This window comes from Oryzias latipes, chromosome 22, assembly GCF_002234675.1.
Source record: "Oryzias latipes chromosome 22, ASM223467v1".
NCBI classification, from domain to species: Eukaryota; Metazoa; Chordata; class Actinopteri; order Beloniformes; family Adrianichthyidae; genus Oryzias; species Oryzias latipes.
In genome coordinates this window covers 17,693,031-17,837,209 of record NC_019880.2, presented here as the reverse complement: position 1 = coordinate 17,837,209, position 144,179 = coordinate 17,693,031, and the positions used below count along the sequence as shown (strand labels likewise).

The following is a 144,179-nucleotide window of genomic DNA, read 5'->3' as shown; positions in this document are numbered from 1 at the left end:
ATAAATTAACTCTAATTGTATTTAAATATGTGTAATGTAGGAAAAAAATCTGACACTTTGAGATTTCTTCCAAAGTATATTGGTGTCACTTTATCTGCAAAAGTTACAATCATTTAGCACGTGCCAAGTATTTCGCAAGCACTGTCGAAACCGTTGACATGCATGCTGAATGATGAAATGATTTGGTTTTTGTAAACCCCAATTACTGTTTGACAGGTTTGAAACTTTTAGACTTTAAAGGCTATTTTAATACGCAAAAACTTTTTAACGCACAATCAAAAAAGAAAAAACGTGATTAAGTATCTGTTGTATAAATTAAGTGACTAAATATCTAATGTTTCATGGTATAAAGATCTCCTGCGAGGCAAGTGTAAGGGGAAAATATACACGACAGTAAAGAGGCTGTTCTGGTAGATTTTGTCCAATCACAGAGGAGGCGTCATTCCGTTCATGAACGTCATTGGTTTAAAGTTTGTCCCTCCGTATATTGTAGAAATAAAACATACCGCTAGCATGACGGCAGGATACTTTTCAGATAAAGCGCTTCGTTAAAGTGCTTTTTTTATTTAACTACTTCATACTTGTGGTGCTGTTCGAGCGAAGAGAAGCTAAAGGCAGCAGCATGTCGGTAGACAGTGTGTTTCGGACTCGGTCTCTCGGTGTAGCCGCCGAGGGGCTTCCTGACCAGTACGCCGATGGGAAAGCAGCGAAGGTGTGGGAGCTGTACATCGGAGACACTCAGAGCAGGACGCAGGAGTACAAAAGCTGGGTGGTGTCGCTTCTGAAGCAACATGGGGTGCGAACCGTGCTGGATGTAGCCTGCGGGACAGGGTATGAGGCCCACTCGAGCTGTCACCATTAAACTAGTTTTTTCTCACGCATGCGCACAAAGGCCCCACAACTTATGAAGTGTAGATCTCATATGAGTACGAATAGAAGAATGCCTTTAAGTTTTATATTTTTAAACAAATAAGTATTAATTTATAAGTTAGGTTTTTTAAATATATATATATATTAAATGTCATTTATTATTTGTTATTGCACAATCAGTCTCTGGAACCATGAATGTTGGTGTGGCTTTTCCACAGTTTACCTTTGCTGACCTTTTTAACTGTGGACAAAATCCGGATCAGGCCAAAAAAGAATGAATGAAAGTGCAGAGTTGCAGTTACAGTCTCCACCGCTAACTGTGTTTGTCAAACTGCATTCTAGAAGGACTTTTTGGAAAGCTGGGATTGGATCACTGGCAAAACCCGCAATTGTCCTCATTGATGTTTTGTTTTCTCAGGTGTTTGTGGTTGCAGGGAGTTTTGACTGGTTCCTGCTAGTCTGTGCTGATAGCCTATCAGTGCAGTGTGTCAGCATCAAGGCCACAGTGAGCAGAATAATCCTAACCTCACTGCTCAAAGCTCTAGTCACCAAAATAAAACGAAAAAAGATTCTAAAATGAGATGTGAGGCGTAAAAAAAGGATGTTCATTTCACTCAACTTAAAGTCCTTCTGAAAGTGTAACAAACTCACTTGTGGATTTTTAAGCGTGGATCTGAGCAGCATGACAATCCTGGTCGACGTAAACACGGTCAACGTGGAATGAGGTTTCTTGTAACGCTATTTCTGGTGGTCTTGAATGATTTGTGGGGCTGTACTGTCCTCAGGGCTGACATTTCACTTAAACTTGCAGGTTGCACTTTTCAATTTTTCAGTTTTATCGCGGTATTTCACCAGGCAATACTTGTATCGATTTAAAATGCAGCCAAGACGATATAAATGTATTTATTTATGGGCGTCCTTCAACGTCTGACTCTTGTTTTCCACTTAAATCACTGACCACTAGTTGGGGAAGAAGCTGTTTCTCAGTCTGTTTGTGTGGGGTCTGATGCTCCTGCATCTCTTTCCAGAGGGAAGAGGTAGAAACAGTTGATGTCCCGGGTGGACGGGGTCTGCAGCTATACGAACATGAACATGACATATACATGAACAGAGTTTAGCACAAACTATAATACAGTGAGAAACCTAAAACTACTGGAACAACAAAAAGCGCTAGCAACTTTGGAGCTATCCAGCCGTTTAGTTTTGAGCCAGATGCTTGAACTAGGAAAACAAAGACGTCCATGGATCTATTTGGCTGCAAGGGGAGGCATCAGAATAGAGCAGAGCCCAGCCCAACGTATTTGCGACGTCACAAATACAATCTGTTTCATTCAGCTTTTTATTCACCTGCTCCTATTTCAGAACAATACAAATTTTTAAAAAAATGTTATGAATGCTATTCTAAGCCTAATTTTCTTCATATATGTCCTCTATCGTGAGAAAAAGGATCTATATAAACAGCTTGGTGTGTTTAAAATGTTTTTGCAGTTTGAACTTGAATCAAAGCTGCAGAGACGCTCTACACAGCTACGATTCTGCACCTGTCCATTTAGAGGCCACAAATGTTATTTATTCATGTTTTACTTGTCCTGTCCAACAGCTCAGCAGACAGATAAGAGCTGAAGGCCTCTTGTGTCGGACATTTTTCACTGTTGTGGATCTTCTGACACACAAAAGAAAATGCATGTCTGCATCAGTGAAAAACAGTTTAATCTCAGTTGGAATGTTTTTGTTTTTTCAGAGTTGACTCCATCATGTTGGTGGAGGAGGGCTTCAACATGGTAAGTGTGGATGCCAGTGACAAAATGCTCAAATATGCACTGAAGGCCAGATGGGACAGAAGAAAGGAGTCTGCTTTCGATCAGTGGGGTAGGAAAGTTTGGATCAACTCATGGCTGTTGAGTTCAGCCATGTTTGCTTCAGTTTCTGTGCCTTCAAAACGCCATCTTTATCGTCCCTTCTGCTCTTTATCGTCCTCAGTCATTGAAGAGGCCAACTGGCTGACATTGCAAGCAGACATCCATAAACCAGCAGACGGCTATGACGCCGTCATCTGCCTTGGCAACTCATTTGCTCATTTACCAGACTTCAAAGGTAAGTCATCCTCCTGTGTCTTGTGCTGAAAAGACAAGTTTCTGGAAATGTGGGAAACCTCTAAACAAATGTTCACTGACTGATCTTGGTATGGCTGTGACTTCCAGGGGACCAAAGTGAACAGAAGTTGGCACTTCATAACATTGCCAGCATGGTGAGGCCAGGAGGCATCCTCATCATCGACCATCGTAACTATGACTACATACTGGAGACAGGGCGGGCACCGCAAGGCAAAAATATTTACTATAAGGTGTGACGGATCAAAATAAAATAGATTTTCTTTTCTTTTTTTTTTAGAAAATTAGCTTGAAAAAACACCAATTTATTTTGTGTTTGCTCTTCTTATTTAGTCACTCAGGGTTAGCTTTTGCTGTCATTCTCTGATTGCTTGTAGCAGGAAAGTTCTAGACCTAAACTCCCAAATCCTTCTTGTGTAGGCTTCAGATTTTTATTTTATTTTCATTTCTGGTTGTTTGAAATATTATTCTATTTGCTATAAATTGATCTCCTAATTTCATCACTGATTTCCGCCTAAAGCTGCAGAAGCATCCATGTTTTGGCACACAAATCTGGGGAAAAGAAAACTAATGAGCACACATGTGACAGACATCTTTCTTTCTTATCTCTGTAAGCGTGTTGCATCTGAAGGTGTAAAGAATTGACCTCCCGCTGCCTCTCAATCTCTGTTGAAAGATTTTCCATGAAAGCAGTGTAGCAGAGCCAAAAGCAAGCGAACAGTGCAAGGTCAGACTATTGTGGCAGAAGAATTAGTCCCAAGTACATAATAAAACAGTTTAGGACATGTTGGTGAACGTTCTCATTCATCCAGGGGAATTGTCTTGATGTTTCGTCATGGCAACTGGAATTAAAATCTTGTTTCTTAAAGTGTTTTCCCACTCATCATCAGTCTGATGAAAGCATGACTCACCTTCAACGGCAGTTTAGGAAACATCTGAAACCAGGAGTGGCATCTTTGCAGAAATCTATTGAGCTTTGTTCTTTTCTTCCTTTTAATTCATTTTTTTTTTGTTTTGATTTAAGAAACACAACTTGGAAAAGTGTGGCTCTGCTTTTCACAGATCAGTTCATTCGCATTACCTCCAGGATTATATATACTTAAGATCGAATTTCAGCGACTGAGGCGACAAAAACAACCGTTCTGAGTGAGCAGCAGTGTTAACATGGCACTACAGAGGTGTTCACACCAGTGACAGACCTCTCTGGTCTGTCAGAGTGGGGAAGCTCATTTTCGGCCTACATCATAAAATTGTCTATTTATTTAAAAGTAAATTCTGCCCTTCATTTATTGCTTGCTCAACCCTGATCCTGCCCATGCAACTTAATCTTGCACATGCACTCACATGTTCATTGCTCTTTTCATGTCTTTTATATGCCCTGTCAAAGTTAGACAGATCTCCAAACCCCACCTTTGACCAAACAACACATCCGTGAGATGGTTTCATCAAGAGGCATGGCCAGCAGTACATTTTATTTGTCACAGCACTTCCAGTCAGCCAGCTAACTTTGTCATACCAGGAGAGCTGAAAAGACCTGTTATTTTTCCCTATCTTTTGCACTAAATCAATCTTAGGTGTTGATCTGCCCTGCTGTTTAACTCGAAGTTTTTCCTCGTAAGGAACAATTTCAAATGGCTTTGCCAAAATCAGGTCGACAATATTAGCACCGGCTGCCATCGTGCGCAGTTTCCCCCACGACGCTAGCCTAGCCTACTAACGTTATATGAATAAATGGATTAATGAATGAATGAACGGTCTAAAAAAAAATTTAACTGTAAAACTGAAACAAGGAATGTGGTGCATAATTGTGTGAAATGTATGATGAAAATCAAGCAATTTCACCGAGAAAATATCAACAGCAGTTGCAGCAGTTTTTATTTTGACTGAACTTGAGAAATCCGCGATGGGGCTGAGTGCGAATAGCTTCTGTGATTCCTTATAGTACAGAATCGCTGTCAGTCAAAAGGAGATGCAGTCTTTCGACACAGACCCTCCAATCATCACGCAGAAGCTCGGAGTCCGGGCCAGCCCACTCCCCATTCACCCCCGGAGACGCTGAGCCTCTGTGGGCGCGACATAATCGCAGCGTTTATCCAATGACCGTCTAGTTTTGAAGCGCTGGAAAAAAAACGTTCAAAGCAACCCCATTGAAGTCAGTGGGAAATGCACTGTGACGCTGCGGGAATGTATGAGAAGGAAATCGAGTCAGCCGACCTGCTATATGTAACTGATTCTGTACGAACTCCTCTTTGAGATGAACGTTTTTTTTCAGTCAATAAACGCATTTTTAATCAATAAAATGTTAATACAATAGTAAATATTTGACCATTAATTTTGTGACAGTCTTAAAGAAATCGCCACTGGTTCACACTGAATCGGAATGAATTGTTATACTTTTAATCCATATTTAATGTTTATTTTGTCATTTTATAATTTTCAACTTTTTGTTGTTGGTTTTAATTACAAACAGTATTGTGGGGCCTAACAACAACAACAACAACAAAAAACCTAAATAATTTCAATCACAATTTTTCTTGATATCTAAAGTCATTCATATATTTTTATTCATATTTATATTCAGATTTTAAGTAAATGTTGTGCTTATTAAACATTTTAACAGCAAGAAAATAGCAAAACTAAGAGTGACTAGCATGCAGCAATGATTAATTTCAAAAGGAAAACTTGAAATATCCATGGCATAACATCATGAGTTGGGGTTGTTTGTGGTTCTAAAGAACTAACTTTTATCTGCCGTTTCAGTTTAAAATGGAAACTTAAACATTTTTAGAAATTAGCTAAAAATCATACTTTCAATGTTGCTTCCATTTGTGTCAGAATAATAAGGCGAAATTCCATATTTCCACTTTTATTCATCATCATAATGACAATATTTTCTAAGCTGTCATTTTTTTTGGTATAAACTGAGACGGCATCAGTTCCCATGAGTGTGTTGTTGCAGAGCGACCTGACGCAGGACATCACCACCTCAGTGCTGTGGGTCAACAGTAAACCCCACATGATCACCCTGGACTACACCATCCACGTGCCCCAGGCTGAGCACAACAACCTTCCTGAAGTCAGGTGCACTGAGGAATTTTTGTGTTATATATAAAAACGTTATAGAATATTAAAAATATACTTTAATATCCACTTGAGAAGAAAAAAAAAAAGAAAAATCGGGGTGATACTTTTATTTATGATTTTTTTTTTTTGTTCTGCAGCAAGTTTCGTCTGTCCTATTACCCCCATCGCCTGGACAACTTCAGGGAGCTTTTGAAGGAGGCCTTTAGCGGTAAGATGGAGCACAGCGTCTACGGAGATTTCCAGACGTACGTTCCGGGACGTTCCCAGCCGCCCTGCTACTTCATCCACGTCTGCAAGAAGGCTGCCTAGAGGAGCCGCTCCGAGTTCAGTCCTGCCGTTCGGGGTTTTAAGGCTTCAATATTTGTTTTTAGTCGTTTTACTGTCAGTCGTGCATGGTCGCTAAAACCACATTGTACTGCAGAAAGCTGATTAAAGAAGCTCATATACAGTGAAGGGCACAATCTGCTGTGATGGATCAAAAAAAAAAAAAAAATTCGACTTTGGTGCATTTAAAAAATCTACTGGACCATAGTTTCCCTCAGTGTGCTGCATGCTGCTGTTGCATTCTCTGTTTCTTCTGGCTGTATATATTTTTAATGTTTGTCAGAATGGTGCTGTACATAGTACAGGATGAATGGCACATATGTACAGTGATATGCCTTGGTATATGTGCATATTTAATTTACCACATTGGTCTTAAAATGAAAGCATTAATAGGATGAATCTGACAGTCCTCTAAACAATGTCCTGCCTGTTATCTTTAGGTCTGCTGCTGCTTTTCTTTAGGGCACTAAATTATTATTAATAGAATATTTAAATGTATCCTTTTCAAATGTTCTCTCTTGCGTCTTTGCTTTAACGATTTCCTGAACGCGTAAGTTCACATTAGTATTGGTGAATGCTGTGACCGACTGATTAAGCTTTCACCTGTTTGGAGCCAAAGAACGTCTAGAACCCAACTTGAAGTGTAGTTTATCATTTCAGCTAAAGGTGCTACTGCTGAAATGTTTCTATAGCTGGATAATCAAAGTTGCCAAAATTTCATGTGTTTCACTTTTATTTTTACCTTTTAATAATGTTCTTTTAGGATGAGCAAAGATTTACATTTCTCAATATTTTCTATTACGAGGTTTTCTCTGGAAAGATAATGGAATTAGGGTCACGATGATAACTGAGGCTATAGTAATTAACAAAGATGTCCAACAGTTGAACTGTTTGTAATTGAAGCAGAGAAACATTTTGGTAAGATCCAAAGAAATTTAGAGAACCACAAAGCCAATTTTTGAAGGTCGTTACACAGAACATAGCGTGTGTTCCACAGATCAACAGTTTATAGCAGAAATTGCTGGGATTCTTGTACATGATGCTTTCATAAATAAAGTGAAAAACACTGGATTGTTTTGTGCTTGCAATTCTTGTGTTTGATAAAGGCTTTTAAAATGCATAGCTTAGTTGGAAAATGGCCTAAATCAACATCAGTGTATTAATTCACTTGATGGTTAAATGATTCATTATAACATCCCAAGGCTGGAGACATGACACTCACCCATTTGCAATGAAATTAGACTGGTCAACACCAAAGATTTTTGAGAACACAAAAAGGATTTGTGTTTACTACACACTATGATGTTTGCAACCAAAACTGTGATTTGTAGCGAGAGCATGGAACAGGTGGAGGATAGCTGCAGCGAGTCGAAGTACATGTGTGTGAATGAGGGGGACCCAAGTGGAAGAGTGAGGTTAAGAAGCTGCTGGATTTGTAGTATCTCAACAGCCCAGAGTAATGGAGTGTGGACAAGAAGGGCAGAAGAGAGTGCAGGGTGGAGAAAAGTGTCAGGTGTGATAGAAGCTCAAATGAAAGGAGACCATCCATGTTGTTCTCCCAGACAGTGGCACTTAGGAAAAGACAGGAAGCAGAGCTGAAGGTAGCAAAATGAGGAAAAGAAGATTTCTGCAAAAAAAATTGCTTCCATAAAAAAAAAAAACTTGTTTCCAGTTCTAAAGAGTTATTTAACCCCTGTGCTATCCTATGGGGTCCAGATGACCCCGACCTTACATTGACGAGTTCTCCCTACCATGACAAAGGTGGATAAAGGTGGAAAGATTTCATGTAATCCATGGACACCAGTGAAGGGTTATTAGAACAAAAATATTCTTTCTTGTTTTAAGCTACTTGAAACATTCGCTTTTCTGAACAATTGCAACCTTTTTATTTTATATTGTTCTGTAAAGAAACATAAAAAACTTGATTAACCCTTGTGCTATCCTAGGCACTCTAACACTGGGAGTGGGGTCGTCTGGACCCCACAAGACAGTGTGCTAAACTTTTTTTCTTCAATGATTTGTGATCTTCACCGGTGTCCATGGATTACATGAAATCTTTCCACCTTTATCCACCTTTGTCATGGTAGGGATAACACCTCAATGTAAGGGTGGGGTCATCCAAGATAGCACAAGGGTTAAGCACTGATATGCCTTGAAACTATGGATGCTATTTAGCATTTGGCTAAATAAGTCCAAGACAAAATTTAAAATAACACTGAAAGAAGCTACAAACCATCAAGCTCTAAGATGTCTTTCATAAGATCAACAGATGTAAGGATACTCTTTCCAGTATTGTGCAAATCATGGATTTGACACTAGAGGGCAGCCTTTTACTTTGCTCAACTCTTCCTTTTAATGTTTAAGTCTTCATCTCCATTCTAAATCCCACAGACTAACTTCATCTGAACGTTTCTGTGAAGCTTCAAGTTTAGAAAACTGAAGTTAGAGAGGTCTGTTGGTCTGATCCCAGCAGATTTGACTGTTAAACCTTCCAGATGAACGGCCATCAGATGGTTGATCTTTGTGGTACAACAAGAAATCATACTCAAAGAAATGTAAAAAAAAATCTATCTTTAACAACTTGTTTAGAGATCAAATGACTTGCAATAGGGAAATTCTTTCAACACCCTGAAGAGTCTTTTTTGTGTTCCTGGAGTTTCTGGATCTCATCTGATTTCATGTCTCAGAGAACGTGCCTTGATGACCGTGCAAGGAGCTGATCCTTAAACCAGATGTGAGAACTGCTTGGCAGATGTGGCCGCTCCACTTCACTCTGCTCTCGTTAAAGGAATCAACATGGTCATCCATGAATGGACCTAGTGGGGAGGATCATTTTCCCAGCACAGGCATTGGCCAAATCAAACAAAAGCAGAGGGAGCTGAGAGACACTGTCTGGAAATAAGGGAGATAAAAAAATTTCAACCAGTAATGTTTTTCTCTCAAAGACCCTCCTAAGGAAATAAAAAAGTGAAGTTGTTAAATGACCACAGCATGCATTTGTCCCACTTTTGAGTGAAGAAACATTTTGGGAAGAAATTCAAATGCTCTCATAAGTTAAAGGTTAAACAGGGGGACTTGTTTCTGGTAAAACTTGTGTGGTCTTTTGGTAGCCGCCATGGCTTATAACCTTGTAACAGTTAAATATTCTAGCAAGACTTAAGTAAATCAATTTTTAAAAAACTACATCTATTATTGTTGCATCAAGATCTTTTTTTTTTTTTTTTTTTTTCGGACTGTAGTGCTAATTTCCCATCAAGAAAATAAACATAATATGATAAGAGGGCGGAATCTTGATTATTTTTATCTTGATTTCTAATTAGACACACCCTTAGAACCATTTTGGGCACATTGATTTTGAATATTCCTTCAACTGGATTTATAAACCCAACATAGTCATGTTGGATTACCTTTTTGGTACCCCCCTTTCAGTAGAGTGTGGGCTTTCAATATTATTATTTCAAAAATATATTTAAAACTAACTTATAAAAATAGTTGTACAGACAAAACAGACCGCCTATATATAGAAATGCGAAGAAGTAAAGTTGAGGATGTGTCATGATTTCACAAGGATGAGGAACCCAGATGCTGCAACCCAGAAGGAAGACAGGTAAGTGGAGGATGAGAATGGATTTATTGTTTGCTCCAGATGTGAAGATGGCTGGTTTGAGGAGTGTCCAGGTTAGACGTGGCTGTGGCGTGGCTGGAGGGTCTTGAAGCGGTTAGCGGCTGCCGAGAGTTTCCGTGCTCCTGAGGCGTAGAATGGAAGGTCCGTGCTGCCGTCACTCGTGAGCGGTAGGATCCTGAGACAGGGAGCAAAGAATTAGTTAGAGCCAGAGACTTGGAACAAAGCTGTAACGAGGCTAGAACCAGAGCAGTCACCATAAGGGGTAACAAACTGGCGTCGAGTAGTGGCGTTGATCTCCTTTTGAATCCACAGAAGATGATCAGGAGAGTGATGGCAGCTGGTGGCAATCAGGAACATTAGGGCAGAGCTGGAGGGGGGAGGAGACCGCCAGGCACCGTGACAGTACCCCCCCCTCAACGACCGCCTCCAGGCGGTCCGGGACGCCGATCCGGGTGGGCACGGAAAAAGTCAGCAAGGAGGGCACGGTCCAGGATCAGGGAACGGGAGACCCAAGAGCGTTCCTCCGGACCGTAACCCTCCCAATCCACGAGGAACTGGTGGCCGCGACCCCGGCGGCGGACATCCAAAATCCGACTGACCGTATAAGCCGGGGCACCATCGATGAGCCGTGCGGGTGGAGGGGAGGCGGATGGCGGGCAAAGCGCGCTGTCAACGACAGGCTTGACCTGAGAGACATGAAAGGTGGGATGGACTTTGAGAGCCGCTGGGAGGCGGAGGCGGACACAGGTGGGATTGATGACCTTTTCCACAGTATAGGGACCGATGAAGCGGGGGGCGAGCTTGCGGGAGGTGGCCTGAAGAGGAATATTACGGGATGACAACCAGACTTTCTGACCAGGGTGATATGTAGGACCCACCACACGATGACGGTTGGCCGTACGCCGATTGGTCTCCTTAGTCTGGAGCAGAGCAGCCTTGGTCTGATGCCAGATGCTCTGGCATCGGCGGAGATGGTCCTGAACAGAGGGGACAGCGAGGTCTAACTCGTGGGAAGGAAACAGCGGAGGCGGGAACCCCAGAGCAGCCTCGAACGGGGACAGGCCTGTGGCAGAAGAGGGGTGAGTGTTGTGTGCATATTCGGCCCAAACCAGATACCTGGACCAGTCAGAGGAGTTCCGGTCGGCGAGACAACGCAGTGATGTTTCGAGCTCCTGGTTAGCTCTTTCAGCTTGGCCGTTAGATTGGGGATGATAGCCTGAGGACAGGCTGACTGTGGCCCCCAAGGCCCCACAGAAAGCCTTCCAAACCTGGGAGACAAACTGGGGGCCCCGATCCGAGACAATGTCCACAGGAATACCATGGTGACGGAATACATGCTGGACCAGGATCTCCGTGGTTTCGGTGGCCGTGGGCAACTGTGGGAGCGGGATGAAAAGGACAAATTTAGAGAAGCGGTCTATGACGGTGAGGACGACCGTGTTTCCCTGAGAAGGAGGGAGACCGGTTACAAAGTCCAGGGCAATGTGGGACCAAGGACGCGCGGGAGTGGACAGCGGATGGAGGAGACCAGACGGTGGTGAGTTGGAGGTCTTGGAGCGGGCGCAGGTGGTACAGGCAGCCACATACTCCTTAACGTCCTTAGTCATGGAGGGCCAGAAAAAACGCCGACGGAGGAGGCAGAGAGTCCTGGTGACCCCGCCGTGACAGGCAAGACGTGAGGCGTGGGCCCACGTGATGACGTCGGATCTGAGAGATCGGGGTACATAAAGTGTTCCGTCAGGAGGTTCTGGGTGATTGGGTTCCTCACCTTGAGCTTGCATCACTATATTCTCAATGTCCCAGGTAACGTTTCCAACGATGCAGGTGGAGGGAATGATGGGGTTCGTGGTGCCGTCCTGGTCATCAGAGGAGCAGTACTTCCGTGAGAGGGCGTCGGGCTTAATATTGCGGCTTCCTGGTCTGTAGGTTATGGTGAAATTGAAACGGTCAAAGAACAGGCACCAGCGGGCTTGACGGGAATTCAGTCTCTTGGCGGAGCGAAGATATGAAAGGTTCCTGTGATCAGTCCAGACAATAAATGGATGAACCGCACCCTCCAGCCAGTGTCGCCATTCTTCCAATGCTAATTTAATAGCGAGAAGTTCACGGTTGCCCACATCATAGTTGCGCTCAGCAGGGGTCAGTTTCTTAGAAAAGAAAGCGCAGGGCTTCAATTTGTTGGAGGACTCTTCCCGCTGAGATAATACTGCCCCGACGCCTGAGTCGGAGGCGTCAACCTCGACCACGAATTGTCTAGCTGGGTCGGGTTGTATTAGTATGGGGGCTGTAACGAAGAGGTTGTTGAGAGTGTCAAAAGCTTCTTGGGCATCCGAGTTCCATTGGTAGGCCCGAACAGTGGAAGTGAGTTGCGTGAGGGGAGCCGCGATGGAGCTGTAATTTCTAATAAACCGCCTATAGAAATTAGCGAACCCTAAAAATTGCTGAAGTTTCTTACGCGTGGTAGGGGGTTCCCACTTGGAGACAGCCTCGATTTTAGCGGGGTCGGGTCGAATGCTACCTGCCTCGAAGATGTACCCTAAGAAGGGGACGACGGTGGAATGAAACAGACATTTTTCGGCTTTGACAAAAAGCTGATTTTCAGACAATCGTTGGAGTACCTGACGAACGTGGTTTCTGTGCTGATCAGGATGTTTAGAGTAGATCAGTATGTCGTCAAGGTAGACAAAAACGAAGCGGTCGATAAAGTCCCGTAGAACGTCGTTTATGAGGCGCTGGAACACGGCAGGAGCGTTTGTTAACCCGAATGGCATGACGAGATACTCATAAGGACCGAGAGGAGTTTTGAAAGCGGTTTTCCATTCATCACCCTCCTTGACCCGTACGAGATGATAAGCATTTCGTAGGTCAAGCTTGGAAAAGATACGGGCCTCCTGAATCGAGTCAAAGACAGAGCTGATGAGCGGAAGGGAATACTTGTCTTTTACCGTGATCTGATTTAGTTCTCGATAATCTACGCACGGTCGGAGGGTTTTGTCCTTCTTCTCGACAAAAAAAAACCCTGCACCGACAGGGGAGGAAGAAGGACGAATGTGCCCCGAGGAAAGTGCCTCTTGAATGTAAACCTCCATAGCGGCTTTCTCGGGGCCAGAGAGATTGAACAGCCTACTTTTAGGGAGAGGAGCGCCGTCCAATAAAGTGATTGAACAGTCGTAAGGCCGGTGGGGAGGTAAGGCACCAGCCTTAACTTTGCTGAAAACGGTGTGAAGATCGTGGTAGCAACTAGGCACGTTAGACAGATCGATCTCCTCAGGAGATTTAACGGAGGCAGAATTAGCGGGTGGAACAGCGGATTGCAAACAGTTAGCGAGGCAGAACTCGCTCCAACCAATAATACGACGATGGACCCAATCAAATTGCGGGTTGTGGTGACGAAGCCAAGAGTACCCCAGAATAATGGGGTTCTGGGGGGTTTGAGTTACGAAGAACCGGGCGAGTTCTCTATGATTACCAGAAGTAATTAATAACACCGGTTCCGTACGGTGAGTAATCACCGAAAGGTGTTGACCCCCCAACCCAGCGGCTCTAATAGGGGAAGGAAGGGACTCTGTAGGCAGGGACAGGCGAGTAACTAGGCTGTGATCTATAAGATTCTGTTCAGCGCCGGAGTCAATCAAAGCGTGGAGATCCAGAGTTTCAGAAACATGACTTAACTTGACAGGAATGCGGAGAAAATCTTTAGAAGATGACAAGACTTGACCCGCCCGCGGCCTGTCCTCTAGCGGGGGGTTTTGGAGTTTAAACGCAGGCTACATTGGTGTACCTGGTGTCCTGGTTTCCCGCAGTAAAAGCATGCCCCTTCGATCCGGCGTCGCTGCCTCTCCTCTGCGGAAAGCTTGGAGTGTCCAATCTGCATGGGCTCGTCGGTCTGACTGCGAGAGGTTTCAGACTGGGTTATAGGAGAAATGTGTGCCGCCGTACCTTGTGGTGGATTAGCAGGACTTCTGCGTGGAGGCTGAGGTCTTTCATGCTGTCGTTCACGTAAGCGGGTGTCCGAACGGAGAGCCGCCGTGACGAGCTCCTCAAAAGAGTGGGTTTCTGGTTGCGAACACAGGTGGTCCTTAATGACTTCATTTAAAGACTGATAGAAGACCCCTCTCAATGCTGGATCCGTCCAGCCGGCTTCCACCGCCAGGATTCTGAAGTCTATGACGTGGTCGCTCACTGAGCGACTTCGCTGCTTAAGAGCCAGAAGCTTTCGTGAGGCTTCCTCCCGCTTACGGGGTTGGTCAAAAACCAGCCTGAATTCACTAATGAAGTGCTCGTACGATAGGTGGGTGACAGGATTGGCGGCCAGGAAAGCCTGAGCCCACTGCAGCGCTTTATTGCGGAGTGAGTTTATGATCAGGGTAATCTTGCTGAGGTCGGAGTCATAATACCTCGGGGCTTGCTGGAACAGGAGACTACATTGCAGCAGGAACCCTCCACAAGCTTTGACGTCGCCGAAGAATGGTTCCGGCTGCAGTCGGTAGTTTTCAGGTGACGGACCGGAAGCGGAAACTGCGGCGATGCTGGAAGCGGGAGGTGATGGTGCGGGGGTAGCCCCCTGGACAGTTAAATTCATCAAAGTTTGCGTTAGACCATCCAGGCGCCGAAAAAGTTCCTGTTGGGCAGAGGATACTTGCGACAGAGCGTCGGCTTGGCGGCCCAGGGCGATGCCTTGCTGGCTGACGGCAAAACGAAGTCCCTCTGGATCAGCTGGGTCCGGAAGTTGGCCAGTTTGTTCTGTCATGATTTCACAAGGATGAGGAACCCAGATGCTGCAACCCAGAAGGAAGACAGGTAAGTGGAGGATGAGAATGGATTTATTGTTTGCTCCAGATGTGAAGATGGCTGGTTTGAGGAGTGTCCAGGTTAGACGTGGCTGTGGCGTGGCTGGAGGGTCTTGAAGCGGTTAGCGGCTGCCGAGAGTTTCCGTGCTCCTGAGGCGTAGAATGGAAGGTCCGTGCTGCCGTCACTCGTGAGCGGTAGGATCCTGAGACAGGGAGCAAAGAATTAGTTAGAGCCAGAGACTTGGAACAAAGCTGTAACGAGGCTAGAACCAGAGCAGTCACCATAAGGGGTAACAAACTGGCGTCGAGTAGTGGCGTTGATCTCCTTTTGAATCCACAGAAGATGATCAGGAGAGTGATGGCAGCTGGTGGCAATCAGGAACATTAGGGCAGAGCTGGAGGGGGGAGGAGACCGCCAGGCACCGTGACAGGATGTCTATTAAAGTAATACGAGAATAAATGTACAACTTTAAAATTGTGATATTTAATCATTTCTAATTAATACATTATTAACATTTATATATTATATTTTTTCATCTAGTAATTTCACTGCATACACTTTATACACTATATTTAAACATATTCAAGTCTAGATCTCCTTTGGATCTTCCACAGCTAAACAGAACACAATGGACTTTGGGACCTTAGGTCCTGCTTACCTTAATGCTTGAGTGTGATTCTCTAAATAAACTCTCTCATTCTGAGTTCTTAGACAAGACCTTTTGTTGTAGCTGGAGCTAACGCAATATAATTCAAAGGCTAATGCATCCATTGCATTTGTTTTTGTTTCTAACATATTAACACCATATGAGCCTCATTACTTCCTCCATTACTGTGACAAGAATGCAGTGTTCCAAATGTGTTAAACTTCACTATTTAGACTATCCTGTTAGCATATAGGATATGTTGTAATGTACAATGTGTTTTTTAGTGTTCAAGTCTGTTTCAGTAACAAATCTGTAAAGGAAAATCTAAGGGGCCAAATTATTGTTGCTCAAACTGGAAACTCTGAGACGCTGTTGAAGTGCTTGCATTGACATAGGTGACTTTAGTAGGCTAACGCTAGCTCTTAATCGAGAGTACAGACAACTGAAGCCAAGACCTGGAAGGGGATCACAGCAGTATCTGATCATTCAGGACTGCAAAGGCAGATTTCCAAAGGACAGATTAATGACTGTCAATTATTTTGTAATACCTTGTTGGAATAAGGTCAAATAAAAGTAAAAGCTACATATTAGGCAAAGGCAACGATGGAAACGGGACTGAGAGAGTGAAAATCATAAGTGACAAATCACAAAAAACTGACTTTCCCAACTTTGCCAAGAAACACATTCAAGAAAAAGTTTAACAGCAAAGTGTGGTTGAGGATAAAAGTCTGTGAAGTAGGTGAAGTGAGAGTGAATCCAGGCATTCAGAGGTGCTGAAAGACAAAGAGCCCTCAGGGAGGGAGGAAGGAGAAGTCAGACAGTATCTAACTGGTTTCAGTTGCCACCACTGTAAACTGCCAAGTTTTGATTTTCCAGATGTAAGAGGTAGGGGAGAGAAAAGAGGTGGGAGGGGGGGTAAATTCCTGACTTTTCAGCTTCTTTTTATTTTCCTTCCTCTGAGCCTCTGAGGCTGGTGAAGTGCCCTAAAAAACCGAGGCGAGCGTCGAAGCAGCAGAGTGCTCTCATGTCCTCTGTGCTGCACATCCAAAAAGACAAAAACCATCTGTGTAGCACAATCAGGTTTTTACGAAACTAATTGAACTACTTCATCACATTTGTACATGTTGTTCATGACTGATGGCATACAGTATGGATGTGTGGGTGTGAGAGCATGGTTTTGGCTCAGTTTTTTGTATCCCAGCCGGGTTTGACTCCCAAAGACAGAAGTACAGGCTGAGAAACTTGACATTTTTTGTTTGTTTTGTTATATATTGTTACATTTGTGTGCTCACCAGGAGTGATTGAAATCCCTCCTCAGGACGGGCCAGTTGGTCTGTAAGCATTTACGGAGTTGTTATAATAAAATAGCGGGTCACACCAAAAACTCTACAGCAGCTCTGGGATTTTCCAGGCCTGCACTCTGTCTGTGCCAAGTCACTGTTTGGACGGAGAAGACTGGAGATATTGAATGTCTTGTCTAGTGTTACACTGGGGAATCCAGACTGGACTCATTCTTTCCCACATAAAGGTTGTGTGTGTGTGTGTGTGTGTGTGTGTGTGTGTGTGTGTGTGTGTGTGTGTGTGTGTGTGTGTGTGTGTGTGTGTGTGTGTGTGTGTGTGTGTGTGTGTGTGTGTGTGTGTGTGTGTGTGCGGGTGTGTGTGTGTCTGTGTGTCTGTGTGTGTGTGTGGAAGCAGACGGCATCCTCCTGTTGCACAGGAAGAGCCTCAGGAACAATAAAGCCCAGCAAAGAAATGAAGCATGACATCAGGAGGCCCGGTGCTGGAGAACAGTCAGCTGAAAAAAACCCACTACACATACTCACATAAATCAGTTTGATTCATTTTGGACAAATACCAGGGCAGGATGGATGGATGGATGGATAGATAGATAGATAGATAGATAGATAGATAGATAGATAGATAGATAGATAGATAGATAGATAGATAGATAGATAGATAGATAGATAGATAGATAGATAGATAGATAGATAGATAGATAGATAGATAGATAGATAGATAGATAGATAGATAGATAGATAGATAGATAGATAGATAGATAGATAGATAGATAGATAGATAGATAGATAGATAGATAGATAGATAGATAGATAGATAATTTGTTTAACCGAAACCTTTAAGATACAAACTTTCAATTCACCCAAACAGTTTTTATTCCTTTAACCCTTGTGCTATCTTAGATGACCCCACCCTTACATTAATGTGTTATTCCTACCATGACAAAGGTGGATAAAGGTGGAAAGATTTCATGTAATCCATGGACACCAGTGAAGATCACAAATCCTTGAAGAAAAAAGGTTCAGCGCACTGTCTAGTGGGTCTAGATGACCCAAGTCCCAAAGTCAAAGTGCCTAGGACAGCACAATGGTTATGGGGAAATCGCTCCCCTTTAAAACCAGCTTCCGGTGGTCGTGTAAAGTACGGCAACATCTAGAATAGATTAGAAGAAAAATTTAGTATCCCCGTTTAGCACTTCACAGTGGTGCAGTGGTTAGTACTCTCACCTCCAGTGGGAAGGTTCAAATCCCAGCTGGAACCTTTCTACGTGGAATTTGCATTTTCTTTCATGCATGTGTTTTCTCCTGGTGTTCCAGCTTCCTCTCATTGTCCAAAAACATGCTACATGAGGTCAGTAATTGCTCTAAATTGTCCCTAGCACAAAACACAACACAAAAACTACACTTAAAAAAATTAACAACAATGATTTTCCAGAGTCTGAGGTGTTGTAGAGTCTAATAGCTGCTGGGAGGAAAGATGTGAGAAAGCGCTACCTCCTGCAGTAAGGTGTTAAAGTCACAGACTCCCAAAACGGAGCTGGATCGCCGCATCAGTTTGTGCGGGTCCAGGTCTTCTCTGGTTGGTTTCAACATCAGTGAACAGAATGTGGCAGCTTGCAGAAAACTGCCTTCAAATTTCATGTTAACCCTTGTGCTAGCCTAGGCACTTTGACATTGGGAGTTGGGTCACCTAGACCCCACAAGAACTTGTGCTGAACTTTAAGATAGCACAAGGGTTAAGCCAACATTCAGAAGCTGTCTCAATTATCTCTAGTGCTATCCTATGGGGTCAAGATGACCATTGACGTGTTATCCCTACCATGACAAAGGTGGATAAAGGTGGAAAGATTTCATGTACTTTTCATCTACCTTCTTTTTATTATTTATCCTTCTGTTTGCCTTACCCCTCACACTTTCTATACCTTGCTAGTTTGCACGAGAGCACAGGTCACTGAAGTCAAATTCCCTGTACATGCACTGTACTTGGCAAATAAAGTGATTCTTATTCTGATGTAATCCATGGACACCAGTGAAGATCACAAATCATTGAAGAAAAAAGGTTCAGTGCACTGTCATGTGGGGTCTAGATGACCTCACTCCCAATGTCAAAGTGCCTAGGATAGCACAAGTAAAGGAACTCAATAGATTTTAGACCAAATTGCAACTGGTGACCTCTGGGGAACCTCTGGGGGACTGGAACCCCATTTGTGTTCACCAGCACTTGTTCATTCTCAAAATACAACAAGACAATTTCTAAATATCTCCTGTTGTTCCTCTCGTATTCTTACCATGCATGTCTGTCTGTTTCAATCATCTGGAATCTGAAGAAAGTAACTTTCGAGTCCAGAATCCCAGTTTCCCTCAGTGTGTCCTTGTCTGTAATTTTGTCTCTTGTTTTTTCTTTGCTGTGACGTCCCTTTTTATTAAAGGAATAAAAACCGTTTTCTTTTGGCTTCTACCCTTATCCTTATGCAGTTTGGGGTATCATTTGGGCTCAACTAGCAGCTCCCACATGCACCTTTCTGTTGCCATGGCAAAAATATAATTGGAAAAAGTTCTATTATTGCTATCCAAAACCCCCAAAGCAACTTAGCAGATAAATCAAATAAGTAAAAAAATCTTCAAATGAAGAGAAAAAAAATAGTTTCATTTATCAAGCCTCTGCTGTGCTTTGAATAGCCAGAGGTAAGTTACAGCTCCAATAACGGGCTTGTGGCTTTAATACACACTGAGCCTGCAGCACTTTTAATAACACTTACAGACATGTGGCTCTGTTGTTCACGTATATTTGTTAGCTCATAACATGCCTGACTCTTCTGGGTTTGTTCACTTCGTCGCTTTTCTCCTCTTCCTCACTGCCCTGCTTCCATTCATGCCTCGCAGCTCTGAGGTTTCCTCCCAGCTCGCCCCAGGTTAGACAGAAATAACAACGGAGCTCTCCAAGTCAAACAGTAAAACCATCATGCCATGTCAAAGCCTCCGTGCTTCCTCTGAGCCGTCCACCGCTCACAGAATGCGTCTTTAGTTCTCGAAGAAACAGCTGAAGCCACACAAACCAGGATAAACAAAAGCTAACTTCATGTGGAGATGCTATTTTTACACCTATATGAAGCAAACCTCCAATAAAATATGGGGATGAATCACATCTTTAGGCCACTTGCTTCCAATAAAACCAATAAAAATATTAAACTGGATGCAAAGGTGGTTTGATTTCTCCATTCCCCATGGAATACACAGTCTATCACTGCAGTCTGTCACTGCCTCAATGCAACAAGCTATCTGCAAGACTGAAGTTAGAACCTTAAAAACAAAACAGAGCTATTATAGGAGAGATGATGAGACTAAATAATCATGCTCCTTTCTGATTTGATGCTTTTATTTTACAAAGGTTTTTTTTCTAAAAGTAATGGTAACCTAAAAGAGCATATAGCTTTTTGATCCAAACATCATAAAAACCTTTTCCTATAGGGTAAGAGGATTCATTTTTCTGTAAGGTTTAAGTGATGGATGGATGGATGGATGGATGGATGGAATATTAAGCTTGAACCTTGGAGCTGTAAAAATGGAACAGACTTAAAAAAAACAGTGAGCAGTTATCAAATACAGAAATAAAACACTAAAAGGGATGAAAGTGCGTTTTGAAACCAAATCAAGTTTGATATTCTGCTGTTGTCTCACCCCCCCACCCCCCACCCATCCACCCTTCACATTTGATCATTTCAGAGTGTGAAAAGATTGTTAAATAAAAGTTAAATTATTTGCAAAAACAAAAACTGTAGCCATTAGTAAAGCAAGTGTGGATGATATTTGACTTAATAAAAGTGGCAATTTTGTACAGAAAGAAAAAAATTGAATGTTTTTTAAGAGAATTTCTACATGAGTTTAAGTTCAGGCTTTCATTTTTACAGTATTTAGAGTGAAATTTTTCCTTTTTGAGCTTTAACAGGCAATAATTCTGAATATTATCAAAAACATCAAAATACTGAAATGTAGAGATCTGCATGAACTGCATGCTTTCATTACAGGATCAATAATTCGGGCGTCTTCTTCTTTTCCTTTTGGCTTTTCCCTTTAGGGGTCGCCACAGCGAATCAGCTTTCTCCATCTAACCCTGTCCTCTTTATCCAGATACCTTCACGTCTTAATTCACTGCATTCATAAACCTCCAAGCAAACTGGATAAAATATTTACTGAAAATGTGTTGAAATGAAGACTGAAACCATAAAACAAATATGCTTTTTTTTATTTTGTTTGAATTCTTTCTCCATCTTTACTGAAACTAAGCTGATTGACACAAACCACTGGGAGAGAAAGGGAAGTTCCTCTTTTTTTACTTTTTAAAACACATTTTTGCAGAAACCTTTATGACTGGCTGCAAGTTTAAAAGCATGTCACATCTTCTCAAAGTCTGCCAAGTGGTTTATTTTTAATTGGATGAAGCTCTCTCCTATGATGCCTTTACACCTCCTCACTCCGAGATGCCAGATTTTTACCTTTCAACCAGCCAAGTTTCTGTGCCGCAGTGCTGCAACATGACACACTTTTCAGGGAGGTTGTGTATTTTCTGCAACATTAACCTTAAAACATCTTTTTTTTTTCTTCTTCTTTTTTAAGTGATTAAACTGTACATGGATACTGACAACTTTATGTATTTTACTTTCCCACAAATATTCAACGTATTTCTCTTATTTCCTCAAACAGCAAAGAGAATCCCAGTGGTAACATTTTTACTCTCCTTCGTCTTTTTATAGGTAATTTTTTAATGCTTTTCTCAGCCATAAATTGTTATGTAGATGGTGTTGTTTTCCACCTTAGATTAAACTCAGAACAGGAGTGGGAGTAATACCATTGATAATACATTTGTTTCCTGCTCATCGATTTAGCTTGATGGAAAAAAATTGGATAAAAAGGAAAAAGTGGCTACGAAAGTGTAATATTTTCCTGTGTTCAAAGTTGCACTTTATGTGAGCTGAAGTCTGATTCTGCTTTTCTATAAGGATACGGCAAAATGTTAGTGTTTGTCTGGACTTGGTGACAAGTTAATCCAGAATTTTTAACGAAACTACAAAGTAAACGGATTAGACGAGGCCTTTAGACAGGAATTACATTTGTGTTCAAATCAGAGTCTGCAGGTTTGAGGCTAAACTGTAGAAATGACTCAAAGGACGATCTGAGTCATGTCTTATTAATGAAAAGCAAAAAAAAAAAAAAAAAGCACATCTGGGTTCATTCATAAGCTAAACAGTCCTGGCAAAAACACAGTTAGGGATATTTACCTAAAAAAAATACACTAAATTCCTGAAATGAAAAAAACGAAAACAAATGATCTTGTGGTCATTTTGATTATTTTTGACATGTAAGTTGTTCTAATTTATTTTTACATTAGAATATTAATAGTTCTATTACGAAGTAGACAGTTAGTGATGTCTTGTAGACACTTTGAAACACCAACATTTATTTGTCTGAACACAAAAAACAATCACAAACATTAACTAAAAACAAATAACATCTATTTAATAAAAGCTTTTACCATTCGAATCGTTGAATTTTGACCACATTGTGATTCCAGATATAAGCTCTTTCCAGAATGTGGCTACGTGAGCAAGGTACAGTTCACCCAAAAAACCACTAGGGGCTTTATGTAAAAGCAAGTAACTCCAGATTTAGAATGTCTAACTTGATATTAAAAAAGAAACTGTGGGGTTGGTTAAAAAACCCTTTATATTTAGGACAGTAGTCTTTTTTTCACATTCATTTAATTAGATTCGCTCATCGGACGCCTCTCTTCTGATGCGCATCAAATTTGCTGCTAGATGAGTTGACACCCCAGACTCGTGTCCGAGGAGCGACCACCTAATGTGGCGGTGTCTCCTTACAATGCATGGAAGATGCTCAGGATGTTCGGTGATTGGATTCATTTATTTTAAAAAGCTCAACACAAGCATCGGTAATCCCAGGACGGTGCATCTGATTGACTGTGTTTTTGTGACCCAGTTTGACAACTTTCTGACCCGCACTAACCCGAGACAGGACAAATAAAAATAAAACTGACTGATCTTTTTATTATTGTCTTGATGAATTTAGGAAAAGCATCATGAGCCCATGGAGCTGGAGCTATCACGCCTGCTACGCCGGGACCCGAAGTGGCTCTCTGTCTGCCAGCCAGCCTGTGGGCCGGCGTGGCCCGCACCATAGCTCCGTGGAACGCTCTGTGAGCTCTGCAACAGACTGGCGACCTGTCCAGGGTGTACCCTGTCTATCCCAACCAACCATGCGGGCCCTGCAAGTTAGATAAATGGATGGAAGTTTAGGACAAGAACCCTTGCATGGACCTTGTTTGATTTGTATTCTACTTCCTGATCGAGACACTGAAAACATCACGTGCCTAAAGCCAAAGCTGAAAGTTCCGATTTGTGAACTCTAAACCTCAGATTGCGTCTGCACATTGACGTAACCCTTGTGCTATCTTGGATGACCCCACCCTTACATTGACGTGTTCTCCCTACCATGACAAAGGTGGATAAAGGTGGAAAGATTTCATGTAATCCATGGACACCAGTGAATATCACAAATCATTCAAGAAAAAAGGTTCAGCGGGTCTAGCTGGTCTAGATGACCCAACTCCCAATGTCAAAGTGCCTAGGATAGCACAAGGGTTAACATTGAAACTCAGTGCCTCTGAACTCGTATCACGTCCGGTGTGCAGCATCGGACCGGTTTAGCTCGTGCTGGTTTGCGGCGCCTTCCATCCGTGAGACCAGGGTTCAATTCCGGGCTGCTCCCTATTCCCTTTTCTGCTGCTGTGCCGGTCCCAGCCCTGGTTGGATTGAGAGAGTTGCATCAGGAAGGGCATCCAGCGTAAAACATTGCCATGTTAACCATGCAACTCATCCTCGTGGGAGGGTTGTTATGCTGTGGCAATCTCTGATGGGAGAAAGTGAAAGATTCACAATAATCTTCCTACTGTCAGGTTTGTACCAACAGGTTTACCATGTTTGGTGACATCATGGCAACTAAGTAAAATGAAATATTGAAAAAGGAATAGCATTTATTTTGTTATATCATTTTGCTTCCTCCCACTTCATTACAAGAAACAAATTAAGCTCGACTTTAATTGATAATTATTATATTTAATTGAACTGATGTGACATGTGAGTATGTTCTTGCATTACTGAAAAGAGTCTATTTATGATAAAGAGTAGTTACACTAGCTAGGAAATAGCATAATCTTTCTAACATTTTTGTCATTATTTCTTTATTTTCTAAACAAAGTATTTTATATTTGAAATTGGTTTGATGGACATTGTCTTTTGTAAATTTTAAAATTTTGTAAATTTTAAAATTGTATTATTCTATTGTTTTTCATACTTGAAATAAACAATCAAATTAAATAAACTAAATGATGACAAAATCAATGTAAAAACTGTCCTCAAACCAGCTCTACAACATGAAACAGCCCATTTGTTATTTGTTATTTACGGTCTGTGGTTTTGACATGGAGAATTTGATTAATACTTGATTACTTTGAAGTTTGAATCCTAAAAACAGAAAATTACGATGTGGTTTAAAGATCTTTAAGAGAAGGAATTTGTTTTTCGTGTTCAGTTCATTCTGAAGCTGTCTGACTTTTAACACTACAGACTTTGATTTCGTCAAACATTTCTCGTTCACGTACGTCAATGACTACTGTTCATGGAAGACAACCTGCTGACATTCTTCTGTCAACAACAGCTGAGATGTCCCATCCGCACAATCACCATGCTCTGTGTCTTCAGGCGTGCTCCGGGTTGAAGAAAAACAAGCCGCAGGAGCAGAAATGGACTCATTAGGTACAGTTGACCCAGCTTCCCTCGTGTGATAAAAGAGGCTTGGATGGAAAAGAGCAGAAAAAGGTTGACATTTAGACTTCTGAAGTGAAAATGGAAAGAAGCGGGAGGGAAAAGGTCACATCAAAGCTGACGTCCTTGCCGTTATCCTATCCCTGTTCCTTCATGGTGTCCTTCTCGATCACTAATGCACATGTGTCAGTGTGCAGCAGCTGGAAAAGACGTGACCTGAGGAAATGGAGCAGCGCTGCAGAGAAGATGTGCGGCTTATCAGCTGATCCCAGGGGTTGGACAGTTGGTTAGGTGGAAAAATGGAAAATGCAGCAGAGAGATGCAGAACAAGGTTAAAGGAGGACGTGTGACTGATGCTCCCGGACTGCCCCCCCCCCCCATACCAGCCCGGTTGTTTAACCTCCTCATTACTCTCTGGTCTGTCAGGGCTTATTGCTGCTACGCGTAGAAACAAAGCAAGGGATTCAGGGAACTTGAATTGACGCCAAAGACGCCACTCTTCAGACAGGGTGTGGGCTGTCGTCACGCCGGCTTCCCTTCCTCTGTTCCTCCAGCTCTGACCTCCCACCTGAACGTGGCGCTGCTCCCTCTGCTTCAGCCACACGCATTCAGAATGTCTGATATCCAGAGGTAAAAACACAAACATGCTCTTAGACAGGGCGCTAAGGAGAAGCACCAGTCATGACTAAAAGAATTGTTTACAGAAAATTAACCTTTGTGCTATCCTATGACCCCACCCTTACATTGACGTGTTATTCCTACTATGACAAAGATGGAGAAAGGTGGAGAGATTTCATGTAATCCATGGACACCAGTGAAGATCACAAATCATTGAAGAAAAAGGTTCAGAGCACTCTCTAGTGGGTCTAGATGACCCAACTCCCAATATTAAAGTGCCTAGGATAGCACAAGGGTTTCAAGAAAATAGGAGTACTTGATATTCCATAATATCATATAGAATATAATAAAGAATCCTGCAGTTTAATTAGTGTTAATCACTGATTTGATCTTGATTTTTCTGGTTTCTGAACATCCGGACCAAAACTCAAATAAAGAATATTTGTAACAAATATGATCGCTGATAGTTTCCACTAAGTCTCTTTAAGACCAGCTGTAGAAGTCAAAAAGCCAATTTTTGGCAACATTTTAAACAATTATGAGTAACCATCCATCTTAACCCGCTGAATCATCATGACATTGAGGGTCATGAGGTCGCCGGCAACTGTCCCAACTACTGTTAGGTGAAGGCGGTAAAAAACACCCTGGACAGGTCACCAGTCTGGCGCAGGGCCTCCATGAACAATTGATTTTTATATAATAGAATTCTTCGCAAGAATTATTTGCTAACTTTTCAGAATCTATTAGTTACATTCTATTAGTTAAATTTCTATATTTTAGTGACACATTTATTATTTTAAGTATGTGTTGATTTCTAAAGCTCACTATTCTTATTTGTGTCTTTAGGTAAAAATACATTTTATACCTTAATTTTTCATAAAACACTAATATGTCTATTGTTAACTAATGATTTGTTTTTCCTTTTGACCTAAGAGTTACAAACATCTAAGCATTAAGCTGAATGTGAATACCTTCAGAATATTCTTATCAAACATTTGGTCAGTTCAGGATGGCTGGAAAACCAGCTATCTCCGGATCTGGATGCTGCAGCCGCTACAGCACATTCATTTCCTCTCTTGCTTTGCCAGCTTTGTCTTGGCACTGAGAAAATTCCACTGGGGCGAGAAGAGGAGCGTGCTTCACAGCCTGGGACTGTTCTCACCAACATTGCAAGTGTTTATCAAACAACAGCGGCTCCTCTCTGCTCTGAAAACACACACATTGTGCTGGAGGCAAACACCCAGGAATGACGACAACAGCCAGAGCTGCTGTCATTATGTAAGCTGGATCGAATTGATCCGGTCAGGACCGACTTGTTGGTCTTAAGCCGCAGAGACACGGGTGAAAATCCAGGCGCTGTAATCTGGAAGCACTTCCTGCGAGTCAGTCCCAGCTGCATTCTTTCACGGGTAGAACCGGGTCGTGTCTGTTTATCTGTTGATGGATGGCTGGTTGTCTGGTCAAACAGGAGCTGCAGAGCTGCCTGCTAATTAGGCAACTTGAGGTGCGAAAAAAGCAGGGATTCAGTGTGAGCACCAGGAGGTGGTGGAACGGAGAAACGGGGCTGGGGGGGGGGAGTGACAAGAAAAGAAAAAGCTGACAATATGTTTGAAGCTACGTGAGACGGAGGTGAGCCGGGTGGAGGAGGGGAGGACCTCTGAGGCTTTGGAGCCAATTTGAGGACCTTGTGATGCAAAACCGGTCCTCGGCAACAGACAGTTCCCATGGCAACTGAGAGCTGCCAAAGTTCCTTGTTGACAAATGCCGACTCCCTTCTCCTTAGCACTCTTCTGCCCGAACGTGCGTGTGTGGCTTTAACCTCAATATGTATAATCTAGGATTGGATGGAAACATTTCATTTGAATGAGTTGAAACACTTTTCTTTCATGAAAAAAGCACAAATTAAATAAAATACTTTCTGTTAAATGAATTCAATTTTTCAATTCAATTCAATTTTATTTGTATAGCCCAAAATCACAACAACAGTCGTCTCGATGGGCTTCGAAGTAAAACATGAACTGAATAAAAAGAGCCTGTTAAATGTGCTAGCCATGTTACTGTGATTATGTAAAGAAATATCTTATTATTTGTTTTGTTCCTTAGTTATTTTATTTGATTTTGTTTTCCTAAATGTTCCAAAATGACAAATTAGGACTCGGCTTTCGTACTTCAGACGCTGTTTTGAACTGAGAAACAGCCACAGTGAAGGATCTGAAGGGGAAGGATTTGGCGTGGAGGCGCGCCGCCTGATCCACACACCCCTGTGGCAGGCGCGTGTCAAGAAGAGAGGATCTTCCATCCGCACCCCGCAACAGAGCTGTCAAGGGGTGCAGACCTGTGATTCTGACCCCCCCTTAACACTTTTCACCTACAACATGCAATAAGGACCCACAATCATAACAGTGCTCTGCAGTGCTGTGCTGCTTTCAAGATCTCCAGGGGAATGTCAGATAAAAGCTCCAAAGAATTAGAAATAATCCACAGATTTAGCCCCATAGTGGCTCAAAAAGAACATTTAAATAATGCTTCAATAAAGAAAGGTGTGACAGCTCCTTTTCAACACGCTGTCTTGAAAATGCCTGCAGATGATTTTTGTAATGGAAGCAGGTGAACATGGAGGGAATATTGAGGTTCTGATGAAAGTCCCTAAAAATACAGCATTCATGCAGTTAAGATGTAAGGATGTGAAAGATCCAGATATGTATATAAACAAATCTATCCTTTTCAACCAGTATCAGTTGAAAAACACGTTTTTTGTAAAAAAAAACAACAAAAAAAAAGTGAAATTGATGGGGAAGTAAATAATTGTTTTTTGTCCAATCACAAGCTTGCTTCTTCCAAGTTAGGTCACTTCCAATTGGCTGAAGGTGAACCACAGTAAAGAATGAGTGTTTTTGTTCACTAAACAAGACCCCCCCCCCCCTTTTTTTACAGCACTTCAAATGTAACCTGAATACAACAAAATGACATTTTTTTAGCTACAAAGAAAAAAAATGCCAAGTTTTAATATTTAAGCTTTTATGTTAACGACATTTATTTTGTTTTTGTTGCTCAAAATAAAATTAAAAATCAGCTTCTGTTTTTAGACGTTTTCATTTAGCTTTAATTAAATAATAAATATGTAGAATGGATTGTATTGGACTGTATGGTGTCACCACAATGTTAGTTGAATCTTTTATATATCCGTTTGTATTGACATGCATACTGAATCATGTTCAAGATACACAGCCGTATGACAATGGAAGGAAAGGCAAAAAGATTGAGGTTTTCTTTTTTTTTTTTTACAACCATCCTTTTAATGATACATTTGTCACAGAACATCACATAAAGTTATTGAAGCACACTTGTACGTGAAAAGTTTTTTCAAATTCTTTTTTTTTTTTTTTACAGAAAATGAACAGGTCGTTTCAGCCCCAAAACAAATATTGCTTTGTCATATTTTTCCATTAACCAACATTGATCTTTTTTTTTTTCTTACTTGTTGCGATGAGCTTACGTAAACAGACCCGATGTCCACTTTTGTACCTGCTGTTGTCATCATCACGGACATAAAAACACGAGGGACGTCAAACTCAAATAACTTGTGCTTTAAACTGCAGTATGCCATAGAGGAGCTATAGAAAAGAAAAACACCTTGTGAAATATTTTTTTAGGATTTTTTACTTTGGTTCAGGTTTGTGATTGAATCTTCCACCCAAAAATACTGTTTTGGATGTGTTGTTGTCTGAGTCATGTGTTCCAGCAGACCAGTTTTCTCCATTTCTGACCGCTGAAATCATCTCATTCCAAGACTTTTAAGCAAACAAACCAAAGTAGGACACATTTCTATACCCTGTACCTCTTTCTGTGTGGACTTTCCAGTTTATTTCTTTTCAGTGGCAACCAAAATTTATCTGAGTTGACGTTTGCTTTTAAAAATTCTGTTCCGAGGACATTAGAAGGAATGGAGGGAAATGTGTATTTTTGAGGGACCAAAATATAACAAATGAAATCATGAGCACAATTTCTGAAAGAACTACGTACAAACTCAAGAATTCAAACGAATTTTGAAGAGGGTAAATATCCCACTGGCATCACATACCTTGAATTATTTTATAGATGAGACCAAATGCTACGCTGTCAGTGACTCAGAGTAGCTACCATCAGTGTGCTTTAGTGTTTGTGCAAAGCTGGAGGCCATGGAGGCCATGCAGAGGATCACAATGGAACTCCATCTACACCAAACTTTACCAACAAACTAAAATGCTTGATTATCTCTGATGGAACCAGGAGGATGTGTGTTTGTGTGTCCTGATCCGAGGACACACAAACAGGTTGTTTCTAAAATGTCTCAAAACATTTGCAGAAGTTATTGATCTGCTGGTGTGATTTACAGCGCTCCCTTCATGTGTTTTTGGAATTGTAAACACTATTTTTGGGGGGAAATAGTCGGAATGTTTTGCAGATGCTTTGAACTTGTCTGGAGTTGTTTGCATTGATTTACATGAGAAACTTTTGTCAATTCACTGGGAGTTCAATCGATTTAAGCAAGATTTAAATCGATGAGAAAACTGCAATAATTACATTTCAGTTAGTTTGACTTGTGAGATACTATGGAAGTTTGGTTTTGAGGGTCAACTTCAAGCTCAGCATTTGTCCTGTACATAAAGCTACAGGGTTTAACTGTTTGATGAATTCAGCTTTGCACACCAGAACGTTTCCAGAAACGAAATAATCCAGACTTTGGAACAGACTGATAGACGTCTGTTTTTCTTTGCAGGAAAATCAAATCAAAAATCAAATTTCTTATTGTTTTCAAGCACTGAAGGTCATATCACCTTGTTCTACCTGCAAATAATGACAATTCGTTCCAACCAACGTTGTGTTTTTCATCTCAGGGTAATCTATAAACAACTGTGATTCAAAAGGAAAGATGTGACAAAGTCTTCTGTTTATGTCTTAAGATTTGCGATTTATTCGACTCATTTTAAAGGAGCTTTCTACAAAGCGTCTTTCAAACAGTACATGCGTGTGTTCCTCCTAAATTCATCTTCATTCTGCAGATTAAACCACACAGCTGTCACAAAAAAATGGATATAAAAGAGTTTTGACCGTTTTAACACCTAATTTGTTGCCTCTAGGTTAACCAATTTGTTTCCCCAAAGTGTTTATTACTGTTTTCTTGATACTTTTGCACTTTTCAAGAAATTCTGAGAGAAAAAAACCAAACAAGGTTTTTCTTGGATGATGAATATTAAGACAGGAATGATCAAGTGATAAACTTCTGTCGTTCAAAGCTGAAGGTGTTTGTGCTTTTTTTTCTTCTTCTTCTTTTTTAGCAAAGGATTTTGCTTGAAATCATGCATTTTGATGTAGAAACAAACACTTGAGGTGAGGATATTTGCTTCTGACTCCTAAACAAAAACATTTACAAGCTCCTCTGCATCTAACGACATGCTCCTATCCCGTTATATGCCGAAGCAGTCATTGATTATGCAAAGTAGCCACTTAGTAACTCAAACAATCACATAAACACACAATATACATGTATTCGGGAAAAACACTAAGGCACTTTTCTTTGCAAGTTAACAATTCATATGATTGTGTTGTCATAAAGTAATCTGAATTTTACACGCTGCAGCACATGCTGATGCCTGAGACTGCCACAAAAAGAAACAGGCACGCAGAGATATGAGTGGATTAATCAACAGAACTGGCTAAAATCCTTTTTTTTTAATGCTACATCATATTCTGCAAACACACACCTCCAAGCAGACAACCCGTTCATTCTGGGATTTGTTTAGGGTCCTGAAAGACCGTTGCACCAATAAGAGGCCCCACATGGGAGGCTGTTGTGCTTGAATAGCCTTGATTCAGTGCAATAGCAAGCTTCACTTCACATTTGCGCTTTAAGATCCCCTGATATGTGATCTCGTATTTTAGAAATGTTTTAAAACGGCGCTGTCGGGGAAAAAACCAGAGCTTTCAGGTTTTCCTTCATCAAACAGAGAAGGGCCTCTGTCTGCGTGCCACATGTCAGACCTTTAACGTCCACATGACTTGGCATTATTAAAGTAAACAGATCGCTTGGTTTGCAAAACGAGAGAAATGGTTTCCAACTGATTGCAGATGCGGCCGTCGGTGCATTTTCCTCCGGTGTTGATCGTTTGGGGTTACTGTCTATGGGCTCTGCGGCGCCACAAGCGAAATCTCTGGCTTTCTTCGTCTGAACCCCAAAGACACGGACTCGTACCTTTCTCCTCTTCCTCGTCCTCTTCCTCCTCTCCGTTTTCCTCTGGTTCGTCTCCTTCCTCCTCCACATGGCAGTTGTCCTTCTTCTTGTGTTTGTGACCCAGAGCCTGTCTGACTTTGTCTTTAACATCAACACAGGGGCCCGACTGCTCTTGTTCGTCGTCTTCTTCATCCACCTCTGCCCGATGTTCTTCCTCTTCATTCTCCTCCTCCTCCTCAGCATCCTCATCCTCGTCGTCATCAACAACCATGGTTAGGCCTAGCTTGCTGTGGCCGGCTAGCTGGAAGAATGAAGAGGAGTGTGGTGTGGGGGGGCAGCTGGAGAGAGCTGCGTCGTACATGGAGAAGGGGAAGTGGATGTAGTGGCCTGCAGCGGCGGCCGCAGCGTAGATGCAGCAGCAGGTCTGGGCGCAGTCGGGCCGCAGTTCCCCCTGTACTCCGCCGACTGTCCGCAAGCGCTTGCGCAGTGGCGGCCTGGCCTGGGGGGCTAAGCAGATCCGGGAGGGCATGGCTCTGTGAAGCAGCTGGTGGGCGGGCCCGGCGCCGGCCGGGAGGATGCAGGGGCCAGCAGTGAAGGGGGGGCCCGGGGGAAAGCACAAGTCACTGCTCTGGAGCAGGATCTCAGCTCGCAGACGCCGGAGGAGGTTATTCACGAGGACGGAGCGGCGCAGGAATAACTCGGGGTCGTCGATGAATCGCATCTTCTCCAGGGAGAGGCGGAGCACGTGAGCACGCTCCTCCAGAACCGGTGCAACCTGAGAGAAGACACAGAGAAACTTTATACACATCGTCATATCTGTGTTAGATAATCAGACAGTGACAGATTAGTGAACTCAAGTCACTGCTAGACTGTAACACACATGAATAAATGACAAAACCGTTCAGTGCATCTGATCCACAAGCGTCTTCACATTAACCCTTGTGCTATCTTAGATGACCCCACCCTTACATTGACGTGTTCTTCCTACCATGATAAAGGAGGATAAAGGTAGAAAGATTTCATGTAATCCATGGACACCAGTGAAGATCACACATCATTGAAGAAAAAAGGTTCAGCGCACTGTCTGGTGGGTCTAGATGACCCAACTCCCAATGTTAGGATAGCACAAGGGTTAAAGCAGCTACACTGATTCCAATAACTCAGGTGAAAATATCAAAGATGGTGAAATGTTGTAAAATGAATTATCTAGATTGCATTTCTGGAAGACTTTCTCAAGCGGGTCTAGATGACCCAACTCCCAATGTTAAAGTGCCTAGGATAGCACAAGGGTTACACGCATTAAAGAGCAGAGACGTGTCAAGCATTCACATTGGAGAAACTCAAACGTATGTGATGAGGGACACCAATCCCACAGCTTGTCATATATAAAAAAAAGAGACTTAAAAAGAGATCTTAAAAAAGAAAACAAAGAAAGAGATCAGTAACTAATATTCAGAAAAATGTAAATATTTACAAAATAAATGTCTCATTATAAAAAGTATGTATAAGAGGTGTAGCACTATAGTAAAATTGTATACTATATTGTATGCGGAAAAAAAACATGTGTTGTTATATAATAAGTAGTTTGAAAGTAGGGCTGCACGATATGAGGAAAACTTGCGATATGCGATATTAGTGATCAATATTGCGATAACGATAAATTTGCGGTAAATAAACAAATAGAAAAATAAACAAAAACATCATTCCCATTTCATTGCAACAGTTCAAAAATTATACTCCAAATGACCCTCATCGACATGGGGGACAAACGTCAGGGTGGCTAACCCTGGTCCTCAAGAGCCTCAACCCTGTCTGTTTTCCAATTCTCCCTAGACTGCTCGATAATGATAACCAAAATCAGGTGTGTTCAGTCAATCAGGATGTGAAATCACTTGAGTCAGCCAATCAACAGCAAGCTGGTTAAGGAGAGCTGGAAAACAGGCAGGGTTGAGGCTCTTCAGGACCAGGGTTAACATAATAGGCCTCCATCTGATTGGTCAACAATGGGAAGGCGTCCATCTGATTGGTCAAAGCATAAAGGGATTTATTTGATTCCTTAAATGCTTCAAGCTGCTAGAAGATCGTTTTAACACATTTTGGGTTTGCGATTTATTTCGATATTCGCCGTCTTTTGCGATATGCATATTGCAGAGCTGGATATTGCGATAACGATAAATTTGCGGTATATTGTGCAGGCCTATTTGAAAGGGTACATTTTTAAAGTTATACAAAGTTAAATGAGGAACTATTAGAGCAAACAGAACCTAAGTTCAGTATATAGACTAGAAATAGTTTGTTTGCTTTAGTTTTTCAACATTTTATATTTCATGTAAATTTGACGTCACTGTTAAACCTCGATAATTTTCTATTCTATTCTATTCCATTCTATTCTATTCTATTCTATTCTATTCTATTCTATTCTATTCTATTCTATTCTATTCTATTCTATTCTATTCTATTCAAAGAGAGATAGAAAGAGAACAAGAGACTTGATATCTCCAAAAATGTTGTAAAATTTTGGGATGAAATAGCCTGTCAGTTTAAAAAAAATTGTTTTCTTTTCATTTCCACAAATCAACAAAAATAAAAGGTGTTCTGACATGAAAGGGAACCGAAAAAGTAAACGTGTTTCTTTACATTTTTTGGATAAACAATTTTAGAGTACTTATATCTTATAAGTACTATTATTTTTTTTAGTATTTATCTTATTCATTTCATTTTCTCCTTTCGGGGTCACAGGGCTGCTGGAGCCTATCCCGGCCACTTGTGGGCAAAGGTAGTGGACACCCTGGACAGGTCGGCAGTCTGTCGCAGGGTAGAATGTCCCCAATCACGCACCCATTCACTCTCACATTCACACCTACAGACAAATTAGAGTTACCAATTAACCTATAAAGCATGTTTTTGGACGGTGGGAGGAAGCCAGAGACCCCAGAGAGAACCCACGCATGCACGGGGAGAACATGCAAACTCCACACAGAAAGGTCCCCCATTGATGCTGTTTCAGGTCCCCCAGCCAGGACTTGAACCAGGGGACTTCTTGCTGTGGGGCGAGAGTGCTAACCACGGCCCCACCGTGCATATATAGAAAAATACTTAAACAGATTTCTCATGTTCCATCAGCTGCACAAATGAAGCAGATACCTTCTGTGGATGGGAAAGCAATGAGAACGTTTGAATGTCGAAATGGCGGCCACACCAAGCCATCAAGATGGCTGCTGCTGCTGCCTGCTGCTGCTAAATGGCCTTCTACAATCATACTAAAATCTACATGATCCAATGGAATTACACTGATCTACAGCCTTCAAGTGCCTAATTTACAAACTCTTAAAATATCTGAAGAATATTCCGAGTTAAAGCTGGATATTCGGTGGAATATTGGGGAATCAATCCACAGGCCTGTTCAGCCTGAAGAACACCTGAACCATCAAGACAAAGCAGCCTCACCAAACCTATCTACTAACTTGGACACGTGTGAGTAGTTTGGACTGTAAAAACAATGGCAACCAAAAAATTGTCAGAAGAGATGGAGGAAATTAAAAAATCACTATCCTTTATGAGTTCTGAGATAAGTAAAGTTGTGACTCAGCAAAAAAGTCTCATGGATCTCCCTGAGGATATCAGGCAACTGAAAGAAATAATTATTCAAAAAGACCACAAGATTGAACTCCTGGAGCAAAGGATTGATGATCTGGAACAACTAGCAAAAAACAAAGATGTTATCATCACTGGATTTGAAACTAAACATCGCAGTTATGCCAAAGTAGCATCTGGAGTGGATGAAGGTGAGGACGCTCCTACAGAGGAATTAAAGTCACTGGAACAACAACTCCTGCAATTTCTGAACACAAAGAATATCACTCTGGAAAAGCAAAACATCTCCAGCTGCTACACGATTCCAAACAAAAATCCTAAAATGAAACCATCTGTTGTTGTGCAGGTAATCTCTGTAAAGCAAAAAATTGAGCTACTGAGACAATCAAAAAAATTAAAAGGCTCTGGAGTTTACATAAACGAAAGTCTTACAAAAAAAAATGCAGAAATAGCAAGATGTGCTCGACTGCTAAAGAAGCAAAACAAAATTCAAGCAACTTGGACCAGGAATGGGAAAATTTACATCAGACCCAACGGGGTGGAATCTACACGCTCAATGATGATAAGGAACATGAAAGAACTGGACCGTTTCAAATGACTGACATAAGAAGGTATGCTGGGATCGGGTTTGGGACTGTTCAAACTGGACTGGATGCCTGATAATTATGACAGACAATACAATGAAAAATAAAACAAGTTGCAAAGTTAACTCAGCTACAAAGGATCACTTATTGCTGTGTACAGAAAATCAGTCTGATTCATACATCCAAGATCAATCTGAAAACACAAAGCATGACTTTGAAAATGACATTGACCCGGACTCAAACTATTATAATGATCTTGAAATTAGTTGTAATTATTATACAGTGGAACAGTTTAACAGCAATGTGGACATTCAAGAAGGCTTATCAGTTATTCACTTCAACAGCAGAAGTTTATATAAGAATTTTTCTTCTATAGAATTGTTTCTTAAATCTTTAAAAAGATTTAATGTGATTGCTGTATCAGAAACTTGGCTTGATGATAACAAGATGGTGGAAGTCAACCTTGAGGGGTACGAGCTTTATACTACCAATAGAAATAAAAGAAAAGGTGGAGGAGTGGCTTTATACATTGAACAAACAATAAATAGCAAAATTGTCGATGAATTATCTTACACTATTGATAATGTTCTGGAATGTATCACAGTAGAAATAGAAGATGGTCTTTCAAAAAAGATATGGATTAGTTGTGTGTATAGACCACCGGGAACAAATATGGCCAACTTCAATGAAAAAATGTCTGAAGTTTTAAATACTATGGGCACAAATAAAATAAAAATAGTATGTGGTGACTTTAACATAGATTTAATCAATCCAACTGGTTTAAATCAAACAAGAGAGTTCATCAACTCAATGTATGGCAACTGTTTATGCCCAATAATTAATAAGCCTACACGTATAACCACAGAATCAGCAACGTTGCTAGATAACATATTCACAAATAGAACTGATAAAGAAATTTTGGGAGGCCTTTTGTTTTGTGATATTACTGATCACTTGCCTGTGTTTGCAGTGTTGAAAAATGTGTCTTCAAAGAAAATGTATACACATTTGGATAAGGTGTTGCAGTTCTGATAACATTGATTCATTTAGGAGGGCTCTATGTAATCAAACATGGAATGAAATCTATGCTTCTACCAATGTGAATGAAGCTTATGATGCTTTTCTGCATCGATACATAGAGCTTTATAATTTAAACTGTCCAAAAATTAAAATTAGTCATAAAAAAAATAACGAAAAGCCTTGGATAACCAAAGGTATTGAAAAGGCTTGTAAAAAGAAAAATGCACTATACAGACAGTTTGTAAGAGAAAAAAGTAAAGAAGCAGAAAATACATATAAAAATTATAAAAATAAATTGGTGAATATAATAAGAAATTCTAAAAAACAGTATTATCATAAGTTAATTGAGCAACACAAATTACACATGCAAGAGACTTGGAAAATAATAAACAAATTAACCAAAAAAAACAATAAGAAACAAGAGTATCCAAGTTATTTTAAAAAAAATGATATTCAGATCAGAAACCCAATGCTTATTGCAAATGAATTAAATGAATACTTTGCTAATGTTGGAAATAAACTTGCAATGGAAATAAAAGAGCCAATAAAGAAGTTGAAAGAACTTAGTATCCAATCAAACAAGTTCTCAATGTTTCTGTCTGAGGTTAGTTCAAATGAAATACTAGAAATTGTAAGAACATTTCAAAATAAAAGATCCAAAGATTGGAATGACATTGATATGTCATTAATTAAAAACACAATTGAGTTCATTGTTGAACCACTAACTCATATATTTAACATGTCTTTTAGGGAGGGCATTTTTCCAAATAACATGAAAATAGCAAAAATTATTCCCATTTTTAAAAATGGAGATCGCCATATATTTACAAATTACAGACCAATTTCATTATTATCCCAATTCTCCAAGATATTAGAAAAACTTTTTGTTAAAAGAATGAACAATTTTATTGGAAAGTTTAATTTATTGCATGAGGATCAATATGGTTTTAGGGCTGGTAGATCTACTTCAATGGCGATAATGCATCTAGTTGATCATATTTCTTCCTCGATAGAGAAGAAGAAATTTACTGTAGGCGTTTTTGTTGATCTTCAAAAAGCATTTGATACATTAAATCACACTATGTTACTTAGTAGGTTACAGAAATATGGTTTTAGAGGAATAGCATATTCCTGGTTAGAAAGTTATCTTATTAACAGATGTCAGTATGTTTATTTCAATAACGAAAAATCTGATATGTGTCCTGTTACATGTGGAGTACCCCAGGGGTCCCTATTGGGTCCTATATTATTTATTTTATACATAAACAACCTTTGTAAAGTTTCTGATTTGTTAAATTGTGTTTTATATGCTGACGACACTACTTTGTATTTATCTGGAGATAACCTGGAAAAGCTTCTTTCAGACATAACAAAAGAATTATCCATAATCAAACAATGGTTTGATTCAAACAAACTGTCTTTAAATCAAAATAAAACCAAGTACATTATATTTGGCTATAGAAAACGGGAAAACATCTCTGAGTTAAAAATTGAGGATGTTGTTCTTGAAAGAGTAAATGAAATAAAATTTCTGGGAGTAATCTTGAATCATACATTATCATGGAAACCACACATAACTTATATTCTCTCTAAATTGTCCAAATCATTAGCCATCCTACATAAAGTCAAATATTTTTTAAACACAGCTACATTGTATATTCTATATTGTTCCTTCATGATTCCTTATTTGACCTATTGTTTAGAAATCTGGGGGCATAGTTACAAGTCAAATACAAAACCTATTTTTATTCTGCAAAAAAAAGCAATTAGAATTGTAAACCACTCTTCATACAATCAATCCACAAAACAAATATTTCCTAAATTAAGGGCAATAAAATTTTATGATTTAGTTTATCTTAGTACTGGAATTTTTATGTTTAAAGTTAAAAAACAATGTGTACCTGCCAAAATACTGAGTTTGTTCGAAATAAAAGTTGATAATTATGATTTTCGAGGTAAAGATATGTTTAAAAAGAAAGTGGTCAGAACTAACGCATTAAGAAATAGTGTTTTTGTTCAGGGGGTCAACATGTGGAATTTATTATCAGACGAACTGAAAAATGCAAAATCCATACTGCACTTTAAGAAAATGTATAAAGTTAAAATGTTTCAAAAATACCTTCTGGACTGAGAGACTTTGGTGGTTGTGAGGTCATTTTGAGAAGTGTTTGTTTTGTTTTTGGTTTTTTCATCTTTTTTCTTTTCTGATTTAAGGTTCTAACAGTTTGTAGGTAGATGTAATGTTTGTATTCAGGGTTGGGGAAATAAGCCTTGGCTTCACCCAACACCTTTTTCGGTTAATTTTGTTCAATGTTTATGTTATGTTTATTTATTTATTATTATTATTATTATTATTTTCAATGTTTATGTTGACATTGATCAGTGTCAATGTTTATGTTGATGTTTTTAAGTTTGTTTGTTTAACTTAACCGAAATAAAGTTTCTCTCACAATGTCCATCAGATAACTCACAGTGTGGCAGTAGGACCTGAAGCTGAAAGGTGACTCCTCTTCATCCACAAACTTCCTCTTGAAGTAAGCGATCCTCGATACGGAGACATGGTCAGGAGCTCGTCTACAGTGAGCTTCTGCAGAGAGAAAGTGAAGGCTTTAGTCAAACTGGGTGCTGGTTTAATTTCCTATTGTTCTTCTTCATTGATGTAAAATGATGTGAACATTTGGGAACAAATATCAAGGCACAGAATCATCAGATGATCACATAAAAGGTGAGAGGAGATTTGTCTACATTGTTGAGAAGAACACATCAACATTACTGCTTCGTGTAAAAGCTGCTCAGTAAATGCTGATGAGGTACAATTACAGTTTCTGAGTGGTAAAAACCTACAAGCAGCATTAACAACCCCTTCATTTCTGACGTTATTTCCAATTAAATACAAATATTCTTCAATGTTTTCCTCCATTCAAGGTGATGCTGAATCTAGTGGAGTCATGGATTTAATGGTAGGTTGTGAATTAGGGATATCCGGCATGAAGGGGTTAAGTCTGTCAATCAGAAACATTTCAGATTTGGTTTTGGAAAAGGAGGAATACAAGATGGAAGAATGACAGCGAGTCAGCCTGCGACATAAACGCCTGCGTGCTCAACACCAAACTTGCATTCTGGTTTATGGAAACAGTTATGGTGCTCATCAAAAATATCTTCAGAAAAATGGTCTCTGTCCAGCAAGTGGGAGCCATCTGTCAGGGCTCTTGAGAGCTACCAATCAGATCGCACATGCGGCCGGATTTCTCTATAACGTCTTCAAAAAGGCAAAAGGAGTTTATGTTGGGATAAAGGCTCTATTCTAATGCAATGGGAGTTTTAGTGTAGGGAGCAATAAATCCTTGTGAGGATGATGATTAAACCAAAATCAGACTTTTTGCTGATAATTTGGTAAACTGTGTGAAAGCTTTGGTGTGTGTATGAGCATTAGAGAGCAGCGTGACCAGCTTCCCTGAACAGATACAGTAAATCCCATAATATAATGCAGTGTTTGTTGTGAAAACTGTGGTAAAGATGGCACACAATATTGCATTTGGGATTGTTACATTTTGGGGTTCAAACACTGAAAAGGCTTAAAAAGTGGGTGTTTATGCTGTGGCCTCTAAGAGAAAATGAAAAGGAGAATTGGTGCAATCCAAGCAAAAAGTCAGTCCTGAGCTTTGTCTGTGCGCACACCTTGTGTGAACTGCTCCTCGGTGCTGCGTGGTACAGCGCGACTCGACAGGCAGGCCTTAGCGAAGCGCTCCGACTCCCAAATGGGGGGGAACGTGGAGGGCGGAGGGTTTCCCTCTGCATCCAAGAAAGGATTCATGGACAAGACGAGGGTCATCTCTCTCTCCGATCGTGGTCTGAGAAGAAGCAGAGTGAAGCTCAGATCAGTCAGTGGAATAAACCTCTTTGGTTTACGCTCTTGTTGTGGTTAAATATTCATGCACATTATTACCCATCGCTGTATTTCTATAAACCTCAAAAGCGTACACTTCCCTCCTAAAGGAGTCCATTTTAACAAGCTTTCTATCTGCTTCTGGCAAACACACAGCTGTTGAGAAAGGAGGAGTTGCATGACGAACGTGTGTGTGCACCAACAAACACACACACACACACACACAGCAAACTGTCAGATGGCTGCTCTGTTGTGAGGCTCACAGATGGAGACATGACACCCACTCTCACCACCAATTCCCTATTAACTCCCTGTTAGTAGAGGCAGCGAGATGTTTGACACCAGTTTGTTCAACGAAATGAATCTGACTCATCCTATTGAACCCGGACGCTTCAGTCAATCATCTCAGAAACCCGTAGGTCCAACTCTCGGGGCAAACATCTTTCCTGATGGTGTAATGCTGTTTGCCGTTAATTAACACCGAGTTTGATCACTTCTTTATGCAAAACAACCAAAAATGTGATCCGAAAGAATTTAATGTTTGAAAAGAAAACGATGCAGACAGGGAGACGCACTAGTGCAACACATTGCTTGGCAGAGAGCAGCACTAATCTGCCAACTGAGCCTTTTCAATCTGAAAACAGAGGCCTACTGTGCAGCCAGCGAGAGGCCCGAGAGCCTCAGCCTGTCTGAGGTTCTGTGGATCCACAGAGGAGAAAAAGGAAAAGCTCTGTGTCCTTTTGATCACAGTGAATGGCTGTCATCTGGTCCTCTGCTAATTTCTCCCCTTCATGCAGAATGCAAAGCCAGCTGTGAGAGAATCGGCAAGCCAGACCTTCTTGTCAACACCTTTCCTTCTCAAAGCCTTTGCTTCCCCTCCTCCACCTGACAGCACAAACACGCATCATCATCCGCCAGCCATTTTAGCAGCCCCAACCGAGGCGACGTCTCAGCCTCACCCCTGTTGGGGACCTGATTAAAATGTCCATTTCAATAAGCTCCCAGCTTTGCTTGGCTGAACAGTTTTATTTGTCTGTAATGCTTTTCCAGTGTTTGCCTCCAACTGACTAATCAGCCACAGGAACCTCACATCAGACCCTCCTTGCAGTGTTTCATCCACCCAGCTGCAGAAACCACCGGATTACACAGAGCAGCACTGCATCTTTCATCACTATGACATGTTTTAAGATCAAAAGATGACAGCAACTTAAACTGCATTTTTAACACAAAACAAATCAATTCACAGACATACATTTCTTCAAACTTAAAACAGATCAACGTTTGCAACTTGAGGTCACTTGCATAGTTTACACTTTTTTTTTTTAAATAAAAGTTTTGCTACACATACAACTGTTACTAAGTCGTTTGTTTGGCTTTAGCTTCCCTTATCTGTTGAAGTATTGATATTAACATCAGTTTAATCTAAAATAAAATGGAAATATATTCATTTATGCTGTCAAATGTTGCAAATTTCAAAAAAAGCCAAAAAACAAACAAACTATAGAACAGGGTAGCTCATGTTGAAAGACATGTGGGCAAAGATAAATAAAACAAAAAAATACAATTAAAATTTTTTAAAATCCGTCAGCGAATAATCACCCATACAATATGATTGACACTTTCATGTTCGTGCACTGTACATGCAAGTTTACCACACTGAGGGCACATTCTGCCATGATCGGAAAGCCGCTGCCAGCCCCACTGAAGATATGTTGTATAATATACACACACACATATATATGTATAAACTTTTTAACGCCCCTCCCACCCTCCATGGGTGGTTTCTCCTCCAAGCTCGGGTCCTCTACCAGAGGCCTGGGAGCTTGTGGTCCTGCTCAGTATCTTAGCAGTTCCTAGCACTGCACTTTTCTGGACTGAGAGGTCTGAGGTCTTTCCAGGTATCTGTTGTAGCCACTCCTCCAGCTTGGGGGTTACTGCCCCGAGTGCTCCAATTACCACAGGCACCACTGTCACCTTCACTTTCCATGCTTTCTCCAGTTCTTCTCTGAGTCCCTGGTATTTCTCCAGTTTCTCATGTTCCGAACATCTAACATGAAGGAGTCCCTCCAATTGGTCAAATGCATAAATGAATTTATTTAATTTCTTAAATACTTTAAGCTGCCAAAAGGTTGTTTTAGCACATTTCAGTCAGACAACTCTTGCAGTAAGAAATATTTATTTGACATACTTAATTTTCCACATTCTTTAAGTTGGCATTCACATCTTTTTCGTTTGGCATAAGGCTCCGTTCAATTCCATGAGAAATTTCCATAAAACTTTCGGGTAACAAAACCCCCCTTTTAAGGAGCCCACAGGTGGAAGCCGGGGAGGAGGGAGGGGCGAAGAATGAGCGCTGAAGGTAAGAAAGAGAATGAACAGCTGCGCACCTGGGCTTAAATAGGACGCTGAGCAGGTGAGTTAATTGACTAAACCGCCCTAGGGTAGTTACCTGTAAAACACTGCTCGAGTATCTGCCTGAAATACGACAAGTCGTCATTTAAGGTTGCCATTTAGGACCATTCTCACCATCTTTTGCGTTACTGCACAGCTTGATCACGCGATAAAAATAAATTTGCGATTTAGTGTGCAGACCTAATTTATGTGTATATTCTATTACGAGTTTTTCGTTGTAAAAGTAGCTCATAAGCCAAACAAGTGTGAGTACTCCCGCTCTAAATAGTCAGTCAAAATAACCCAAAATTTGTAGCTTTAAACTCTAACAGGTATGACTAGGTATGAATTTGGAGTCAAACTTTGTTCTTAAGAATAAGAATCTTTTATTATCATTATGCAGTGCATAATGAATTTATTTTCAAGCAGCTCTTTTCAATAAATACAAGTACGAGTGAAAAAGACTGTACAGTAAAATAAAATAAAGTTGCACAAAGAATTTTAAATGCAACAAGACAAGAGCCCTGAGCTGAGTCCACGCGCCGCCATCTTCAGTCACTTGACACTTTATGGACACAGGATTTAGAGCACATGATAATAAACTGTCACGACTACAGTTTATTTAGGGGTCCCCTTTAAAAATGATTCGATTCATATCATGATTTGTGGGTAACCCTTGTGCTAACCCATGGGGTCAAGATGACCATTGACGTGTTAGTCCTAACATGGTGGATAAAGGTGGAGAGGATTTCATGTAATCCATGGACACCAGTGAGGTTCACAAATCATTGAAGAAAAAAGGTTCAGAGCACCGTCTAGTGGGTCTAGATGACCCAACTCCCAATGTTAAAATGCCTAGGACAGCATAAGAGTTAATGATACCATTCATAGTCGATTTTGGTTCATTTTGAACAATCCGATTCACTGACCTAAGGTCAATCGAAGACATCTTTAACCAAAACTTCAACCAAATACCTGATACTGAACAGTACAGGTGAAGTTCAGCCCACTGTTGTTTTTCTCCCTCAAAATAATACAAGCAGAACATTAATAGAACGTTCTAGCTCACTGTATGATCACATGTCTTTGCTAAATTCAAAGTGTTTCCACACATTAGACTGTGACGACGGCTTGATCATTTTTTGCTGCCATCACATGTGTTTTGTCTGCTGTGATGCACTTGGTTGTTTTTATGTTATAGTTATTGTCATCAGATCAAAAACAACTCAGACCAGTAATGATTTTGTAACACTGCAGGCGGTAGCTGTGATGGTTCAGGAATCTCTCAAACTGTTCAAGTCACCAACACTGGATCCAGTAAAACAGCCTAAAACAAAGACACTTCCTCCTCTATGTTTGAAAGTTTGTGTCACACACTGTGTAGCCATTTTTTCACCATTTTGGCAGTGTACACAGATTCTGTAGGACAAACCAAAGATCAGAGATTTATCAGTCCAAAACATTTTCTTCCAGTCTTCAGATGTCCAGTGATGGTGTTTTTTCTTTGCTATATTCTGATGTCCTAACTCTGACTGTAAACCTGCATCTCGTAGTCTTCTCTTCCAAGTAAAACTGAAATTGGCAAACAACAACAACAATGAAGCTCTGCTTGAAGCTGTTATCCTGTGAGCTGCCACTGTCGCAAACATCAGCTCCCAAGTTTGTCCTCTGATTCAGTTGTGACTTTGGGTCTTCCTGTCAGTATTTCCAGAGCTTTTTAGAAAGTGACACAAACTGAACTCACAGACACTTTGACTTTCTGTGCAATTTTTCCCTGCAAAAAAAGCCACGTTTTTCAGTTTTTTTGACAGTCTGTCTCTCCTCCATTGTTTCATTTTTATTTTTGCCATTTTTGAGACAACACACTAGATTCAGCAGAACAACATTGTGAACTGAAGTTCCTGAGGGTTTGGTACCACAGTCTGTTCTAGAACTGCTTTTATTTTGAGGTCATAAGGTCATTTGTGACATTTTAAAAATGTTTAATTTTGTCTGTGTATATATATAGCTAGAATGAAAACACCAGCATTTCCACTAAGTGCAATTGTGTGCATCACAAATACATAAATCAAAAACAGATTTCAAATTAAAAAGAAAAAAAAAAGCTAAAATTGTTTTTCTCTGTAAGGCAACTTTTTTATGCATTAATTTAATGACACAACGAATTTGGGTTCATTCGCCACAACGTGGAAAACCTTTTTGTTGAGCAGCCCTAGACGTTGATGAAACGGCACGTCTGTGAGCACGGTTCCAGCTCTGGAGGCTCCTCACAGAGGTGCACATACTAAGTTGGACCGTGCCTCCGCTCTTCAGCGCTGCTGCCAGTGTTAATTAGCAGCTCCAGCCTTCTCATCTCCCATCTTCATGTTGCTCTTTCACCCCCAGCTGTTTCCCTCTTCACCCCCCCCCCCCCCCCCCATCACCCCCGCTGTTGTTGCGTTTGCAGGGGCTCATGGAAACAAACATGCTGTCACTCTACCCCATCTCTGTAAGGATCTCCATGTTGACATTTCTCTCTTCCCCCAAGTTTCTGTACTCCTCTCCCTCCCTCTCTTTCTTGCTGACATCCTTTCAACAGCGGTCACAGTTGACAGCTCTCTGAACCGGTGTGTGTGTGTGTGGGGGGGAGAAAAAACAAAACAACAATGAGAGCACTGACAGAGCATGTTCAACAACACTTCTTGGTCTTCAAAGATGGGAAGGGGGGCAACGTGCACAAAGCATGTGCATGTGTGTGAAAGGAGAGAAATTAGAGGGCTGAGAAAGGAAAGCAAGGGACTAGACGAGGCTGTGTGGGGCTGATCCTCCTCCTCCTCCTTTCTTGTGTTTTTCTGTCTGTCTTCTAAGACTGAGAGCTGCTGAGAGCTTGTGCAGTGATGTGTGTGATTCTGTTTAACATTTATTTAGGTGATGGGGGGGGGGGGGGGGGGGTGAAGGTAGGGGTGTGCGTGCTTCACCTCTGCTCACCAGCAGGCTTCATTCTTCTCTTGCAGCTTCCCTTACCGCCTGAATCTCTATCCCACCTTCTTTTACATGACACCCTTTGACGAGGAGAAATTAATTGTCACATAGGAGCACAGAGCAAACTGCGAGAGGGACGAAGGGAGTGATGAAGAAGAAGGGAACGTGGGGAACGATGTAGGGGGGGAAGCAGGGAGAGATAGATAGATGGAGTGAGTCAGTGAGTGAAAGATAAGTGCCTTAGGAGCCTTGTCATGAGTGGAGACAGATCGCCTGCAGGGCTGATTTCTGCTGCTGTGATTGACTCACTCCCTGTAGCGTTGGTATAGACAGACAAACACAATTTCAGATATGCAAAACTTGTTTTGTGATCAAATATTTTGCATGGAAAGTCAGCTGAGACCTCCATGGCGAACGGGTGTGCAAAACAATCACGTAAATATTCATGAAGGCTCCACAAACAGCGCTAATTTTGCCAGGTGGTGCAAATATTTGTCCAAAAGGTTTTATGGGGCTCAGATGATCAGCACTTCCCTTCATCGCACTGTTTTTGTGTGAGCGATGATCATCGTCCACTCAGTCGAGTCAGCCATCTGAATAAAAGCAGCGGAGAAGCTTTTATTGCACTTCACCTGATGGCCTGTGCTGAGCTGTCAGTGTGAAGGTCACAGCACAGCCAACACGCACAGAGGTAAGAAGGGAAACATTCTTGATAAGATCTTGATTTTAACTTGGAAGTGAATCTTAAGGTTCAAACAGACACAACACGGTTACTACACATAGAAAATGCAAAGATCTTTTGCTTCTCCTTAAGGGCGGTTTAAGCCTGAGTCACAACTGCTGGTAAGGGTGAAGACGGGCAAATGGGCAGGTGTCCCGCCCAAAAGGTCATAGTTGTAGTCCGCTCAGTGAGCCCATAGAGAAAAAAAAATAATTATGCAGATCTCTTCCACAGGCATGCTGCGAGCAACAGCATGTCTAACTGTTCATGTGATAAGGTTGTACTCTTTGTGCACAGCCTGACTGTTAGAAATTAGACAATCAGAAAGTAGTTTGTGTGGGCATTCTATGGCATCCCCGTGTGTGCAGCAATTGTACGTGGTCAGTAAGGAGCCAGTAGTGGCACCTTACCTTCCACAATGAGGGTGGTGTAAGGGCTCCATCTGACAGCACCCCTGATAAGTGCGTGAAATTTACATTCTCCTTACAGATACTTCATGGTACAACAATTGTGCATGCTGTAATCTGCCTAATAGTCTTTCTTTCTTTCAGCTTTCAGCATATCCCATCAGGAGACGCCACAGGAAATCATCTGTCACTGAGTCGTACAGGTGGTTTGGTACGTGAAACAAGCCTGTATTTTATCCAGGCTGGGGACCGCCACAGGGGAACCAGACTTGACCCCATGTGGCAATATTGTCAGTCGGTAGTGTGAAGGGTCTTCACATTGGTTGAAGATCACGCCCCCTGGGAAACGAACCCTGATTTCCCCTGTGCCAGCCCTACACGTAGCCGCTACGAGCCGCCGAATATGGTCCCCGTCACGTGCGACCACACTTCTCTATTACCCTCAATGGATGCAACCAAAAAACAGACACCATTAGTACAGGTCAACCCCTTGCATGTGACTGAGGCTTAAGTCGTTTTGCAGTTTCAGTCAACAGAACAACATTTCCCTGAAGCTAACATGCTAAGTCCGAATGTGCGATCTTTAAAAAAGCTTTTCTGATTTGGTCCCCCCCCCCCCCCCCCTCTCTCTCTCTCACATAAAGAGCTCTCGCTGCCTACTGTTTATATAAGGAGACACTTATGGGAGCACTTTGGTGCATCAGTGCAGTATTACTTTTGGGCCACCTCACTACCATGCCAGCAATTACTGAATAAAGAAGATTTTTTTCAAGTCTGCTTGTGCTACATCCTCCAGTTGTGGCCTGTGTGTCTAAAACCGCACAGACTGTAGGCATCAGCTTTTTTATATACCTGTTCAGTCCTTGTCTGAGTGGTTGGTTTATCCACACAAATATTACTCCAGTTAAGGTTTAAAGTACTAAAGATCAACTACAATAAACTGGACATCAACAATATCCAACAATGAACACAGTTTTGCTTCAGTCAAGCTATAGAGCTAAATTAAAAGTTCTAACTGATCATGATGTTGTAAAGCAGCAGCTGAGCCAGAATTTTCTTTATTTGAATGAGACAAAAACAGATAGGATTGATTTTGGTGACACCTCTGCAGCTGAATCTGTCAGAAAGCTACAGTTAAACTTTCCCTGTGCTGCACTGATCTTGAAAGAGTGATCCATGCCTTGATTCCCTCTGGGATTGATTATTGTAATGGTTTGTACTTTGGTGTCACTCGGCGTTTACTAAACCACTTGCAGTTAATCCAGGATGCAACAGGACGTCTGTTAACCAGCACATCCAGTCAAGCGCATATCACTCCAGTCAACAACTCACTTGACTGGCAAGTACTACTGTTACAAGTACTGTTAATTGAGTTCAGTTTAAACTTTTACTGTTTCTTTAAAAGCTCTTAATGGTCTTGCTTCAGTTAACATAACTGGTTGGTGGATTAAGGTCTGCCAACAAGGATCTGTATATTCAACAAGTATATTCCTCCAAAGCTGCATGATATCAGACCTAAACGGTTTTAACATCGGCCAGACTCCCCTTTATAGATTGGCTTTTAATACTCAGTAGTTGGTGGCATCTAAATTTTAAACTAATCTTATTTAAATCTGCCATTAAATGTATTTTACTGCCCTTTGTAACAGTATTCTATTATTTTTACATTTTTGTTTTGAATTTTCTCAATCTTTAATTTTCTTTGTTTTAACTTTTTTTCTTTATGTAAAGGAAATTTGTGCCCTGATGGTGTTGCTATATAAATACAGATATATTCATTCATTCATACAAAGTTAATAACAGTTTAAAGAATAAACTTCAGCTTGTAAAACTACCCCCCCCCCTCCTGTGGGAGGTCTTAATGAAGAAAACACCAGTAAACATTAAAGCCATGAAAACATTTTAAAGAACTCATGCAATACCCGGCTGTGAGGAATCAGACTATGTCATCAACAGTTAATGCTCCATGAGTCTGATAACTTACTTAGGGGCAAAATGGCCAATAGAAGACGGAGATTCATCTCTGATGTCTTGAACTTTTAATCTTCACAGTTCCACTGCAGTAATCCGTTTTACAGCAGACAATTACACAGCTGATGTCAGCTGATACTCAGGCTGACTGATTAATCCTGTTTCATTACTTGTGCTTTTCTTGTGCAAAAGCACTAAAGGTTACAACGTTCACCGCAGCCCTTTCCTATTCTGAGAATAAGAGAGAAGGCAATGCTGTTATAGGTAGCGCCTGGTGGTTAGAGCTAGCACATACTCATCTTTCTACTTAACCAAAACAGCGTTGATTACGTTAAACTGAAATATAAAAAATTAAAAAAAAAGGCAAAAAGCAGCTACAAATTAATACAGCTCAAATTAACTATGCAGTTTAGCAGAAAGTTTTGCAAATAAATAAAAGAATCTGACTGTAATGTATCGCAGTTCAAGTTACGCAGTCTCAGATTTTTTTCTGTGTAACTTTGCTTTGTTTTGTTTTTTACAGCGCACTGTGTTCTGATTGGCTGTTTACCTTGTCAATCAATCTCCTCCGTACTGTGCGCTCAGTTGACTAAATCTAACACAAATTTCCAATCGCGAGTAGATCTTTATTCATTTTATACTACTGAACTTTTTTTTTTCTGTAAAGGTTTGACCTTTGAGAGTTAAAAGGCCTATGCCATGAAAAATCCACCTGTTGATTATTGTACTGTTTTTCCTCACGAAAAACAGTAATTTTGATCCGTTCACGAATTTCTGAGTTTTCCTCTAAACCTTCACTCTGAGCACCAGCCCCTCCCAATCCAGAAAAGCGAGTGGGTTCTCACGAGTTGACGTAAACCAGTGAGAACAGCCCCTTCCCGGAAGAGTCTGCACTGCCAGCACCGCACCAAGGCTAACACACAAACCCACCCAGAGCTATAACTGTCACAAGAACGGCTGGAAGCAAGTGCAGCAGGTTTATTAGCTCAGTTAAGTGTCCACAAAGCTCAATCAGGGCAGGCAGGAGTTGATAACAGGCATAAGTTCATCAGAGGAGAGACAGGATGGTCAAAATTCAGGCAAGGGTCAGGGCAGGCAAACATGGTCAGACGACAGAAAATTGGGTCCAGATATACCGCCCAGTAAAGAAAGCAGAGTGACCCAAACAATACTTCACATTGAGCTCAGCTCAGTGCAGTGCTTAAGTATGCTGTGGTTGATTGAGTGAATGAGAGTCAGGTGTGTAGCAAGTAGGAAGTGCACCTTGGGTGTGCTGGGAGATGAAGTGCTTAGGTACTCTGGAGATTGCTCCCGCCGGTCACCAGAAGGGGAGACAGAGTTCTGACTTCTGACAATAGCAGTGATCTGCAAAATGCTTTCATTTTTTTGCCCTCTTTTGTCTCCCCCCCTTTTTTTTCTCAGTTTCTTAATCCTTTTTTCTTGTTCTGTCCCTTGAGGAAAACCTGCCCCCGGGCCACAAAACCAAAAGCCACCCCCCACAATCCACGCCAAGACAACCAAACGTCCAGCAACCAACGTCCCTCCACTACCAAGCCTGGCCAGTGGCCACCGCCCACCCCGTACCTAGAAGACACCAATCAGGGGACCCCAGCGTCAATGCTAGCCAAGTGTGCAGCTCCCCACATCTCAGGCAACCAGAGCTCCAGAACCGGGAGACCGCCTGAGTCTGCAGACCCCCAGCCACCCAACCCATCCCAGCCCAACCCCCTGGACCAGCCAGGACCCGACCCAACCATTGTCCCACCTCTACTAGGTGATGTGACCAATCAGGTGGGACCAGGGAGAGTCTTAAGCAGACATACTGTATGTTTGGAGGTAACTGCCATAATTTCTGAAATGATGTGATCTGACAGGAGATTTCTGTACAGGTTAATGCTAAACTTGTTTTTGGATTCCACGTCAGGAGGATAGTTTTCCAGATTACAAAGCAGTGAGAACCATGTGTGCCTTGTTGGTTTCCATGTTAATGTTATTTAGGCCGCCTAATAGATAGAGTTGGGGACATGCAGGGACCTTATATTCAAACCATATTGATTAATCCTCACAGACCTTACACCAGAATGTTTGGACAGGTGAACAGAACCACAGAGCCAGTATATAGTCATCTATGCTGTTACTTGTGCACTGTGTGCGTACCATAGATTGATCAAGGCCCATTTTAAACAACCTTTCTCCCGGATAGTGAGTTCTGTGAAGAATCTTTTACTGAATAATTTGCAGATTTGGAGTTTTGGTCATATTAAAGGCATTCAGACAGATCTGTAGGCAGAATTGGTCACAAGAATTCAATGATAGCTCAGACTCCCATTTTGCCATGTGTAAGTAAATTATGTTGTCTGTATTAGATATTAGATATAGTTATCTAATATAGACAACACTTTCATTTTAAATGCACAATGGTAAATCTTCCAGTTGTGTCCCGTCTCCAATAGCCAGTGGGTCGAACAGGTGTTTGTTACTTTAGACGCTGGTCTCTAATAGTAACAAAGGTCCTTTGAGACACCCCTCACCCCCCACTCCGAGATCGAGCAGAGCCATACAGACTTTGTGTGGCTGTGGTATTTGCGTTGTGTAGCGATGGCCTAAAAACACTATTTCAATTTAGCATTTAAATTTCATGCCGTAACTAGGGCTCCACGATATGAGGAAGACTCGCAATTTGCGATATTAGTGATTAAAATTGCGATGACAATTTAACTTGCAATACATGAACAAATAGCAAGAGAACCAAAAACATCAATTCCATTTCACTGCAACAGCTTAAATTAAATAAGACTCAACATAACTTAATTTACTCCAAGAGACTACATAGAAGGCAAACAGCTAACATAAAAGGGCTCCATCCGATTGGTCAACAATGTGAAGGGGTCCATCCGATGGGTCATATACATAAAGGGATTGATTTGATTTGTTAAATACTTCAAGCTGCCATAAGATTGTTTTAGCAAATTTAAGGTTACCATTTACTGCAATTTTTGTTGTCTTTTGCTATATTCGTATTGCACATCTTGATATTGCGATAACGATAAATTAGTGATTTATTCTGGAGGCCTAGCGGTGGCATACACCAAATAACATTTGGTGAGGAATCTGCACGACATTTTGGGGTGGATCCTAAATATATCCGAGATTGGCGCAAGCAGATCAGTTGTGAAGATCTAGAATCCTACTTTGCGGATTTCATTCACCTATTGCAGGTCATTTTTAGAGCATAACTGCAATAAAAGATGAAACAGCATGTTTTTTTTTTTTAAATCCAATTGACTTAAAAAAAACTTACAATAAATAAGCAAACTAAATATTCTTAAAGAATATTTTAAAAAAATTGAAAAATTGTGTTTGATGCCTTATAACCTTATATTGTGTCACCATGTTAAAAAAAACGCACTGTCTTCTGCGTGTCTGTACCAGTTTGAGTTTGTAGCGTCTGAAGCAGGTTTTTAGGACAGAAGTGGTTTTGTCTGTTATCACAGGAAGCCATAATGTCAAGGTGGGTAACCAGAACCACCTACAAACACAACGGTAATGTGAACGGGACTTTATTTTGTGTGTGTGTCTTCTGTGGCTTTTTGGGGAACTCCACTCACGGTCGCTAACAGCTAGAACCAGCAAAAGCGATTCAAAGGGAAGCAGATTTGTCAGGCAAGACTCCATTTTGTGATTCAGAGGGAGTGTGCAGCATGCTTCTAATAAACTGTGCTCTCTTAAAGTATTTTTGTTTTCACGGCCTCAAAAATGCTAATTGATCCAAGATGTGTTTCCCATCTGTCTACTGTATCTGCGTCTTTACTCTGAGGGATTTTTTTCCTCAGGTTTTTCCTTCATCTTTGAGGAACAGATACCAATAAAAAAGACCTCTGTGGTTTCCACATTAAAACCAATTGAGGACAGTCCATAAGCACCTCAGTACAAACATTATGACTACGAGTTAAGTCAAGCGAAAATAAACTCAAAACCCTGCTGAAGTCGGGGGTGGGTTAGTAAAATTTGGCTGTGCCATTTTTTATCCCCACAGATGACATAAACAGCTAGTAAAACCAGAAAACCCGCTTGACAAGTTGTAATAATGATCGATGATGTTTGTGATTCTTAACTCTCGCAGAGACAAAAACAGCTTTTTATAGCATTTGTCATATGACTGTGTGCTGACACACACAGGGTTACATGTGTATTCCGCTATAAGCTGAACGTGTGAAAATGTGTTTGTATGAGAAAATTCTCCATGTGACACCGCAGTAAAGTTAGCAGCTGTCTAGAAAACTGAAAACCTGTGTAAGAACGAGTACAACTGCAAATAAAATAAGCCTCATAAATTTCATAAGAAACAAACGGAGAAAAAAAAATTTGACAAAATTGTTGTTACCTTTCTGTTTATAAAAGTAAGCCAATAATAATCACTGAAACAACAAAAAAGACAAAAGTAAGCAAAAACTTGCGAGAAGCCAAACAATAAAAAAATTTTTGTACATTCACCGGAACCAGTTGTACAAACTTGCGTAGCAACGTGTAAGCACGCGTTTTGAACATAAAAGCCGGAAATGTACATTTATGTGCATTTATAAATTTTTCATTGAAAGTGGTTGCTTGAATGTGCGATGTGAACGAAGGTTGAAGTGCTTTGGGCCTTTAAGGTAAAGTAGAAAAGCGCTATATAATTATATACCATTCATCACATTAATCACAATCACTAGTTATGCACCAGTATGTATTTGGTTTACTTCTTAAAGCAAACAGCTCTGATTTTCTCAGATTGAACAGGTGCTTTCCCCAGATACAATGTTTCAGCTCTTTTCATAGATGTTTAGTCAGACAGAGTGAGGTCAGGTCTTTCTCATCTGTCCTTAGGTGTTTTACGCTGCTTGTGTTTTCGGTCACTATCCTGTGTTACATCTATAGGACTGACTTGACCCCAATTCTGCAGTAACTCCGTGTTTTGCAGCCAGACACGCGGAGATAGCACTGACATCATCGCCCCGCCTCCCCGCTGGAAATGCTAATTCGAATTGAATAATGCGACAATGTTCGCAGGGTGGATGTTAAAATGAAAATGCAATCCTCTATTTGCATTTTCATTTTAATTATGACACAGAATAAGCAGATTTTTAAGTATAAAATGAAAAAGCACTTTGAAATATTGCTTTTTTATTAGAATTTTGAGTCATTTGATGCAGCTTCATTTTTGAAAATAAAAAAGCATTTCTGATAATCCATTTTAATTGTCAAATTAGACATTTCTAAATGAATTTTGCTACACATTTACCAGATAACTTTATGAAAATGAAATGTGAAGTACCATTTTCATTATCATTTTAATTAAGTGACTGAATAAGCAGTGTTGAAGAAGAAAATGAAAACGCATTTTGGCGGATTGCTTTTTCATTTTAATTTTGAGTCAAAAAATGCAGCTTTATTTTAAAAAATGAAAAAGCATTTCTGGTTTTGACTTTTATTTTTAATTATGCTACAGAATCGCTTCCATAATTTAAAAATATTTGTATAGAAATACATTAATCTATATATGTTTTGCAGATATTCATATTAATCTGATACTTGGGCAAGCAGGACACTAAACCCCACCTTGCCTCTGGTGGAAGGTTGGTGTTTGGCAGCAGAGCCGCCATCAGTGTGTGAATGAGACTGTGACTGTAAAGCGCTTTGGGCCTTTGAGGAAGGTAGAAAAGCGCTGTACAAATATACGCCATTTAATATTGCTTCACACTGTACAGTGATGTTCCATGGTTTATCAAACTGAGAAGAAAAATAAATACTCAGGCTCTCTTGGAGGCCGTTTCAGTTTGGCCCCCAGCTGAAGATTGGGTTATAGCTTTACACTTTATTTCAGAAGATTTGAGCAAAAAAACTGTTCTTTAGACCAGTGTTTTTCAACCAGTGTGCCGCGGCACACTAGTGTGCCGTGGGAGATGGTCAAGTGTGCCGTGGAAAATTGCCCTCATTAACTGATCTAAAAGCATTTCCCATCTCCAGGAAATCAGCTCTTTGTTCATCCAAACAGGTCCTGATAAAACACTGAGTAGTTAGAAATATAAACGATCATAAAATACTTTTTTCTTCGTGTTTATTTGATTCTATTAAAGACATTTTGATAAGAATGACGGTAACGCGAAATAGCTGCAGCTATAACTGTGTAAGGAAAAGTCCCGCAGCTTTTACTGTCTCCACGACTCCACCAATCATTCTTGAAGGCTTAATCACATGTCATCAGTCTGACCAATCAGAAGTGGTTAAAGTCTCCACTTCCTTGTTCCAAATTAGCTCATAACTCAGTCAGTTCCGACAAAAACACCAGCTAAAGCTCGTCTTTAGCGGTGTAGCTTTCCACAGAATCCGGTATCAGACCGTGGAACAAGTGAACAAAACCATGAAGCTCAGAGACGCGAGTCTTTCTGCCGTTTTCTCGCAGTTTTTACACTACATCTCCCATGATGCGTTGGCTTAAAGGGACAGCGTCTTGAAAACACAACGAACATACAGCTTGTATGTAACTTAACTTTTATTACATCTTTTAGAAAAACATCTGCAACTTCCTGCTTTTTCTGCCACAATTATCACAAAAATGCACGTCAGATTGCCGGGGGGGGGGGGGGGGGGGGGGGGGCTGTAGATCAAAACAGACTATGAGTTTCTGCTTTTTTTTTTTTTTTTTGGGATGCTGGTGTGCCGCGGGATTTTTGTTGAAAGGTTGAAAAACACTGCTTTAGACCATAAATGGTTACTTAAAAAAATGTTTTCTCAAAAGAGTTTGGAAAAATTCACGCCAGTAAGTATTTAAAGCTGTTCATTTAGACAGCAATGTATGTTTATGTCGACCAAGCGTTAACATTAGTGGCCCCCCTCCTATGGTTGCCGTATGGAGTGGGCCCCCCCTCTTTCGGTTTTATTTGCACCTTAGACATGTAGGGTCCTTGGTAGGGGGGGTGCTTGGACATCACTGCAAGCAAGCAGCAGATGTCCTCCTGGCACCCTACCCGCCAATTTTAACCGCACCTTAGACATTTAGGGTCCCTTGGTGTGGAGGGTGAGGGGACATCACTGTGAGTAATCAGGAGATGTCCCCTTAGTGCCCTACTCGCCAATTTTAACTGCAACCCCCCTTAGTACACACACCCCTCCCCCTTCAATATATACATTCAAACATAAACACACACACATGCACACAAACACCCTCTCAAACACCCATACACGCACACACATTTTACAAGGAAGGTGGGACCTGGGTCCATCTGTCCCCTACCCCTTCCCTGGTGGGGGGTGCGGGCCCCTTGGCGATGGCGGCCGTGTCCCTTGGGTGCCGGCTCCCTGGGCCCGGCGGTGCTCTCTCCGCGCGGTGGGGGGGTTCATATTACACCTGAGCCGGGGGTGTTCGTGTCCCTGGGGGGTGGGTCCTGGTCCTTGCCCCTGGGCGCTGGGCCCCGCCAAACTTCCAACATGGCCGAGCCTGGTCGGGCCATATTTATAACACCCCTTGTGGGCCGCCCTTTTTTCCCCCGGGGTTCCCCCCTCCTGGGCGGGGGCGGCGGGCCCCTGCCTTGCTCCTACCTGGACCAACCGTGGGCCGGGTGGGTGGCTGCCTGGAGTGCGGAGCGGGTCTCCCTTGGGGGGTCCTGGCTCGTACCTGGGGTCGGGGCGGGGGGATGCCCGGAACTCCTGGGTGGTGGTGGGGTGCTCGTCTGGGGCTGTGGGCGTCCCTCTCCGGTGGGGCCCTGCGTTGGGCTCTTCCGGCGCGGCGGGGGGCTGCTTTCCTGGCTGGGCTGGGGCGGCGCTCTCTTTCCCTCTGCGCCTCCCTGCTCTCTGGCTCTGGGGGCCTCGCGGCGGTCCTGCTGGCCCTGGCCTGGGTGGCGGTCTTGGTCGCCCGGGGGGCGGTTGTTCCCTGCCTGTTCCCGTGTGGCGTTGGGGGAATTCCGGCTGCCGCTGCTGCTGCGGCGGGGGTCTGGGTGTGGGGGTGGCTGGGCGCTCCTCCTCCTTCTTTTCACATTCCACCATCCATTTTAGAAGAACATAAACACTCACTTGAGCACAGGTGTTAGCTCACCTTTGCACTAATAGTTTGCATGATTGAATGAATGAAAGATTTCACACTAGTTGGTTTAAAGGCATAGGTATGCGTTCGTGAACACTATCTGTTTTGTGTGCATGTTGACATGTGGACATTTTTGCGGCTAGCAGGTGTGTTGATAATATTTGAGTGTGTGTGAACAGGCCCCGCCCTTTCTGTACTACATTTGAACCGTACCGTAACGATAAACAACCAGTAAACCTGTCTGCTCTATGCTGCTTCATGGTCTTACCCCCCTTCCCCTCCTATTATCACCCTCCTACCCCCCCCCCCTCTCTCTAACGTCCCTCTCTCTTCTTCCCCTCTTTCCTTTTCCGTCCGGTCCAACACCAAAGATTTTCAAACATGATTGAAATTAATAAAGTTTGGCCTCAATTGCAAAAGGGGTTTATTCAGACATACCTTTGGTTTGTCTGAAGATGAATAACCCCTCTTGTTAAAATAAAATATGTCCAACACAAGAGGCCCTCAGCTCTCATCTGTTTGCCTAGCTGTTGGACAGGACAAGTTAAAAAAAAAAAAAAAAAAAAAAAAAAAAAACATTAGCCGTCCTATGGGAAAATTTGTTATACGTTAGCATCAAGCTAATGGACTTTGGCTTTACTGCTGTTATGCATTAGGTCACCAGAAAAGGAAAGGCATAAAAGATCGATCTCTACTTTTATGGATCGATTATTGATCTATTAAACTTGGATCGATTCGGATCGGTTAAACAATTTTATCAACGCAGCCCTACCAAAACGTGCAGCTCAAACAGCAGTGGATAGTGAGATCTGACGCTGATGTACTTTGACCTTGGAGGTCAACATTATTCTCTTTGGAGACTGTAATTCTGACACTCTTTCAATTACTGTAACTATTTGACTGTTTCTGTCAATTTACCTTAGAAGAATCACAATTTTTATTTTATCACCAAAAAACAAGTCGATACTTTGAGAGATTTTCCAAACTTTTTTTAGACATACAGTCAAATAAAACTTGCAAAAAAAAGGAAAGTTAAGGGTCTTTATACCATAATAAGGTTCATCTCATGGTAACAGTATATTATGTGAACGGTAAATGTGCCTTTTCACAGTAAGAGTTCCAATAAAACTCTTGTAGAAGGACAGGTCTGTGTTGGGACTTTTTATGTGAGTAAATAAACAAACATGGCTCTGAAAGAGTCACCTGTGATTGAGTTACCAGGAGTTTTAACATGAAGTTTTCTCACTGCTTCATTATCTCATTCCAGGTTGGGGGGGGGGGGGGGGGGGGGTGTTGCTATACTTTAATGGCCCACTCCAGTGAATCCCTTTCATGCCAACCCCAAAAATGTAAAAGAGCTCTGCTCTCTGCTTTAGTCGTTTTCAGGCTGTCTATGAAGCGTTTTATTTTCAATCTCAAATGAGTCGTTTCTGTTTTCTTGCTGAAAAACCATACAAAGTACCTGGACATGGACAAAAGTAATCGGAACACATGCCTGATCAGAGTAAAAATGTGTCATGTAGACACGCCGTTCGGAATACTCTGCCCAGATCAGACTCATTAGGATCAAAATTTCTTTCCGATTGAGATAGGTGGGCTATGCCGATTGTTGATCCGATTGTGGGGCATTTAACAGTTTCTTCAGATAGTAGGTCAGTACTGCACACTGGTTTTACGTCATGCCTAGATGGTGCTCAAGAGTAGGCTTTGGAGCGCTAACAGGACCGGTCGCCTGCTCCGCCCGTGCTAAGCATGTCTATGAGCAAAGCAGGTGGACTTGAAACTTTGTGCTTGCGGGCAGGGCGAAATTGTCACGTGTTCTACTGCTTTATCAGTTTAGACTGAATGCTACACAGAGGCAACTAGCTGAAGTTACGGGGGTGAGGGGATATGTGAGCTAAGGTTTTTTTTTTCTCAGCCTTCTCTTTGCTTGCTGGTATGTCAACTTGTTTATAACACGCTACTATTTAGCCACATTAGAAACATTAGTCAAATTAGTGTATTCACAATACCTGTAACTCCAACCTTGTTTGTAACACATAAAAACAGACTGATATCGCTTAAACAAGCGTTTGTGTGACTACACTTAGTTAATGCAGTTTATTTGCTGACAACCCACAACTTGTTGAATCTTATTTCATAACCTTTATAAAGCTTCATGGTCAAAAAATGATTGGTTCATATTAAACAGATTAGCCACAAAATATGATATTGTCTTACTGGTCACACTAATGACAAAATGTCTCTTGGTAAAAACAGTAAATGGACTAATTCTGTAAATGATTTCCCTTTCATTATAACCTAACGATATTTGTATCCTTCAGGTTTTCAGGAGCAACTGCTGCCTTTTTCCTGATTCAAAACTTATGCTAACAAAACATAAACAGATTATTAATTTTTTGTGAAGTTCATATTATAAGTGGGGGTCATTTAGCATCAAATGTTAATACACTCAAAGCATTATTTTGAAAAGAATGTTATTTGATCAGATTTACACAAATCCATCAAACATTGCAAACTGCAATACTGCAGTCACAAAAGCTTGCTGTCAGAAAAACGATCTCCTGCTCACCATCTTACATCAACTGAGACCGCTAAGTAAACACAGCCCACCTCCTCTCAATATGGAGAGGCTTCACAGCATCGGCGCTCCTGCTGGGGAGGGGGTGGAAAGTGTGTGAGTGCTGGCTTCACAGGGCGACGCATACGGCAAGAGAGAACAGATCAAGAATAGATAATGGGTTTTATGACATCAGGCTCTCCTTAAGAACAGCCGCAGCGAGGCGGTGTGTGCCATGCATCAAGAGTGAGCGGCTCAAATGGAAAGCAATTAACCCCCCGCCAGAAAAAAAGTGGACCACAGTCACAAGGCAACGCAATGTCCTGAATGAATCAAGCAGAGGCATTTCCAAGCAGTAAATCGATGGTAAAAGGCTACATAGTGGAGACAGCTTCTTAAAATGATTCAAAACGAACAGGAAAAGTAACACATTTCACTATGTTTTCCAGAATAATCTAATATTAGAATCCTTTTATGGTAACAGATTCATTTCAAGCTCAGTAATCTTGTTTGTTTTCTTTTGTGTGTGTTGCCTCTCTGACTGTTTGTGCCAGCTTGCAGCCTGTCAGGAGCTATCAGATTGGCGTCTTGGCCACGGTGGCGTGACTAAGTTGGGCTCGAGGCCCGCAGGGGTTTCGCGCGGCGCTCCTCTCGCTGAGCGGTGACACATGTGTTGTGACAGGGCAGCTGCATTATGGACTAACTGGGGATGGCTCGCTGTGGTTGTGGGGTGAAGAGGCCAAGGCTGTGAGAGGACGTCACGGCCCGCGCTCCCCAGAGGTGGACGCGGCACATTAAAAGGCAGAGGGGTGTTTTTTTTTTCATGTTTTATTCTGCCTTTTAAGAATCAAAACCAACCTTGTCTATCTGTACTGACGAGAGTTTTTACTGTAATTTTCTGAGTAGAATTCAAGTTATAAACATTTTTTTAGTTGTGATTTATATGCGATTTTTAAAAACAAATAGGCTCTTGTGTTTATTCTAACTATCAACCACTAGAGGGCACTGTAGGTGCGTGTATCACTATGTGCTACAGATAGCAATGCAGAAAAAGAAGTGGTGACCGTGGCGCTGTCCGTAAAAGGCAACACAGAGGATGAAGAATTCAATGGATTTAGGGATTTAAAGTTATATAAAGAGTTTAGTTGACTTGTCAGCATTTCCTTAATGCTATGGTTATCTGCATAATTGATAATATATTGTGCTAAAATACTAGACACTTATAAATACGGTTACAATAGTGAAGCATGCATATATCCATTCTATTAGTGTTATCTATTCCATAATACGGGCTGCACGGTGGCGCAGTGGTTAGAGCTCTTGCCTCACAGCAAGAAGGCCCCCAGTTCCAGACCCAGCTGGGGGACCTGAAACAGCAGTGTGGAGTTTGCATGTTCTCCCCGTGCAAGCGTGGGCTCTCTCCAGGGTCTCCGGCTTCTTCCCACTGTCTAAAAACATGCTTCATGTTAATTGGTAACTCTAAATTATCCCTGGGTGTGAATGTGAATGCATGTGACAGACTGCCTTCGCCCACAAGTGGCCAGGATAGGCTCCGGCAGCCCGTAACCCCGAAAGTGATAAAACGGCAGAAGTTGAATGAATGTATTCCGTTATTGTGGTTTGCCTTTTGAAATGTCCATTCCTGGTCCTGTATTTGTTACGTTTCTCCCAAAAGTGCGACTTTTAGTTCAGTGCGACTTATATATGATTTTTTTTTCTTCTTTATTATAGTGATGTCTCGATCCAGTCACATGATCAGGAATTGGGCCCAGGCACATAGTTTCAGACTCCATTGGAATCGGATGTTGTATCCCCATCAGAGATTGAATATTTATTTTATTTCCATTATTATGATCAGTGCTATATTTAAAGCTTATTATTACAAATAAAAACTCCTCTAGAAGTCTGCACGGATCACAACACTTTATTGCCATAAAGCGCAGCAGAAGACGGCACTAGTTTGAGCAGGAGGCACACAAAAACACTTCGGTCAAGTTAGGGAGATATTCACAGATTCAGACTCAAAAACTCTTTTACAAAACATTTAAAACTGCCAGCAAGTGTCTATATTTGTTTGTCTTATTTCAAACTATGACTTACAAAGGCATTTCAAAAAAAAAAAAAATTCTTGGAGAAACGTAAGGGAGACGTCTAGGGATCGTCTACAAAGTACAAGCTCTGGGATAAGTGATTCAAAAAAATCCATAGTCTCTCAAAAACAATCAAAACTAATAAATGGTTACATTGACATGAGCTACATTCATTTTGTCATTTTTAGTTTTTTAAGAGTTTTTAATATACATATGAATCACAGCGGATCATCAATGTTCAATAGTTCTGAAGATCCTGAAGCTACAATCGTCAAACTTTCTCACTTGACTAATTATCACCTATTTTAACTACTTTTTTTAGTTAATAGTTGCACTATTTTGCCTTTATTGTTCAAGCTACTTCATAGAAGTCCTCTGTTTAAGTGTTATAGAATAAAACAAGGTTCATAAAATGAGAATAGAGGAAAACTTGGATCTGTTTATTAAATTTGTTCATTTATTTAAACGTGTTTCCAGAGTATCAAATCGGAACAGTCCCCAAAAAATCTGCTCAGGAAATGATGGCATGACGTGACGGTCAGGCAGTTTCAGCCAGGGTTTGAACAGGCTGCATTATTTTCATCTTGGTTTTGTGAGGCAAACTTCGCCTAACTGCGATTTTTCAGTTGGGATTCAAAAAACCCACCTTCTTCTATTTTTAAACTTCTGCAGGAACAAACATGTGTTAACCTTTCCTCTTAAGTTGCTCGCAGGAGTTTGTGTGTCATCCTGGAGCACAAAGCCGCATTCATGATGGGGAAGCAGAGCCTGAGGGGGAAAAAAGAACTCCGGGCTACACCCTGCGGTCTTGACACACATACTGTGCACACAGAGAAACACACACTGAGTCAAGCTCAACTTGTGGCGGCTGATAACTTTTAACACAAAAACAGAGCAGAGACAGACAGGGGGATAAAAAAAGGGAGGGATGATGCAAAGCGAGCTGAAAAATCCTCCCCAGTCAAGCGCTTTAAACCGTACTGCCGATTATCCACAACACCTGCTCCTTTGAGGGTTTTTTGTTGTTGTAATTTTTAAATTACAAACGGGTACAGGTTCAAAACCGACTCGCCCACTCGCACTGTGGTTTCATTTTGTGCTTGGCACCAGCGCTGGATTTCCTTCTGCATACACTATAAGTCTGCTGAGAGCCATGTTTTGATATTCTGCTCCAGATGTGAGTCTCTGCGCCCTGCCAAGGGAGATGAATGGCTGGGAGGTGGTGGTGGTGGGGTGTGTGTGTGGTGTGTGTGTGTGGGGGGGCAGGCTACCTGCAGGTTCACATCCTTAATGAGCAGAAGAGTCTGCTGAGAGCGAGATATGATTGATAGTGCAGTGACAGAGCTGGAAATCACACTAAGTGTTTGTGATAAAAGTAAAAAAAAAAAGGGGGGGCAAAGACAAGAGGATCGGGCCACCATGCAGACCACTTCCTGTTGTTTATTACAGCGATCTTTTCTTTTCTAGTCTGAAAACTTCATTCGCTGCTCTATAAAACATACTTTTGCCTCCAAGCAAACAACAACAAATGGTGGAATTCCTGGCAAGTAACTCCAGCTGTTATTGATTAAAAAAAGAGAGAGAGAAAGGTGAGGAGCATCCAGTCCGGAACCCTAACATGCATTCCTTTGTCCTAACTGAGGGTTAGAAACACCACAAAAGTGCTGGAAGTTCATCAGGTTTGAGAGGATGCACAGAGATCACAACAAACGCTTGGCCAAACTGCACAAAAGCTCGGCTTCTTCTCAAGGGCTGTGATAAAGCAACACTTCAGGATGTGCAGCCAAAAGCAGTCGTGTGGCAGGACGGATGCCAGGAGGGCGGCTTGGTTATGTCAGCCTGCATAATGCGTTAGATCAGGGTCTCTGTCATGTCAGGCAGCTATTAACTGCCGAGACTCTCATTAATCCTGTAGGAGCAAATCAAATCATTCAGTCGGTCTGCGGCTTGAGCTCAGACTTCACAAAAACTCGTGTTTGAATCAATAAAACTACATATAAGTAGTTGGGGTTAGGAGTCAGTGTGACTTAACAGTGTGGACGTCATGACAAAACATCTTCAAGAGTGTTTACATCTCCGAAAGTGAAGTGGAAAACAGGAGTAATGTTCTCCTACCTGTCTTAAATGGTCTTGAGCTCGTCCTCGGCTCCACACTTGCTTTGTAATGACGGTTCAAATCCAAGCCCAGTTGATTTGATAAAAAAAATGGGGGAAACAAACACTACTCAACAAAAATACCTGCAGCACGCGCGCAAACCTCACGCGCTTCTCGAATACGTATATCAGTTAATTAGCAACTTCGAATCGCTCGCGCGCTTCGATGAAAGTCGTGTGCCGCGCGCGTAGCATCCTCAAAAGCTGTTATGAATAAAAAATAAATAAAATAAAAAAAAACGAATAAATGACAATAACAAAAATGAGTGGTGGTTTGTTTGTTCGTTCCTCCTGAAGAGGACCGACGGGGAGGTTTGGTTCTCTGGGAGGGATGTCGAAGGTTTTCCCTGGTAGCTGACGGCGCTGCGCTGGAGGTTCATCTGAATGAAGAAAACAACAGCAGCGTCGCAGCTCAACTACGGCTGATGAGTTCAAAGGCGCCTCGGAAGTTATGCTTACCCTCTGTGGTCAACATGGAAGGTTCAGACGGCAAAGCATCATGGCCACAAACACCAAATCAAACCGGTTAGAACGCAAACATGGGTACTTAAGAACTTTAATTTAACTAAATTTAACGTTACTACAGAATAATATTAATATACAATATACTCAATGATAAATAAAGAATAGTAAACTAGGTCATTACCAAAGTAAGAGTAATGAAGGGGTGAAAAACGATAGTAAACGTTCCTTCTTATACCCTTGTACAAGCAAGTAACTTTTAAATGTATTAAAATACATTTATGGATAGCTCTGTTCCGGGTCATTGTAACTTTACAATCTCTCATTGAAAAGTGAAATACTGGGAATGAACACACATGTTGGAATTTATTAAGGTTAAAACTCACATTTTTTTTAAACTATCACTGGAAGCACTATTGTTAATTTACTAACTTACATCTGTATCTAAAACTATTATAATTTGCATATTCTCTTTTGAACTATATATACAATGTCTTCTAATCTTCTATCTTCTAATAACGTTGTGTTTTTCACCTAATTAAAGACCCACATTGATTAAAATCACCTTTTGGGTGTGTTTTTAAGTGTTTTTGTAGCATTTTTCTCATGACAAAGGACATGCATAAAATAATTCAAGATTAAAACTGTGTTTTCTTAGTATTTCTTTATTCAATTCGGGATGGATTCAGTGCGGTAAAAACATGCAGTGTGATGAAAAGCTAAGTTGTGATGCAGCATATTAAATGGGTGGTCAGAAGTCTCCCTGCTCCGCTCCATTCTGATGCATCCAATTGCAAACAAATAGATCCATGTACGTCTTTATTTTCTTCTTCTGAGCTGCCATCTGACTCCAAACTGTAGGGCTGGATAGCTCCAAAACTGCTCAGCATTTTTGTTACACCACTATATAGCGTGGGGTTGTGAGGTGCTATAAGCTAGCGGAGAAGTGTAGACAGAGGAATGATGGGATATCAGCGGAGGTTTACTTCCTAGCCCGTGGTCCCGCCCACAACTCAGAGGCAAATTTCTGGTAAGGTCTTCCCACTTTGCAGAGACAATGTCCCAGAAAACGACACAGGTTTTTTATTTGTTTATCTAAAAACTGCCGAATCATTATTAAAAGACCACTGGGTACGCTTTAGCAATGTATCGGAATTGTAATTTTTATTCTTATTTGGCACATTTTTTATCTGTCTTTGTAATATAAAACACTTTGGTGGCCTGATGGTGCAGTGAATTACTATGTAAATAAAGATTCTTTTATGAGAGAAATATTTATTAAAGTGGCACTATACTTAATTCAAATTTTTAGACAAATAATCTCCAGTTTCATTAATCAGTTTTTAACGTATGGAGACAGGTCAATTCTTTTTGTATTTTTTGAGAACTTTTGAAAAAAATATTCTGATCTGTAAAAGTTTAAATATCTTATTTTTACATTTGAAGATCCTGAAAGCTTGTTGTTAATGAGTCAAAATCTCTTGTGTTTTCATATCCCGTGCAGTGCGGCGCTTCCAATAGATACATTGTGATTTCCAACAGCACTTGAATGCGTTCTGACACTTTTTTTTAGAGGGGTTGTGTGGTGGAGATCTGCTCTGCAGGGATGTGACCGATAAAGGGAGAGGAGGGAGCAAGCCCCACTCATCTGTTCTGCATTTTCTCTTTGATTCAGAAGCAGCAGCAGCAGCAGCAGCCACTGAATCTCATTTTCCAGCACTTCTCTCTTTGTTCTGCGCTCAGCTAAGGAATGTGCCGGAGAAAAAACAAAAACACTTAAAATCTAAAACCTTACATTTCTGAAGTAGCTTTTATTCTCCTTACCCCCTTGCCCTCATCCCCTCTGCTTTTAAAGAGCGGCAATCACACAAAGCTGAGGTGTCAGTGTAGTGTGACAACTAAGCTTGGAAAAAAGTTACAAAATACAATACATTAATTAAGGTTTGAATTAAGCTGCAATGGATTTGACAGATGTCCACTTGAAGGTATTTTTTTCGCACCCATCTACTCATCTTCTGCAGCAGAATCATTGTGGGGTGCTGAAAGGGTGGGAATCTGTTCTAGCTGTCAGACTCCCTAAAGTTGTGTTTTACTCTTTTAAACGGATTCACTTTTTCTTCTATTTGTGCAGCAGACAGATTTTTCCGATGTGCAGTAATCATGGCTTCAGCTTCCTCTGACTGTGGGACTGAAATCTCTATGGTAAAACCAGCGCCACCTTAAGATCACTCCTGTAAATGCGCTGCAAACCTTTTCATCTTAGACGAGGACTGCAAGAGTCCTTGAAAAAAGTGCACCGTTTTTAAGGTTAATAAAGCTGAAACAGTCATACTAAAGGTAAACTACAGTAGTTGCTCCACCTATTGGTTGTTTTTTAGCAATGCAATCTAAAACAACCAACTGGATGGAGCATTGAAGGAATAAAACGAAAAGAAAACTCAAGTGTGTTTGGTTTCTGTTTTGTATTTTTCTAGAACAATATTACCATCACATAGAAATTGCTCTCATAGTTAATTTCAAAGACATCTTACAAAGTAAGCTTTACACACAGAGGAAAAAGTATGTTTACGTTAAAACACTGAGACACAAGTCTTAAGTCTGAGCGAACAACAGTAAGGCATCGATGCCGTCTGTGGCATTGGCTGTTTCTAAACTGAAAAAACACTAATCTTCTAAAAAGTTACCAATTGAAGTCAGTGAAAGACACTGTGTGAAAGACTGAACACAAGCGGTTAGACGTCAGGAGAGAAGGTGAATAAGCTCAAACAGTAAAATGATCAAAAACACAAAATTAAAGAAATTATGTTTTTCTTTCATTTTTTACCGTCTTTTTCATCATATCCCCAATTAGTTTTTTTCTGGAAAGGCTACAGAGATTTCCTCCCTTGTGGCGTTCCAAACAGGAAGTGCCCACTGGTTCCAAAAAGCCAAAATGCCATGGACTTCTGTTGGGAAACAAACAGCTATTACTCAGTCATTCTGTTTTTTAGAATAACCATTCTTGTTAAACTACCTTTTTTTTTACATGTTCTTTTTAATCCTATTTTATTTATTTTAATATTTTTTATTGCAAGATATTCAAGTGATGAACTGACCAATCATAAAGTATGTGGTCTCACGTCTAACATTCGAAATGTTTGGTTCACCGATTCTCTTGAGCCCACGATCAAGTGGTAGGGGTGTGGACCATAAACAAGCACACTTCTGAATGGGGAGAGTGGTTGCCATAGAAACAATGAATCAGATCGACCAATTGCTGTTAACTGACAACGCCTGGCTCTAACAATAGCAGCAAAAATGGCTACTGAATTGACTTCATTTTGTTGGAGCCAGAAGTAAGCCGTTTTCTATTGGTGACATCACACGAGCTAGCTATTGTAATTATGTTTTTATTCTATTTTTAGAAACAGAATGAATGAGGCACTGACCAGTGAGATTTTAAATTTTGTTGTACGTTTGAAAGTGACTATAATAATGCTATTCTATTCTATTGTGTCACAATTTCTTCACTACTCACTACATAGTGCACTATATATTGTGTTTTCCATTTTGTAGAGCTGTCTGAATCTACAATTCCAAAATCGAGTGCCTTAGAAATTTCCCAGAAGGCTCAGTGAAAGACCAGTCACTAGACTGGCGACTATAGACCACAATGCATTACATTTGAACAATGTTTGTGAAATAATTTTTGTTTTATATACAAACCATCCAAGTTTTCATCTTCTGAACACAATGGGTTCATGAACACTCTTCGTAAAATGTTCATATTTCTTAAGCTTTTACTTTGATAAACCTACGAAGTCATAGATGTCGTTTAAAAACAAGAAGTAGTTAGCATAACCGTCCAAAATGTTTTTAAAATCCAGGGCACTACATAGCCCCAGACTATATAGTTTTTAGTAGGTAGGGAGTAGGGAAGGAATTGGGACATTACCTCATACCTCATACAGTCAATGAAGCAGACAGATCAGAGGAGTATTTTCGTAAGAAGTAATCTACAAATCCAGTAATCTCTGATTCACCCTGGCAGCTTTCAGTTCGTGGAACTTCAATGTAATCCTACCCTCAATGTTATGATACCAACAAAACCTGAACAGAAGGCAAGACTTTCTTTTACATTTGAATCAGTGTTTAAGCAGCAATAGGACAGAAATGATACAAAATAACTCAAATGTTAAAAAAACAAAAACAGACATCAATAATTTTCCACAGCTGGTCTCCCATTGAGGTTCACAACCACAAAACACTTGACTACAAAAGTTCAGCTTAGCTCTGATTCATATACATATATTTCCTATTTTAATCAAATTTGGGGATAACTTTGGCTTCTGTTTTGCTAAAATTAAAATAATCTCTCCATTTATTGTCATCAGTGGGACTCAATAGACTCAACAATGAAGAGTGGCAACCATCATGGTGATGCAGCAAATTCCACAGAATTTTGTTTTGACTTTGACATGAACTTCTGCCCGTCTTTCACAGGGTTTGGATCACTGTTGTGCTGTAAAAGCTGTGCTTCTTTCCGTCAGGAAGCATGAAGCTGAAACGGATTTCTAGTCTGGTGTGAGATGAGCTCTGCTGGTCTCCATCGCATTTCCACATCTCCTTTTAAAGAGGAGGAATATGACCTGAGCCGCAACGCATTCACTGAACTAATATAAAGAAGCAATTCAGTGCAGTATTGCTCAGATTAATACGTGACTAGCTAAGAATATTTTTGATGCAGATTTTTGTTTTACCTGTAGATACAAAAATAGATAGCAAACATTTAATACTATAAAGTAGATGCAAGACATTCAAGAAGGGTGTTTGGTACTTGTTACAAGAAGAAAAATGTCACAGCCAACATAGAGAAAAAAAAACGTACTGATGTCAGAGCCTTTGACATCGCTCTTTCCTGCCTCGTTCACAGACATTTAGCAAACACAAAGCTAGCTTCCAGCACAACCACAGGCACAGAAAAGAGTATAGGTGTGTTCTGATTTGTCTCTGGGAAAAAGTGCAAACCATTGGCCTGTAAACAATCTGCAGGTTGTTCAGAAATGGTTTGAGAGTCTGTGCTTCTTGTGGTCAAGGGTGCAGGTCTGTGTGCTCTCAGAGTGGGAATGTTTGGAGCTCAGGCCACCAAAAGAAACAGGAAGACCAACCTAAACCTTAAGGCAACAGCTCCTTGTGCAGACACAGATTAGCACCAGAGCAGACAAAAAGGTCCGTGTGTTTCTTAATTATTGGATGGCATCTGATGAGTCATGTTGTTTCAAAATGTGTCTCAAAAAACAAAAGTATTTGGCATTATATTGTAGATTTTACATTGAACCTGCAAATATGGTTGTACCTTGGCAGTGTTGACTAAGAAGAACGCGCACATGTGAAAAAAATCTGCATTTTCTGCTGACTCCCAAAGCTCCAGCAGGATTGTATCAAAAGTCTACATGTGATGGGGTAAAACAAACCTTCAGAAAGTGAGATGTCGCCTAAACCGAGACCAAATTAAGCCTTAGTCACAACTCCTATAACAGGTAACTACATGGGCTGTCTGCAAACAAAAAATGGGCAAACCTGTACGGGGCACGCAGGTATCCTGCAAAAAAATGGGGTGAGCACGTAGAGGGAAATTGTTCATGCACTTTTTTTTCCACGGGCAAGCGATAAGTTGTAGCAAAAACCTAAACAAGACAGAAGGGTAAAGTAAGAGTAAGGTAGGTGAGATGGAGGCGTGTTGTAAGGGTTTTTCCTTTTATAAACGCCCCCCAAATCCTGTGCACGGTAAAGGAGCCTCTTAGTGCTGTTCACGAGATTTGTGTGCGCTTCGTGCACACAGCCTGGCTGTTAGAAATGAGAAAATTAGACAATCAGAGTGTAATTAGTGTGGGTATCCTATGGGCACTTATGTATCACATGCAGCATTTGCACGCAGTCAGTAAGAAGCCACTTACTAATGACTAGAGTGTGGCGTAAGGTCACGGTATGTAAGCATCTTCTTTACGTCATAAGTGCCTGCATCTTACATTACCTTTACAAATACTTCACGATACACTTAGCACACGTATGACTATTGTACGTTCCACTTTCATGTCTGTATGAGCCTCAAGTGAACAGCAAGACACACCTGCGCACCCTTTAAGATGCAGCCGCTTTTCTATACGACCCTTCACGGGCCCAGACAACCCAAAAACCTGCAGGTCATGTACTGTATGACTAAGGTTTAACCGGTAAATTTTAAGGACTGAGAAAAAAGTGTTGCATTCACTTCAGTTTTCTGAGAACTGATGACAGCTCTTTGTGATTCAAGAGAATATAAGAAATGGAGTAATTTAGACATGTCTTACTTGATGTGTGTGGTTTTTTGTTCCATAAACGCATCTCATTAACAAAAACCTGTCACAATTTTATCTATGAAAGAGAAGGCAATGCATTTTTAGCCATGTAACTAATCAATGGCTGTCAGTGGTTTTGCCAGCGGTGTCATGCTGTCATGCTAAGCCGATTAACTGGGAGCAGAAACATGTGATTCATTTGTATTCCCATCATCACCGCTGAGCCCGGCTCTCTCTGTGGCTGCCACGCAGCAGAAAGTCTCCAACCCTCCGTCAAATGCTAGGATTCCAGCAGACTGTGCCAGTGGCAGACCTGCTGTCCCTTCGATTCCTTCATCTGAGTCCAGTGGGTGAGCTCCTCCTCTCCGGAGCTGTTGAGGCCCAGAGAAATCCAGCCAATCATCTCCTTTCGCTTCATGCTGCGCTTGTTGTAGACGGAGAGGATGAGCGTGACGTCAGATAGCTGGAAAAGAGCTACCTGGAAGACGAATGTCTCCTTATAGGTGGGGTTGGGCTGACCTCGACAAATGGACGTCTTGCACTTGGACATCTCATGGCCCATGGAGTTGAGTAAGGTCAGCTTCACATACGTGTCTGCACACGAGAAAATAATTACGGAATGTTTAAAGTACTTTCAAAGACATATGACAAGGTTGTTTGTATGTGGTGACGATGACAATGTGGGTATTTTTATCTGCTCTCAGTGTCCTCTCTACTGGTTCGACCCGCTGCAGCTCTGTTGCCTCTGCAGTAAAGTGTGACCCATTTTCCCTCACAAAGGAGCCACTCCTGAAATAATGTCAGCGCCGTTAATGCTACCGACTACGACCGCACAGGATGCGGTTTCCTCCTGATCAAACACAAAGCACAGCTGCCACCAGAAGAAACCCAGAGAACACAGGGAGTGTTACTTTACTCTTGTTGCTATGCAACTACAGCATGTCTAACACGAAACATGTAAAAACACTATTTCTCCCCCAAAAATCTCTACTATTTTATATCAGCCTTCAGATAAGAGTTGTGCTCATCAAGTTTAAAGCTCAAATGAGAAAATCCACATTAAACAAAAGTGGACATTTATATAATGTAGATAGATTAAGATAATCTCAATCTAGTTGCATGTAATTAAACTGGCAATAGAATATTTGTAGTGGATTAGAAGTATTTACATATTTAGATCTACTGACATATGGATGTGAGCCTGATTCCATCTTGTGGTTCTATTTTTAGAGCAGTTTTTTGACAGAAAGGCTGCCGTATCCTTTTTCTGCAGGTTTTGATGCTCAAACCACGATTCAAACTGTAGCAATAAATTCAACTGAAAGGAGGGGGGGGGGGACTAGGAATCACAATGGATGTCTGAGTGTTTTGTCCTTCGTCTGTAACCACACTCCGCTATAACGCTGCGTATTATGCTACCGTCTAAGAGGCAGCGTAAGGAATGAATCGCAGGGGCTTTCATGCTGTCGAGTGCCAGCTGCTTTCCAACGCCTTGCTCGCTGCCTTGAATCGCGCTCACAGTCGCTCTCTTTGACATAAAAGCAGAGTGGAAAAAAATAGCCTTGATTTCGCTTTTGACTGCTGCTGAATGGGCTCCGCCGAGCCGTGGATGTCTTAAGTGGTCAGTAGCGGTAATGCAAGGCTCTCTGGTGTTGCTGAATGAGAGGGGCTGCTGCTGATGATTGACTTTTGCTTATCAGCCGCTTTCTGTTTTGAAATGGCAGAAAAAGAGCTCTGAAAGTGCTCCGCTTCTTCCTTTTGTTCCCCTTTTTCCGACACACACAAAGTCAGTCAAAGCCTGTGAGGTTGTTTTTTTTCTCCCCCATTCAGTTTTACCAGATGTGACTATTTTCCAGCTACAATCTGTATGGAAATGCCATTCAGGGAACACACAAACAGCATCATCTGGAGTTATTGGTAAATACAAATGGACGGTGAGTGTGCCTGAATGCAGAAGTCCCTTTTCTGTTTGTTTACTAAGCTGAAGGCTGAGCTGAACATGTTCAGTCTCTGGTCTGGCATGCCAAATGGGACTGTTTCAGTAAAACCAGAGCATTCACAGATGCACAGCAGTCTCTTCTATACGGCCACAAGCTACAAAGCAAACTGAAAACTGTTGCTTCAAAGTGAATCCATGAATTTAAAAAAAAAACAATTCATAAAAACTCGAGACATGAAAGGGAGGAAGAGGTGACAGGGACGCATGCATGGCAAAACATTCATGAAGAAGGTTGGAAGCAACAGTTACAACATGCAAACATCTTCATGGATGAGATTTGTAAATCCTTTATCGGGAAAAGAGATCATTTAGGTTGTTTGTCAGCCTTATTCTGTGATTAAGCCCAAGTTTGTAATTCAATAAATGTTAAAAAAACTCACTTGAGGAGGAAGATATGAGCCTTTTTTAAATTTTTGAATGAATGTGACAATATGAGGACCAAAATTAACCCCTTGACGCCTGAATTTATGTCCAGCAATTAAAAAAAAAAAGCCTATGGCTTCATGATATGGCTTTTTAAGTAGATGCTGAAGTAAGTTTTGAGCAGAAGTGATTTGATGCATATTTGTATTTTATTAAGTGTTATGGGGTTAAAGACCAAAAGCAATATGTCGGTGCTTAATAATCCAGAAATGCCCAATTACAGTATGTGTAAACTTTTTCTTATTTTATTTATTCATTTTTGAGTCATGCAATTTAATTAATGGCATTAAGGTTTGACAAAGCAGTGTCAAAATGTTTGCTTTTTTTTCTAACATATGTGCGGTTAAAGGGGTCACTGTGCTTCTTTTTTCAATTAGAACCAAATGTGTGATAATGACACTGACTGTATTAAGACTGATGAGGCTGCATGTGTGTTTCTTTGCCCTCCTCACATTTACAAGGGAGTTTCATGAAACTAGTTTTTGGCTTAGCAATGAAATGAGAATTCTTCATCTGTTTTATGTCACCAGATACAGATGACATTTCATCTTAGATTCACATTAAACTGTATCTGCTATCTCACTAACTTATCTGGGTAAAGACGTAAACAACCGCAGAGTCAAGCTGAGAGGATTTTTTGCTAAAATAACGACCAATTGCTTTTCAGATTGATTACAGCTTTATTTTTTATATCATAATTTGAATAAGGAGCACTGGACATGTTTTTATCTGATGCTGTCAATGTGTAGTTCACAACAGAGGTTTTTAGTAAAGGTGGGGCTGGCTTGATAAAATCGCTCTGAATCAATCCAAGCTTAATAAATCAATAATTGATCCATATAAGTAAAGATCAATCTTTTATGCCTTTCCTTTTCCGGTGACCTAACGCATATCAGCAGTTTTCTTTTGGAAGTTACTTTTATCAGTATTCATTGTGTGTGGGGTCATGGGTCACATGTTTTAACAGAGGGGAGTGGGAAGGGTGAAGGGTGGGTTGGGTTTTTATTGTAATATTATGTTTTTGTTTTGTTTTCGTTTGAAATGTTAAAGCGCTACGAGTTGCGCAATGTATCAGAAGCGCTTTTTTTAAATAAATAAAGTTTGATTGATTGACATTGACGTATAATAGAACTTCCCATAGGATGACTAATGCTAATGCTAACGCTCGTTTGACATAAACATACATTGCTGACTAAATTAACAGCTTTATATACTCATAGGCATACATTTTCCAAACTCTTTTAAGGAAATATTTTTTTAAAGAAACCATTTATGGTCTAAAGCAGCGTTTATTGCTGAAATCTTCTGGAATAAAGTATAAAGCTATAGCACGAGCGCCACCTTGAGGCCAAACTGAAACAGCCTCCAGGAGAGGCAAAATATTTATTTTTGTAACATGCACTAGTTTGGAGCCTTTATAATATTGATGATCTGCACATTTTGGTTGGAGTTACTCTGTTTGAGAAATCATGTAACAAATTTATGGTGTTAACAATCTAATTGGTTTATATTTTCAATAATAAATTTTACAGTATGTGAACTGCGTCAGATTAATATGAATACCTTCAAAACATATATAGATTATCATTGTATTTTTACACACATATGTTTAAATGTGTAAACCATGTAAATTCAAAATTGAATTAAAAGGAATCCAATCAAGTAGATCGAAATAAGCAAAAAGGATGCTGGAAATTATAGGTGATATCCAGCTCTATGTGAAGGTTTAAAGTCCCACTCTAAGCATCTTCTGATCTGTTGCAAAAGTATTCCCAGTGGTCTTTTAAATATGGTAATACTGTTTTATGCCAAAATAGCCAGCTCAGTGGCCTTGTTGTAGAGTGTCCGCCACTGGAAGGTTCATGTCCAGGTCGAGTCATACTAAAGACTCTAAAAATGGGACCCAATGCCTTCCTGCTTGACACTCAGCATTAAGGGCTTGGATTGGGGGGTTAAACCACCAAATGATTTCCAAGCGCAGCTGTGTCTGCAGCTCACTAGTTGCTCGGCATGGGTCAAATGCGGAGAGCAAATTTCACACACCTACAAGGGTGACAGATCATGGGACTTTAACTTTAAATAAAAAAAACCTGTGTTCTTGTCTATGACATAGTTTCTGCAGAGCGGCAGTAGTTCCTTAGACATTTGCTTCAGCGTTGTGGGCAGGACCATTGGTGCAGAACAAACCCCCCCTTTCCCAACACCCATGATGACTAAGTAATGTTTTTTCTATTGCTAGCATACAGCCCCTCACACTGCAAACCTAACATTAAGGGTGCATCAAAAACGGCAAACAATGTTGGAGCCTTCCAAAACGTACATGGATCTAGTTGTCTACAAGTGGATGCATCAGAATAAGTGAACAAGGAGCTTGTGGACCACCCAGTGTATTTTCTGCGTAACAAATATAAGTTTCAAACAGCATTTTTATTTTCAACGTTGCTGAATCTCAACAATTTGAATAAAAAACACTTGGAAATGCAATTTTAAGCTTAATTTTCTGTATGTCCTCCATCACCATAATAATGCCACAAAAACACAATTTTTCTTGGAGAGGGTCTTTAAAGAAAGTTCTGGTAATCTTTAAACTGTTGGCATGTCAGCTTACTGAGGTTATACTGTTAACTACAACTATTAGTTTAATTTCTAGTATTTTTTAACAAAGAAATAATATTTATCTGACAATAAAAAGCAATTTAGGTGCACATTTTTCACAGTTATGTTAATCGTTATTCTCGTCATTTATTGCTTGTTGCAACTCAATTGCTAATTTGTTTTCTTTGTTTCCAAATGTAAAAGAGTAATAAAAAAAGCTGTACATTCTGAACAAATTTAGGCAGTTTTATTATTTTAAAACAAGTTCTTATTATTATATTCTGACTCGATATTATTCTAGTTATTTTCTTGCTTGTATTGTGGATGTGTTCCCATAAATTTTATACTGTCTTAAATTCTGGTGCAAACATTAAATAGAAAGAAACCTTAAGTAACTTTTTTTTTCGATTTTTTCCTTTTTTGTATTTTGTCTCTGACTTATGGAATGAGATAACAGGAACATTTGGAGGAAATCCTCCCAAAACCATGAACTGAACTGCATCCATGAAGATGTGTCTGAATGTGAACATTTCACCACTGACAGCACCTCACTGCAGGTCAGCCACAGACACTCACCTCTGATAATATAAACCTGTCCACCTATCAAATGTTTCAGACAACAGAACAGTCCATCTGACAACAAGGGTTGGACAGCAGTAAGAAAAAAACAGCGGACCAGGATGTCAAAAAGGTAGTAAGGTGGAAAGAACTTGAGGTACAAACAAATCACAAGGTGTGAGGGGAAGAGAAACAAGGTCAGAAGGTAAACAACAACATTTTCTTGAACTTGCTGCTTGGATCCTTAGAAGCTCATGGAGGAAGGTGATCCAGGAAGTAACAAATTAGAGGAAACTCAAAAAACTGCAGTGGACAGAGCGGAGAAGTTGCAAGCTGTGCAGAGCTTCTTAGATTTTGTGACAAACTAAACATGAAATGTTTAAATGTCAATATTTCCTTGCTCATTCTAACTCTTGAAATAAACCAAAATGTTCAATGCCTGCACATCGAAACCATTTAGGGTACTTACTGGGTGGCTTGTTGGCTGCCAGGTTTTTGAAGTGGATGCCTTTGATGATTTCCACAGAGAGGCGTCCGGTGGTGGCGTTGTACACCAGGCCCACAAGGATCTCTGGCGTGGAAGCCTGGCTGACAGACTGGAATGACGAGGCGCTCTCGCTGCATGTCATGTCTGAGAGGCTAACCTGGGATTCACCACCCTGAAAGTATTAGCGGAAAACTGCTGAGAGTTCAATAATTTATCAAGTTCCGATGAAATATTTATCGTCATCGTCACTTTGTGTGACTGCCATAGTACCCAGAGCTTCTATCAGCTTTTACGAGACCCAGAAAACAAATTATTAACATTCAGAGGGTACTTATTAATCAAGTTGACAGTCACTTCTCCTGCCTGCTGCTAGTGAAAAGAAAAAGATTACATTATTTTCTATTTTTATTCCTAAAAAGGTGTCCAGACTCATTTTTTAGGACTGGCTGAAGTTTTAAAGCTATTTTTTTTTTATCTTTACAAGTCTTTTTCACAATCAGATCTAAAGGATAACTCAAAGCTCACAAGAAAGACTCCTTTGCAGTTTTTGTTCTTTATCTCTTTATATGATCCCCATATCTTTAAAAAAACAGGAAATATTTGAATTTAAATTATGTTTACAGGACTGAAAATAATTATATGTAATTGTCAAGTCCTTTGCTTTACAATAGAATTGGCTTTCTAAAGTAAAAATACAGCTTAAGAAAAAGTGAAATAGACATAAATGTTAAAGAATTAATTGCAAAGAGCTGCAATTTGTAAATACAAAGGTTACAGAAGAAAATCTAAATTAAAATCATTACAAATGGTATAATTACACATTTTACTGCTACAGTAAAAACAGCACAAAACAGTGGAAAGAAAATCTATACCAATTAATATATTGACTGTTAAAAATAGGGAAATATTGTAACATCTCCCCCTAAAAAAAATTAATATTAAATGTCAGGCAGAAAGTCCTAGAAGTTCAATTTTCCAAATAAAATAGGTTTTGGTTGAAAAAGCGTAATTAAGTCAAACCACAGAAAAACAAACCTTATACGACAGGGGTCCCCAAATCCAGGCCCTGAGAGCCAGTGCCCTACATGCTTTTTCAACAAACCTGCCATTGAAGCTCCTTATTGGCTAAACACAAATGAGCCAGGCAATCAGCAGCGAATAAGGCAGGGTTTCTGGAAAAACAGCAGGACACCAGCCCTCAAGGCCTAGATTTGGGGACCCCTGTTATAAGGTAACATAACACAAAGCGGTAAAAATTAATGGTAAAAAAAAATTAGAAACATACTTAGCTTAGCTATTTAAGAAAGCTAAAATATAATGCTTTAAAATAACTCAAAAATAACAGTAAAAATAGCAGGACGTGCAGAAGATATGGGATGCAAAAAGCATATAAGTTAAATCAACTTTCTTATAAATATTATTCAAGTTTATCTTTAAATTTTAACTTTATTTATTCATTAATTCATTCGTTCATCTTCTTCCGTTTATTCCCTTTCGGGGTCACGGGGCTGCTGGAGCCTATCCCGGCCACTTGCGGGCAAAGGCAGGGGGCACACTGGACAGGTCGCCACTCTCTCGCAGCACTTTATTTATTTATGAGGCATTTAAGGTCAAAAGCTATGGTAACGTTTGATAAAGGCAAATGTAAAGCATGGATTGGTTTTCTAACATGAAAAAAACATCAAAAATCAACAAAATTTGTTTTAGATCCTTACCGGAATTGGACAGCATGGGTCTAATATGACTGGTACAGACATTTTGCCCTGAAGGTTAAGCTTGGTGAGGTAAAACACTTTTTCTCCAAACACCTTTTCTTTCTTCATGCGCCGCATGCTGTAAAGGCGGAACCGAATGGCATAATTGCTGATCATCTCGGATTCAACATGGCTGAAGCGAAACGTCTCTGTGAAGATAGGGCACGGGCCTCTTTGGACTCCTGTCTTTGCCCTCTGCTTCTTGGTGGGCAGAAGAACAAGATGGACCTGCCAGGAAATGTTTGCAGTGCGTTTAACAGTCGGCAAATCGGTGACTGCCATGATGGTCACTGCCAGTTGCTGCTCCTCCGAGTCGTAGTCAAATACGATGTCTAGAGTGCCGAATTTTGCAACTGGATCAGGTTCGTAACCTTTAAGTAGCAGTGCAGCAGAACCACGGGCCGACATATCCTAAAGAAGCCCACAACAAGTTTAGTCCAAACCTTAAACACCACCTTTTGCTACATACAGTTTCTGTGAGATTTACCTCTGGGCTGAGAACAGCTGTACTGTCACTGGGAATGTCTTCTTCATAGCCCTTGTTAAGGTAACTCTCTGTCTCATGACCTTCACTGCCGTCGCTGGGGTATTTCCCAAAAGACAGGTGGGGACTGCCACTGCCGCTTTGGGACATGTCACACTTAGCGTCACCAAGATCCGAGAGCGTGCAGGACATCCTCGGAGAGCCATTCTCATCGTCATATGGAGGCGGCTGAAGCTCATCCAGCGGTGGGGTGCGTCTCATCCTCTGGATACAGTTTGCTGTACGAAGATAGTACACCAACACAATAAGTAAATATTCTCTTATCATTTGCACTGGCAATGTTATAGATTTATTTCTTTAAACTCTAAACTAATGTTTTGTTTTTGTTTTTTTCAAAAGGGACAGCTGATTAAATCAGTAAGTGTTTATTCAAAAATAAGCAGGTAAACAATATGAAATATTTTTGCAATAACTGTGGGTAGTTCTACACAAACACCCTCACAACCAGAGAAAGTGGTTCTTATATTTACACCTACAAAATGGAATCTTCCACCAGGCCGCTCTGGAATCACAATGTCACCGCTTCTTTGGGTGGGAACGGTGCCCTGGCTTTTGTGTAAAACATTTTTGACTTTAAATGGCAAATGTTAAATTGTAATGGTAAAAAAGAAATTAATGCTCTGTCAATGACTTTTTAGTTGCAGCAAAGTGAATTCTAACTCTATCTCAGAAGGTCAAAGACCAAAATCCAAAGGCTTAACATGATCTTGACAAGTACATTTGTCTAATTTCAAGTCTACTGAATGTGGTAGACTGTTAACTGAACTAAACATATTTATTATTAATAACATTTTAAATATGACAAGTTTTCCGTTGTAATGCGTAACCCCCGCCCCAAATAAAACACATACCAGTAGTAGAAGATATGTCAAAGCCAAATACATCTGCCAGCAGAATTATAGGCAGTACAAGTGAAACAGGAGTAATGATTATCTTATATTGTCTTTGTAAAAACACAATTTAGTTTACGCAAATTTCGTAATTCCATTGGATTGTGAAGCTGAGAGAAGCTTTGTGCTGATATGCAGATTGCTGTAAAGCTGCTTTTCTACGTGTTAAAATCAGCTGACTTACGTTGACAACGTAAGCCCTTTACTACTACAAAGTGTTGCATATCCGCCAAAAGCTGCTTTTCTCAGCTACAGAATCCTTTGGAATTGTGTTAACGTAATTCCAAAGTTTGTCAATGTTTGTGTTATGAGTCACAGTAGTTCAAAGAATGTCAACACTAGAGTTAAAACTCTGGTGTTAGAAGGTTAACATGTCCCTATTGTTAAATTATTTTTTTTTCTGATTGCACCATTATTTTTAGGCATTTTTCATAGTTTTTAAATAAATCTTCAGAATAATTCTATTCATTCATTCATCATCTAATCTATTTTGTCCCTTTCGGGATCACAGGGATGCTGGAGCCTATCCCAGTGAAGGCAGTGGACACCCTGGACAGGTGAAGAGAGAAAACCCAAACAAGCAAAGGGAGAACATGCAAACTCCACGCAGAAAGGTCCCCCATTGATGTTCTGCTTCAGGATCCCCCAGCCAGGACTTAAACCAGGGGCCCTCTTGCTGTGAGGCAAGAGCGCTAACCACTGCGCCACCGTACAGCAATTCAATTCAATCCTCAGATTTCATCAGCAGAAAGATACAAACATTTTAGTTCACATGTCCTCATTCCCCCTGCAAAAATTTAATTAAGCTCCTTGTTTTCTGGCAAAAGACAAATACACTTCTCTTTATGACAGACTTTCCTCTTGTTCGATCTGCAACATGGAAAGCAGTGTTATCATAACACACTTTCTGAGAGAAATCTTGAGTGCATAATCTAAATAAAACATAAAAACTGCACCATTATTGAAGTGTGGTGAATTCTTATTCTTCTGCCACAGATTCTGAGCCTCTCACCTTTCTAAATTATTTAGTTTCTGCAAGGAAAACTGTAACATTACACTGAATATTTCAGCCACACGTACAAAGGACCTTGAATTTTGTTGCTGGCTGCATTCTCCAAATCCTCTTCACTTAAAAACTCGAATTCATAAAAATTGAGCAGCAGATGCAAATACTCCCACAGGAATACTGCTGAGAAATACTTAAAATGCAACCTCCTGCAAAAACAATAAAGAAATAAAGAATAAAAAAGATAAGTGTGGGGGGGGGGGGGGGGGGGGTCGGGGGGGGATCTCTCCTGATGCCATTTCTTAACTTTTGGAAGAAAAAAACCCCCAACACACTCATGACGTAAATCCTTCCAACACATTGTTTCTGTTTTCTTCCAAGTTCTCAAAACTTTCATTTTTAATAATGGAAGTGAGACGGGAGCTCAAAGTGGCACATATCAGCAGCAGGAAAGAGGCAAAGGAGTCTTAACTAAGTGTCATGGAGGGCTTGATAAAAGGAGCAAATCCATTTTGAGCTGCTTTTCCCCCGCTGAGCCGGGGGCGGTTGATTTGATGGAAGCTGCTGTGTGAAGGAACTGCTCCTTTCTCCAGCCTTCTAATTGGGATGGTTACCATTCCTCCGCTTGCTTAACCCGCCTTTGCTTCACAGAGTTTCATCCCCTCTCTGCTCGCTTGTTGTGAGTCTTGAATTGGGAAAACAGTTTTCATAAAACCATAAAACTCTGGTAAAAATAACTCAGCTAAAAAAGAGATACATTTAAAAATATATATCTTTTTTTTTAATCAGGCTGTGAAAAGACTGAAATCTACCTGAACTCTTGAGAAAAGTATGATATGTTTCAAAAAGCAATAACTTGTCAATATTTTAAAGAGTAAACAATTCAGTGTCCTAATTAGAAATAGAATAAAATGTGTCAACAATTGTTCTGTTATTGGCTGAAAGTGAGGAGGTGCATATGTTCAGTGAACTACAAATAATGTCTGTACACAGTGCTTGTGTGAGGTAAGCAAGTCGAGCTGCAAAAACTGTCTGACACTGGTTTTTTCTTTTTTTTTTCTGAATGCACCTTCAAAATTTCGGTTTAAAAAAGTGATTTCCATAATGAAGACCAGGTTACATGTTGTCCCAACGACAAATGTCCTGAACTCCACAAAAGTCCTCACAATGCAAGGCAGCTGTCCTGAGTTGGTTCTTACTAGTATAGATAGACAAGTACACAAACACACACAAACACAGCAAATATAATGTTTCTTGTCACATGGTTGACAACAAAAAGCTTCAGAAGTTGACAAAAATACAAACTGGTGATAATATAAAATATGAAGGAAATATTTGTTCTGACAAAAACAATAATTATTTTTAAATGTTGCTTAAGTCAAAATGCAACAGAATAAGTATCTAAAAAATCAATAAAATTGTGGAGATGAAAAGGTGCAATTTTTTTGTTAAAATCGATATAAAAAATGGAATAATCAAAAACTTGGTGGAATATTAATGTTTTTAGGCTATTCATTTATCTATTAAAAGAAAAGTACAGCACAATAGTTCAAGTAGATAGTTGGACGTATATTTGGCTATGAAACAATTTTCAAAGCCAAATATATTTACCGGTAGTTTTAATAAAATAAAACCACAAAGAGTTTAAAGCAATTTTTAAGTAATTTACTGACAACAGTTAGGCACCCAGTGATAAAATGATAAAGTGTTGATGCCTCAGAATGAATTTAAGTTAAAAACAAATTATATTAAACAAGTTCATTCAATTGAATTAATTAAAAACCATTAACCAAAGATGAAACGTTTTAAACCATTAAAAGTAGCTTTAATGGGCTTGTCTAACATTAGACAGATGCAGTTATTAAACAATGTAAGTAAATTTAAGTATTAAACAATGTAAGTAAGCAAAGCAAAGTTTAAGTATTAAACAATGTAAGTAAGCAAACAGGGTTACAATAAAATAACATTAGTAAGTTAACCTTTTAACACCGGAGCTTTAGCTCCAGTGTTGACGTTCTTTCGACTTTTGTAACCACTGACACGATTAATGGAATTCCAGCGGATTCTGAAGCACAGAAAAGTAGTCTGATATCCAACACTTTAGAGTGAAGTGCTTAGTCAATCAACATAAGTCAGCTGGCTCTGGCGCAGAGAAAAGAGGCTTTGGGCCGGTATGCAACACTTTAAGTAAGTAATGTGTTGCACATCGCCGATATAAAATGCTGCTTTACTTTGCTTCAGAATCAGCTAATTATAGCGTAAGCGGTTGAAGAGTTAAGATATGTCAAAGAGCATGTGTTACATAATTAGGTGTCGCTGGTGACACCTCCAGCGTTAAAGGCTTAAAAGAAAAGTAACAATCCCTTTTATTACTCAAGTAATTGCTCAAGTAAGAGGACAAACACATAAAAGGAATAATCTCCAATTTATAAGTGAGGTAGTTTTGCTTCACTGAGTAATACTAATATTTGAACAGTCACAAATGTTTTGATTAAATCTATTTCAATGGTTTAGGACAGGCATCGGCAACCTCTACCTCTCAAAGAACCATTTGGATCAGTTTACCACAGAAATGAAAGCACTGGGAGCCGCAACACTACAGTAGTGGTGTTAGAAAAAAATCGTTTCGCGGAAATATCGCGATCATTCATTCGGCGATAATTGTATTGATTCAAAATGTTGTCAGGATATTTATTGAATTCCTTATTTTATTTAATTATAAGTGTGATGTTTCCTTTGATATTTTGTCCATTTTGCACAACCTTGAATAGACTTTTCTGTCTGTCACACACCCAGAGGTGTTTGATGAGTGAGATGATGGAAACAAATTCCCTTTGATTTTCTATTTTTTTTTCTTTAAATCCAGTAAACCCAATAAAGTAAATTAATTTTATGGAGGAGAATTATTTTTCGGTTTTGCAAGCTGTTAGTTTGTTGCAGGTCTGGAATCATAAGCGGTGAGTCTAAGCCCCGCCCCCGCCTCTCTACCTGTTTCCCCCCGCGTGCAACCCCCCTTCCAGCGCAACATACGGTCATCATATCAGACAGGTGACAGGATAGTAGGGGCTAACGCAAATTTAGTTCATTTTACGCGGAAATGGGTGGTTCTAGTCTAGGAAAAAAAACTGTCTTTTCTTTGGGCGTTCATGTGCCCCCTACGAGATTACCACTGACTGTCATTTTAGAAGAACTTTCTGTCCATCCCATAACTGACTCTGGTCCGCATTCACAGCTGCAGACACGCCCCCTCCACATGCTCACGCTGCTCTCTTCCTCCTGCCCGCTTACACACCCCGACGGTGTTAAAGGCATCACGCCAATCTTAAGACATGATAGTTATTTTACAAAACCACAGAGATGCCGCAGCACAGGCATGCGGCTCCGGAGCCGCTGGTTCCCGACCCCTGGTCTAAGATTATAGTCTAATTCATGAAAAAAGGATACATATTCAACTTCTAATATTTTTTAAATTTTGGAAAACATTTTAAATTAAACTTATTGAGAAAAAAACATATTCTTGTTTACAGTCCTTTTGGGGACAAATAGGCTTACACCTTTGGTTAAGGTCAATAGTACAAACTTTGCAGGTAAAAAATGGTGATTAAAAGATTTTACCCCAATTTAGTTGCGCTAGTGTAGTGGATACTTCATAAACACATCGAGGTGACAAACTGTATTACTCCTGGGAGAATAATGTTTATAAATGTTTTCATTATTGAATGTAACTAATCAAGCGTTACTTGTTAGTACCCACCTCTGCTAAAAGACGTGTTCCTGGAAAGGACTCTGCTTAGAAACTTAACTAATTGTGATCATAGGGTCTTGAATTCCCATTTATTACTATTCAATGGAAGAGAATTGTGCTGCTATGAGAAAGCATCCTCCTCTAGTGGCCGCGACAGGCTGTTCAGAGCATAAACCCCTTTGATCACTTCTTTCTTTCTCATTGCTTTGTTTTTGTTATGCTGAGCAGAGCCTCTTCCACTCATGCTCTCCTTGATTCTGCAGCTTTGGCACAATCTCCTCATGTATTATACATATGTCCTGAGGATAAAGCTCCTCAAACTCAGACAAACACAAGCAGAGGCTGAAGCTTACTGAGCTCCAAGCTCGTCTGAATGCTCCTTTAAAATTGATGAAATGGATGTCCTTTAACTGCCAGGCAGAATTGTGGAAACAGTCCACCTCTGTCTGCATTCCTAATCTTTGCTTTGACTCATTCCTTTTGGAGGGAAACGCTGACCTGATGTGAGCTCTGGCATAAAACAGCAGCTTTGTCAAGGCTGATCAAACACGCTTTGTTATGCGAGAAAACCACAGTTGTACCACAGGGAGGAAAATAATGAACCTCCAGTACTTTCAGCCAAGCATGCCGCAACGGGCGGACGGAAATCTTTACCGCATGTCTTCTCCTGGCCGCAGATCAGATTACAGAGTTCAGCATTAGAAGTAATCCTCAGCTGATGATCCGAAACAGAAGACAATTTGGAATACAAACACTCTGGCCGGTTTCCTGTCATTCCATGACAATATGTCAAGATGTCCACATGCAAAATCATCCATGGATACAAAAGAGAACAGAAGTATGTTAAAGGATAAACATTGGGGCTTTGTGAAAGAGGCCTTGGAGCAGTTCAATTATCTGTTGTGTCGGTGGGAAGGATCATTAAACTCAAGGATTTTGAAGTGCTCCAATCAGCTCATCTAGTTATCGCATAAAGTACTAAAATGATTGCTAATTTGTTAACATTGAATTGATTTAAATACAATATTTAGTACTGAAATTGTCCCGATCAGGTGTTTTTGGCCCCAAATGATTCCAAGTCATTTAATTTTAAGTACTTGCCGATACCCAGTCCCTTTTGTGACTCATTAACAAAAAAAGAACACATTTAATATACACTTCCAGAATCGTCCTTATTTTTCATTTTATATTCATTTATCATGTAACATTTTAACAGCTCTGGAAAGTAGCTTAAACAATCAAGTAAAAATTAGTGCAGTTGTCAACTAGAAAAAATAGGTAATAATCAGTCATGTTAAAAAATGTGGTGACTGTAGCTTCAGGATCTTCAGAGCTACTAAACATTTTTGATCCTGTATCATACTTTAAAGTATATCAAGTATTAAAAATGACTTTAAAATAGTTGTTGTAGCATGAATATGATTGCAACCGTTTATTAGTTTCTTTTTTAAAATAAATTATAGATTTTTTGTTTTTGTTTTTTTACTATTTTAACTTGCATTTTGTAGTCTGTCAGCAGCAAAGAGAGAGCAATTTTCTTAAAAAGAAATGCCTTTGTAGGTCAATGTTTAGGTTAAGACAAAATGCAAGAGACACTTGCTGTCAGTTTTAATCATTTTCTAAAAGATTAATGTGCCCAGAAGTCCAAATCTATGAATATCTCGCTAACTCTATCAAACTGTTTTTGTGCGCTCAAACTAGTGCCGCATCCTGCTGCGCTTTCCAGAATAAAATGTCGTGGTCCTTTCCTGATATTAAGACTTCTAGTAGAGTATCTGTAAAAATAAGTTTAAAGTATATCTCACTGACAATAATAATAACATTAAAACAAATATCTGATCCCTGATCATTATGTAACATCATGTTTTGATTTAGTCTGAAACCCCATGATTGGGCCTGATTTTTGATAACATGATCGCATCGGGAAATCCCTAATTGTAAAAAAAAAAAAAAAAAAAAAAAAAAAAAAAAAAAATCCAAAGTTTTTAACAGGTAAACGTTGGATTTACAAACCAGAAAAAACATTACAATGACTAAACAACAAACAAAAAAAGGAGGTATAAATATTTGATGAAAAAAATCAAGATAGTTACAGATACTTCATGAGATACTACAATGGTTTTTGTTTTTTTATGTCTTCATTAGGAAGGATTATGTCTGGTTGTTAGGGTGACAAACCATAAACAAAATACTTCATGTAATGAAAGTTGTCATTTACTGCATCCACTGCTGTCAAAACGTTTTAAGAGAAATGAGAAGAGCCTTACATGATCGCATCAAGAACAAAAACTGTGAGGAAAAACACTTTAAAAAGAAATGATTGAAGCTGACAATAACTAGCAACAGCAGTTTGTACGTGTATTTCATTTTTTATACTCTCTTTTTTTTAGAATTAGTTAGAATTTACAGAGACGTGTTCATTACGTTTTGCATCAAAGGTTTTCAACAGTTTTATGTAAACAGGAACATTTAAAAACAAGCTTGAATAGTATTCACCTCAGTTCCTCACTTTTAGTAAGCATGTGTGTGTTTCCCTCTCACATGAATCGATACGCATCTCTATGTATGATCCACAAATGTTAATCCGATTCAGTCTAATTCTCTAATCTAAATGAATACAATCTATATATTTATTATTCATTTGGCATTTAAAACTATAAATGAAAATGCCTTTTAACAGAAACTTTTTTTTCTTAATTAACAAAATATCTTTGACATGACATCAAACCTTAAAACCTGACATTTTGACTTCAGGTATTGTTGAAGTGCTTTGAAAAATAAAGGCTTATTAAATGTTTAGTGCACACATCCCTCGCTGTGGTTCAGCTTCAGTGATTGACCTGACTTGGCGGACGAACGCTTGTGATTGGACATCTTTTTGTTTGCATCACATGAACATAAAAAGACAGAAAGTAGAGAGCATAACAGGAAAAGAAACTGACAAAGTTTGCCAAAAACAATTATTTACTTCATGATTGATTGTATGCCTTTAAACCAATATAAACGTGTTTGAATCTGTGGTTTTCAACCGATACTGGCATTACTCCTGGTACTAGGTGGAATTTGTGATCTTTATCTTTTACATCCCCACTCTTTAGGTTTCCACAATGGTGTCTTCTGACCCTGGAATTATATTATACAATTTTATTTTTATAGCAGCAAGGCTCCTCCTGTTGTTCTGCAGCAAAGACAATATTCCTTATTACAGCAACATATTTCAACAAAACCTCTTTATTAATGACTTGTTTAAACTATTTTTGTTTATAAAAAAAAAATAGGTATAAAACCTCATTTCTGTATTTGGAAAATGAATAATGTATGACTTTAACTGTCCTTTTCCCTATAAACTTGGCATTTTTTGATAACAGTAACATAAAATATGTAAAGAAATACAAACTGAGAGCAGCACAGAGGAGAGAAGTAGACAGGTGTTTGGGAAAACAAAGTTTGAGGCAGCGTAGGTTATTCAGACGCTCGACTGTTTTGCAACCCTCCCACTGAGAGTCTGCTGAACAGGAGCCTGGCTTTGATCATCTGTGGATTAACAGAGCGTTGGTGTGTGTTTGTGTGTGTGTGTGGCACTTGTGTTCGTAGGTAGTGAAGTGCAGAGGAAAGCGCTGCTGTTTCAGGAGTTAATTGCAGCGATAAAAAGAAAATGTCAGCCTTCATTGTTTAAACAGCCTCCCACTTGACAGTCAAACCCCCACACTGTCTGTGCAGGACCTACCGTCATTGGCCGAGGCATCGCTGCTGTATCCATCGTAGTCTGCAGCCAGGGGGCTGTACTTCTGCCGGCTCTCCCATATGAAGCCTCCTGAGTGTCTGGTGTGAAAGGCCGCCTTTGCACCTCCCCTGAGGCCTTGGGAGCGGCTGACAGCCTCCTGGTATTGACCCATCAGTTCATCCTCGCTGTCTGAGGATGAGCCCTGCAGGTCGGCGTCAGAGTACGCCTTGTCTGTTGGGAGGCGGGGAGTACAATCACCAAAGGAAATTAGGGGGGATTGGCAGCATCTGCTGGCATCACTTGCTGCATTTCAGAGGAAATGGGCCAAATTAAAATTCGCATTTCTATCTGTTCAATAAACGGATTTGAGATTTGTTTGCTATAATGAATATGTCAGCCAAACGAAATCTGACAACTTGGTGGAACAAAACCAAAACTAAAGAATACTGTTTTATGATCAATTTGCATGGCAAAAATGTTTTAGGGAATTTAAACAAAAATCACAGAAAAATGATATCTTTAGTACTTGATGAAGAAAAAAGCCAGAGTGACCCACTGCAACAGTTAGAAAATGGTTTTAAATATTTTTAAGGCTTTATATTTGATTCAGGTTTTATTAGAAACTACAATTTGTGTTTCTAGTTACCTATCATTTACAGCTGTTTTCTCAAAGATTTTGTAGTTTTTGCATGTTTTGGATCCATTGGAATAAATTAGAAATTCCCCTCCCCCCCAAAGAAGTCCTTATTTTGCTACAAAAACAGTTGCAGTTTTATCTTTTGTTCTGCAGGGGGCAGCAGAGCTTTAGAAAAGCTGAGCTCTAAACAATAGGGTTCAATTTGAGTCTTCACTTCCTGTTTCTTTTCAAATTAAATGTGTTTGATAATGTTTATGAAAGATTTGGTAGCCATGTTTATGATCACAGAAGGCCAACAAATGTATTTAGTTCATTGTTTTCAGTATGTAAATAGCAGTTTTGATCATCCTTAGACATATTTTTTAGTAAGTCGATAAAAAATTACTTCACAGGAAATTGTGTCAGTAGAAGACAAAACGTTTTAAGAAGGGAAAAACCTTCATCAAATAAATTCTTTACTCATGTTTATACTTTTTTCCAAAACATTAAACCTTCTCCCGTGAATTCCTTGGATCCTTCAGGCTTTAAACCCTCCTGCAGACAAATGACTAGTAAACAGCCATAGATCCGTCAGCGACTGAAACCTCCTCCAGGGAACAGAAAGGCCAAAGCCGCAGGGAATTGTCTACCTGCAGACCTCATGCTGCAATGATAGGTCTATTTTTGTCAATGAAAAGGACTCCACATTAGAGTCTTTTCCAGTGTCTTTGGGTCCATCTGCATTTCAGCCGCAGCTCCCGTGGATGTGAGGCTTTCAATAGCGGAAGTGAGCTGCGTAAAAACGGACTTACCCTGCAACTCTGTGCTTTTCCTGAAGTCATCAAGGCACTGAAGGCTCCCCAGGTTTTCAAGCGCCAACTTATTATTGAGGTACCAGAAGAGAAGGGTCATGAGGATGATGAAGAGTCCAATGGCAGTCAGAAACCCCAGAACCTCTGGAGAAACTGGGACACAAACGGTGAAGATGAAGGAGACATACTCTGTCCAGCATACTAAAATTAAAATGTCAGCTACTATATTCTTCTAAAGAACTCAACTAATTTATTCAAAGAGAGAAACCCTTTAACCCTTTACTGACAACATTTAAATGCAAAAAATACAGCAAGATATGAGGTGAAATAAACAGGAGGCTGGAGAATTACAAAAGTTTTTCAGCACCTCTGTTTTCTGCGTAGAGCATAACGCATAACTGTGAAGGCAAAAAAAAATGTGTTTTCCTCTGCCCCCCCCCCATGCCCTCTGAGCAGTCTTGAGAGTTTGCACCATGCAAAATGGCTGCCTGTCAATACGCGGCAGCTGTCGCTCTTTTGATTCTGACCTGCAAAAAGATGAGATGCTATGCTTAGTCTGTGTGAAGTGCTGCAAAATGAACTGGAATTTTTTTTAAATCTATTTTGCACAAATTTAACAACATTTGTTCGTTTAAGAGAGGAACCAAATGGAGCAAAGGATCAGTTGAGTGACACCAGACACAAACCAGAAGAAGCCAGAAAGCACTAGTTTAATTAACTATCATCCATTCTAGCTTTTCTTGCTGATCTCTCTCCTGCTCCTTATTTCTTTCATATGTTCAGTGATTCGCCTCAGGATTCACCTCAGTTTCCCGTTTGGAACGAATGAGTTGCAATGGTTGCTAGTTCCGCGCAGCTTTCTTAATATGTAGGTAACTAAAAACAACAGAGTGGTTATCAAAAGGAAGGATTAAAACCAAACATTCCTAAAGTTCATGTTTGAACCAAAATGCTCAAATAAAAATATAACCCAGTGAAAGATCCAGGAAATAAGGGAGTCCCTGCTGTCTGGCAGGGATTCTAATCAGCTCAAATATATTTGTGTATTTTCTGAACTTATTTTAATATATTTAAGTGGTTAATTTTGTTTATAGCCAATAACTGTGAAACACCTAACAACATCTTTATATGAAAACAAACAAAATATTCTCACCTAAACCAAGGAATCAGAAATCATTAATAGAAATAGGTTAAAAAAAAACATAATCTTCGCATCTAATTAAGGGTTTAACAGCTGATTTTAATGTTCCCAATGAAATATGCAAATACTCCATTTAGAAAAAAATTATCAATCCTTTTTCATTGGTATTTTATTGATCTAAAACCCAGAGAAATGCTTCTAAATGTTCTCCTTACTGATGACCAGAAGAGCAAACACGATGAGAGTCACAGAAGGACGGGCAGAGCCAGACAGAACAAGACTGCATCTCCGTCACACATGGCTTATTGGTTGCTATAGTAACAGGTTCAGGTTCAGCTCACTTCGGATTCCAGACACACAGGCGGGACAAATCTCATTAAACACAACATGAACAGCCACACATCAGAACACAGTCGCATGCAAACCTCATTAGTGACAGTGACAGGCTTTTGTGGGGCATGATCCTGCTGGATTCTCCACACATGTATGACCTTCTGTGCATGCGTGACCTTTCACAGACAAGGGGACGTCAGGAAGACCACAGGGAGGGTTTCTGTTCTCTCTCAGAGAATCGGACAGTGAAGAGTTAAATTCCACATGAAATTCCACACATATGAGTTCATATTCTGAAATAAATACATATATTCTCTCTAAAGAATTACAACCCCTAAAAAGAGCTAACTAAGAGTCGGGAAAAAATATGGCAACTATTTCATCTCTCTCAGGTTTTCAGAAAAGGTTTGCATCCATGAAGTGACATCTTGAAAGGAAACCAAAAAAAATCTTGACCGCCTTGACGCCCTTAAAATCGTTTTTTTTTTTGTTATTATCTTTAATGTACAACTAAGGTAATTTGTGTTTGCTCTGCTTAAAGGCCAAATTATAATTACACAATGATTGGTCACATGGCATTACCTGTACAGAAGGTGTTTAACCCAGGGGGAATGCCTGCCTGCTCACGCTGCAACCTATCATTGCTGACTGACTTATTATGTCCCAAATGAGAGGCTGATTTTAATAAATCCATTTTTGAAAAAAGAAGAGCTAGAAAAAAAAGTCAAGAAACCAACAAGTTTTCTCTTACTCTTGAAGTTTCTAGTAAAAAATGAAAACTTTTTTTCCTATTATTGCACAAAGGCTTCATTTAAAGGTCCACTCCCATCATCCTTTGACCTATTCTAAAAGTCTTCCAAGTGGTCTTTTAATAATGATTATAATGTTTTTAGCCATAATCAAACAACAGTGTCGTCTTCAGAGCAGCAGGAGTTTAATAGAAATTTACCTCTTGGGCGGGGCCGTTGGCGCAGAGCAACCACACCTCCCCTACATGTTGCAGAGAGCTCTCGGTTTACACACTCTCCTGCTAGCTTACAGCCCCTCACATCCCCAACCTAACATTAGCGGTGCAACAAAAATTGGCAAAAGCTTGCCCAGCACAATATATAAGGAAGAAAATGTGATCTTTTTCAAACATCAATTATTTCGTCCACTCCTGATTCACAACGGTTTAAATAAAAAAATATACAGAAGTGCTGTCTCGAGCTTAATTTTCTTTATGTCTTCTCATCATCCGAAAAATGCCACAAGAACATGTCAAAAATACCAAAAACACCATTTTCATTGTGCATGTCATTTAGTGTTATTCCTATTTGAATACTTTCCCATTTCACAGAAGAAATCCTGAAATGAATGAAACACGGCGGCATCAGAGCTAAAAGAGAGCGCGGCGGACACTTTGAAACGATTTCACCCAAGAATCAACAGCCTGACTGGAAAGCTGCTGCAATAACCTTTAGCTAATGTGTGAGGAGACTCGTGACTCACTGTTTTATTGAACATTGTTCCAGAAGAATCACAGAAACATTCATGCATGACAGCAGCTTTGTGAGGATTTGACAATGTTTGAGAAACCTTTGGAATTTATGAGACGTTTGACTCAAATGTAAACAAAATGTTTCAAGAATTTCTTCAAATCCAAATTAAATTTTATCTTTTATCATGTTCCTTTTAATAACAGCAAAGAGTCACATTAAAGAAAGGAATAAATTAACAAATAATGTTATAAATAAGCACCTGCACTTTGTCTGGATCTTTAAAAAGAGAGACTGACTGGTTTTTTAAAATTGTTTATTTATTCAATATAAATCAATCTTTTTATTAATCTTGTTTATATACTTTTGATTGCCTTACTTAAAACCTTTCTTGCATCACTTTTGAATTTTAAGACACTGTAACTAAAGTATCAAAGACAAAAAATAAAATGAAAAATATATTTTTCTAAATTTAACATAAAAAAGTAATTAACTTTTAACTTAAATGGTAACAATAACACTAGAAATGAGTGTGGAGGGAGGATAAAGCATAAAGAGGATAATTTTTTTTTAAATATAATATATGTATGTTAAAAATATACATATTTGAAGTTTTTTTTTGTATTAACAACATTTAACAACACAGATTCCCTTGTAGAATTTTCAGGTGTGTTTAATGTAAAAGCTTTTGCATAAATTCCATGCTACTATGCTGCAGAGTGCTGGCTTTAATTTTTAAATGTAATACATTAAGATGAAATCTAAAGATGTCCTAAAAACATTAATAAGCAAGTATGTTACACATAATTTTTGAATATTAAAAATGACCTTGTTCTTCATGGTAGGTACCACCTGTGAGATCATGATGCTCCTCAAGACTACTCAAGGTCCAATTCTACTATCCAGCCAATATCAAACCAACATGACTGGAAGAAGCTTAGCTAAAACGCTAAAGTAAATAGTAATAAATAAACCCAAAGCCATATATTTTCAATATGTAACTATACTGAGAAAAAAGACCATAACATGCTTCAGTGCTTCTTCACATTTCTAGCTTTGAGCTTGTAAACTGAACGTTGTTCAGCAATGAAAGACAATACTTATCAGCTTCTGAAAATGCCTGTATCCTTTCAGAGGGACAAAACTCAGAGAGTAATGAGCAAAATAGTTGTAAAAAAAGTGTCCCAAAAAAATGTTGAGGAATGTCCAACTTCAACTCTTATACTATTACATTTGTCTATTAGGAATTGCATATTTTCACAAAAAAAAAAGTATCATTAAATAAAATAGGATTATCAAAAACAAGTTAAAAAGGTAGAAGAGCAAGAATAGTTATTCAGACAAATATAGAGACTGACTAAATTCACCTCTCAAACTCCAAAATGTAGATGTAAGTAAACAATCAGGATTTCATGATTTAACTGGCACTTTGGGTTCACTGTCTTAGTACTTTAATGCTACAGCTGGTTCAATAAAATAATGATAAAGATAACCACAATCGAGCTTAAAGCCCTTAAATATATTTAGGTAAACATAGAAATTCCGTTTCAAAAGACAGCTGGAGAGTCCACGGAGGATTCCTCCTGAGTGTTGTGTCCAATGAGTTGTATCGCTAGAGGAGACACGCCCACTTGAGAAGCCTGGCCACCGTTGGCGGAGCGCGACACCATCTGCTTTCTATTGCCTTTAGTGGTATCTAAGTAGCTTTTATAAAATATACACATATTTTTTTATATATATTTATGCATATATATGAATATAAATCATAAATAATATGTCAGTCTTCAGGCCCCACCTCCTCTCCTGTGGCTCTCCATGAGTGGCACTCAGCTGTCTGCAGATAGGCTAATTTGTTTATACAGTATTTAAGTGTGTCTGTTTCTGCCTTCTGTGTCGGAGTGTTGTCTTTGTTTGGTCTGTTATCATGTTGGTTCCTAGTCCTGTTATGTTGTGGAGTTTTTCCCCCTAGTGTGTTGTTTTTTTGTTATTAAAAGATCTCTGAATCTGCCATCAACTTTGGAGTCTGGTCCTGCATTTGGGTCATCCTGATATACCGTAACATAATATATATAGATACATTATTTGTTGTTGTTAAACAAGAGAAACAGTCAGCCTTAAAAGCTCAAAATTTAATGAAAAATTGCATTGTTGCAGGACTTCTTACAAAAAAAAAATTATTACAAAGAATTTTTCAAAATAAATTCTAAACATTTTGAATGTTCACACCTCTTTGACATGTAATTTAAATTATTTAGGAAAGCCCAACAATAAGTCAAGAATAATAATAGATAATAATAAATCAATAGTAAGTCAATAAAAAATAATAAATAATAACAATAAATAAATAAGTCAATAAACAATAATAATAATTAATCAATAAGTCAAATAACAATAATAATAAATAAATCCAAAGTCAACAAAAAGTCCAAAAGTTAACAATAGATTTACCCTAAAAAAACACACACACACAAAAACACAAAGTAACAAAGTAAAACAATAAATTTACTGATTCATGTGACCGATCAATTTGGTGTTTCAAGCGAACAGTCTGGCCTGACTTATCAAAATCTGTTTCTACAAAATGTTTTGAACATATCCAGACTGTAGTGCTAGTTGGTGACCACAGTGATCAATCTATTGATGGCTAAGGCCCACTTTTTCCTGAAGTCTTAATCCATTGGAAACTTGCAAGAAAAGTTCAGTCACTGAGTCAGAAATGTATAAATCTATATTACTATAATATCCTAGTCCTAGTATACTGTGTATAGGTTTAACAAAATAAAGTTTATATTTATGTTGATAGCATATTATATGTACATCATGCAGCATGATGATAATAGCCCTGCAGCATCATGCATGTCAACATGTGTTCTATTAATGAAGCCCCTGCAGCTTTAAAAGGAAAAATTATAGTACTTCCCTGTGAAATGTTATGCCTTCCTCCTTCATGGACTCATTTCTCCGATTTGGCAGTCGAAACCCACATAATGAACTGGCATTTTGAAAAAAATGTGTTCACATGCATGCACTGTAGCAATGACTTGACCTCACCAAGATGGCGGGGCTCTCCTCCCATGAGGAACCACGTGATGTCTCCTCTAGCGATATAACTCATTGGTTGTGTCCAACTGCAGCTGACAGAGGCTCTCTCAGAAGCAACGGGGACAAACAGTCAAAGTTCTTTTAGCATGAAACAGAAGGAAATGAGTCTGGGGGTGTTGCAGTCCATCTCTCCTGACTTCTGACAGAGCTGCCGTTCTTCAAATGGAGTCAAAGATTTGCTAGAAAAAAAGCTAAAAGTTGGCAGAATTTTTTAAATGAAAGGTCCGGTAAGCAGTTTGAATAATCCCTAGACATAGAAACATAGATTAAAAAAATTCTGTTTAACACTCATTCAGCTACAATGTGTGTGTGTGTGTGTGTGTGTGTGGGTGTGCGTGTGTGTCCACTGTAACATCCTGTGTTCATTTATAGATTTGTCTGCATGGAAACGGTTGCCATGCTTAAAGTTGAAAAGAACAAAACACCTCAAAAAACCACAAAGACGCCTACACTCTCCACAGGCAGCCCATAAGCACTTCCAGTCCTCATCTATGCTCCACAGCAGAACACCTACTGTCCATCCCACAACCTGCTCACGCAAGGAAAAAAACACACAAATCCACACACTTGTGACAAAAAAAACAAACATGTAACCCATCTTTAAATACGCAAACTCAAATTAAAAAGCTTACACAACCAGACCTCTCATCACCAGATGAGCACTCTCAAAAATTATCTTTTCAAGTATGAATATAAATGTGTGGTGAGAGGAGGCGAAATGACAAATGTTCCATCCGCCGGAGCGGCTAAAAGCATTCCAAACAAAGAGTTTTGGAGCTGGAGAAGAGTCCCAGCTTTAGAGAACCACATCAAAAACAAACCACTCTTTTCAGGCATAACCAGAAGTATAACACGTATCTGGGATATGTCACGGTCCTATTCCATTTGGTGGGTTTTTACTGAAAAATACCAATTATAGAAAGATTTTATTAAGACTTTTACTATAGCAACGGCAGGTGTTTATGTTCTTTGTCCCATCTTCAAATGAAATATCACCCAGCTATTACTTTGATTCGGCTGATAGGATCAGAACAAAGCAGCCACAGCATCTTCAGAACAGACAGCCACTGTTGAATATTCCAATGGGACTAAAGCCGTAGGCACAGCTGCCCTTTCGGCTGGATATACGGGCTGTCTGCACGCCTAAACCCCGTAGCCACACGTGCGAAATATCGAGGTCGCAGACTGCTCAGTGAACCCGTAGTGCAAAAAGGTTAAAAAAAAAAATTCCAACGGGAATGCTGGGAGCGACAGGTCGTAGTGAAGACTATCACAACACGCGACAGTAAAGAAGGGGGAGAAGTAGGTGAGACACAGGCATGTTGTACAGATTTTCCTTTTTTTCAATTCCCTCAAACTCTTTGAAAAACACAAGGGCCCTTAACCCGTATGCCATCTTGTGGGGTCCAGATGAACCCACCCCCTACATTGACGTGTTCTCCCTACCATGACAAAGGGGGATAAAGGTGGAAAGATTTCATGTAATCCATGGACACCAGTGAAGATCACAAATCATTGAAGAAAAAAGGTTCAGAGCACCGTCTAGTGGGTCTAGATGACCCCACTCCCAACGTTAATATGCCACCAAGGCACAAGATAGGACAAAGGTTAAGAGATGTTCACAAGTTATGAGTGTGTTCCTTGCATACACCGTACAGGTTTAACCTTTTTTTTCCCCCATACCTATCCATTAGGCCAGTTGTGACTAAAGCTTTACTAACGACTAGAATGCGATGTAAGGACACCGAACAACTGCATCACCTGTGCATGCATCTTACTGTAGCTTTACAAATGCTTTTCACAATACACTTACCACAAGCGCAACAATTGCACGTTCCTTTTTCAACGAGCCTCCAGACACACTGAAAGAATGAAAGGCACACCTGCAGCCGGTTCAAGGATATCCCTTGAACCGTCCGCCCTTCACGGCCCTGGACAACCCAATAACCTGCAGCACCTGTGAGGGTCCACTCCCATACGGTGCATACCTTAATCTATTGATTTATAAATTCATAAATTAAAAGAAAAGGCTATCTCAACAAATTGAGTTATTTCTTTACACATGGACCGTTTATTCCAGACTGGATTCCTACGTCAAGAACTTAGAACAGCTAGAGGAAGGATAAAAGTTTTGTGCAGAGGAAACAATAGAACCCATCCACAGCTTTGACCTGTAGGAGCACGAGTCAGGAAAAGGTGTGTCTGAAGGTGTGAGCTTGCTAAGCTGAGAGAAAACTTAAAAGTCTTTTAATAAAACTGCACTGGAGATGTTAAATGTTCCAGGAATATTAATCATGACCTAGTTTTTAGAGACTGATTAAACTTTCTCTTTCTGAAAAGACTGAGCGTGGAAGACTAATGGGGTCAAAACTGTCAACACAGTGCTGTCAAATTTGCAGATGACGTTAGAGTGGAATTGTTAAACATTAAGTGTGCAACACACTGCATTGTAGGCAAGCACAGCAGTGGTAGTGTAATAATATGGGCTTGTTGAAGTCGTGTTTACAGAATGTGTCTACCAGCAAATGTGAGAACATCTATGGGATTCTAAAACTTGGTTCTCTTAAATGTATCTTTGTGTAATAGTTTGAAAACTTTTGGGTTTTTAAGCCATTTCTGTGTTCAGGTTTATATGCCTCCTGCACTGCATGATCATGTGTTTATCATTTTATAGGAAATATGAGGCAGAGATTTTAGTAGTTTTGGACTCTTCTTCTTGCCATGTATGTATTCATTCTTAATAAATAAATCTTAATAGAAAATATTTTTATTATTTCTGTTTTTTAACTGAGGGTTGTTCAGTTTATTGTGGTTTTTGAACCATTTGGAAAACGACAAACACAAGAAACAAGGACATGAAACAATAAGAGACAAACTCCAGCAGAACAGAAGTGAAAGCAGCGCAGCACTGAAGAAATCATGAAATGAATTTGAACGGGACGACGGGGTGTCGATGGAACAGGAGGGTCAACACACAGGTCAAAGGTCAGCCTCTTGGAGCTTTGATCTGCCCTACCTTTTCTGACGCAGATCAGCTCATGTAGTCCACAGTTACGGTCGCCACCTGGAAAGACAATGCAGTTTCAATGAGCCGCGCTGTGATGGAGGACCAGAGGACAGAATGACTGTGGAACATTTAAAAATAAAGACACTCTGACAGTGACAGAGACGGATGCAGACAGACTTTCAAAATTAAAGCAGCTCAAGAGACTTTTATAACATTAAATTCAAAGTTTCCAAAAAAAACATTTTTTATAATCGTAAGTGGTAATTGTAAGGTTACCAAAACCATAACCTGACAATTCCATATCTTCGTGTTTATCTTTTTTTGTTGCAAAACACAAAACAAAACTACAGTCTCTTAATATACAGATGTATTAAAAAATCTCCCCAAATTCTTCTTTTAATTAATTTATAATAAAACAAAAGCAATCTCCCTAATACAATAAAAAGCTAAATTTCATACTGTCACATAATGTTAAATGAAAAAGAATGAACATTGTCTTATTAGTAATTTCGAAAGTGTCTTTCTCTAAGTGATCATATTTGTATAATACTGTTTGAGAACATTTAGTGAATGCCTTTTTGTGTTGGCTTTGGTGATGTTTAGAGTTTTAAATCTCATTGAGTATAAAAAAATAAAATTTTGTCAAAGACATGACTCATTGTTAGGGTTGTCAATGTATGCGTCATTCCCGATGAATTAATTACAGACTGTTATTAGCGTGTTTATTAACCTCATTTTTTAACTTCTAACTATTGTCTTGTTCTGAAATCTAAAAAACAAAGTCCCGGCTGTTTTCCTGAATGTTTTATTTGAACTCAGCTGAAAACCCTCCTTACATCGCTCTGTTTGTGCATCTTGGTGTTGGTCAGGTGTCCGTGTGCGCGTCGCGCGCCGTGTTGCTGCTGTGACGTGGTCAGTGTCCGACTTTGTAGTTCTTTACAGAACTGACTCAAAACAAAAGCCCAACGCCACATCTTTTATCTATAATGTAAGGGATAAAGCCCGACAACGTGTTGGTTATCACACATGAATGAGGGCTGATCGCATGGGATGGTAAACTGTGGAATAACATGTATTACAGTATTAACAAGACGTTTGTGGTCAATACATTTTGAATTGCTCAGAAAAGTGTTTCTGTTTTTATGTGTTAAATTAGAGCACTCTGGACCTGATGATTTGTTCTTTTTTTTTTATATCTTAATTGTTTGAGAATGAAAACAATACTTCTGATTGGAATAAAAGTAAAGGTTGGAAGTTTGGTTTTTTTACACTAAGAAAACTTCATGAAGCCATTTTTTATTTGTACATTTCAAATTTCCCTTTTTTGAAAGTCTTTTGCTATATTTAATTTTACAAAATAAATGGTAAATTGTGTATACTTATACAGGACTTTTCTACTTTGTTTTAAGGTCCAAAGCCCTATATGCTATGTTCACACTGAGCTCGGAAACTCCTGTTCAAAAAACCACTTCCAATATAAAGTCCATGTAAGCGCAAATATATGGATGTGTCGTTTGGGCTTCCACATTCAAAACTCTTCTGTTCACGCGGCGCTACACACCTTTTTAAGTCAGTTTTTGGGCTTCATACACAAGACATGCGGCCATTGAATGCGTGTTAAAAGTTAAACCAGATGAACTTTGACCAATAGGACTCGGATTTGGTAGTGACGCATGGGTAGCGTCCTTCTTAATTCAAGGAAGTGCCAATGGTTTAAATATCGATAATTAAGGAGAAATGAATAATTTGGGTTTGACTCCAAGTCTTTCATATATCAGAATAGAGCTGTGAAAGAAAAAGCCTGAATTAAGATTGACTAGATTTGCACCACTTCAAGAGTTTGTACCAAGCCTCTAAGTAGTACATGCACTAGTCTGGAGTAGCGACAGTCCAGTGTAATCATCGTATGCTAAAAGCGCATTGAAGAATTCCTGTTCAGCGCGTTCCTGAGCGCGCATCACATGCTCAGTGTGTGCGATGCACCCATACACACACATTCACATACTGATGGCTGCCTTACACTGGCCCCAACCTACAACCACCAGGAACAATGTGGGCTTCAGTGTCTTGCCCAAGGACGCTTTGACACATAGACGGCAAGGCAGGAACCGAACCTGCCATCCCCCCAACCAGAATAAAGAATAAATACTTCATTTACGATTTCATCAACTGTAAGTTCAAACGGTCAGCATTAAAACAAAAACTAAGAAACATCTACATTAAAAAAGCAAATACATTAGTTTAGGCTTAACAAATATACAAATATTAAGCTTTACTAAATCAAGAAGACATGATGGCAGAAGACAACAACATGGCGCCCACACATCATTATCCAGAACCTGAAATTCACATCCTGTTCCCCCATGAGCTGATCCTTCTAAATTCGTATTTAATCTAAAACATGGACTATTTTTTTAATACAGATGCCAATTAAGCCTCATTCTGTCAAGAGTGTGAATAATATAGCAGTGTTTCATGATTAATTAAGCTTTACAGAAGTTGATATATCATTTTCTCAGTCCTTTTAATATTTAATCAACATTTTAACAAGTTGAATTTCGGGCTAATACATATTTTAGGTCTCTTATTAATTCTGGAGGAGGATATTTCAACATGTGTGCATTCTCCAGACCAGCATCTGATGCAGGATTTCACTCTGAGCTGCAGTCATGCAGCGGCTGTAATTCAGAGCTTTTACTCACATTTGAGAAACCCTCTCAGTCTCTGAGCTGAGCCAGGCTGCAGCCGCTGGGATCCGCACACAGGTGGAGCTTTTTGTGTAGCTCTGCCTGTTTCAACTGGGACACTTGTAGGAGCTCCAGCACAGAGACAAATGAGAGCAGACAGACATGGCAACCTTTACCTCATGTCATCACTCATTTTGATCTAACAATCGGACTTTTATACAAAAAGGACAATTACAAAAAAGTAACTTTTTTACAGGAAAATTGAGGCCTATCCAGAATCCATTGGGATTACTTTCATTACTTGTGACTTTCTCCAGATTGATTGATTACAGCATTTGTCCTTAGAAGGGTTGACTGCTCTACAGCTTTCTTTGACTATTACAACAGAAAAACAACCATTTTAGGTGTTCTTCCTAAATCCTCTTTATACAGAGCTTTAAATGCATTTTCTGCAGAACTCCTCACTGTTTGGTGTCTCAGTACAACAAGTAGGTCAGCAGACTTTAAGAAAACCGTATTTCTGCTCCACTTTTGCTTTTCGCTCCTGTATTCTTTCTTGTCCTTTTCTTGACTGGATTTAAGCTACTTTTACTTTGGTAAGTTTTAGTTCAGTTGTTTTGTTTCACCCCATCCAATAAACCATAAGCCCGATCACTTTATGAAACCCCCAAAAAGTGTTTTAAAAACAGGTTCAAACTTCACCAAGCAAAGCTCCAGTCTGGATCCATAAGGGGAGTGTCCTCCACTCGCCGGGGTCGGTCCAGATAAGGAATGGGGTTTCACAGTCAGTCTTGAGCTGGAAGCCTTTTTTGTCCCAGATTCTTAAAAGGAATTTCTCCTTCAGCTGTTGGCTGCTGAGGTTAATGCGGTTAGGATCTGAGCAGATGGATGGTCTGAGGCTGACACATGGAAAAGTGGGAGGAAGAAATCATCCTAGAACTTTTAAGCAAAAACTTTAACGGTCAACTTGCAACACGTCTCTGATTCTAACTTGAATTAATTAAGATGATGAGCAAGATCCATTTTTCTTCAAGTAAACAAAATATATTGTTTATTGCAGTACATTAAAACAATAAATATTGCTAAATGATTATACAGGATGCTGCAGCCTATCCACCTACTGCTGGTCGAAGGTGGGCTGCACCCTTGACAGTTCGCCTGTCCATCACAGGGGCTCCAAGAATGAACTTCATAGAAAATAATTGCTTCATGAGGATCTAAAACTGCTCTTTTTTTGTTTATTTCCTTATTTCTTGTTTTTTTACGTCAGAGTTTATCACCTCCATTCAGTTCGTTTTGAATGTTATGCTGCTGTAAAACATCTACTCAGGCTCATCCTTAGGCTCTGCTCATTAGGCTCAGACTAAGCAACAACTGACGAAGATGTGACAGTAAATACAGCCCTCATCTCACCAACAACCACAGTCAGTTCGAACTTCAGTAGTCTTTGAAGGACAAGATGACACAGAGGTTCCTCTGAAAGAAGCAGCTCTTGACTGAGACAGCTGCCATAAAAAGTAGCCAAGAATAGACTAGGAGAGGTAAATACCAAATGTAACCAGGTAGTTTCATAACCTTCAGCCAATGAGCTCCTTGAGGATAAACATGTCATGCCATCTTCCTCCGCTTGTCCCAGATCGAGTCGTGGGGGCAGCAGTGTAACCCTTGTGCTATCCTAGGCACTTTAACATTGGGAGTTGGGTCATCTAGACCCATTAAACAGTGCGCTGAACCTTTTTTCTTCAATGATTTGTGATTTTCACTGGTGTCCACGGATTACATGAAATCTTTTCACCTTTATCCACCTTTGTAATGATAGGGAGAACACGTCAATGTAAGGATGGGGTCATCTAAGATAGAACAAGGGCTAAGCAAAGATGCCCAGACTTCCCTCTCCCTGGCCACTTCCTCCAGCTCCTATGGGGACGTTTCTAGGACAGCCAATAGAGACATAGTCTCTCCAGTGTGTCCAGGGTCTTCCCTGGGGCCTCCGCCCAGTGGGATGTGCCAGGAACACCTACCCAGGGAGGCGTCCATGAGGCATCTGGACCAGATCCTCCTTTGTGAAAATAAATTTAATAATGCAAAAAGAGCTCCGCTGTTGACAACACTGTTGTTGACATCCATTGTTAACGTTAGCTACTTCCGCAAACAACGAGTGACATCGTTCACCGTTGAGTACTCTTCTGCGCATGCGGGTCACTTCTGGGTCATTTCACGTTCACACAGGAGATCACAAAAGTTCGGATTTAATTGGAAATGTGAACGACCTTGCAAAAAAAAAATCAAAATTTTTTCAACACTGGCATTAAGCCCTGCAGTGTGAACGTAGCCCATGAGTTAAAACGTAGTTGGCTTACACAGCAGTTGTGCTAGAAATTTATAGCGTCTACAACCGCTTCTCCACATTTTTACATCATGGTGTTTGGCTGTTCTGACAAACTATACATCCACATTTCTGTTATAGAACTCTTCATAGCTTCAAGCACTAGAAGCAAAAAGTGGGTCAGTGTATATCAGAGAAACTGGGTATCAGTTTGACCTGATAATCAGAAAGCAGAGGCTCAGGAGTGGAAAATCACTTGGAGACCAAAACATGAGAACCAAAGACATGATACTAATCTGTCATGACTCCACTGTTTTCTCCAGAAATGATTAATTATCACACCTGGAAGTTTAAGATGCTAAAGTGTAAAGAATCCTGGAATTAACTGTATACTTTTGTGGCAACATGTGGAGTTTGCAAGTGGAATGTTTTCAGGCCAGTACTCAAAACACATGTTTGTGGGTTATTGAAGCTCTGAGCAATATTCAAGGGTAAGTAAAGGTTAAGTAGGTAGCTAGGTTAGCATCATTACACTTTTCTGAACCCAGACTGGTCTATATTAAAGGGCCTATCCCGTGCAAAATCAATTTTTGAGCTTTTAAGTGTATTTAACATTCCTCATGAAGAGTATTCCTCTAAAAACCTGTGCTTTGAGCACCAGCCCCGCCCAACCCATCAAAAACGAGCGAGTTCTCACATTGTGACGTAGACCAGTGGGAACAGCCCCCTCCAGGAAGAGTCTGTGCTGCCAGCACCGCCCCCAGACTTACACACACACACTTTCTCTGCAGCGCTAATGGTGTTTGGCAAAAATTCTTTCCTTTTACATGCACAACATGCACATGTCTGAAAACGTTTGATTGTTGTTTTTTTTTCATGGGCGAAACACAGTAACGCTGCAGAGGCCGGCTCTAGATTTGCATCATAAAATGGGCGTCACCCACACGGTGCCTCAGAAATTAAGTCGTTTTACTCCCTGGAAGGAAAATGATCTGCAAAAATAACTCATACTTTATTCAAAAAAAACGTTCGTTTGTGTGCCCAAGTTAATATATTTCCATATATATGGATAGTGTTTAATAGCATGGTATAGGTCTTTTAATCTGTCTGGGTTTTTTCTGGTTTTCTTAGCTCCAGTTTTATTGAAATAATCATAATTATGTGTTGTAAAATTGGCTCATAATTGTCCATTTTTAGAAAAATGAGTCTTCATTTAACTTGTAAAACTCAATATCATTTTAAAGATGATATTTTGTCGATTTGTGTTTAAAGTAAACTATAAATGGAAAAGCTTTACCTAAGATATATTGTCTTTGACACACATTTTTATATATTTAAGGGTTAATGGCCGACTAAGTGTGCATTATCACTTTTTAACGCACGCTGTGGAAGCCTGAACCGTCCGACGCGAAGTGCGTTACAAAGTGATAATGCATACTTCGCTTATACCATGGTCACCTACAAAATAGTAACCCGTTTTAGTACTTAATTCTTGTTTTTTTTTCCGATTTGGAATGCTTTTCTGACAAAAAGCGGACTATTTGTTACGTGGTGCGGAGCAACAAATAGTCTGCGTCGCGCCACACCACCGCTGCAGTCAGGATTCGGCGATATAAAGCGATATATATATATGCTGATCTTTCCTATGGGTTGAATAAAGCATCAGTTCACAGAGAAAGTTCACCTCTTACCGCTTGTTTTTGTCTAAATGATGAAGCCAAAGGTTGTTTTAAAGTAGCCGGCGCAGTGATACAAAAAATTTAAGCTAGGTGACCGGAACTTCTTTTTTCACCGTGCAGTTATCCTGCAGTTATCCTGCACTTTTTAACGCACACCCAGCAGCCAATCAGAATCGAGTATTCACCTGGACCATGGCATAAATTGTAATACAAGTCTCATAGGAATGACTCTAAACTCATTGTTTCCTTGCCTGATTTCCTCTTTTAAAGGCTGCAGCCTGTGGTAATAAAGCGTTTTGCCAAAAGAAAAGTTCAAATTAAACAGATTTCACTAATAAATGTTATTTAGTGCGAACACAGGTGCTCGACTCCTTTCTCTCTGCTGCAGTAATTGGATATAAGAGGTTAAAAGGCATGACGATGTTTCACAAATCCATAACACAGCTCAAAGCTCTCCATCCATCCTTAAGATGAAATGATTGATCCGTGCAGCTTCTGCTGCACCTGCGCTCATCCTCACAGAGATGCTTTCACCCCACAGAACAGCACAGGGGCAACAACAAGCGTAAAAGACAGAAAACATCCAGCACAGACGCTCAGTGAGGATGGAAGGAGATGCCTCACAGTAGGCCTGCACAATATACCGCAAATTTATCGTTATCGCAATATCCAGCTCTGCAATATGCATATCGCAAAAGACGGCGAATATCGCAATAAATCGCAAACCCAAAATGTGTTAAAACAATCTTCTAGCAGCTTGAAGCATTTAAGGAATCAAATAAATCCCTTTATGCTTTGACCAATCAGATGGACGCCTTCCCATTGTTCACCAATCAGATGGAGGCCTATTATGTTAACCCTGGTCCTGAAGAGCCTCAACCCTGCCTGTTTTCCAGCTCTCCTTAACCAGCTTGCTGTTGATTGGCTGACTCAAGTGATTTCACATCCTGATTGACTGAACACACCTGATTTTGGTTATCATTATCGAGCAGTCTAGGGAGAATTGGAAAACAGACAGGGTTGAGGCTCTTGAGGACCAGGGTTAGCCACCCTGACGTTTGTCCCCCATGTCGATGAGGGTCATTTGGAGTATAATTTTGAAACAGTTGCAATGAAATGGGAATGATGTTTTTGTTTATTTTTCTATTTGTTTATTTACCGCAAATTTATCGTTATCGCAATATTGATCACTAATATCGCATATCGCAAGTTTTCCTCATATCGTGCAGCCCTACCTCACAGAATGGTCATTAAATCACAGTTCACACAAACACATAGATCCAACTGAAGTGTCTATTTGTTGGTGTGCCTCCAAAACCCTTTGCTTTCCTTTTTTACTTTCAGCGTTTTCTTCTTGCTTTGCAGACATCGCTCAACATCCTGTTTTATATCCCTCCTGACAACCAGTTAAAAACTACAATTCCCAGAGCCCCGCCCCTTCACATTAAAAAGGCCCAAATGTCCCAAAAGGATGCAGTTGTTGGGAGATATTCAAGTGAGTGTTTATTCCAACAGAGGCCATCACCTTTACCAAAATTTCCAATCTAATGTGACACTCAGACAAGAATAATCTGGCCTACTAAAGCTAATCCCCCACAGATTAACACACCCTGGTCAGTGAGCCAAAAGACTTCTACACAACCGTAAAAAACACAGACGTTTGTTAACTTCTCCAGCCTTCAATAACTGTATTATATCTTTATCTAAAAAGCACAGCAGTTCAATTTAAATTCCAAACTTTGTCACTAGAAAAAAGCCTTTGACCTGTTTAGATCAACCGTCCTTCCTAAAGAAAAGCCGGCTGCATAAATCCATTTAGTAATTAAGATCGGTTATATATATATATATATATATATATATGTTTATAGCTTTAAATAAATAAATAATACTTTAACTATTCAAAAATAAATTAGCAAGCTAAAAAAAAGATGTTGGGACACTTCAGCAATTTCTATCCACACTGCCAACGCTGGAAATCTCCCTTGCTCTGTCAGCACATTCCTTCTAAATCAATAAAAAAAAATAGCTACTTTGTTTTAAAACAAGTCTGTTTCAGTCAAGGCTATTTGCTATTGTTTCATGTTGTAAAGAAATATAAAATTAGATAAATATATGCAAGATTTTGACTTTTTTTTGCATATTAAACAACTTTTTTTTTAAAGCTGAAGAGCAGTTATAATTAGCTCAAGCTTTTAAAAAAACTGTGATTTCTTGGACATAGTTTCTGCAGAGCAGCAGGAGTTCATTAGAAATTTGCCTCCGAGTTTTGGGAGGGACTGTTGGTGCAGAGTAAGCCCGTCTCCATTTCCCATCAACCTTTGTTTATGAGTTCTCAAGCTTTCTTACAGCCCCGACACACCACCAACCTGAACCAGTGCAAAACAAGAATGAAGAGATGTGTCGACATGTTCAGAGCAATAAAGTTTTCTTCATCTTGACAAACTACAAGTCTTTGTATCGTGGTGTAAGAAACTTGCACTGCATGTCTGATGTTCCTGTACCGCATCCTGACAAGTACAGGCACTAAAACATGCTGCCTCCCACAGCAGGCTGGCTGCAGGATGCTGTAGGTGTCAATCAGTCCTCCCCACAGCTGCTGCACAGACTCGCCCTGGCTCTGGTGGAAGACATCGCCCCCCCTCTGACTGCAGCCTCACAGGAAACTGGACTCCGCCGACCAATGCAGCCAGGAGGCTGAGGTGATTAGACAACATGGAGCACGGGGAGCAGCATGGCGGTAACAAGAGCCTGCTGGAGCTAAGAGTTGCCACACGTGCCGATTTAAGAGGAAATCACTTGTGATGAAATCAGGGAGCAAGCAAGTAAATGAGTAAACGGAGGAAGTGAGCAAACGTGAAAAACAAAAACCACATCATTCATTAAAGACCCGCTCCATGTTTTTGGTGTTTTTATCCTATTCTTGTGGCATTTTTGGGATAACGGAGGACATATATAAAGAAAATGAAGCGTCTGAGTATTTCTTTATTCAAATCGTTGTGAACTGGGAGCAGATTAAACCACTGAAAACGCTTTTATAATAGATTATATGATGATGGGAGTGGGTCGTTGAAGCACTAGAAAAAACATCCGAAACAAAACGGACTTAAAATAAACTAACATAGAGACAAAAAAGATCAAATTCAACCATTTCAACAGTTATAGTGCCACTTCAATCATCTTTTGAACCATTTTTTTAAGTGTTCTCAGTGATCTTTTAATTATGATTATGCCACTTTTAGCCAAATTCTTTTTAAAACTGTGGTTTTCTTGGACATAGTTTCTGGAGTTCATTAGAAATTTGCTTCCGAGTTCTGTGAGGGACTGTTGGTGCAGAATAATTCCGTCTCCATTTCCCATCATCCTTTGTTTACGTGACCTCGCTCTTTCTTACAGCTCGGCACACCACCAACCTGTACCGGTGCAACAAAAATGGCGACCAGTATTGGAGCTATCCTGCCGTACAGTTTGATCCATATTCCAGCTCAGACGAGGAAAATGAAGACGTACATGGATCTAGTAGTATAGCAGTGGATGCATCAGAATGGAGCAGAGCTGGGTGCCGATTGCAGCTTTTACCTCACATCTACACCCATGTTTTTTATCTGCTCCTGATTCCCTCCAATTTGAATAAAGAAATACTCAGAAATGCAACATTTATTTTCTTTATATATGTCCTCTGTCGTCAGAAAACTGCTACAAGAACACATCAAAAACCAATATTCATTGGAGTGGGTCTTTCAATTATGAATAAAAGAAGAAGAAAAGGAAATCTTGAGTTAGTTCACTCAAAAACAAACTTTTTAGAACTGTTGATATCTTTCAAAAACAGACAAACATGTCTGGATTGGACAGGTGGGATTAGCAAAGACCCACATTTAGCAGATGGTCCAGTTGCCTACTTTACAAAAACTGAAGAGTCCGGCATCTCTGTGCCAGTTTTTGGAGGTGAACTCGCCCGGCTGTGCTGGTTCCAGCTTTATTGCTTTAGCAAAAACTACAGCAGAGATTCCACTCTATAGCACACGGAAGTGACATCTCCATCCTGGATTACAAATAAAAGAAGAGACAGATGGAAACTGAATAAACAGGTATTACATTTAGTATGGAAGGCAGAAGAAAGCAGGGGCGGCTCTACAATTGTTTGAATTAGTCTTAATGATTTAGCTAAGACTATATAAGGTTTCCTATGGAAGCTTCTTACTCAAAGTGATAATAACAAAGCCTGAAAGCTGCTTACAGCACGCAAACTTACATAATCGCAGGTAAAAGTAAAAGCACAGGACAGCGTGTGTTCCTGTCAGAGCTAAACACCGCGTTCTGTTAGACACACGCAACTTTTGCTCTTTTTCTTTTTCAATCTAAGTTAAAAAAAAAAAAATAACACGTTCAAACGGAGATGCTCAAAACTAAACCAGCGAACCGGCGCCACTCCGGTTTTTGAGCGCGCGGAGCTATCCTTTCAGCACCAAACGGCTCCCGCACCGCAATGGAAAATCCCCGCTTCACGCACAACACAGCAAGTTTCTGCGGGACCACGTTACAGCCCAGCCGCCCGGCCGCGGCTCCTTTCCATGTTGAAGTTAAGAAGCAGAGGAGGAGACACATTATTGCCCTACTTACCATCAATCGCCATGATGCTCTGTTTTGGCTTCAACCAAAGCGGGCGGAAAAAAAGGGGGAGCGGCCCACTGCAGGCAGGGGGACGGAAGGCGGAGGAATCTGGTTGTGGTACAGTCCACATAAACAAACGCTGCAAAAAGATCAAATCGATGTTTTATGTTTGAAAGATTTTTCTAAACAACTCACAGTATTTCTTTTAAACTAAGACAGTTAAGATTAAGTGTAAATGTTCCTGTAAAAATGTCTTTAACATATTAAAACTTATTTAAGTTTTCTTTCCATATAAATACTTTGGGTATTTAGGAAGCGCAAACTTTTTTTTTTAAACGGAATGCAATGCACTTCCATACATTGAGAACACAATTTGTATGAAAAATTAAGAAGAGGTCATTAAGTCAGAAGTTTGTAGCCCCATTCAAAACAGATCCCAGACCAGCTTTCTACAAATTATTATGACTTGGAGTTCTGTGTTAAGAACAAAACAAAAGTCACTTTAGGTGACTTTAGGTCACATTTGATTGATTCACTTACTGAAATTGGTTTAGTTTCGCATGAAGCAGGAATTTTCCATTAAAGTATCGATAGCCTTATATTTTTTATTATTTTTAATTAGTAATTATAAATTATTTTACTGCAGAAAATAATTCAATTTGATAAGAAAGTCTAGCTTTTGGTTTTTTAGTATCCCCCCCCCCCACACTTTTTCTAAAGTTAAGAACTTTGACAATAAAGTCCGACATTGAAGTCAAAATTGTGCAAATAAAACCGAAATCCTAAGAAAAAACACTCAGAAATATACATTTATATTTATATATTTGAGAATAAACATAGAATTATGAAATTGAATTGAATTTGAAATTGAATTGAATTGAATTCTGAGTTTAAATGTAGGATTCTGAGACCAAAAACAGATGTCATTCTGACTTTAATGTCAGATTTATTTTTATTAAAGTCAGTATTTTCATATTGAAGTCAAAATTCTAAAATTAAAAACAGGATTTAAAATAAATTAAAAACTGAGATTGCAGACAGCTCTGAGATTAAAAAAAAGAAAATAATGTCTTATTAGCTGTCTTGCAAAAAAAAAAAATCCATCAGTTGGCAGTTCTTCACCCTGTTCATTCGGACTGTGCCTATGTAGTAGATTCCTCTTTGTTTCAAGTGCTCTACCAGTGCATCTGACGTAAAATCTTTGTCAGCCAAAACTTTGGGACTTCTTCCTGCTGAAAGAGTTGAGGTCATTTTCAAGAAAACATCTCCTAAAACACCAATGATTTCTCAGAGTCAGAATCTTTTCCTCCTTGGCACGCATCAATGTCACTCTGTCCAGCGCGTCCTCACATCTTGAACCCCCATTTGTGAGACTTTCCTGGCATGTAGCACCGTAGATGGGATTTTCCTTTGAAAGGCACAATGAGTTCGTCAACAGCGCAAAATTCTTCAAGAAGTATACAAAGAAGGCGTTGGCGTAGTTTCTCTAACCATGGCATGAGGTCCCACACTTTATCTTTTTTTGCATCCTCAGACACATTGAGGTTGTCTTGAAAGTGAATCTGCATCAGCAAATTCAGGAATTAATCTCATGGCATCACATCACAAACAGGAGGGTACCTTGTCTCCATCTCCCCCTATGTTCGGCATCTGCATTAACTCTATGTAAATGCACATACCTAGAATTTTCTCAATTTCTGAGCATTTGTTCACTGATTTTCTTTTTTTTCCCTGCACACTGTACAAATGTTTTTCTTCTGATGTTTCTTGTAGCATTTCATCAGTTTCAAAATCTTTAAAGTACATATATGTTATCCAGTCAAGTCTCTCTTGATAGTCTTATTCTACACATTCCACAAACAACAGATGGAGGTTCAAACAGTTTTTCTTTTCCACTGGTACACCTTTCCTTTCACTTTACTACTGGCTGACTGCTTTAGTGTTGTGTCCTCTTCTGGAACGTCTGGGTTTTCATCATCATTACTGCTCTCAAAGTCTTCCCTATAGTCTCTGCCGCAGGAGTCCATTCCTGTTCCTCTTCCTCATCATCTTCCCCAAGCTGCTCCGTGTCGCTTGGGTTCCTATCCATGATCCTGTTCACAACATCTTCCACACTGTATTTTTTGGCTTCTAAAATACAGTCGAAAGCAGTAAGCAAAGGGAAGTTTTAGGTAATTTTATCATGGCAACAACAAATACCCATCAATCATCATGATACAGCAAATTACACATCTAGTTTTTTATTAGAAATATACCAAGTTAAGTAATTTAAAAATAAAAAAGACTTTATGTTGCTAAATGTTTAATATAATGCATGAAGTATAATAAAATGATACTGCATTTTCAACACGGAATTACTAGTACATAGTTTCTAAAATTTGGATTATTTTCACATTGCATCAACTCAGTAACTGTTCCTATTAATGTTTCGAATGTAAATCGTTTTTTTTTACTGTAACATTTTCAAATTTAGTAAAGTTCTTATTCAAAAATGGTACTGTCCAACTCCTGAATCATGGCAGCCTTGCAGTGTCGCTGGAAGGTCGTCTAATAATTGAGTTACTGCCCCCTGTCGGATTATCTGTGCACTGTATGTATGTGATGGTTTACATTAGGTTTTTTAGGAAAGGAAATATTACACTGCTCATTTGGAGAGCTGACAAAGTCATGTATCAAATATTATATGTTTTAAGTTTTTCAAAAACAAACAATTTTCCATCAATCCATTACTTTTCTGAACCAGTTTTATCCCTCACAGGATCACGATGCTGCCAGAGCCTAACCCGACCACGGTTGGGTGAAGGTGGGGTGTACACCCTGGACAGGTCACACATTCACACCTAGGGACACTTTAGAGTCACCAACTAAACTATGGAGCATGTTTAAGGACTGTGAGAACAATCCAGAGTACCTGGAGAAAATCCACGCATGCACAGGGAGAGCAGAGATTTTATTTTTAATTCAAATTGCAGGTAAAGTTTCAACAGATGGTAAGTACAAGCTAATTTTAGTTGAGATTTTCCCAACAAAGGCTGTGAAATGGCCTTTTTTTAAACTTTCTTGTTATATAATCATACTACTGTGTGTGTGTTTGTTTTTATGTGTGTTTGTTTTTTTGTAGGTACATTATGTAAGAAACATAATTATATCTTATGTAGTCTATTTTATTAGCCAACATGTTTAGTCCTGAGATCGAAAAACTCGCCTGTTTTAAGAAAAGGGAAAAATACTCAAATAATCTGGATTATGACTCAGATATTACAGACATGCACAGCATTTCATCCAAATGGTGTTAAAGATTCTTTATAGTGTGTTGAATAATTGTACTAAGCTGAAAAAAAGGTTTCTTTTTTTTGTCTACAGATCTTTTTCTGTCAAAGATGGATGCAAACACAATTTTTTAAATATTCATCACAAATTTGTGTCTAAGAAGTGGGTTTTCTTTATCTCTCTTCAGCAGCTTTTGAGTGCAGAACACCTCGTCGTGCAGCTTTTTAATCATTCCCTGATTGCTGATGGTTGAAGAGGAGAATCAGCAGGAAGCGTGTTCAGTGTGCCTCCAAACAATGACTGTGTGGTTTCCATCCCACACACAGCCCACTGACACCTCTCACTGAAGTGCCACAGATATGTCTCAATCGATTTTAAGAACAAGCAAATCCCTGAACTTCAGGAATAAAAGTCTTCTAGAAAAGTAAAAATGTCTTTTCTGCCTTTTTTTCTTTAAAGTAGTTTGTATTTGTATTTGTATTTATTTATTTAAGGGACAATGCATACAACAAACAGTGTAGAATACTCTAAAGGTAACGAGACACTGTAAATATGCAGGATTGTAGCCTAGGCTAATTTCCATCCTCTGTCCCGTTCTGACCATGGCCAGCCACCTAGAGACTTAAAATAAAATGAGTAAAACAGAGTAAAAATGTACATATATAGCGTAAAATTGCATTAGAAAAATGACATAAAATTAAAATTCTTTAAAGAAAAAACTGCTATACTATCTGGCATGTTTCAAAACGAATGAGAATTGCAGATAAGTGTAGCGTACCTATACTAATGCATGTAATCCCCCTGCTGCTCACTCTTTAACCTCTGTGACCTGACTCAATAGTCTCATTTGCTAGTTAAATCAAAAACACATCACAAGCAATGGAGCTTTATGAAATTCTGCTTCAGATTCAAAGGATTTATTGTCATAGGCACGTTAAAGAAACGGTTTTCCCTGTACAAAGAAAATCATACTCTGACGTTCACTCTGAATGCCACAAAACGTTTAAGTAAAAAAGAGAAGAAAATAGAGAAGGATATTTACATGATTTCTGAAAATGAGCATATTAACTAAATATTAACACAAAATATTAAATATGAATATCACTAAGTGAGTAAAGCTGTATACAAATCGGCTAGAATCAGTTTCAGGAGATGACATCACAATTAGGCCCATCCTGCTGATGTGAGTCACTCAGGAAAACCAGTGTTTGACACACTTTATTAATGAAGCTTTTCATGCTTACAGAGGCTGTTTCATCCCAGAATGACACCTTTAGAGCTTATTTTTATACTCCCATGTCATCATGTGGTTGCCATGGTAATCAAGAGCCAAGATGTCTCATGTGATTCAGACTCAACGCATTAGCAAAAGCTTAACAAACATTAAAATGACATGTTCCCTTTGCTATTACATCACTTTCTAATTACAGCAACGCGATAAAGTACACATAAATACATGTGTCATGTTAAGATGATGCTTTTGAAAAATAACATGATTTTGAGAAAACGTTAAAAGTTTGTTTAGATGATGAATGAAAAAGTATTTTCTGTTGTGTTTGGAGATTGTGAGGCTCAAACACAAATAAGCCGCTTCTTTAGAGAACACAATCGTGCACTGCACAATTATAAAGTCAATGTTTAGATTCACACTCTCTTACAAGTTTGATTACAGATTTGTATTAAATGCATAAAAACCCTCCCAAATATTGTCATAACCCACCTGTCCTAAAATAGAAACATACTTATGAGGCTTTAAAATGTGCATTTTCTAAATGCACAGTCAGATGAAAACAAAGAAGTGGGACGATGTCATTATTGTCCCAAAAGTTAAATTTAGAATATTGTAAGGCAGCTACTTCAACATAGGATAACCCCTGTCAGCCTATTCTTATTGGTTAAGAAGTAACGCGATACTTGGAGTTCAGATTAAGTTGTGGGTAACGTGAGGAGTTTTCAGTTGGTGCTCACGCTCATCACATGGACAGGTCTCTCCGCTGTTCTGTGCCCGAGCAAGAGCCTCAGCAAATATTGCAACCCTGTTGCCGTAAAGAAAAACATCATCTGTACTTAACCTGCTCAAGACGAGTAAAAGTTTCCGAGCAAAGAAAAAATAAAATAAAAAAATAAAAAAATAAAAAAAAACTCTGACAAAGGCTTACAGTTAGAAATGACATCTGACACAAGTCAACAGCAACATGGATTACAGATTGGCTGCACCAAAAACCAAGGGGAGAGCCTACAGATTCCAGTGAAAGTGAATGGCATCCCAACACAAGCTGTGGTGGATACAGGAGCTCAAACAACTATAATTTCTGAGGAACTTTTCCAGCAGTTTTCCAAAGAAAATGAGAAGAAACTATCTAAAACAAACCTTCTAACTGCAGGAGTTGGTGATAGCATGGTTGCAAAGCGTGGTCTAAATGTTAACTTCAAAATTGCATCCAAGTCCATTGACTGGGATGTGCATGTGGCCCCGATACGGGACTCTGTTCTTCTAGGACTGGATCTAATGAAGTGTCATGATGTTGTCATTCATGCACGCGGCAAAGTCTTTATTGATAATGAGCTTGTGCCCTCCAAAATAGTGAGGGGGGATGGAACAGACTATTATGTTACCAGAGTGATGCTGAGTCAGACTACAACCATACCACCATCATCCGAATGTGTAGTTTGGGGTGAAGTTGACGACCCAAGACCTGAAATACCAGCAGTATTGGAACCAATGAGCATCACTGAAGCTATAGCTTCAGGGGGTGTATTTACAACTATGAAAAAGAGAGTGCCAGTCAGGCTCTGCAACTTTTCAACTAGCAAATCAGCACTACCAAAAGGAGCTTGTCTTGGACTGCTGGTTGAAGCTGATCCTACAGAGCTAGAATGTGCAGGAGAGCATCAAGTAGAACCTGACCTAAACATGGGAAGGAAGAGCTCGTCAGTTGTTGTGGGAAGAGTAGTCACATCTTCCGACCTCCCAGAACATCTTCATTGCCTCGCAGCAGCTGTCAGTGAAACCTTAAGTGAGGAACAACAACAACAGTTCATCCAACTACTGCTGACATATCAATCTCTGTTTGCCAAGAATGACTCGGACTTGGGTTATCTGTCTGCTGTTACACACAAGATTGATACAGGATCTGCCAAGCCTGTTCGTCAACCAGTAAGGCGCACACCTCTTGGATTTCAAGGTGAAGAGGAGGCACATCTGGAAAAAGCTGGAGTCATAACACCATCGTCGTCTGAATGGGCTTCCCCTGTAGTCTTGGTACGAAAAAAAGATGGAGGAGTCCGATGGTGTGTAGATTACCGCCGTCTCAACAACCTGACCACCAAAGATGCATATCCTTTACCCAAGATTGAAGAGTGTCTGGATGTGCTTGGAGGAGCCACTGTGTTTTCAACGCTTGATCTCCAGTCCGGATACTGGCAGATAGCAATGAATGGAAAAGATCGTCAGAAGACAGCTTTCATCACTAGATGGGGTCTATATGAATATACACGCATGCCATTTGGTCTCTGTAATGCCCCAAGCACTTTTCAGAGGGCAATGGAGTTGGTGCTCCGTGGACTCCAGTGGGAAACATTGCTGATCGACCTGGACGATATCATTGTTCTGGGTCGGGGGGTAGATGAAAGTCTGGACAGGCTCGCACAAGTTTTTAAATGTCTACACACCTATGGGCTCAAGTTAAAACCATCTAAGTGCCATTTACTTCAGGATGAGGTGCTATTCCTGGGCCACATTGTGAATGGTCAAGGAGTTCAGCCAAACCCAGCGCTGGTTAGTGATGTGCAGCTCTGGGAGCCACCCCAGAACCAACAGGATCTACAAGCTTTTCTTGGATTGTGTAACTATTATCGAAAGTTTGTTCCAGCTTTTGCAGAGTTAGCCAGTCCCCTTCACTGCCTGTTAAAAAAGGGGGTTCCCTTTCTTTGGACAGAAAAGCATCAAGATGCATTTGCACAGTTAAAAGCGAAGCTGACCACTGCACCAGTGCTTTGTTACCCCATTGCTGAGGGCAAGTTTATTCTTGATACAGATGCATCAAATCACAGCATTGGAGCTGTACTATCACAACTCCAGTGGGGAGAAGAGCGAGTCTTGACATATGCCAGCAACCATCTCACACCAGCACAACAGAGATACTGTGTCACCAGAAGAGAGCTACTTGCTATTGTTCGCTACACACGGCAGTTTCGCCACTACCTACTGGGCAAGAAGTTCCTTCTGCGGACAGACCACAGCAGCCTTGCCTGGCTTTTCCGCTTCAAGCACCCCGAAGGCCAGCTGGCACGTTGGCTGGAGGAAATGAGCCAATATGACTTTGACATTGAACACAGGCCTGGCCATCGACATTCCAACGCTGATGCTATGTCAAGACAGGTCAGTACGAACTTCAACCGATGTAACTGTTATCAAGCTGGGAAGAAAGCGTCTGACTTGCCATGTCATGGGTGTAAATACTGCAAAAGACTGCAGGAGCAGTGGGAAAGGTTTGAAGATGATGTTGATGACATTGTACCTTTAGCAGTGAGGTGTGTCGAGCCTAATGGCAGTAATTGTGAACAGCCAATTGCAACAGACCAGGTCAATACAGAGTTGGAAACTCCAGCAGTTAACTGGTTACAATCAGTTACACCTGAACAACTCACTGCACTCCAAAAAGCCGATCCCGTTCTCTCCCTCCTCCATAAGTGGAAAGAGTCAGAGACACTACCTACTAAGGAGGAGGTGATGATGGAGAGCCCTGCCGTGAAGAAGTTTTGGCTCTGTTGGCCTCAAGTGCTGTTGCACAAAGGTGTCCTGCACTATGTTTGGGAAAAACCAGGAACCGGGAAGTCAACTTTTCTGTTACTTGTCCCAGCTTCCATGCAGAGGGACATTTTGCAGGCTTGCCATAACCCTCCTCATTCTGGTCACTTAGGTGAGGCAAAAACCCTGGAACGTGTGCGCCAGAGCTATCACTGGTATGGAATGGGGGGAGATGTCCACCTATTTGTGAAGAAATGTCAGCATTGCAATGCCTGCAAGTCAGCACATTCCACAATAAAGGCCAGACTGCAAAATTATCAAGCAGGAGCCCCACTCGATCGGCTGCATCTAGACATTCTTGGTCCATTTCCAGCCTCTAGCTCTGGGAACAAGTACATTTTGACCATAATTGACCAATTCACACGGTGGGTTGAAGCGTTTCCTGTACCAGACCAAGGTGCGGAAACTACAGCAAAGAAACTGGTGTATGATTTCATTGCTCGTTTTGGGGCACCCCTGGAATTACATACAGATCAAGGCCGGAACTTTGAGAGTTTGCTGTTCCAGAATGTTTGCAAACTTCTGCAAATTACCAAGACAAGGACAACCCCTTACCATCCCGCATCCAATGGTCAAGTAGAACGGTTCAATCGAACACTGCTTCAGATGATAAGGTGTTATGTGGACCAGAATCAGAAGAACTGGGATGAGCACTTACCGCTGCTTACTTCGGCCTATCGTAGCTCTCAACATGCTACCACTGGGTTTACACCTAATAGACTTATGCTTGGCAGAGAAGTCCATCAGCCTCAAGATGTGCAAACTGGCATCGCTGCACTCAAATCTGACCGTATGGAAACCCTGGAGTTCCTTCATCATCTGGATGAAGGAATGAAAAATGCCCATAATCTTGCAAGAAAACATCTCCGGATGGCACAGGAACGTCAGAAGAAGCTGCATGATGTTCGGGCAAGAGAAAACGCATTCCAAGTTGGAGATCTGGTTTATGTAAAGGATGACACCAAAAAGAAAGGTCTGAGCCCAAAGCTGCAAGCGCCATGGAAGGGACCAATGATTGTATCCGCATGTCGTGGTCCTGTTCTTTATGAGATTCAGGGGCTGAAGCGCAGCAAGATAATGCATCACGATCGTCTGAAACCATACAATAGTGACATCATTCCAGCCTGGGTTAAGCGTAGACGGAGTCAAGTTCTGCAGTGTGAAACAGATTCAGGAGTACAAATAAGTGAAGAAGAGGTGCAACTGGTACCAGAGCATTTTCTAACGGGACACTATGAAGAGGATCAAGTAAAAGGGGAACCACAAGCCATGTTGGATAAAGAGAAGAAAGAGACTCTGCGAGGGGAACAGAAGACCCAAGAAAAGACTATCAAAACCTCCAGGGGGCGTATAGTGAATCGTCCAGAAAGATTTAGAGAATAATTAAAGGATCAAAGTTGTAAATGTTCAGGAACCACTCAAGTCGTAGGTCTGGTTAACCTTGAATGTAAAAGTTGTGTTCAGTAACGTGTTCAATTCAGAGACGTGTTCAGTAATTCTAGATTACATCAGACCAGTGGTAATTCAGTTCTGTATTATTTTATTATTTTTAGGCATTAGTACTGAAGGGACTCAGTACTCCCAAGGGGGGGTAGTGTAAGGCAGCTACTTCAACATAGGATAACCCCTGTCAGCCTATTCTTATTGGTTAAGAAGTAACGCGATACTTGGAGTTCAGATTAAGTTGTGGGTAACGTGAGGAGTTTTCAGTTGGTGCTCACGCTCATCGCATGGACAGGTCTCTCCGCTGTTCTGTGCCCGAGCAAGAGCCTCAGCAAATATTGCAACCCTGTTGCCGTAAAGAAAAACATCATCTGTACTTACCTGCTCAAGACGAGTAAAAGTTTCCGAGCAAAGAGTTCTTGTCGTGTGCAGTGATTTCCCTCCCCAAGCACGTCCTGAAGAGTTGCGCAATCGCCATCACCGGGAAACCACAGCACGACAATATTAACACCTATCACATACTTCATGTTTTGAACACAAATATCAGTAAATATCTGTATTTTTCATTTTTAGTACACACAGCTAATCAATCTCAAATCAGTATAATTATCAAATCTAATAAAAAGACACAAGAAACACAATCAAACACCTGCTTTTATGTGATGTTTTCCTTTCCACCAACTTCATCCAGTCTTTAGTTTTGTTAACAGCTGTGAGATGAGCTGCTGGGCTCAGCAGATCATCTCCTTCCTGTTGTTCCATGAATGGACTCGATGTGCCCATCAGCTCCTCCATCTGCCAGCAGATGAGCGGTCTGGTGATCATTCGCCTCTACGGAAGCAGCGAGGATCACTTATGGGAATGTGAGCCGCCTCCCGGACAGGTGGGAAAATGAAAGGACGCCTGATCATCAGTGGTTTTGATTCTGCAGTAGAATTTACACGCACCATGCCTGACCTCACAGAACGACAAAATCTGATGTTGCTATTTTCATCCACACATAGTGGATTCATTGAAGTGTTTTTTTTAGAACAAAAACAACAATTCTATTACCTTTTTCTATTGCATTCAAATACTCTGAGGAAATTAAGACATTATGAAACACTCTATTGGATTTTTAGGTTTTAAATTTAAGTCATTGCAAAACAGAAATAATAGAAACTACTTTGACAGAAATATTCTCCTGACTTCCTACTGCTCCTATAACAGACTCAGTTTTGTAATAAATGAAAGAAACTAATTCAGATCCATCAAGATGAGCGCTCATCCACTTCTAGTTCATCCTAGAATTACCATAACAACAGCCTTCTGGCTGAAATTAGACATTCAACATACGTGCTTTAGTTTGTTCAAATTTCGTTTAATTTCTACTTTTTCCTGAACTGAAAAACCAAAACCTTAAAGTCATTTTGACCTTCACTGTGTTCAACTGTGTTTTTTTCAGTTAATAGAAAAATACAGAACCACAAAAGACTTTCTTTACTGTAACACAAGGGAGTAACGAAGTCATTTCCCATAACTTTTACATGATTTTCTTTAGTGAAGCTTTGGTGAGGTTTCAGTAAGGAAGGTCTACCTCACTCACAGGTATACGCTGGGTTATAGTCTCACTCTATGCACTGTTATCATTTAGACTTTCACACTGAACCAATAGCTAAATAGCCTGCCTTTCTTCTCAACCAATCACAATCATATTTTTGCCCTTAAATCCATGAATGCTTGTCACCCTCCTGCACCCCGTTCTCCACCTGGTGTAATGCTTTGGCCTGGTCTGGCCTGTTAACTACCATCAGATCTGGGCTTTAGGGTTTATACATCTATGGTCTGAGTTCATCCACAGCACACAAGACGGCCCAGACCCTACCCCCAAAGATGAAAGACTTATTTCAATCACATCAATATTTACTCGCATTCCTAATATCTCTCCTTATTGTAAGTGTGTTTGGTTATTTTCCAAAACTCCAGTTCCCACTTGTCTCACAGTGTTACACAAAAGAAAACAAACTTCAAACTAAGCACTAGTTTTAACACATTTCATAATCCAATTCCATCCCGACAATTCTGATAATGCCAGAGGATTTGAATTTTACTATAATTGCAATAATAATCTGCAATGTGACGAAGAAAAACTCTCTTAACAGAAAATTAAGAGGAACTAAGTAAACATCAGAAGAGAACCACCTGCTTTAACTGTCAGGTTTATTTTATTTCTTTAAACATTAATTTAACCGTGATGGACCATAATGTCTGATTTTGGTTAAATGTGATATCTGTGCACCACTATAACTGCTGTCGAGTCCTACAGAGTAGATTATCAGATTATTGATGAACAGTTAACTGTTCAGTCAACAACCTAGGACCCTGTTCAATTGCCAATGTGTCAAAAAAAAAACAATTTGATCCTTTAGCGTCACTGATATTTCTGCAGTCACAGTCAGAGAGCAGTGATGAGCTGCTTCCATGGTAACGCGTGGAGCGCGAAGTGACTCTGTACTAAATCTAACGTTTAGGTGAAGAAATGAGGAAAAGTAGAAGCAGTGTACCCTGTTGAGATAACAACAAAAATTAAGAGACCTGCAAATCTGCAGAGGGCTCTCTGACTCACATGTTCTGGATCTGCCCTAAATTGAACCACTTTTGGCAGGAGATTTTTCACTGGTTGTCAGATTTATACAAACACACATACCTGATCCCAAACTAGCTTTGATTGGACATAGTTCATCCCTTCTATGCCTCAGTTCCTCTGAACAGATATCAATTGTTTATGGAATGGTGATTGCAAAAAAAAATCAGATTAACATTATGGAAATCCGACACTTCCCGTATGTTCTGCACATGGAAAGGATTCGATATGTTCTGGACAATAAGCTCAATGTATTTTTTGATGTGTGGCAGCCCTTTTTTGGATTGTTTGACCAAGTATAACAAAGTTACAAGCCGCCCTCAACAGATTTATTCGTGCTACTTTTCCTTTTTTTCCCTTATTGTTTGGATAGGATTTTCTCAAATTGCAGTGTAATGTTAAGTTTCCTTTGTGGTCTCTTATTCCTTGCCCTTCTTGTGTGTCTGAGTTTTTTGTTTTGTTTTTCCTTTTAGTTGTTCAAATGTATATTGTTCTGTTACCAAAAATTCTTTAATTTACATCTGTTTATAAAAAAAAAGAGACACCAAGACCTAAATACACAAGATGTATGAAAGAATACAATACAGATATGTAAAAAATTGTGAGTAGTTCTCTGTTAATACAGAGAACTACAATGTAGTCTGATTAACAGTTATGGAAATTGGTTTATAGCACAACCAGATATTGAGGGAATAGCACCATCACTAGTTTCCATGCCCGTTTTGTTCCTCAAACTTTTTTAAATGACTGTTAAGAACAATGTCTGATTTTCAACAAATTTTTATTTCTTCTTACTTTTGTCAGTTTCAGAGACTATTGCCGTTTTTTTTCCATTAACAAATGCAAACCATTTTTTAAAGTGAACTGTGCACCACCTACAGGAGACATTAGGAACTGCAATAGGAGTTCCTCGTTTCTGGCTTAACCCTTGTGCTATCCTAGACACTTTACCATTGGGAGTTGGGTCATCTAGACCCACTAGACAGTGCACTGAACCTTTTTTCTTCAAGGATTTGTGATCTTCACTGGTGTCCATGGATTACATGAAATTTTTCCACCTTTATGATGGTAGGGAGAACACATCAATGTAAGGGGGGGGGGTCATCTAAGATAGCACAAGGGTTAAGCTAACACAGACGTATTAGAGCAGACGCTCCTTTAGAAGTTCAGGGGGGGGAAAGCGTTCATGCATTCATTTAAACGTATGCAAATATCTTTACCCATTGACACACACATTGAAATTTGAAGGGGATTTCCTCCCACAAAAAATATTGTACTCATTTCATAATTTTCTGTGCTGAGAAATTTGGGTGCTAACTGGACCTATTAGGAAAAAAACGCACAATTTATCATATTTTTATCTTTAACTGAAGACTCTTTAAAGTAGGAAGAGATTTCCATTGATGAGTTTCTCTGTTTTGAAGGAAAACTGTGACGTCCAGTCATCTATATTCAGGAAGTCCATTTTTGTCAGAATCTGGTGTCACATCATCATCGTGCTGCAAAAGTTCTTTTAGCAAAGCTAAAGATATGCTTCATTTTTTTGTGGGTGGAGCTGCGTGGTTGGTCTCCATCCATTACAGCCACCTGCTGTGTGCACACGGCTACAACTTTGTGTTACTGTTTAATAAAAAAAAAAAGGATGAATGTTTCTGCTTTAAGAAAGTAGTTTCTGTTTCAGTGTGGTCAGCTGCTCCATGTTAACGCCGCTGCCACCGCACACTACTACCACCAGGGGGCCCAGTGGAGTCGGTAGGCGACCTAGAAAGACAGAAAGATCCCAGAATGTTATGGATGCGCCAAAAATTCCACTTATAATATGACTTTTTTATGTTAGCTTAGAGTAACGTTATTGACAGAGCAAGAAAGGTTCAGAGCAGGACCACTGACTGTATATGAGACCTGGATTGAGTGACCCCTCCCCCCACATTCCAAATAGTACCTGCTGACTCCAAGAAACTTCTATACAGAGATAAACAGCTATTACTCAGTCATTCAGAATAACCATTCTTGCTCTGATACATTTTTAACACATTCTTTCCAATCCTCATTTTCATTCATTATAGTTATTTAAGTTATAAACTGACCAATCAGATGCCTCGATAAAAGTATGTGGTCTCACGTTAAACGTTCCAAATGTTTGATTAACAGATTTCATGTAGCCAACTTTCAAGTGCTTGGGGTGTGGACTTCCAACAAGCTCACTCCTGATTGGTGAGAGTGGTTGCCATAGAAATGTTGACAAATGAGGACATGGCGACGTCCTTTTCCTTAAAAAAATGGCGACTGAATTGCCATTTTCTATGGGAGACGTCACTCCTTCCGTTTTTTTTTTATACAGTCAACGGGCGGGAGGGTTTCAAAAGTGAAGCCATACTATTTATCATGGTACCTTCAGCCTGTAACCTGCATATGAGGCCGCCATAGACAGCGGCGAGCGCAGCTCCACACGCCATCTCCACCAGCACACGCTCCTCATCTGCAAGACAACCAGCAAAAATGTCTTCAAGGAGCAAACATGAGAGCAAATCACATGAACTTTCATCCTTTTTGTGCATTTTATTCGGATGTTTTTGAACTAATCCAGCCCTTTAGAATTTCCAAGAAAAACGTTTCATGCTAAGTTACTGACTCACTGAGCTCTGAATAAAAAAAGACAAATGCTGAGTGCTTCATTCTTTAATTTGACCAGGCGAGACCAAACCTCATTTAATGAAGTGACCTGGAAGGCAGCAAAATCCAAAATACTTGAAGGCACACACAAAAAAAGAGGAAAAAGAGACACAAGGCCAAAGTACAAGGAGTAAACTTCAGTTAGCTTGATGCTGGTTTGTTATTTTCAGCTTCTACAACTATTAACCTGCAACGAAAATAGGATTTTTAATTTGTTCTTGTTGAATTTTTCTGATGATGGCAGAAATATATTAAGAAAATAAAGCTTAAAATTGAATTTCTGACTATCTCTTTACTCTAGAATCAGGAGCAAAAGAAAAAATGCCATTAAAAAAAAAGATTAGTAGAAAAAATTATGGTTGGGCCACAAGCTCAAAGCAACCACTTGCAGACGACTAGATCCGTGTTTTCCTCGTCTGAGCTGGAATCTGGCTCTAAGCTGTGATGTTTTTAATGCTGCAGAGAATGGAGCTCAGCAAAAGGTTGGGGTTCTTTAGTCAAGCAGGCACAGAAAATCAGTAAAAACCCTATAAATAGGAATCTCACCAACTAAGGAAAATAATGTGCACATTTTTTTCAAAATAATTATTGAGTAATGTAGAAAGAAGTTCCACTCATTAGAACAAAGCCACTGCTAATGTTCTTCAAATCACAAACCCAGGAAGGTCAGGACAGCCTGCAGAGCCTGCTGGTCCGTCACCACCTCCGAGATGATGGTCAGCTCGCGGCACTGGCTATAATCGAAGGCTTGTTTGCAGACCGTTTTTGCTCCAAGACATTTGGCCTCGCTGTGAAGACACAGATTAAACACGCAACCCCAAACATCAGGTGGAAATATTGAACATTTGTACCAAATCTGACCTGGTGATGTCGTCTAAAGTGACTAGCTTCCCAGCTCTAACGGCAGCATTGAAACAGTCGGCCCCCACTGTCTCCATGGCGATGATGGGCACATCCATCCATCCCACATCCCTCAGCCCCTGGACAACCCCACACATGAGGCCTCCTCCACCCACAGAGAGCAGCACGGCTCCAGGCTTCGCCCCAGGACCCAGAGAGGCTGCAATCTCTGCAATCATGCTGGCGTGGCCCCGCCTGTAAATAAATGCGGGGACACAAACGTGAATCACGTCTGGGAAAAGTCCAATGACAATGTGTAACAGTTGTTTTACCAAAGTAAAGGATGATCAAACGGAGGAATAACCATCAGCCCTTCCGTCTCTGCCAGTCTGAGAGCCTCTACATTGGCTTCATCCCAAACCTGAGCACAAAACTGGAATGTCGTTTTCTTTTTCTGAAGTGGCGCTTCTACACGCCATTCCATCACACCTCACCTTCCCTGCAATCCTGACAGCCGCGCCCTCATCCTTAAGTCTCTGCACCACCAGCTGTGGAGTGGAGGCGGGGACTACGATGGTGGCGGGCACGCCAAGCTTCCTGGCTGCATAGGCTGCAGCCATACCTGCATTACCACCTGGAAAACCCAAACACCCACTATAAAACAGAACCACCCCAAAGAGTTAAACAACAAAACGAATGATACCCGAAGAGCAGACGACTCCTTTAGATTGTCTGGCGAGCTGAAAGTATGAATGAAACTTTTTTTAAATAGGACAAACATATATATGTTTAAAATAATGCGACTGAGGTTCCCACCTGCTGGCACAGGTGTCCGATTCCCCGGATCTTAAAGGAACCAGAGGGCTGGGAACTCTCCATCTTCAGGTAGACTGTGGTGCCTGCTCGCTTGGACATGTTGACACTCTCCAGCAGAGGTGTATTCAGGTGAAACTGCTGGGACATGGTGCCACTGTTCCCCACTAGAGCTCAAAGCAGTTCAGAGGAGAAGTCTGAGGCTGTGGGAGCTCTGACAGGCTAGGAAATCACAGGATAAGAATGTGTTGATTAACTTGAATCAGTGATGCGTTCAGGCACACTCAGAAAAAAAACACAGACGCTGACAATACGCATTATGTAACTGTTTCGTAAAAAAACAAGTTTATTACATACATCATGAAAGGCTATTAATCCGATATAACAAACACAATATTTTTGTCAGTAAAAAGCTTGTATAAATAAAAATAACATTTTTTTGCCATATTAAAAAAGCGAAGGCAATACATTTATCAAAATATATGCTGCAGCTTTAAAAAAGCTACAGCTTAGTTTGACGAAGATAACCGCTACATAAAACAGCGCGAGTCAACATAACGTAAATAATTTAACGGGCAAAGGATAGTATTATAATATTATAGTTGGTCATACTTCAATGTTTTGCTTTGAACATGCGCCTAATTTTCGTAATGATAAGCACCTTACAAATAAAAATACCAAGTAGCATTGAGCAAAATAGAAGTTAAGCTAGCTCGACCACTTCCGGTCAACATTTTCAAAATATAAACTGACCGTGCTTTTGCTTTGAAAAAATATTTTATCTACATTGAATATAGTAACACTAACATTTCAACTATTTACGACTCTACGAAATAAAACGCACGGAAAACAGGGTTGACATTCACTCTGTTGTTGTTTTAATATAAAAATATGCTCTTGTCCTGATACATTCTTATTTATCCTATAATTTATACTAAAGTGTTTTTATTTAAGAATTAAAAAAGGCATAGGGATGCAAGTTAAGAGTATAGTACCTGAAATGTTTTTCTTAGGTGAAAGATTGAATGATGGCGAAGCAGAACTCATGAGCACTAAAGTCCAAAGTATTATTCTGAAGACTTTAATCTTTTTATGAGGTGACGCGCGCGCGCGCGCACACACACACACACACACACACACACACTATTACTGCGGCTGCTACAAAAGAGGCTCAGCTTTCAGTCTTTGCATGGATTAAACTTTTATTATTGCACATTACATGTACAGTTACAGCTTGCATATACACAGAATGATGATTTATACTCCTCAAAATTCATGTTCAACCTTCACATCAAACGTCTTTCAGCGAACTGCTTCATTGTTCATACAGGGTGGGGGGGTTGATGACCAGTTCTTGTATTTGTGCCAAACCCTTTCTGTACACTAGGTGGCAGAAGCGAGTCATTTCTGACAGAAAATCAAGGGTATACTAGTAATATTTATTCATAGAAATACAAAAAAAATTGTTGTTTTAAATAAAACAGCAACATTAGGGGTATTAAACAACACTAATGAAAAGGTGAGAAAAATAATAACACTGAAAAATGTTATAGTTAATGACATTCAAAACAGAGGTTGACTTTGCTGTAAAAAGCCTAATAAGAGCTGATTAAATCTTTTAACACTGCACTTTTGGTTTTTAGGTTTTTCTGCTAATAAAAGGAGCCTGCCTCTTTATTCTGAACTATAAAAATCAGTCAAATTTTTAAACCTACTTACTTCCTCTTTCTGCTGTCCACTAACAACTGGCTGTCAAAATAACATTGACATGAAAAGGACTTCCAATAAAACCCTTTTTTTTAGCCACTCAAAAAACTTTCAGGCATCCTTCGTCGTTTTTCCTCTCCGTCTTCACATTCAAAATGCACTTTCTTTCACCTCCTTCCACCTCATCGCGTTTTTTCTTTGGCTGTAAAAACCATAAAAAAGTGATGGCTAATGGTAGATTCTTTGGAGAATATCACGTAGAACTTGAAAACATCTGCATCATATTTTCACTTTCTAAAGCTGCATTAACGTTGAAGTTACATCCAAAAGTTAAACGGAATCTTTTTTTTTTCTTCAGCACCTTTCTCATGCTGCTGAATTCTCGTGAAGCCTGTCAAGCATTGGATCCAAAATCCAGGCCTGTAAAAAGAAACGATGCTTCTACCATGAATCGGTTCTGCTACATTCAGACTAAATGCAGTCTCTGCCATCTTTTTTCATTCTCCGTTGAGGTTTTCCGTCTCTGTTTCCGAACCGCATGCTCCTCTTCTCCTTTGTCGTGTTTGGCCGTGCATGTGACTTCTGCCAGCGTGCCTTGTGGTCCGGGCTTCATGCCAGCGAGCGTTGTCTGGGTTTGATCCTCGGGTACAGCTGTGGAGAGAGCAAGACGGAGCGGGTCACTACACCGTGTTAACATTGTTCTCAAGGTGGCTGAACATCAGTAACACGATTTTGTTTGCGTCTCCACATTCCAAACCCTTCTCTGGCTTAAGCTCCACCTCTCCTACCCTCAGGATGCATCATCAGCTCCACAGTCATCACCAGCATCTACACTCTTCAGGTCTCTCCCTCTAGGGCTCTACACCTGTTCTGATTGTGTCAGGCCAGACTAACTCCCAAAAAACTAGCATCGTGAAAATACACAAACAAAGAGCCTACAGCTCTAATAAATCTTTTATGATTGAAATAGGTGCATATTAAAAACGGTAAAGTTCAAAAGCACATACAGTGGAATAATGCAAGTCAGATCATTTTCTTTAATTGTCTTTGGGTTTTAAAATGTGAAAACGGGTCAATTTGGACCCAAACACAATCTAAGGGTTAAGGTGTTCATTTTAATAAATGCAGCTTTTGTTTTGAATCATTTATTTAACGTTTGTTCATAGCAAGAACCACAGTTACATTTTATGTGGTCTGCACATAAAGTCATGGTATCAAAGGTAAAGACTTTATGTGCAGCTTAACGATAGACATATTTTAATATTTAAATACATTTAGCTGAGGGTAGAAAAGGGTCCAAATATGCTAAGTTGAAGCAAACAGTCAGAAAGTCAGTAGGTTGGTTGGAAAAGGAGGCCTAACTATGAAGAAAATCTATAAAGCTGGTAAAAAAAACTGATATCTTGAGATAAATGAACAAACTTAACCCTTTCATGCCGTTAATTCACAACGTATCATTAAATCCAGGACTCCACCTAATATAGCATCACCTTAAAAGAAAAAGCATTGACAAATATTTTTTTAATAGTTGAAAATAAAGTCAGGCATGAAGGGGTTAATAGGAAAAAAAAAAAAACAAGAGGGGACGTTACATTAGTGATTCATAAAACTTTTACGCAAAGGTGGGTCTAAAAGTTTTACGCAAAAGCAGCAAAGATGCAACCTTCACAACCACGACTGTTCAATGTTGGTTTGTAAAGAGAAATGTGAGGAGATTTTTACTGAAGAAACACAGAGCAGGTGTCATAAAGCCCCTGCAGAGGGCGCTCTTGCGTTAAAGAAGCTGAGGAAGCTACAGCTGCACTCTCATGATTCAGAACCTCTCTGTAAAAAAATGATCTAGGTAGAGTTCACCCTATACAGTTTGGATAATTCACACACATGACAAAGTTTCAAAATTAGCCAGATAAATAATGACGGTCACATTAGGTGTTATATTCTTAAAAAGTATCTTGGGTGAAGGTTACTGGCTTGTTATTGATTAAGGAAAAAGTTCTACAATGAGGCAGTTGCAAAAACTAGAAGGAGCTGCATTTCCAGAAGAAAATGCAGGGTTGAATGCTGTACTGCTGAATGAAAGCTGAATTAGCTGAAGAAATGGCTTAACTGTACTGGGAAAACCTTGAAAAGTTAAATGTGCAAAAGTCCTAGCAGGAATAAGATGAAAAAGTTGAACATTGTAATAGTAGAATGGCTGAAATAGGTCAAAGTTTGTAGAAGGAGTTAAGCATTAAAGCTGAAATTGTTGAAAAAATGGCTGAAGTGTTGAAAATTTGAAGAAGTTGCTAAAATGGCTAAAAGTACTAGCATTGGAATCAGCATCATCAACTGAATCCAAAAAACACATTGTTTGAGAGTATCATATTGGTAAAACCTACATGTTCTAAGTTGATAGAAAATCCATTTTTTTCAAAATGGCGGCTTTCTATTAATTTTATCTCCATAGCAACCATTTTACGTTTGGGTCGCCTGGAGATGAGGAACAAATCAACGTCGGTTTCAGATGAATCAGAAAAAGTAAACTTTTGGACGTCCTTAGCAACGAGCTTTGTTTGCTAACCACGCCCACATTCCTTATATGTCCAGATCCAGTGAATTTCAATATGTTCAGTTCCAGCCATGGATGAAGTTTATTGCAACATTTGCTTCAGATTTTGTCAAAAAATGCCCACCAAACAGTAGGTTGTGTTGCCATCCCATAATAATTTCAAAACGTATGTTGAAGTCCAAAGCCTTGTGAGCATTTCAATGTTTGAACGGTGCCTCTAGCTGAAAGCTTGTTAAAGTTATAATGCTTGAAAGCAACAAAGGTTTTCAAGGATTCTACATGTATTTAAATGAAGCAAAAATCTTGGAAAATCCTGGAAAATCTTGGAATATCTTGAAAAGTTCAAAGATTTGAAAGACTAAAAGTCGTAGCTGAAAGGAATAAGCTGAAAGGGTTGAACATTGTAATAGTAGAAGGATTAAGATACGTGAAAGTTTGAAGAAGTTTAAAATTGCCTCACATTTTGGCACAAAATGGCCGCCAAACTGTAGGTGGTGTTGCCATCCCATAATAATTTTGAACTTTATGTTGAAGTCCAAAACCTTGTGAACATTTCAATATTTGAACGGTGTCTCTAGCCAAAAGAATGTTAAAGTTACAATTGTTTAAAGAAGCAAAGGTGTGGCCAATGGAGCAAAAACATTGGAAAATCTGGGAATATCCGGGAATATCTGGAAAAGTTCAAGGATTTGAAGGACCAAAAGTCATAGCTGAAAGGAATAAGCTGAAAGGGTTGAACATTGTAATAGTAGAATGGTAAAAATAGGTGAAAGTTTGAAGAAGTTTAAAATTGCCTCACATTTTGGCACAAAATGGCCGCCAAACTGTAGGTGGTGTTGCCATCCCATAATAATTTTGAACCTTATGTTGAAGTCCAAAACCTTGTGAACATTTCAATATTTGAACGGTGTCTCTAGCCAAAAGAATGTTAAAGTTACAATTGTTTAAAGAAGCAAAGGTGTGGCCAATGGAGCAAAAAGATTGGAAAATTCAGGAATATCCGGGAATATCTGGAAAAGTTCAGGGATTTGAAGGACCAAAATGTCATAGCTTGAATAAGATGAAAGAGCTGAACATTTTCATAGTCGAACGGTTAAAATAGGTAAAAAAATTGTAGAAGGAGTTTAACTGTGAACTTCTGAACGAAAAATTCTCCATGTATTTCAATGGAGCAAAAATTCCCGGAAAACCTGGAATATCTTAAAAAGTAAAAGGATTTGAAAAACCAAAAGTCATAGCAGAAATAAGATGAAAGAGATGAACATTTTAAAAGTAGAATGGTTAAAATAGGTTAAAAATTGTAGAAGTAGTTAAGTGTCAAAAAACGGCGGAAGATAGTGTAAATAATAATAAAGAACTAGAAGGAGCTGCATTTCCAGAAGAAAATGCAGGGTTGAATGCTGTACTGCTGAATGAAAGCTGAATTAGCTGAAGAAATGGCTGAACTGTACTGGAAGAACCATGAAAAGTTAAAGGTGCAAAAGTCCTAGCAGGAATAAGCTGAAAAAGTTGAACATTGTAATAGTAGAATGGCTGAAATAGGTCAAAATTTGTAGGACTTAAGCATGAAAGCTGAAATTGTTGAAAAAATGGCTGAATTGTTGAAAATTTGAAGATTTTGCTAAAATGGCTAAAAGTACTAGCATTGGAATCAGCATCATCAACTGACTCCAAAAAACACGTTGTTTGAGAGTATTATATTGGTAAAAGCTACATGTTCTAAGTTGATAGAAAATCCACTCTTTTCAAAATGGCGGCTTTTCTATTGATTTTATCTCCATAGCAACCATTTTATGTTTGGGTCGCCTGGAGATGAGGAACAAATCAACGTCGGTTTCAGATGAATCGGAAAAAGTAAACTTTTGGACGTCCTTAGCAACGAGCTTTGTTTGCTAACCACGCCCACATTCCTTATATGTCCAGATCCAGTGAATTTCAATATGTTCAGTTCCAGCCATGGATGAAGTTTATTGCAACATTTGCTTCAGATTTTGTCAAAAAATGCCCACCAAACAGTAGGTTGTGTTGCCATCCCATAATAATTTCAAAACGTATGTTGAAGTCCAAAGCCTTGTGAGCATTTCAATGTTTGAACGGTGCCTCTAGCTGAAAGCTTGTTAAAGTTATAATGCTTGAAAGCAACAAAGGTTTTCAAGGATTCTCCATGTATTTAAATGAAGCAAAATTCTTGGAAAATCCTGGAAAATCTTGAAATATCTTAATAAGTTCAAAGATTTGAAAGACTAAAAGTCGTAGCTGAAAGGAATAAGCTGAAAGGGTTGAACATTGTAATAGTAGAAGGATTAAAATACGTGAAAGTTTGAAGAAGTTTAAAATTGCCTCACATTTTGGCACAAAATGACCGCCAAACTGTAGGTGGTGTTGCCATCCCATAATAATTTTGAACTTTATGTTGAAGTCCAAAACCTTGTGAACATTTCAATATTTGAACGGTGTCTCTAGCCAAAAGAATGTTAAAGTTACAATTGTTTAAAGAAGCAAAGGTGTGGCCAATGGAGCAAAAAGATTGGAAAATCTGGGAATATCCGGGAATATCTGGAAAAGTTCTAAGATTTGAAGGACCAAAAGTCATAGCTGAAAGGAATAAGCTGAAAGGGTTGAACATTGTAATAGTAGAATGGTAAAAATAGGTGAAAGTTTGAAGAAGTTTAAAATTGCCTCACATTTTGGCACAAAATGGCCGCCAAACTGTAGGTGGTGTTGCCATCCCATAATAATTTTTAAACCTTATGTTGAAGTCCAAAACCTTGTGAAAATTTCAATATTTGAACGGTGTCTCTAGCCAAAAGAATGTTAAAGTTACAATTGTTTAAAGAAGCAAAGGTGTGGCCAATGGAGCAAAAAGATTGGAAAATCTGGGAATATCCGGGAATATCTGGAAAAGTTCAAAGATTTGAAGGACCAAAAGTCATAGCTGAAAGGAATAAGATGAAAGGGTTGAACATTGTAATAGCAGAATGGTAAAAATAGGTGAAAGTTTGAAGAAGTTTAAAATTGCCTCACATTTTGGCACAAAATGGCCGCCAAAATGTAGGTGGTGTTGCCATCCCATAATCATTTTTAAACCTTATGTTGAAGTCCAAAACCTTGTGAAAATTTCAATATTTGAACGGTGTCTCTAGCCAAAAGAATGTTAAAGTTACAATTGTTTAAAGAAGCAAAGGTGTGGCCAATGGAGCAAAAAGATTGGAAAATCTGGGAATATCCGGGAATATCTGGAAAAGTTCAAGGATTTGAAGGACCAAAAGTCATAGCTGAAAGGAATAAGATGAAAGGGTTGAACATTGTAATAGTAGAATGGTAAAAATAGGTGAAAAATTGTAGAAGGAGTTTAACTGTGAACTTCTGAACGAAAAATTATCCATGTATTTCAATGGAGCAAAAATTCCCGGAAAACCTGGAATATCTTAAAAAGTAAAAGGATTTGAAAAACCAAAAGTCATAGCAGAAATAAGATGAAAGAGATGAACATTTTAAAAGTAGAATGGTTAAAATAGGTTAAAAATTGTAGAAGTAGTTAAACGCCAAAAAACGGCGGAAGATACTATAATAATAACTAGAAGGAGCTGCATTTCCAGAAGAAAATGCAGGGTTGAATGCTGTACTGCTGAATGAAAGCTGAATTAGCTGAAGAAATGGCTTAACTGTACTGGGAAAACCTTGAAAAGTTAAATGTGCAAAAGTCCTAGCAGGAATAAGATGAAAAAGTTGAACATTGTAATAGTAGAATGGCTGAAATAGGTCAAAGTTTGTAGAAGGAGTTAAGCATTAAAGCTGAAATTGTTGAAAAAATGGCTGAAATTTGAAGAAGTTGCTAAAATGGCTAAAAGTGCTAGCATTGGAATCAGCATCATCAACTGAATCCAAAAAACACATTGTTTGAGAGTATCATATTGGTAAAACCTACATGTTCTAAGTTGATAGAAAATCCATTTTTTTCAAAATGGTGGCTTTCTATTAATTTTATCTCCATAGCAACCATTTTACGTTTGGGTCGCCTGGAGATGAGGAACAAATCAACGTCGGTTTCAGATGAATCGGAAAAAGTAAACTTTTGGACGTCCTTAGCAACGAGCTTTGTTTGCTAACCACGCCCACATTCCTTATATGTCCAGATCCAGTGAATTTCAATATGTTCAGTTCCAGCCATGGATGAAGTTTATTGCAACATTTGCTTCAGATTTTGTCAAAAAATGCCCACCAAACAGTAGGTTGTGTTGCCATCCCATAATAATTTCAAAACGTATGTTGAAGTCCAAAGCCTTGTGAGCATTTCAATGTTTGAACGGTGCCTTTAGCTGAAAGCTTGTTAAAGTTATAATGCTTGAAAGCAACAAAGGTTTTCAAGGATTCTCCATGTATTTAAATGAAGCAAAAATCTTGGAAAATCCTGGAAAATCTTGGAATATCTTGAAAAGTTCAAAGATTTGAAAGACTAAAAGTCGTAGCTGAAAGGAATAAGCTGAAAGGGTTGAACATTGTAACAGTAGAAGGATTAAAATACGTGAAAGTTTGAAGAAGTTTAAAATTGCCTCACATTTTGGCACAAAATGGCCGCCAAACTGTAGGTGGTGTTGCCATCCCATAATAATTTTGAACCTTATGTTGAAGTCCAAAACCTTGTGAACATTTCAATATTTGAACAGTGTCTCTAGCCAAAAGAATGTTAAATTTACAATTGTTTAAAGAAGCAAAGGTGTGACCAATGGAGCAAAAACATTGGAAAATCTGGGAATATCCGGGAATATCTGGAAAAGTTCAAAGATTTGAAGGACCAAAAGTCATAGCTGAAAGGAATAAGATGAAAGGGTTGAACATTGTAATAGTAGAATGGTAAAAATAGGTGAAAGTTTGAAGAAGTTTAAAATTGCCTCACATTTTGGCACAAAATGGCCGCCAAACTGTAGGTGGTGTTGCCATCCCATAATAATTTTGAACCTTATGTTGAAGTCCAAAACCTTGTGAACATTTCAATATTTGAACGGTGTCTCTAGCCAAAAGAATGTTAAAGTTACAATTGTTTAAAGAAGCAAAGGTGTGGCCAATGGAGCAAAAACATTGGAAAATCTGGGAATATCCGGGAATATCTGGAAAAGTTCAAAGATTTGAAGGACCAAAATGTCATAACTAGAATAAGATGAAAGAGCTGAACATTTTCATAGTCGAACGGTTAAAATAGGTGAAAAATTGTAGAAGGAGTTTAACTGTGAACTTCTGAACGAAAAATTATCCATGTATTTCAATGGAGCAAAAATTCCCGGAAAACCTGGAATATCTTAAAAAGTAAAAGGATTTGAAAAACCAAAAGTCATAGCAGAAATAAGATGAAAGAGATGAACATTTTAATAGTAGAATGGTTAAAATAGGTTAAAAATTGTAGAAGTAGTTAAACGCCAAAAAACGGCGGAAGATACTATAAGATACGATAATAATAAATAAAGAGAAACAGGAAAACAAAGGGTTGAATGCTTTACAGCATTCAACCAATAATAATAATAAACTAGAAGGAGCTGCATTTCCAGAAGAAAATGCAGGGTTGAATGCTGTATTGCTGAATGAAAGCAGAAATATGATGAAAAAGCTGAACATTGTAAAAGTAGAATGACCAAAACGGATCAAAATTTGTAGACGGAGTTAAGCATGAAAGTTGAAATTGTTGAAAAAATGGATGTACGGTTGAAAATTTGAAGATGATGCTAAAATGGCTAAAAGTGCTAGCATCAGCATCATCAACTGACTCAAAAAATCACATTGTTTAAGAGTGTCATGTTGGTAAAAGCTACATGTTCTAAGTTGACAGAAAATCCACTTTTTTCAAAATGGCGGCTTTTCTATTGATTTTATCTCCATAGCAACCATTTTATGTTTGGGTCGCCTGGAGATGAGGAACAAATCAACGTTGGTTTCAGATGAATCGGAAAAAGTAAACTTTTGGACCTCCTTAGCAACGAGCTTTGTTTGCTAACCACGCCCACATTCCTTATATGTCCAGATCCAGTGAATTTCAATATGTTCAGTTCCAGCCATGGATGAAGTTTATTGCAACATTTGCTTCAGATTTTGTCAAAAAATGCCCACAGAACAGTAGATTGTGTTGCCATCCCATAATAATTTCAAAACGTATGTTGAAGTCCAAAGCCTTGTGAGCATTTCAATGTTTGAACGGTGCCTCTAGCTGAAAGCTTGTTAAAGTTATAATGCTTGAAAGCAACAAAGGTTTTCAAGGATTCTCCATGTATTTAAATGAAGCAAAAATCCTGGAAAATCTTGGAATATCTTGAAAAGTTCAAAGATTTGAAAGACTAAAAGTCGTAGCTGAAAGGAATAAGCTGAAAGGGTTGAACATTGTAATAGTAGAAGGATTAAAATACATGATAGTTTGAAGAAGTTTAAAATTGCCTCACATTTTGGCACAAAATGGCCGCCAAACTGTAGGTGGTGTTGCCATCCCATAATAATTTTGAACCTTATGTTGAAGTCCAAATCCTTGTGAACATTTCAATATTTGAACGGTGTCTTTAGCCAAAAGAATGTTAAAGTTACAATTGTTTAAAGAAGCAAAGGTGTGGCCAATGGAGCAAAAAGATTGGAAAATCTGGGAATATCCGGGAATAAATGGAAAAGTTCAGGGATTTGAAGGACTAAAATGTCATAGCTGGAATAAGATGAAAGAGCTGAACATTTTCATAGTCAAACGGTTAATATAGGTGAAAAATTGTAGAAGGAGTTTAACTGTGAACTTCTGAACGAAAAATTCTCCATGTATTTCAATGGAGCAAAAATTCCCGGAAAACCTGGAATATCTTAAAAAGTAAAAGGATTTGAAAAACCAAAAGTCATAGCAGGAATGAGCTGAAAGAGCTGAACATTTTAAAAGTTGAATGGTTACAATCGGTTAAAAATTGTAGAAGGAGTTAAGTGCCGAAAAACGGCGGAAGATAGCAGAAGAGGAAAACAAAGGGTTGAATGCTTTACAGCATTCAACCAATAAAGAGAAACAGGAAAACAAAGGGTTGAATGCTTTACAGCATTCAACCAATAACTAGAAGGAGCTGCATTTCCAGAAGAAAATGCAGGGTTGAATGCTGTATTGCTGAATGAAAGCAGAAATATTATGAAAAAGCTGAACATTGTAAAAGTAGAATGTCTAAAATAGGTCAAACATTGTAGAAGGAGTTAAGCATGAAAGCTAAAATTGTTGAAAAAATGGCTGAAATGTCCTGGAAAATCCTGGAATATTTTGAAAACTTAAGGGCCAAAAGTCAAAGGTGAACATTGTAAAAGTAGAATGACCAAAACGGGTCAAAATTTGTAGACGGTTTGTAGTTTGTAGAAGGAGTTAAGCATGAAAGTTGAAATTGTTGAAAAAATGGATGTACTGTTGAAAATTTGAAGATGATGCTAAAATGGCTAAAAGTGCTAGCATCAGCCTCATCAACTGACTCAAAAAATCACATTGTTTAAGAGTATAATGTTGGTAAAAGCTACATGTTCTAAGTTCACAGAAAATCCACTTTTTTCAAAATGGCGGCTTTTCTATTGATTTTATCTCCATAGCAACCATTTTATGTTTGGGTCGCCTGGGGATAACAAACAAATTGACGTCAGTTTCAGACAAATCGGAAAAAGTAAACCTCTGGACGTCCTTAGCAACGAAGTTTGTTTGCTAACCACGCCCACATTCCATAGATGTCCAGATCCAGTGAATTTCAATATGTTCAGTTCCAGCCATGGATGAAGTTTATTGCAATATTTGCTTCAGATTTTGTCATAAAATGGCCACCAAACAGTAAGTTGTGTCAACATCCCATAATGATTTCTAAACGTATTTTATAAACCAAAGCCTTGTGATCATTTTAATGTTTGAACGGTGTCTCTAGCTACAAGTATGTTGAAGTTATAATGGTTGAAAGAAACAAAGGTTTGCAAGGATGTTTTTCAATGTATTTCAATGAAGCAAAAAATTCTGAAATATCCTAAAATATCTTAAAAAGTACAAGGATTTGAAAAACCAAAAGTCATAGCAGTAATAAGATGAAAGAGCTGAACATTTTAAAAGTTGAACGGTTAAAATAGGTTAAAAATTGTAGGAGGAGTTAAGTGCCGAAAAACGGCGGAAGATAGCATAAGAAGAAAAACAAATGTAACACTAGAAGGAGCTGCATTTCCAGAAGAAAATGCAGGGTTGAATGCTGTATTGCTGAAAGAAAGCTTAATTTGTAAAAGAAATGGCTGAACAGAGCTGAACATTTTAAAAGTAAAATGGTTAAAATAGGCGAAAACCTGTAAAAGAGGTTAAGCACAAGAATTCCCTATGTAATTTAATGGAGCAAAAATTTGCTTCAGATTTTGTCATAAAAAGGCAACCAACATTAGGTTGTGTCGACATCCCATAATAATTTCTAAACGTATTTAATAGTCCAAAACCTTGTGATCAATTTAATGTTTGAACGGTGTCTCTAGCTACAATTATGTTGAAGTTATATTTGTTTAAAGAAACAAATGCTTCAGATTTGAAAAACACAAAATGGCTGCCAAACAGTCTCCATCCCATAATGACTTCAAACCTTGATGTTGTAATCCAAAGCACTAATCATTTGACAGTAAAAGTGGAGCCACCTCCTGCAGCAGGACACATTTTGACAAATGCAAAGCATCAAGACCAATTCTCTCAACTATGCATGTGTCACGTGGTTTTGCACACACATCCATGTATAATGGAGAGATATATTGATCATCAGCTAGCTAGCTGAATGATACAGCATTATATTTTCATTTAACCACTAACTTATGTGGTGCAAAAACATCATAGTCACTTGTCGTAACAGCCACCTAACTCATGGTTTGGGAATCAACACTTTCCCATGAGCCTTCTCTTTTGAAATGTCGAAGGATTTGAAGGACCAAAAGTGGTGGTGAAAAAAATTTTGGAGGTAAAAAAATTGTAAAAGGAGTTAAACAAGGCCTGAAAATATTGAAAAAATGGCTGAATTAATGAAAATTTGAAGATTTGAAGGTAAGGAATGAGCTGAACTGTTTCATACAATGGTTAAAGTAAGTAAAAACCTGTAAAAGAAGTTTAGCACAAGGATTCTCTATGTATTTTAATGGAGCAAAAAATCCTGGAAAATCCTGGAATATCTTAAAAAGTTCAATGATTTGAATGACCAAAAGTAATAACTGTAATAAGTTGAAAGAGTTGAACATTTTAAAAGTTGGTTGGAAGAAAATTTTGAAGCGTCCGAACCGGGTGTCGAACCGGGCGCCTCGGGCACCATAACTTCCCAATGCATTTTAATAGGGCAAAAATTCCCGGAAAAACTGGAATATCTTTAAAAGTAAAAGGATTTGAAAAACCAAAAGTCATACCAATAATAAGCTGAAAGAGCTGAACATTTTAAAAGTTGAATGGTAAAAATCGGTTAAAAATTGTAGAAGTAGTTAAGTGTCAAAAAACGGCGGAAGATAGTATAAATAATAATAATAATAAACTAGAAGGAGCTGCATTTCCAGAAGAAAATGCAGGGTTGAATGCTGTACTGCTGAATGAAAGCTGAATTAGCTGAAGAAATGGCTTAACTGTACTGGAAAAACCTTGAAAGGTTAAAGGTGCAAAAGTCCTACCAGGAATAAGATGAAAAAGTTGAACATTGTAATAGTAGAATGGCTAAAATAGGTCAAAGTTTGTAGAAAGAGTTAAGCATGAAAGCTGGAATTGTGGAAAAAATGGATGTACTGTTGAAAATTTGAAGATGATGCTAAAATGGCTAAAAGTGCTAGCATTGGAATCAGCATCATCAACTGACTCAAAAAAAACATTGTTTGAAAGTATCATATTGGTAAAAGCTACATGTTCTAAGTTGACAGAAAAGCCACTTTTTTCAAAATGGCGGCTTTTCTATTAATTTTATCTCCATAGCAACCATTTTATGTTTGGGTCGCCTGGGGATGACGAACAAATCGACGTCAGTTTTAGACAAATCGGAAAAAGTAAACCTTTGGACGTCCTTAGCAACGAAGTTTGTTTGCTAACCACGCCCACATTCCTTATATGTCCAGATCCATTGAATTTCAATATGTTCAGTTCCAGCCACGGATGAAGTTTATTGCAATATTTGCTTCAGATTTTGTCAAAAAATGCCCAGCAAACAGTAGGTTGTGTTGCCATCCCATAATAATTTCAAAACCTATGTTGAAGTCCAAAGCCTTGTGAGCATTTCAATGTTTGAACGGTGCCTCTAGCTGAAAGCAAGTTATAATGCTTGAAAGCAACAAAGGTTTTCAAGGATTCTCCATGTATTTAAATGAAGCAAAAATCTTGGAAAATCCTGGAAAATCTTGGAATATCTTGAAAAGTTCAAAGATTTGAAAGACTAAAAGTCGTAGCTGAAAGGAATAAGCTGAAAGGGTTGAACATTGTAATAGTAGAAGGATTAAAATACGTGAAAGTTTGAAGAAGTTTAAAATTGCCTCACATTTTGGCACAAAATGGCCGCCAAACTGTAGGTGGTGTTGCCATCCCATAATAATTTTGAACCTTATGTTAAAGTCCAAAACCTTGTGAACATTTCAATATTTGAACGGTTTCTCTAGCCAAAAGAAGGTTAAAGTTACAATTGTTTAAAGAAGCAAAGGTGTGGCCAATGGAGCAAAAACATTGGAAAATCTGGGAATATCCGGGAATATCTGGAAAAGTTCAAAGATTTGAAGGACCAAAAGTCATAGCTGAAAGGAATAAGCTGAAAAGGTTGAACATTGTAATAGTAGAATGGTAAAAATAGGTGAAAGTTTGAAGAAGCTTAAAATTGCCTCACATTTTGGCACAAAATGGCCGCCAAACTGTAGGTGGTGTTGCCATCCCATAATAATTTTTAAACCTTATGTTGAAGTCCAAAACCTTGTGAACATTTCAATATTTGAATGGTGTCTCTAGCCAAAAGAATGTTAAAGTTACAATTGTTTAAAGAAGCAAAGGTGTGGCCAATGGAGCAAAAAGATTGGAAAATCTGGGAATATCCGGGAATATCTGGAAAAGTTCAAGGATTTGAAGGACCAAAAGTCATAGCTGAAAGGAATAAGCTGAAAGGGTTGAACATTGTAATAGTAGAATGGTGAAAATAGGTGAAAGTTTGAAGAAGTTAAAAATTGCCTCACATTTTGGCACAAAATGGCCGCCAAACTGTAGGTGGTGTTGCCATCCCATAATAATTTTGAGCCTTATGTTGAAGTCCAGTACCTTGTGAACATTTCAATGTTTGAACGGTTTCTCTAGCCAAAAGAATGTTAAAGTTACAATTGTTTAAAGAAGCAAAGGTGTGGCCAATGGAGCAAAAAGATTGGAAAATCCGGGAATAACCGGGACTATCTGGAAAAGTTCAAGGATTTGAAGGACAAAATGTCATAGCTGGAATAAGATGAAAAAGCTGAACATTTTAATAGTTGAATGGTTAAAATAGGTGAAAAATTGTAGAAGAAGTTTAACTGTGAACTTCTGCACGAAAAATTCTACATGTATTTCAATGGAGACAAAATCATGGAAAATCCTGGAATATCTTAAAAAGTTCAAGGATTTGAAAAACCAAAAGTCATAGCAGTAATAAGCTGAAAGAGCTGAACAGTTTAATAGTTGAATGGTTAAAATAGGTTGAAAATTGTAGAAGGAGTTAAGTGCCAAAAAACGGCGGAAGATAGCGTAAGAGGAAAACAAAGGGTTGAATGCTATACAGCATTCAACCAATAAAGAGAAACAGGAAAACAAAGGGTTGAATGCTTTATAGCATTCAACCAACTAGAAGGAGCTGCATTTCCAGAAGAAAATGCAGGGTTGAATGCTGTACTGCTGAATGAAAGCTGAATTAGCTGAAGAAATGGCTTAACTGTACTGGGAAAACCTTGAAAAGTTAAATGTGCAAAAGTCCTAGCAGGAATAAGATGAAAAAGTTGAACATTGTAATAGTAGAATGGCTGAAATAGGTCAAAGTTTGTAGAAGGAGTTAAGCATTAAAGCTGAAATTGTTGAAAAAATGGCTGAAGTGTTGAAAATTTGAAGAAGTTGCTAAAATGGCTAAAAGTGCTAGCATTGGAATCAGCATCATCAACTGAATCCAAAAAACACATTGTTTGAGAGTATCATATTGGTAAAACCTACATGTTCTAAGTTGATAGAAAATCCATTTTTTTCAAAATGGCGGCTTTTTATTAATTTTATCTACATAGCAACCATTTTACGTTTGGGTCGCCTGGAGATGAGGAACAAATCAACGTCGGTTTCAGATGAATCGGAAAAAGTAAACTTTTGGACGTCCTTAGCAACGAGCTTTGTTTGCTAACAACGCCCACATTCCTTATATGTCCAGATCCAGTGAATTTCAATATGTTCAGTTCCAGCCATGGATGAAGTTTATTGCAACATTTGCTTCAGATTTTGTCAAAAAATGCCCACCAAACAGTAGGTTGTGTTGCCATCCCATAATAATTTCAAAACGTATGTTGAAGTCCAAAGCCTTGTGAGCATTTCAATGTTTGAACGGTGCCTCTAGCTGAAAGCTTGTTAAAGTTATAATGCTTGAAAGCAACAAAGGTTTTCAAGGATTCTCCATGTATTTAAATGAAGCAAAAATCTTGGAAAATCCTGGAAAATCTTGGAATATCTTGAAAAGTTCAAAGATTTGAAAGACTAAAAGTCGTAGCTGAAAGGAATAAGCTGAAAGGGTTGAACATTGTAATAGTAGAAGGATTAAGATACGTGAAAGTTTGAAGAAGTTTAAAATTGCCTCACATTTTGGCACAAAATGGCCGCCAAACTGTAGGTGGTGTTGCCATCCCATAATAATTTTGAACTTTATGTTGAAGTCCAAAACCTTGTGAACATTTCAATATTTGAACGGTGTCTCTAGCCAAAAGAATGTTAAAGTTACAATTGTTTAAAGAAGCAAAGGTGTGGCCAATGGAGCAAAAAGATTGGAAAATCTGGGAATATCCGGGAATATCTGGAAAAGTTCAAGGATTTGAAGGACCAAAAGTCATAGCTGAAAGGAATAAGCTGAAAAGGTTGAACATTGTAATAGTAGAATGGTAAAAATAGGTGAAAGTTTGAAGAAGTTTAAAATTGCCTCACATTTTGGCACAAAATGGCCGCCAAACTGTAGGTGGTGTTGCCATCCCATAATAATTTTGAACCTTATGTTGAAGTCCAAAACCTTGTGAACATTTCAATATTTGAACGGTGTCTCTAGCCAAAAGAATGTTAAAGTTACAATTGTTTAAAGAAGCAAAGGTGTGGCCAATGGAGCAAAAAGATTGGAAAATCTGGGAATATCCGGGA

At 39.5% G+C, this 144,179-nt stretch overlaps 5 protein-coding genes across 13 annotated transcripts in view; 1 reads left to right on the top strand and 4 right to left on the bottom strand.

Moving 5' to 3' along the window:
- Positions 1 to 452: 452 nt before the first annotated feature.
- On the top strand, positions 453 to 7,460 carry gnmt (glycine N-methyltransferase). Its single transcript, XM_004084448.4, has 6 exons — positions 453 to 831; positions 2,612 to 2,739; positions 2,851 to 2,964; positions 3,072 to 3,214; positions 5,941 to 6,062; positions 6,203 to 7,460. Exons 1-6 carry the CDS (start codon positions 623 to 625, stop codon positions 6,372 to 6,374), a joined length of 888 nt encoding a protein of 295 aa, XP_004084496.1. The 5' UTR covers positions 453 to 622; the 3' UTR covers positions 6,375 to 7,460.
- Positions 7,461 to 28,472: 21,012 nt separating this feature from the next.
- On the bottom strand, positions 28,473 to 64,228 carry LOC105357543 (SERTA domain-containing protein 4). The gene is made up of 4 exons (XM_011492674.3): positions 63,773 to 64,228; positions 40,290 to 40,462; positions 39,083 to 39,198; positions 28,473 to 32,188 (listed from the first exon to the last, which is right to left on the bottom strand). Exons 2-4 carry the CDS (start codon positions 40,441 to 40,443, stop codon positions 31,355 to 31,357), a joined length of 1,104 nt encoding a protein of 367 aa, XP_011490976.1. The 5' UTR covers positions 40,444 to 40,462; positions 63,773 to 64,228; the 3' UTR covers positions 28,473 to 31,354.
- Positions 64,229 to 66,716: 2,488 nt separating this feature from the next.
- syt14 (synaptotagmin 14) lies at positions 66,717 to 110,174 on the bottom strand. 4 transcript variants are annotated; one of them, XM_023951792.1, is made up of 10 exons: positions 110,117 to 110,174; positions 98,814 to 98,861; positions 89,744 to 89,896; positions 88,319 to 88,546; positions 78,894 to 79,168; positions 78,368 to 78,817; positions 76,635 to 76,824; positions 76,184 to 76,261; positions 71,110 to 71,184; positions 70,904 to 71,009 (listed from the first exon to the last, which is right to left on the bottom strand). In XM_023951792.1, exons 1-10 carry the CDS (start codon positions 110,127 to 110,129, stop codon positions 71,005 to 71,007), a joined length of 1,515 nt encoding a protein of 504 aa, XP_023807560.1. In that variant the 5' UTR covers positions 110,130 to 110,174; the 3' UTR covers positions 70,904 to 71,004. The 4 variants fall into 4 exon arrangements, with proteins under 4 accessions (XP_023807557.1, XP_023807558.1, XP_023807559.1 ...); XM_023951789.1 differs by having other exon boundaries at positions 66,717 to 71,184; positions 110,117 to 110,173; XM_023951790.1 differs by having other exon boundaries at positions 66,717 to 71,184; positions 76,184 to 76,240; positions 110,117 to 110,173.
- Positions 110,175 to 123,791: 13,617 nt separating this feature from the next.
- LOC101160387 (serine dehydratase-like) lies at positions 123,792 to 127,657 on the bottom strand. 2 transcript variants are annotated; one of them, XM_011494026.3, is made up of 9 exons: positions 127,575 to 127,657; positions 126,583 to 126,801; positions 126,470 to 126,506; positions 126,261 to 126,400; positions 126,099 to 126,187; positions 125,788 to 126,021; positions 125,584 to 125,714; positions 124,646 to 124,732; positions 123,792 to 124,014 (listed from the first exon to the last, which is right to left on the bottom strand). In XM_011494026.3, the coding sequence occupies exons 2-9, from the start codon at positions 126,727 to 126,729 to the stop codon at positions 123,911 to 123,913; spliced, it is 969 nt and encodes a 322-aa protein (XP_011492328.1). In that variant the 5' UTR covers positions 126,730 to 126,801; positions 127,575 to 127,657; the 3' UTR covers positions 123,792 to 123,910. The 2 variants fall into 2 exon arrangements, with proteins under 2 accessions (XP_011492328.1, XP_011492327.1); XM_011494025.3 differs by lacking the exon at positions 127,575 to 127,657 and adding an exon at positions 127,192 to 127,321.
- A 104-nt stretch (positions 127,658 to 127,761) lies between these two features.
- The window catches only part of LOC101164267 (apoptosis-stimulating of p53 protein 1), a 139,137-nt gene continuing 122,719 nt past the window's right edge, over positions 127,762 to 144,179 (bottom strand). For all 5 annotated transcript variants that reach the window (XM_023951409.1, XM_023951407.1, XM_023951408.1 and 2 more), the window contains one exon: positions 127,762 to 128,937. In XM_023951409.1, coding sequence (XP_023807177.1) covers positions 128,896 to 128,937 — 42 coding nt within the window. In that variant the 3' untranslated portion in view covers positions 127,762 to 128,895. The remainder of the gene's footprint in view (positions 128,938 to 144,179) is intronic.

Bases quoted from the DNA above. Each gene is read 5' to 3' on its own strand.
- gnmt (XM_004084448.4), top strand. From the start codon at position 623: ATGTCGGTAGACAGTGTGTTTCGGACTCGGTCTCTCGGTGTAGCCGCC. The intron at 832-2,611 runs GTATGAGGCCCA...TTGTTTTTTCAG, and splicing joins GATGTAGCCTGCGGGACAGG to AGTTGACTCCATCATGTTGG. The intron at 2,740-2,850 runs GTAGGAAAGTTT...TATCGTCCTCAG, and splicing joins GTCTGCTTTCGATCAGTGGG to TCATTGAAGAGGCCAACTGG.
- LOC105357543 (XM_011492674.3), bottom strand. From the start codon at position 40,443: ATGACCCTCGTCTTGTCCATGAATCCTTTCTTGGATGCAGAGGGAAAC. The intron at 39,199-40,289 runs GTGTGCGCACAG...TTCTCTCTGCAG, and splicing joins CGAGGAGCAGTTCACACAAG to AAGCTCACTGTAGACGAGCT. The intron at 32,189-39,082 runs GTGAGTTATCTG...GTCTTCTCTCAG, and splicing joins TCAGGTCCTACTGCCACACT to GTTGCACCGGTTCTGGAGGA.
- syt14 (XM_023951789.1), bottom strand. The intron at 78,818-78,893 runs GTAAATCTCACA...GGGCTTCTTTAG, and splicing joins CAGCTGTTCTCAGCCCAGAG to GATATGTCGGCCCGTGGTTC. The intron at 76,262-76,634 runs GTAAGTACCCTA...TTTTTCTTACTG, and splicing joins GGCAGCCAACAAGCCACCCA to CTGTCCAACCCTTGTTGTCA.
- LOC101160387 (XM_011494026.3), bottom strand. From the start codon at position 126,729: ATGTCCCAGCAGTTTCACCTGAATACACCTCTGCTGGAGAGTGTCAAC. The intron at 126,401-126,469 runs GTATCATTCGTT...TGGGTTTTCCAG, and splicing joins AGGAGTCGTCTGCTCTTCGG to GTGGTAATGCAGGTATGGCT. The intron at 124,015-124,645 runs GTACCATGATAA...CTGTCTTTCTAG, and splicing joins ATGCAGGTTACAGGCTGAAG to GTCGCCTACCGACTCCACTG.